General features: G+C 40.4%; 2 protein-coding genes across 7 annotated transcripts; both read left to right on the top strand.

Annotated features, from left to right (window-relative positions):
- Positions 1–37,788: 37,788 nt before the first annotated feature.
- On the top strand, positions 37,789–120,616 carry FLNB (filamin B). Of its 4 annotated transcripts, XM_063291731.1 has the most exons (47): positions 37,789–38,187; positions 66,752–67,000; positions 70,268–70,365; positions 71,173–71,320; positions 72,610–72,728; positions 74,099–74,176; positions 75,521–75,683; positions 77,075–77,272; positions 79,389–79,526; positions 81,172–81,298; positions 81,822–81,958; positions 82,803–82,996; positions 83,693–83,806; positions 84,783–84,926; positions 86,120–86,243; positions 86,502–86,662; positions 87,692–87,782; positions 88,017–88,186; positions 90,578–90,695; positions 91,569–91,831; positions 92,470–93,067; positions 93,478–93,651; positions 94,751–94,913; positions 95,565–95,725; positions 97,871–98,038; positions 99,860–99,952; positions 100,756–100,879; positions 101,396–101,552; positions 102,930–103,119; positions 104,161–104,408; positions 105,974–106,051; positions 106,563–106,665; positions 109,007–109,147; positions 110,060–110,188; positions 110,888–111,061; positions 111,455–111,613; positions 111,859–112,062; positions 112,552–112,704; positions 113,117–113,239; positions 113,469–113,735; positions 113,990–114,127; positions 114,220–114,335; positions 116,371–116,503; positions 117,537–117,713; positions 117,958–118,176; positions 118,499–118,702; positions 119,075–120,616. In XM_063291731.1, exons 1-47 carry the CDS (start codon positions 37,896–37,898, stop codon positions 119,260–119,262), a joined length of 7,908 nt encoding a protein of 2,635 aa, XP_063147801.1. In that variant the 5' UTR covers positions 37,789–37,895; the 3' UTR covers positions 119,263–120,616. The 4 variants fall into 4 exon arrangements, with proteins under 4 accessions (XP_063147801.1, XP_063147803.1, XP_063147802.1 ...); XM_063291733.1 differs by lacking the exon at positions 99,860–99,952; XM_063291732.1 differs by lacking the exon at positions 105,974–106,051.
- Positions 120,617–126,278: 5,662 nt separating this feature from the next.
- Positions 126,279–133,108, top strand: LOC134489203 (protein SPMIP1). Of its 3 annotated transcripts, none has more exons than XM_063291730.1 (2): positions 126,279–127,092; positions 132,777–133,108. In XM_063291730.1, exons 1-2 carry the CDS (start codon positions 126,654–126,656, stop codon positions 132,893–132,895), a joined length of 558 nt encoding a protein of 185 aa, XP_063147800.1. In that variant the 5' UTR covers positions 126,279–126,653; the 3' UTR covers positions 132,896–133,108. The 3 variants fall into 3 exon arrangements, with proteins under 3 accessions (XP_063147800.1, XP_063147799.1, XP_063147798.1); XM_063291729.1 differs by lacking the exon at positions 132,777–133,108 and adding an exon at positions 131,984–132,439; XM_063291728.1 differs by lacking the exon at positions 132,777–133,108 and adding an exon at positions 127,813–127,922.
- The last annotated feature ends 11,071 nt before the right edge of the window (positions 133,109–144,179 follow it).

Here is a 144,179-nt window from a genome sequence, read left to right as displayed (position 1 = left end):
CAAAGTCAATTCGGAGGGAGTGCATGCAGAGAGAGGCTGCTGCCCATCTTAAGGATGTATCCCAAACTACAGAAGATTTGAGCGTTGGCAGAACCTTTACAAGTGTTGTGCACTTCAAACATCAAAGACGGCCATTAGGATAAAGAGCTGTGATTTCCCCTCCTTGGCAGACACAGATGAAAGCTTGGTTAATTCCCCAGTATGCAACACTGTGCTGACATTTCCCACAATTCTTAAAGGCCTCTGGAAGGAGGAGGGCTCATGAGCAGGGATGATTCAGTGTTAAGTTCCCTGTTCCTTCCTGGAGTGATAAACTCTTCACTGATCTCCCTACACAAAGCCCAGCAACTCTGAGCATAGCCAAGCATCTGGTCCCTTTGGCTCAAGAAGGGCATGAGATCATCCCCCCCATCAACTTCAATTGATCTACCTAATCCCGCTGAAGAAATCGCTAACTGACTCTTAAATAAACCACGCAGATTCACATCCTTAGGTTTCCTGTTTTAAAGATCATATGAAACACAAAAGTTTTAGGAGGAGCAGTTTTGGATTTTTATAGCAGTTTCATTTTCAAGAAATTGAAATATGGTAACAGACAGGGCCACAACTGGCAGGGGGCAAGCGGGGCATGTGCTCCGGGCGCCGCACTGGGGGGGCGCCAAAATGAGTGCTGGGGGGTTGCCAAAATGGACATAGAATCCCTGTTTGCCCCGGGTGACACAGACCCTAGTTGAGGGCCTGATAACAGATCTATCGGAATATCTAATTAGAGACAATCAGAATAAAATGATGATTGGGGAGAAAGTTATCAGTTTTTTTATATGGAAATTTTGTAGTAGTATCAGATATACCTAAACAAAACAACTGTGTGTTATAGCAACATGCAGATGATTAATGTTTCCTATTTTCACATAGAGTTCTTCCTCTTAGAAATAGCAGCAAAAACAAACTTGTAGAGAAACAATTGGAAAATTCCTGTCTGGCTCCCTTGGGGCAATAAGGAAAATAGTATGCAATACACCATAACAAACAGATAAGAAAGTAAGTACAGTATCAGGGAAAAACGAAACCCAACGAAGTAATTAAGGACAGAGGAAACTTCAAAACACCTCTACAAACACAGTTGCCTTCCTTACATTGATAGCTGAGCGTGGGTATTTGTGACAGGAAAGCTCAAAACATGGTAACAATGACAGGACTGTGTCCTGTGCCATAAACCTGTTCTTGGGAGCATATAAAAGGTCAACAAATCCTATTCAAACTTGTGAGAAGCTGTTAAGAGCGAGGGCCAAAGTCTTGACCACAACTTCAGCCAGCACACAAACGTTCCCTTGACAAGCTCTTGGCATTAAGAATCAATTCCTATAGAGCTCTCAGACAGGGCTGAGGTAAAATCCATTCCTAAACATAATGCATCATGTGAGATGTGTATGACAAGGCTTTTCCTGTAAACATTAATACATGGGGTTAAAGGATTTGTTCTCAAGTCTAAATGAAGAGCTTCAGTTTTGGGCTGGAGAGAAGCATCATCTGCTTATAACAACCATCATATATCCTCTTTGGCTTATAAGACAATGCCCTTCCCAAGCAGTCAGACATTACTTATTAACAATATTATTTATCCAAGCTGGATGTCTTGGGTTTGCTTTCAATGTGATTATTTTAAGAACTCAAGCAGAAGCAGAACATTTCCTGAGGAATAATTTTGATGTTTCCTAGACAAATTATAATACATGGACTCCTTGTGAAACAGTTACTCCTGCAGCAACAATACCTGTAAAAAAAACCACCACGGTATCAAAATGATGGCCTGTGTATGATAGTGTCATTGTGTAAATGCTGCAACTCTGTATTTATATCATGACACTTGATGCAAGCTGCAGCATTTGTGTGATGACATTATTACACATTCTTCATCATTTGTCCCATTTGTCTTCCTGTAATGCCACATTCTGCAGGAACCTTACAATCCATAAAGAAAGGAAAATAAGTATGTGCAGTAAATCCTCACTTTAGCAGACTTTGGATACTTCTGTAAATGGAAACATTCTTTGTTCTAAGTCAGTATGATTGTCTGCCACTCAAATAAAACAAATCACATTATGGCGTAGAACTACTGTGAATCATTATGGTTTGCATACCATAGTTTATGACTTAATATGATGTATGTAATCCCCATCATTTTGATTTATTTAATAAACCATGGTTAAACCAAACCCTGGATTAGCACTATGTGTGAATCCACAAGTCAGTCTGATTCTTCTGCTAGTGCTTCATGAAGTAATTTTTTTCATTCAGACACAGTCCTCAATTAACTGACTAAATCTGTTCTATGCAAACTAATCTGGGTTATTTACATTATTTCTATCAATTCTCATTGTTTCTGGCATAATGTTATGATGCATATTATGTATTTTACATCATTTGTGTCTATTTCTCTAATTTGCATCTTGATGTAATGACACAAATGACATTCCAGATTTAATGGACATTGGGAGCAACACCCTCTCTCACCTGAAAAAGTCTGTTAACTGAGGATTTATTGTGTTAATCACTAATAATCAGTTACCAGTGGGGAAAAAAAGAAAATCTTCTAAACTTTGCTAGCATGTCACCTTGTCCTCAAATGTTGGTCTATGTCTATGATTGACACAGTCTTTGCTTTTATACGTAGAACAGTAGATCAGGGTATAAGAATAGACACAAAAGCACCAAAGGGGCAGAATTTGGCAGGACAGGAAGACTGCATTATCTAAAAATAAGAGCCAGTTTGAAATAGTGGTTAGGGCACTAGGCTAGAAACTGGGAGACCGTGAGTTCTAGCCCCATTTTAGGCACAAAGCTGGCTGGGTGACCTTGGGCTACTCTCTCTCAGCCCTAGGAAGCAGGCCATGGCAAACTACTTCTGAAAAACCTGCCAAGAAAAATGCAGGGACTTGTCCAGGCAGTCACCTGGAGTCAAGACTGACTCAAAGGCACCAAAACAAGCAAACAAGCAAACAAACAAACCCTTAGTTACTATGGAAATTAATTCAGTGATAGAAGTAGAATACAAGCATTGGGGACAGGTTCTTTAATTTACTTCATGAAGTACTAGTAGAAGAATCAGACTGATTTGTGGATTCACACATAGTGCTAATCCAGGGTTTGGTTTAACCATGGTTTATTAAATAAATAAAAATGAAGGGGTCTACATGCATCATATTAAGTCATAAACTACGGTATGCAAACCATAATGATTCACAGTAGTTCTAAGCCATAATGTGATTTATTTTATTTGAGTGGCAGACGATTATGCTGACTTAGAACAAAGAATGTTGTCATTTACAGAAGGACAGAACAACACACGGTTCATACCTTGAACACTGTGTGAGAATGGAGAAATGAAAAACTACAATATGCCAGAGGATTTTAATAGTTTACTATGCTGTTTTGAATTCCCCAAGGTTAATGTCCCAGGATTTGAACAGTGATAATACTTCAGCTTGTTTCCTTTCATGGTCTTAACATTTCTGAGTCCAGAAAATCTGGTTTTCTGAACTTAAGTGGGAGCAATTAAAAAACTGGGTTCAGTTCTCAGGATCGTGTCTCACTTTTTTTGTGGTGGAAGCTTTAGCACAAAATACATGGCCAATATGCATATTTTGACATAAAAGATCAACAGGCTTTCATGTTTATGGCACTGATAAAAAGAAGAAAGACAGGTTTTATGGCTTTACTAGACTTCTTTGGTTTGGACTGTGAACAGAAAAAATAGGAAGCTGGAAATATTAGCGAAGTTAGATGTTTACACAGATCAAATTAAATTCTTTCGCATTTATCTTGTGCCTCAGTAACTTGTGATGCTGTTGTGAACTGTATAACAAATGAATAAAATTTGCAGTTGAACAATCCTTAAGAGTCACCACAGACTTGCGTATCATTTTTGGTAGATCTGTAGATGGGTATCACTCTGGAAATAAGATGTTATTTACACATGGCACTAAGTCATAATGTGAGTTGTTTGGTTTTGACTTAATGTGTCATGTGAATCTAGCCATTGTGATCCCTTATAGCTTCCTATTGGGGATTCTTTTTGGAGGGAGGTAACCATGACTAGGGCCCAGAGTACGTACATAGATAAGGTCCCATTCAAAATATGGCTCATTATTTGAAATCAGAAGACAGATCAATATTTTTCATTTAAAGTAGAACTCCTTAGTTAAAATATAATCCTGAGAGTTAATTCTTATATGTACAGTAGATGTTCCCACACACACTCATTTCCTGAGCCACTGATTTCAATGGATTAAAATATGAAAAGGAATCATATCAGATGCAATGAGCAGCTCAGCCTCTCTGTCCCTAAATTTCTTGCATTCTGAAAAAAGCCCTGCTTAGTGTGTTGTGAGAATCCGGCCAATTGTTATTCACAGTTAAGCAAACCATATCTTAGGGAATATTTCATGAAAACATGGAAATGTGAGTCCTGTTTTAAATTAATATACTTGTTGCCTTTCTTACATTCTGTTGAGCAGAACACCAAAGATATTCCTTCCTGTACATACGTTCTATATTCATGTATTGTCAGGGCCAGCCTCGCTTCGCAATAAGACACAGACTCACTTAATGGGTATTAAGGATTTCTGGTTTATTGGAATGATAGCTGACAGAACTATCATTCCAATAAAACGGGGTAGGTAGTGTGGGGGCACCCCTTTTATACCCTCCTGTATTGCCCCGGGCTTCCCCACCCCTCAATGCCCCGATCCCTCTTGATGGGACTCTTGAATGCTGCTTGGGCGTTTTCCCCGGTGTCCTCTTTGTCTCCCTGCGACGGTTGTGTCCTCCGGGGCACCATGTGCTTCTTATCTTCACTCCTCTGACGTCTCTCTTTTCAGTTGTTTATGGGTCCATGGGTGTGGGTGCCTTTGGGTGCTTGTGTTAATCCCTGGTTTGATTATCTTCTTCCCCTTTTCCTTAATGATCATGATCCATGTTGTGAGGCTCTTTGTGCCTTGCAAAGAGGTCATGACATGCTGCCCCCCCAAAGATGTTCTATGGTGCTGGTTTCTCCGGGTATGCCTCATGGAACTGTCTTGTTAGTTGTCTAGCCATGACGTGTCGTGCCTGGACCCACTCTGGGTGTGAGAAATGTTTCCATCTCACAAGGTATTGTAGTGTTCCTCTTTGCTTTCTTGAGTCCAGTATTTCTTTTACTTCAAAATGTTGTTGGTTGTCTATCATTATGGGTGGGGGTGGAGGTTCTTCCGTATGCCATTTGGATGTGCTCGTTGGCTTCAGTAGTGCACAGTGAAACACTGGGTGGACCCGTCTCAAATTGTAAGGCAGTTCCAGTTTGAAAGTAACTGGGTTGATTACCTGTATGATTTTAAAAGGTCCAATGAATTTCGGTGCCAATTTCTTCGAGGGTTGCGAGGTCTTTATGAACTTAGTGGAGAGGTAGACCCTATCTCCCACTTTGTAGTTCGGTGCCTCCGCCCTGTGGTTGTCCGCATATTTTTTGTACGTTGTTTGTGCGTCTGCTAGGGCCGTTTGGATGATTGGCCAGGTTGTTGCCAGCTGTGCCGCCCAATCGTCTGGTGAGCAGGGCAGGGTTTCAGGTTGCGGCAATTCTGGTATCGGTACAAAGTCCCTTCCATAGACCACCTTAAATGGGGTGTGGCCAGTGCTCTGGTGTACCGCGTTATTATAGGCCACCTCTGCAAAAGGTAGTAGGTCTACCCAGTTGTCCTGTTGATAATTTATGAATGCCCTCAGGAACTGTTCAAGTGTTGAGTTTAGGATCTCTGTAGATCCGTCCGTGTGTGGATGCCACGCAGTGGACAGTGCTTGCTTGGTTCCGATTAGTTTTAAAAATTCCCGCCAAAACTTTGACGTGAATTGTGTTCCTCTGTCGGTCACCAACCTGTAGGGGGCGCCATGGATCCTGTATATGTGTGTTAGGAATAAACGTGCCAGCTGTTGTGCGGAGGGGATAGTTGCGCACAGGATGAAGTGTGCTTGTTTGAGAAATAGTCTTTTACCACCCATATCACAGTTTTTCTTTGACTGGGTGGGAGGTCCACAATGAAATCCATGGAAATTTCTTCCCATGGCCGGGAGGGGCTGGCTACCGCCTGTAGCAGCCCGTGGGGTTTCCCTCCTTTCCGTTTGGTGGTGGCACATATGGGGCAGTTGGCTACGTAGTCTTTTACGTCCTTTCTGAGGTTTGGCCACCAAAATTGCCTCCTCGTTAGGTGGAGGGTTTTTACAAACCCAAAATGCCCTGCAGATTTGTCATCGTGCGCTCTGTGTAAGATTTCCCCCCGCAGTGATTCGGGCACGTACAAGGCTTTCTCTTTCCAGGCGATGTTGTCTTTGAAAGATACATGTTGTTGGTTATTCTGCAACCATGTATCTTGCTGTAGTGCTTGTGTGAGTCTTTGTTGCCAGTTCGGTGAAATTGAGTGTCGGCTCCGATCGCTCCCCGCCGTTCGTGCTGGCATGCGCTGATTCCTTGTCTGGCTCTGCGTGACAGCTGGGCAGCCGAGCTGTTTCTCGGTCCATACTGTTCCCACGATGTTGGAGGCTTGCGTGTCATCCTGTGGCCATCGGGAAAGGGCGTCTGCTAAGAAGTTTTTCTTGCCCGGTATGAATTTCAGCGTGAAATTGAACCGGCTGAAAAACTGAGCCCATCGCACCTGCTTTGGGCTGAGCCGTTTTGGCGTGCTGAGTGCCTCCAGGTTCTTGTGGTCCGTCCAGACCTCGAAGGGGCAGGAGGCCCCCTCCAGCAGGTGCCGCCACGTTTCCAAGGCTGTCTTTACTGCAAACACCTCCTTTTCCCATACGTGCCATCTCCGCTCCGTTTCGGAGAATTTGCGGGAAAGGTAGGCGCAGGGCTTTAGGTGGTTGTCGGAGCCCTTTTGGAGCAGGATGGCTCCGATGGAAAAGTCGGAGGCATCTGCCTGCACCACAAAAGGCTTGGTGGGGTCGGGGTGTTGTAACACTGGCTCAGCTGTGAAGAGGGTTTTCAGTCTCTCGAATGCCGTTTGACAGTCAGCTGTCCAGTTCAGTAGCGCCCCCGTGTTCCTCGATTTGCGCGTGTCCCCCAAACCCTTAGTCTTTAGCAGGTTAGTTAGGGGCAAAATGGTCTCTTCCAGCCTGGGCGTGAACCCCCTGTAGAAATTAGTGAATCCCAGGAGGCTTTGCAGCTGTCTCCTCGTGCGTGGGCGTTCCCATGCCAGGATGGCTTGGACCTTGCTGGGGTCCATTTCTATCCCTTTAGCAGAAATCCTATACCCTAGGTAGTCAATTTGTTTTTTGTGAAACTCGCACTTGGAGAGCTTAACGAAGAGCTCTGCCTTGCGAAGTTTCTTGAGCATGTCCTTTACCAAGCGTTCGTGCTCACGTTCTGTTTCTGTGTAGATCAATACATCATCCAGGTAAACCAAAACCCCCTTAAAAAGGTGGTCATGCAGGACCTCATTAATTAACTGCATGAATACCCCCGGTGCTCCTGCCAGTCCGAATGGGAGTACTTTATATTGAAACGCCCCCAATGGGCAATTGAAAGCAGTCTTCCACTCATCCCCCTCCCGTATCCGTATGCGGTAGTAGGCTTCCCTTATGTCCAGTTTGGAGAATACCTTACCCTTTACCAGGTGGGACAAAATGTCCTTTATTAAGGGTAAGGGGTATTTATTTGAAATGCTTGCTGCGTTTAATCCGCGGTAGTCTGTACAGAGCCGCAATGACCCGTCCTTTTTCTCGCGAAAGAGGACTGGCGCTCCCACTGGAGAGTTTGCTGGCTCGATAAAACCTCTCGCTAGGTTTTTATCTATGAAGTCCCTTAATGCTGCTAGCTCTCGCTGGGTCATAGCATATATTTTTGGTTTGGGTAGGGGTACCCCCGGGACCAGTTCAATGGTGCAGTCTGTCTTTCTGTGGGGGGGGGGAGTTTGTCCGCCTCTTTCTCGCCGAAAACGTCGGCGAAATCCCCGTATTTGGTTGGCAGTCCCTCTGGCAGTGCTGTCTGTGTTCCGCAGTCGTCGTCGCCCCCCCCATGGCTGCTCGGGGAACCCTGTTCCCTGAAGGTGCTTGGTAACGCCCGTCAGCAAACTTAATCTCTCTGGTTCTCCAGTTGATGACTGGGTTTTGCTGCACGAGCCATGGGATCCCCAGTATGAGTCGGGGTTGCCCCACCGGTGCCACGATGAAAGCCAATTTTTCCTCGTGGCTGCCGAGCCGTAGCGTGGTTTCTCCGGTGTATTGGGTGACCGGGCCCCCTCCCGCTGCAGATCCATCGAGCTGCGAGAACACCAGGTGGTGCTGAAGTGGATAGCAGCGGAGGTCGAGTGCGGCTGCCAGGTCAGGGTGCATCAGGCTTTTGGAGCAACCCGAATCAATGAGTGCCCAGACCTTTTCGGTTTTATTTCGATGGGTGAGGGTGACACGTAGAGGGTGGGGCATTCCTCACTCACCCCTTTGTCGAAGCGCCTGTCAGTGTCCTCCACCTGTCCTTCGGCGCCCCTTAGGCCAGGTGGTTGTCGTTTCCCGCCGCCTCATCGGGGTTGCTTTCCTCCTCCTCTGAACTGTAGGGGACGTGTCTGCGTCGGTACTCCCCCTTCGCCGCTGGTCGCTTTCTTGGCGCTGGGGTTGGTGCTGTTTGTGCCCTCCTTGGGCTCTCTCTGGGCGTCGTTTTGGGGCATGCGGCTGCTTTGTGATCTTCCCTGCCACACGTGAAACATTGCCCTTTTGCGAAGCGTCTGTCCCGTTCCTCCTTCCAGGGTTGGGGTCTCGCCCTCACCTGCCTTGCGCTGGTGCGTGGGGGTCTCGCTGTCTCCATCTGCTGCGTTTCCCTCCTTGCGTGGAGGAACGTGTCGTGAGCGTTCTCCGCTTCTGCTGCCAGCTGGATCCAACCCGTGAGGGAGCTGGGGTTGTCGCGGCCGAGTGCCCACCGGAGGACGTTTAAGTTGAGTCCGTGTTTGAACTTCTCAATCAGTGTCGATTGAGACCAAGTGTCCACTTTTCCGGCTAGGGCTTGGAACTCCATGGCATACTCTGCCACGGAGCGCGGGCTTTGTCTGAGTGTCTCTAGCGCCCTTTTCACCTTTTCTTGCTCCAGGGGGTCCCTGAAGTGCCGTTCCAGCGCCTGCAGGAATTCAGTGCTGTCCTGCAGCGCCCGGGCGCCTGATTGGCACAATTGGACGTACCAATCGGCGGCCCGCCCTTTTAATTTTATGGCCAGGGCATTGATTTTGCCCCGCTCAGTTCTGAAGCAGGGACCCCATTCTTCGAGGTAGTACCTCGCGTTAGTCAAAAAAAAGGAGAGTTTCGAGGGGTCCCCGTCGAACTTTATGCCAAAGTCCTTGGCGGGTGTCCTGGTCTGGCTCCTGGCCCCCTCTACATCGTCCCTCGGGCTCTGCGGGATCTGCTGCGGGTTGGGGTGTCTCCAGTTCTCTTGCGGCATTGGTGCCTCTCTCTGGGTCTCCTCGCAAGGTCGTCGTCCTGTCGCTCGGGGGGGAGGGCGGGGTGTTCTCCCTCGGTCGGGCTCCTGGATCCAGGCTCCGCCGTCGCCGTCGCCGCCCGCCGGGTCGTCCCTCCGCCTCTCAGCCTGGCGCGTCTCCCGTCGTGGGGTGGGCTCCTGGGACCGGGCGCCGCCGCCGCCGAGGTTGTCCCGCTGTCTCACGTCCGGGCGTGCCTCTGATCGTTGGGTGGCCTCCTGGGGTCGGGTCCCGCCGTGGTCGCTGCCGTCCGCTGGGTCTCCACCCCGTCTCGCATCCCGGTGCGCCTCCGGTCGTCGGTTGGGCTCCTTGGGTCGGGTTCCGCCGTCACCGCCGCCCCGCTCGCCCCATCGCCTTTCGTCCGGGGGTGCCTCTGCGCCGCCTCCGCCTCAGAGTCCCTGCGCCGCCGTCAGCTGTTGGAGCATCTGCCGCACCGCCTGCATCCCTTCCTCCAACGCGTCGAGCCTCTCCGCCGTCCCCGGCTTCCCGCCGAGGTGTTCGCCGCTCCGCTCGCCCTCGCCGTTGGCCGTGGTAGAGGACGGATCGTCCCTCGTTCCCGCCGCGGTGCCAGGCACGCCCTCGCCTTCGAGCGCCCAAGGTGGCGGTTCATCTCGCGCTTCCTCCGGGGTTGCCTGCGGGCTTGGAGAGGGTCCCCTCGTCTCGCCCCCGGTGCCTCGCGGGCTCCGGGGCGCCGGGGTGGGTCCCTCCCCCGCTGCTTCCCCCCAGCTGGGTCCCATACTTACCGGGGCGTTGCATCGCCCGGACCTCAGCTGCATCCCGCCCTGCGAGAGCGGGGCTTCGTCGCCGGGCACCGAAGGGTTGCGCCTCCTCGGTTCCTGGTTCTCCATGTCTGGCTGGGTCCCTCACAAGCTTGTTGGATAGGTACCAGGTGGAAAAAATTTTTTGGGGGTTCCCGTTTTTATGTCAGGGCCAGCCTCGCTTCGCAATAAGACACAGACTCACTTAATGGGTATTAAGGATTTCTGGTTTATTGGAATGATAGCTGACAGAACGAAAAACGGGAACGGGTTAGGTAGTGTGGGGGCGCCCCTTTTATACCCTCCTGTATTGCCCCGGGCTTCCCCACCCCTCAATGCCCCGATCCCTCTTGATGGGACTCTTGAATGCTGCTTGGGCGTTTTCCCCGGTGTCCTCTTTGTCTCCCTGCGACGGTTGTGTCCTCCGGGGCACCATGTGCTTCTTATCTTCACTCCTCTGACGTCTCTCTTTTCAGTTGTTTATGGGTCCATGGGTGTGGGTGCCTTTGGGTGCTTGTGTTAATCCCTGGTTTGATTATCTTCTTCCCCTTTTCCTTAATGATCATGATCCACGTTGTGAGGCTCTTTGTGCCTTGCAACGAGGTCATGGCATGTATTGTGAATGAAGCAAGAGAGCAGCAGCCATGATGGGGACAAGAGTTACAAAACTGTTAACATTTAAATAGTTGGCCTGCTTACTCTGAAAGCATGAAGCTCTATGTGCAAATATGATACCGTAGATACTCCCTCTTTAAGCATAATGGATTTTATGTGAGTTCACACACTGTGTTCAGCCATGCTTTATGTCATTATGGTTGATTGGATAAGCCATAATTGGCCTTCTTCACACTGCATGCTAACCAAGGCCAAACAAATCACATTGTGACTTAGCATGATGGGGAATTCAGCCAATTACTTTGTTCTATCTGTTTTGCTATGGTTAAATAATTATTGTTCTTTTATCTATAGACATAGCCCGTAGTTACTCAGGAGGAAGCCACATTGATCATGATGAGACATACTGATAAGTAAATAGGCAAAGCATTTTGCTGTTATTATGAAACACAGAGAATATTGGCAGATGCACTGAAATGGTCTGAATGGTGGTTCGTACCAGAAAACCAAACTTCCTTTATTTCAGAAAGAGAAAAAATCCACCTTTTGAATCTGTATCTTCTCTAAGTAGTTCAGTATGGTACATCAGAATCTAAGCAGAGCATCCTTATACACTCACACTACACTACACTTCACTGGGAGATCTCTCATTCTCTTCTGCAGAACGCTAGGATTAGAAAAAAGTGTGCTCAGTCTAGAGATGGTAGAAAAGCACACTACCAGAAAAGAAAGGACAGTGGGGAAATGGCTGGCACGAACATTCCTTAGCACCTTTGGACCTAGGTTAGTGCTTGGACTCCCAAGAAATCCCAGGACTTTAGGCTGGACTGGGAATTTGGAAAAAAAAAAATCTGAGAAGAAGCCAGTAATGAATACTTTTCATATTTGTATAAAGAAAACGACATGGACATGTAGTTGCCAAGAGCCAAGCTTAGCTGAAGGTAATTGTTCTCTCACATATTAAGTCATCACTGTATATCTCCCCCTTTTAGAGGGAGATGGGCGGTGACAGAAATGTGAATAATAAATAGATAAATATCAGACCCATTACATTGTGTTAAGCAACTTTATGCAAAGCATGGAAACAGAGTAAGAAACGGTAAACCAAAGAAATTAAAGTCATGAGATAAAATAAGAACAAGAAATATTGCTAAACCTAGTTGATACCAACTTGTCAAGGAGAAAATCTACCTGTGCAGTTGGTAAGAGTCAACACCAACTTGATGCCACATAATCAATCAAAAGGGGTTTATTCCAACAGCATTCACTATACCTCTTCATACCGTTGTACTCATCCTTATTTCCACTGTGTCTGTCAGAATGCAGTCTGTCTCTGACGGGGAGGAGGGGGAGTTGACCGTTGGGAATATCCAGGGCAGGAAAATTGAAGCAGAGAATGACTCAGCAAGGCGGGAAGATCTAGAGCCACTGATTGGTGGGAATCAAGGGGCAGAGTTGCCACTGCCTATGAGTGCAAGAGAAAGGAGAGCTGAAAAACGTGCCATGCAGAAGGAAGCCCAATTGGCCCCTGACAAAAAATGGCGGGAAGGAGACAAAATAAAAAGGCTCCAGCACAAGGAACAGGTTGTTGGAGACAACTGTTCATTGGGACCTTCAGTGGAGGCTGAACTGGTCGACAAATCGCTGATGCCTGAAGCAGCGCCTTCCACCACCAAGAACACGGACTCCGAGCCTTGCCTTGCCTTGCCGTGCTCATTTGGGGAGCCTTGCCTTGCCTTGCCATGTCTAGCTGAGGAGTCTTGCCTTGCCTCCTTGCCATGTTCAGCAGTAGAGCCTTGCCTTGCCTTGCCGTGTTTGGAAGCAAAGCCTTGCCTTACTGCACTCAGCAGTAGAGTCTTGCCTTGCCTTGCCACATCCAGCCATGGAGCCTTGCTTAGCCTTGCCCTGTCCAGTCATGGAGCCTTGCCTTGCTTTGCCGCGTCCAGCCGCAGAGCCTCTCCTCGCCTTGTTGCATCCAGTAGAGGAACTTTACAGTACAGCCTTGTGCCCAGCAACAGAATCTTCCCTTGTTACTTCCCTGCAATCCACAGCGAATCTTGCCACGTCACCTCGTTGTGGTCTACTCCTGAACCTCACTCTGCCATCTTACCACACGCTACAGTGGGACCCCAGGGCCCTTCTGTTGCACCTTGCCCAGCCTGGTTGCCAAGTTGGAGCTGAGAGACTGAAGCCTGAGTGAAACTTGAACTCAGTTGCAAAGAATTCATAATGTGTAAATAAAGAATATTTCTTCTTACCCTGGTTGGTCCTTACTCTGAACAGAGCAGCGTCCATACTCCACTTCATACACTGCCTTTTCTTCTTTAAACTTCTTGCCTATCTCTTTCTGAGCATCTCAGCTTCAACCAACCACCTCTTTCTTGATCTTCCCTTCCTCTCAGCCCATTCACTCTTCCTTCATATATTTGTTTTGCATTTCTGCCCTCAATTTCATCCTCACTCCTTCTCTGATCACCAAATCACCTCAACATCCTTTTGTACTGGTTGCTCACTTTTGCATTCAGCCCACATTCATTCAGCACTCTTTAATTCTTACCTTTATCTTTTTTTTTTTGCACACCCTTCTGAAGTACCCCATTCCCACTGCATTCAACTTTTGGTTTCTGCTGACATACCCAACTCCCATTTCCATATAACCAAGTGGGCAGAATGACACTCTTACACACTGCAGTTTATTTTGGCAAAAGACTACATATTACCTACTATCTTTCTACCAATATCTGCATGACTTAAAATTTCATCATATTTTTCCATCTTTAGTAAATATTATATCACTCATGCCCTCTACACATGCAGTTTTACCATTTTTCAATACTCACGCAGCATTTATGACTTCTTTTTCATCTATTTTATTTTTGACATTAACATTTATATCAATAGTTTCAATTCTAATGTTACAGAATTAGTTTCAGTTCTACTCTTCAATGTATTTCTGCCATTCTCTTATAAAACTCTGAAATATTCCTTCCAGCATTCCTTCACTTCATTTTAATTTTATCACTTTTATTTTTAATTCCATTTATTCTGCTGGAGGCTTTTTGTTTAGCTTTCTTCAACCACTTTCAAAACAATTCCATCAAAAGTGCTTTACATTTTCTCTGCCTCTTTTTATTTTAACCCATCCTTGCTCTGTTTGATAATATATGTTTTCTTTCTATGTGCATGATACAATATTGTTCTCTCAGTCTCATTTTTGCAGCAACCATTTTCTTATCTAGAACCTCTTTCACTTCATCCTCCCACTACGCGTCCTTCTCATACTTCCCATCAGTGTAACTCCACAAACCTCTGTGGCATTTTGTAATACAATTCTTTTTCCTCTGTTCCAAGCAACTTCCATACCCCCTTTCCTTATGTCCCTATTCCATTCATTCTCTTGGAAGGTTTATTTAATACTTTCTCATTCAGGCCTGACACTTTCTCTTCCTTCTACTTTCACGCCAGTTTCTTTCACTTCATTCATTTTCTTCTATCTCCTTTTTTCCCACAGAAGTGGGATATTGCCAAAAAATGGTATGTCCCACATTCAGAAGCTCTCATTTCACACATTACACAAATCTGCAGTTTTGGTTTACGGTAATTGGTATGCTCTCACACATTATACTAAATCAAAACTGAACAAGCCACATTATGGCCTAGCATAATATCTCAGTGTAGCTATTGTGGTTTATAAATCAAAGAACATGGCTTATCATATTATGAATCTCTCAAATTGTAGCTTGTTCAACCAATCATTATGAAAGTCATAAGTTAGAATGAAGTGTGAACTTAGCTATTGTTTAATGTCTACCCAACAACCCACAGTTCTTTATGACTTAATTGTTAACGGAAGCTGAGATCTCTTAATCAAAGAAATTGTTTTACCAATTTTGATCATCCTTAAAACTCATTTCCAGTTTCTGATAGAGCTGAGTACCATTTTCTAAATAAATTTACATTTGTGGCTTTATAGAGGAATATTTTCTTGCAGAAAGTATATATTCCAGTTGATCCCAAATAACCAGGGTAGGTAAGAATCTATCATAAATGATGAAGACTCCCAAGTCCTGGTGATTATAAGGACATGTCTATGTAACTTTCTTGGCAACAATATGGATGTGGTTTGACATTATTTTCCTCTGAGACTTTTTTCTTGTTGACTTTCCAGTCTAACCTGCTGTCATGGGATTTTCTGATGGTTTCCTATCCAAATATTAACCAGGTCTGACTCAGTTCAGTTTTTGTTTTTTTGTTTTTTGTGAGACCAGCCAAAGTTGACTAGTTGCTGCCTTCAAACGTACATGCCACAAAGGTAAACCAATATTTATGAGTTAAGTACAATCATATCTGAGCTGCAAAAATCTGGACAGCGTTGGATGGCAGTAAAGACATATGGAAAACAGTAATTCTTTGCTGCTGTCTAATGATCATCTGGATTTTTGCAGCAAAAGTATGGCAGCTCTATATTATCTTCCAAGTGTTGACTTAATCTCTGGCAATGAATGTTATGATAATCTTAGAAGGTATTAAATCTACAGGATGACAAATTTATAGAAAAAAGCCATTTTCTCACTGTGGAGTGGCCCTGACTAATTTTAGTATTCTTTTGGCCTGACCCGGAAGTGTTACTGAGGCTATAAGGGATCCTAAACCTGACTTCAGTTGAACATTGAGCTGAAGCCAGAATTTATAGAGACCATTTTAAAATTAAATGCAGCACTCTACATTGTGAAGCACAACCATCTTCTTAAAAGAAACAAATGTACCTGGAAGACAGGAATCCCCAGTGAAGAAATTGCCTTCCATGCTGAGCGTGAAGTTTCTGCACTGGAAAATGGAGCTCACATTGGCGGGAATGAGTGCAGCATGTTTATCAACAAATGAGACTGACATCCTGATTGTATTAACTCAGTGGGATTAGTTCTGGGTCAATGAGCATAAGATTGGGAGTATCTGTACTAAGTCACAGGGTACGGAAAACATATCCTAATGCTCTAAGGGAAGTCAGTAAGATGTTTATTCTACCAGTTTATTTAATTGCAGTAGAGATTTTTTGTATTTCATATGTTTTCCAAGGCCAGTTTCAAACTGTAACCAAAAGTGGTGAAAATCTGCCATAGATTAAAATAACCTTATGCTGCCAGATATGTCCAAATTCTACAATCTCCAGCCAGTACAACAACTGCCCACATTGCCTATGGATAATTAGATGGATCTGACACATCTGGAGGACACCAGGTCAATGGTGTCGATGCACATAAAAAAAAGGTGGAGCTTTGATTACTTTGTTGTGGCCACCATTTTTTTCATCATACCCTGTGGGCATCCTTGAAAAGAAAAGAGAGAGAGAGAGATTTACATTCAATTTATATACATTATCCTCTTTAACATTTATTGATGCAGATTTGAAAATTATTATAAAAATACAAAACATCATCGTGTAGAAAATGTTCACAAGACATGGTGAGCCATGTTTGAAATTAAGCACGTAGACCAGTGTTTCTCAACCTTAGCAACTTTAAGATGTGTGGACTTCAGCTCCCAGAATTCCACAGCGGGCCATGCTGGCTGGGGAATTCTGGAAGTTGAAGTCCACACATCTTAAAGTTGCTAAGGTTGAGAGACACTGACATAGATGTTATCTATCCATCCTTCTCCTGCCAGGCAACATTGCAAACAGACAGTAGCCTGTATGTTGGTTAATGGCCATTTGGCTTGCATCCCAGCCACCTCTACACATCTATCCTGTGGGCTTTTTTCCTTACAGTTTCAGGGGTTTTTTAGTAACAAAAAAGGTGTCTCATGGGTGTCAGAACCAGGAAAGTGGATGACTTTCCCATTTCTCCTCTGTGTTTGTGTTTCACCCCCTCCATGTGGAAAATGAAAAAAAGTCTGGGTGCTGAGTGGAAGGATCATCCTTCCCACCTGGAGTAGGACAAAATGGTGGATCACCCAATGTATACATCAACCAATGACAAACCTTGATTTCAAATCTTGGTTAATGGCCTTCTGCCTTACTTCAAAGAAACCAAGTTGCTAGGTTCAGATAAAATGAAAGGCCCAAGAGTATGTTGGCTTAGCATATCATGTCTGTAGCTGCTCATGTCCAACTGCTACATGTTGCTGAGCAATGGCAAGCCCCCTGCTCTCTGGTCATGTGATTCTTTCTCACTAAATCAGGTCTGGACTAGGTAGTCCTTTAAAACTGATTGTGTGCCATCAAGTTGGTGTTGACTCTTAGCAACCACATAGACTTTCTCCATGATTATCTGTCCCTAACCTGGTCTTTCAGGTGTACCCATCGTCACTTCAACTGAGTTTATTCACCTTGCTGCTGGTTGTCTTCTCCTCTTTTCTCCCATCTTTCCCAGTATTAGTCCTTTAAAAAGAGGCACACAAATGTATGATATACATAAAATAAGATGTAGAGCTGCCCTGTTTTACTTGTTATAGATTTGGTACATTTCAAATGTCAGGTGCAAATGGGTTATTCTTTCTTAAGGCAAAGTGACAGGGAAATGCTGACTTTTTTTTTCTGCCTTCGAGTCAAACATAGAAGTTATGAATTCTTCCTGAACCATTACACTGCACTGATAAGAAGCTAAAAAGTCGCTGCTAATGCTTTGGGGATGGGTATAAGGTCCGCCTGGTAAATGTAAATTCAACTGTTTTTCAAGCATTATTCCCTCCCCATCTTTTCTCTTAAAACAGAGATCACTTTTTCTTCACAGAAGAACAAGTTCTTCTCCTCCTCCTGGTTCACGTGGTGCATTATTATCCTCTTGTTTCACAAGCCTATTGTAGCAATCATACAGTGCTTCCTGGTAGAAAAAGGGCTTCTCAGCAATTTTATGTCCTTCCCTTTTAGCAATGGATTCCCAGACCACTTACTATAAGAAGCTTATTGTGAGACCTTTCTGGGAGGCCATTTTGGGGGGACTGGTAAACATCATATAACCCCATTCCTGGAACATTGGAGCAGAAGATTCCTAAACTCTCTTTCCTAAAGTCCTCATACTGGTCACCAGATTAGTGTGATTAGGGAGCTAGAGCTCAAATCCTTGGGAAGCTGTGATGAAGGGTGAATATGAAGCCAGTTGCTTGCTGCATTCATACATTGCATGATAAAGCATAAATCTAGATTTACAAGCTATGATAGCTAGGTTCACACAACATGTTCAGTGTGTCATGTATTGACGCTCTCTTAGAGTGCTGAGTCATCACGTATAGGACTGGGTCATGATGAGCATCAGAATGTTTGCTTTCACGCATGCTAACAATCCCTTGCTGGTTTTCTCTGCAGGCAGTAGGTGGCACCAAGTTATAAGATTAGAGCACCCACTGTTTTACACAATTAAGGGAATATTATTAATAGCGAAATGAATAACTTTGGTCCCCCACTTAGTTTACTAAAAATGATGGCAATGAAATCTCTAGGTGTTTTCTTCTTTCTTTGCCTTTGATGAGACAGATTATGGCTACGCTCACAAACAGAACTGAGCTGTGATTTGTTGATTAAATCGTACTCAAGGCATTCAGCCAAAACCAACCAAAGAATATTATGCCTTTACAGTGTTAGACAAACTAAGCTTTGATGAGGTTGTGATTAGTTTTCTCCTCTGTAACAAAGTAGTTAAGTACATACAATCTCATTGTCACAAAGGAAATAGCTCACTTCCATATTGAGAAGCAATGAGGTCAGGACAGTAATTTGCTAACAGGATGGGAAGATAAGGCATCATCTTATGGCGATTTAAAATTAGGCCTCTTCTAATGTGGTGCTGGCTACCAACTTGTCTGGCTTCAAAAAAAGGTTGGACACAGCCATTATCTATATTTTATTGGTTAACTAAGTGGTTCAATCTTCCCTTGAATATCGAATCAAGTAGAGAGAAGACAAGCAATGTTCATGCATTTATGAACCAGTCCTAAAGCCCACAATGAATGTGGGTAAAATGTTTCACCAATACACTGAGCTTGCCTATGCCTGGTCCCTCTGCCCATTCACTAATGGTCTGGTTTGGGACTTCTACCATTCATGCTGCCTATTAGAGGTTCCTGCTTTCTTATGACAGCTCGGCAAGGCTCAGGCTACTTTGCAAAAATAGAAAAATGCAGAGCCTTTCACTTTTCTCCTGTAGATTTCTTGCCATGTTTCCAGATCCTGGCTTTGTTCACTCCACATGCTAAGACATGTTGCTTAACCAATTTTCTGGCTTTATATGACATGTTAAATCAGAGTTATATATCACACTGCCTCTGTTTACACAACATTCAAAACCACAGGGTGATTTGATGGTATTGCCTTAGTGAATTGTATGAACCTAGTCAAGAAACACAGTTAAACAAACCATACTTTAGCATGATGTCTTACTCCAGTCAGTGGTTGTGCTTATCCAACACATCAAATGAAAGAGCCCAGGTAATGAGTGCTCAACTTTTGTGGCTTTCAAACCAAAATCTTAGGCCAACTGTATCATCTGAACCTAAAGCAGCCACTTTTTTAGTTTACAGAAACAGAAAATGGTAACCTGTGACAAGGCTTGGTTCCAGCCTCTTATTTCTGTCAGCCTACAATGGCAACCACTCCAGGTTCAGAGGACATGGTAAGCTTAACACTTCAGTTAAGAGCCAGGCAGGATGAAGTGGCTGCATGGATGCACTGCTGAACTAAACTCTCGGGCTTAGCTGCCTTAGCGTGCCATAAGGCAGCCATATGAGTGAGAAGATCACTTAATCTCCTCCACAATCCCACCTCTTGGCATGGCACTCCAGGGTATAGATGTTTCTGCAGTTAAATCAGTTCCCTCTCAGCCTTGCCAAGACATCTCCTCCCCATGGCTGCTATGCTGCTTTAGGGGATCATTAGCTACAGCTGCTGGGCCTTATCTTTCGGGTTCAACCTGTCTGGCAAGTCCTGATGGTGAGGACTGACATCTGTTCCTGCCTTAAAATGCCTCATATGGACTCTTTCTCTCTCACTTCCCCTCTTTGGTGAGGCAGACATAGACTGGGTTCAGTAATGATTTGTTTTGCTGTGGTTTACTCCATAACTTTCAATAAACATGAACTACAATATCTGGGTACCTATAGCATGCTAAGCCAATGCCAAATGAATTACCTTATAGTTTAGCATGTTGTGTGAATGTAATATATGGACTTGCAAAATAAATGTGATTCTTTCACATTCTTTCACCAGCAATTTAGGATTACACATTTTGCTAAACCAAAATGTGGTTTATTTTTGGCTTTGAATGTTGTATGAACTGAGATTTAGAAATAATGAGTGCAGCTGAGCGTTATGTGGGAACCCAGCCATTATGGCTTAGTCAGCAAACCATGACTGAACAAACCATGACTTTACACACTGTGCAAACTGGGTCAGTTCATTAACCAGAGTAAATCAAAAGCTCTACAGTGTTCACAAGGCATGCTAAGTGAACACGCTCCATTAAATAACATGTATACATGGCCATCTTATCTGTTATGTGAGGCTCTTTAAACCATCTTAGGTTTACTGAGTCATCAGGCCAGCCACCAATCTGGATTTATGATAACTGAAATTTAAAACTATTCATGGTAGATTACTAATGCCTGTTTCCAAAAGGCCAAATTAAGGCCCTTTGGGGGATGGACTATATGGCAAACCTAATATTTTGATGAAAGAGCCATACATAACGGGGTAAGACAGTGATGCGTGTGATTGTTTAATATATACTCTGGTTTACTGTGCTGTAGTATTGTGGCTAGTGTAATCCAGTTAATAGGTAGCATAACTGCTTTGTGCTGAACACAATGTATAAAGGAAACTTGATAATAGCTTAAATATTCTGTAGCAGGGTTTCTCAACCAGGGTTCCATAAGATGTTACTAGGGGTTCCCTGGGAGATCACGATTTATTTTAAGAAATATTTCAAACTTGGGCAACTTCACATTAAAGAGATAAGTTCCATTCTTTATTTTTTGTTTAGGGACATTGTTAATGCATACATAGGCCTACACATGAAACAAATAGAGTAATTTTGTAACTTCTGGCCTGTATTTGAGCCTGAATGTGCAGGGGTTCCCTGAAGCCTGAAAAATATTTCAAGGGCTCTTCCAGGGTCAAAAGGTTGAGAAAGGCTATATAGATTATACTAAACAATGGTTTGTTGAACTGACTACACTAGCTGGATTAACACAATATGCTAAGCGACATTATTTGTGAGTTAGGTGACCCAGCCATACTCATATTCCTTCATCCCATCTTGGGCCATGTGTTTTCAGCAGCTGCTTGAACAGAACTTGCCTCCTTGCTCCTGAAGCATGGAGACACAGACATAAAATCATTCACTAAAATCGGCCTAATTGCTGTCAGCCAAGCCATGTGTCAGTAACAGTAGAAAGGATTCCCATGTGGGTTGCAAACCTTGAAGTACTAATTGCAGTGTATCCCTACCCAGTTAAATGATATTTCATTTAGAACACTGGTCTGGGAACTACATCCTGATATTTCCTTGTTGACATATACCATTTCTTTACTTTTCTGTCTCACAGTTTCTGTCTTCACCTGCAGGGAAAGGCCTCTTGTGATTTATGCAGCAAGGAGCAGTGCGCCAAATGTCTTTCATGTGAGTCCAGGACAATTCAGCATGGCTACCTGCAGGATTACTTTTCCACTGAAATACCACTTTGCTGAAACAGGATTGTGTGAGACTTGCCACTTTGTCAGATAAGACAGAACTGTCTAGAACTGTCATAATTTTGATTTAAGGTTTCTCCAATTCAACAGGATGGACACCAAATTACAGGACAATTGGAGGGCCTCAGCTAACCTTATAGCACTAATATAAGTATCTGTTTTTCACTGTCTGTCATCTTTTCTTGGCTTGGCCTGTATGCTGCAGCGAGTCAGACTTTCTTTCCTGTGCTGAAAGCCACAATTGTGTGGGTAATTCATTGCAGTATGCCACAAAGTAACAAACCACATAGCGTCCATTTTCTAATTCTGTTTCTCCTACTCCTACTATGCTTTGGTGTCCTAACAACCAGGAAACACACTGAGACAAGGAACTGGTCTCTAATATTTATTGCTAGTACTTAACAGGAATCCTAACAAACTGAAGAAGCGTGGGGAAAACCCAGACATATAACCCCCAAGGGTTAAGGCGGTCCCGATCTGTGTCTCTTTGAATGGCTGACCAATTCCTCAGTTCTACGCATGCGCTTGACAGGCTGGATGGGAGCCCCCTGCTCGCCATCCTTACTCATGACATTTGGATTTGTTAAGACCAGGGTGGCTCATCCATGAGCTGAACTAGAGGATTGCTTAGGGTGCCAATTAAGTAGAGAACCATATTTTGAAGGGAAAAATCAAGCTTTAAAAAGTTCAAACTTGTTTTGGAGGGTGACTACATGATTTGCTTAGGCTTCTACTTGTTTGTAACTAGTCTAGGACCACTACCAGTTGGGATTACAATACAATTTCCTTAATTTCCAGCCCTGAGAACAAAACTACAAGGTATCCTTCTATATTCATGATGCAATCTGTCTAACATTATAGGATGATGGGTAAACAAAGTTACTGACCATTATAGCCCTTCCTAGGACTGGAAACTGGTCACTTGGGGACAGGGCGAGGTCAGATAAACAGATGCCATTGTTGCAAATGTTCTCAAGGTATAGTTGGATAAATTCTAAGCATTCTCCAGTGATCCCACAGAAGATGACTTGTGTGGATTTAAAAAGTGGCCAGTTTGCATCACATGTGGGAAAGAATAGCTGTTTGTGAATTTGTAGGAGATTAAGCTGTCCAAACTTCCTTGCACTGAAAGACCTCCCTCCATAAAGTTCCTCCAGATGTCTAAAGGAAAACTGGAGCCCCATATTCTATCCTTGTTTTTGTCTAAGGGTTTGAAAGATTACAGGGCAAAACAAAGTCATTTTATGTGTTTTGCTTAAATATTCACAGCCCAAGCAAAATTACTTATGTTATTAGGAGGCTGCAGTTGCAATGCTGAAAGTTTCTTAATCCAGTGATCTCTGTAAGTCAAAATGTCCACCCACTGAGTGATTTACTTAGCTGCTTGCATTAGCCACTAAATGAAAGGGGCAGGGGGAAGTTTCAAGTGGAAATATACAGTAGAGGAAGCTGAAGCTCTTTTTAACCACTAAGTGCCAGTCTCAAATGCCATGTTGACCAAGCCATGGTTTAACGATTAAACAATTTAACAATAAAATGCTATGGGTGGAGTCTCTGAAAACCAGGCTAGCTAATTTGCTCAGCTTTGTATGGTTGTGTTCCCTTCAGTAGGTCTCTTCATAGAAGTACTAGAATGACATTGGCAGTGATAAAAGAGGTGGTACACACTTGGGATTCGACCTTGGGGGAGCTGGGGGTGGCGTCGATCGAAAGGAAGCTCTGGAGTGGGCTGGTCCATGAAGTCACAAAGAGTTGGAAGTGACTGAATGAATAAACAACAAACACATTTGGGAAAAACTTGTTCTGAATTGATTAAATGGGTAGAGGAATGAACTGTAAACAACCATGGCCTCCAATATATACCATTTCTTTATTCTTTAGCCATACATTCCCTACATACTATAATTCCCAAATGTTGAAAATGTGTATGTATCTGATTGTATATATGTATATCAACAGTTACCTCACAGGCATGAAACTGTAATGCTTAAATAATGAAAAATGGATGTTAAAGCAATTTATTAATTATTTGGATTCTGTAACTGTTGTCAAAGATGTCCTTTATTGAACATACAAAGGAGCATGTGTTTGTACAAGAGTCTTATATGGCTGAAAACGTATAAATATTTTAAATCAACTATTAATTTCCCCAAGACATCTGGTTGCAAGATTTCTCTTTTTCTCTATCTTTCACCCTACTTGTAGTAAGTGCTGTATTCAGGTTGTGTACAATCTACTAAGAGTGAGGCAGTAACCTTTCCTTATATGTTGTATCTTTCAGGGAGGTCTTTTATAAAGAATATTGAATAGAATGCCATCTTGTCTTCTATATAAATGATTGCTTCCAGCATCAGATTCCTCTTCAGAACACAATGCCTACAAAAATGAGCATTTTTTTTTACTTCTGCTATATAAATGTTCCATAATTGTTCAGTGTCTGCCTTTTGCTGGTGTACATGAAAAAGGCCTCATTCATACCACACCTTGAGCCATCTGTAGTTTATCTGGCTTTGGCTTAATGCTGTTGTGTGAACCCAGGCTTTATGCATTGCAAACCAGAGTCTAGGCTTAGAATAAGGTATAAATCCAGTCAATTTTAGCTTACTCAACAAACTATGGTTAAACTATAATGGGTTAATACAGTGCATATGGCTTCACACAATGCTCTAAGCCATAATATGGCTTGCTTGGTTTTATCTTGGACAGCTGTATGTCTCAGCCATTATAGTTTCTAAATTAAGTTTTATGGCTTAACATATCATATAATTTACTCAATAAACCATAATTAAACACATCACAGTTTAGCTTAACATGTGGACCTAGCCTGTGCTATAAACAGCTGCGTGAAATGCATAAGGGGTGTGTGTCTGTTTGGCCAGGATTGTTTTAAAATACAGTAGATTCTAAGTCTTCTAAAGATTTACAGCTGTAATGTTAGCATTTAATAGTAATCTTGATTGCTTTATCTCCATAGATTGTGGTAAAATTGTAGAATGTAAAACAGTTTAGGATTGAAAATATGCTTCAGATCAAGCCATCTATTGACATGGAGACCGTCAGAAGTATATAATCACATGCTACAGTAAAAATAGTGTGAAGCAACCCCAGGCTGCCTTAGTCAGCCTGTCATATGCTCGTTCTTTACTAGTATCAGTGAATGCCAGCAATACTTGCCTCTCCCACACCCTTCTTCCGTTGGAAGCAAAGCTGAAAAGCCACTCCTTAATGAAATAATGAGAACAAAATTGTTCTGATCCTCTTATACTGAGGAAAAAACTCTTGCTGAGTTCCAACTGTAGCATTTTGAATCTTAGGACAGCAGTTGTGAATTCTGGAGAAAAGTAGTGTTAGGAATATATATTTTTTTAACCTGGGCAGGGGCTAACTCCAAACAGTAGTTTTGCTAAAACCTTCTACTTCCTGTTTGAATCCCCTATGCCAGCATTTCTCAACCTTGTCAACTTTAAGACGTGTGGAACTTCAACTCCCAGAATTCCCCAGGCAGCATGGCTGGCTGGGGAATTCTGGGAGTTGAAGTTCCACACGTCTTAAAGTTGACAAGGTTGAGAAACACTGCCCTATGCTAAGAAAAGTCTAAAAGATAGGTCCTTGCTTGCTTTCTGGAATTCTTTATTCTCTGATCCTATACTCTCTCTGTTTCCAACTCTATGAGGAGCTGAAGATGGGGCTCTTAGGAATTGTAGCGCTGGGGGCTGTTAAATCAAACAGAACTACTATTTAAATCAAGCGCTGGGGGCTGTTAAATCAAACAGAAGTACTATGCGCAGAGTTGTGATTCCTCTCCCTTTCCTGCTCCATTTCAGGAAAACTGCATATTTCTGGACGTTTAGTGTTACCCTAAATGTAGGGAGGATGAAGTCTGAAGAACTGATGCATGAAGTTGTGATAGGAGGGATAGGATAGTCCTCCTGCCTGGTTTTGCATTAAATTTGCTCAGCACTTCCACAGCTTAACAGAGCCCTTACCTGGCTAGAATTCATGCTGTTGTCATGGCATTATGGTTACCACATGGTGCTAGAAAGAGCATGCTCCAGTTGCATCGCAAAGTTGGTTGCCTTAATTTTACTTAAGGAAAACCTTAATGTGAAGAATAATTGCCCCTCCCCTCAAAGTTTACTTATTCGTGTGTGGTGTGTGTGCAAATTACAAAAAGAAAGTAAATTTCTACTACTGGTATGGTTAGGCTTTGTGAACCTTGAGTCAGTATAATGAATACAACCTGACAACCTGGGAGGTCTCCTTCAGACTTAAGGTTTTATAAATAAATGCTGACAAACCAGCACAATGTGTACATGCCATGATGTACATTGTTCTTAACAGCTATTTTGACAGTCAATAGTGCTCTACGTTTTTATGAAAAAATACCATTGTTTGTGGGTAGGATGTATTCAGTAATTTAATAATATCTCTCCTATTAATTAGGAAGAAATGAGAAAATCATAGTGGAAGGAAAATGCCCTCTAGATACACACTTACATTGTGCAATAGGCAAAGATTGATGAATAAACATTCTTATTCAGTATTTGCTATAGAATTCAAACAAAAAAGGAAAGGATATGATGGTGACTATAGTGCTGAAAGGGAGAGCCAGTTTGGTGTAGTGGTCAAGGCATCAGGCTAGAAACTGGGAGACCGTGAGTTCTAGTCCTGCCTAAGGCACAAAGCCAGCTGGGTGACCTTGGGCCAGTCACACTCTCTCAACCCTGGGAAGGAGGCAATGGCAAACCACTTCTGAAAAACCTGCCAAAAAAACTGCAGGGACTTGTCCAGGCAGTCTCTGAGAATCAGACATGACTGAACAGATTAAAAAAAAAGTGCTGAAATATACATGTATGTAATCTACACACATGCACAGTTGTTTATACAATATACAGCCAAGGTTTTTCTCTGTGTGCTAGCTCACTTGTAATAATACGCAGTCCTTTAAAAATGTGCCAGCAAATCTGGACATGTTTCCAAAACACGTTTTGTTGGAGCATGTGTTCACTGTCAGTGAGCATTCACATTCTGGTTATGAGCACGTAGGAAAGGTGTTCTAGGTTTGGGGACCAAATCCTTTCCGTGCACCATTCTCACTAGAGCATGAATGGTGGACTTGGTCTATTGCTAGATTATGTGTTATGGCTGGGAATTTCTGTTCCTGGCCCACCCCCAAGATTGGCCAGCCGGAAAGCAATTGTAAATTGTTTTGTGGCTGCATTGTGTGTATGTATTCATGGGAGGTCCAACACATCTTTCTAAAGCAGAGGGGCGAAGGAGTTGCCACCTACGTAGCTATAAGTCTCATTTTGATCTGCAAGGATATATCCAGGAGGGAAATGACCCTTGACTGACTTAAATACATACCTAGCTCTGAAGCTGGTTGTATACAATGCATACTCACTATCCATGGCAAAAACACGAGCTTGGTTGGAAGATTGTGATCTAAATATATATGAAACAGAAGACTACATACCAGACGTTTGGAGTGTCTGCCTAATGCTTGGTTATTATTTTGAAGCAACTTTCTAAGTGGCTCTGAATAACCTCATTTCATAGGCACCAGGCTAGAAACCAGGAGACTGAATTCTACAACTGCCTTAGGCACAAAACCAGCTGGGTGACCTTGGGCCAGTCACTCTCTCTCAGCCCTGGGAAGGAGGAGGCAATGGCAAACCACTTCTGGAAAAATTGACAAAATAATTCATCATTCCATGCCACAAAGGATTTTTCAAACTAAAGGTCAAGCATTCATGTTGGAACCAAGACTCTGATTTTATACGGTGCTCCTTTCTCTTCCATTCCACAAGCTCTAAATATTCAAAGATTCGTTTCCTAGTTTGAGAGAAAACTAGACTGAAAATCTTAATGGGTACATCTGATAATGCATATTCTTCTGACTTCCATAGGGATCCATGTTCTTCTGGATCTTCACAACATCCTCCATCATGAAGAGACATATCTCCCTCTCTCTCTGGCAATTCTGTTTTTCTATACTTTCTGGAAAAAAAAACTTGTCTATAAGGTAGTTCATTATTCCTCATTTTCAGATGAGGAACTGAGTCTGAAACATAGTGTATTTGTTTGCTTGCTGTTTCCCAGTGGTAACATGACCACTACAGAGACTTTGGCCAAGTAAGCTAATGCACCTCTTCCCATTTATTTATTTATTTAAAAAAACCCCTTAAGTTAGAAGTGAAAGGCCAGTTTAGCTAGGAGTAAGTTCAGCAGAGGAAAGGATGTTTTCTGGACAGGCAATGACAACAAGGGTTGGGAAAATACAGTGAGCAAAGGTTCTAGGAGGCAGACACCTCATCCAAAAGCTAGAGGCCCAGTGATAAATTTCTCAGCTTGGTTTAACTTAACAAGCTGCATCTCGAGGATCATCATGATAATTAACTGATTTTTCCCCCCACAAGCCCTATTCAAGGAAAGAACATACATACATACATATATGCATATGCATATGCATATGCGTGTGTGTTTATCAGTTATTACTAATGACTAGAAAAATAAAAACAATGCAAACCCAGGTATAAGTCCAGATTGATTTTGGAATTAATAATTGCACTTACACATCACACAAAGGCAAAATATAGTTCTTTTGCTTTTGATTAAAAATCCTATGGGGTGACTCCAGTCATTATAGTTTATAAACCATGGTTTATAACTAAGCTGGTTATAGGTTAGCACCCAACTATTTTGGATTTTTTTTTTTTGGCCTTTTAGTCATTGTAGACTCCTGGCAACTGCCTGGATTATCCCTGCAGTTTTCTTGGAAAGATTTTCAGAAGTGGTTTGCCCTTGCCTTCTTCCTAGGGCTGAGAGAGAGGGACTGGCCAAGGTCACCCAGCTGGCTTTGTGCCAAGGCAGGGCTAGAACTCATGGTCTCTAGCCTGGTGCTTTAACCACTATACCAAACTGGCTCTCTCATTATGGATTAGTTAGTAAATAATGGATAAAATCAAAAATAATCACTGTGACTTATGGATATTCAGCAATTCCAGAACTCAGGCAGTATCTGCTAAGACACATTTCCTTTGGGTTATTCTAGATCCCAATCATTATACTAAGCATATTATTAAAAGAAACTGTATATATTTGCATTTGCTTACTAGTTCCATTTCCTGTATCAAAATTCTGTATTAATATTTCATAATGCCAGTAATTAACAGCAAGTATTCCCCTTGGCATCAATGTTTTTCTGCCTAAGATGAACTGGAAAGAAAGTATAGACAGGATCCTAATAACCATGAGCTTCAGCTGGCAGCTAGCTATCTGGATATTTTTCACAGATGGCCCACCTATCCAACAAATAAGCTAGCATTGTAACAGACTTTTTGTATTTAAAAAGGCTATTTTGTTCACAAAACTTGAACAGGTCAACAGCAGAAATACAGTTTAAATACAGCCACTGACAATGATAGGGCTACCAGATTTGGGATGCAAAAATCTGGATGAACACTACAAGGCAGGAAAGAATTTGCTATATCTTTTCCTTGTCATGCAGTGGTCACTCAGATCTTTACACCCCAGATCTGGTAGCCCTAGCAATCTCTAATAAGGTGTTCATTCTAGACATAGTAACATTAAGATTCAGTAAACAAATAATATTTTACAAGGTATTATGAAATACAGTGGATATTAACATTGCTTCCAACCAGTTCAATTGAGGTATAAAGATCTTAGGGAAGATGTCTATGACCTACTGCAAACTTATTCCCTCTTTCCTGAGAATAATTTTGTTTGAACTTCTGAGTAATCATATGTAAGTTTGGCTTACTGCTCAATGGGTAAGCATAATTCTAAAAGGGCTGTTTTGCAAACCTACTGCTTTCTCAGTTTTCTTTTTTTTTCAAATCACATTTTGCTATTTCAGTGCTGCGTGCCCAGGATGTTTGTTGATGTTTATTTGGAATGACACAGAAGACAGAATCCCATAACTATACCCGCAGTAGCCAATCCTAATTTCTTTAGATACAAAGATGCCCTTTGAAAACAGTACCCATGGCCCCAAATCCAATCTGTCAGAGAAGGTGGCACTCCCTGCAATCTGAGACACAGGGTACCTCCTATTGTTTAATCCCACAACTCTTCATCTCCACAAACATCCTGGATTTGGCATCAACTCAAAGGGCACTTCGCAGGCTTTGCTCTTTCCGCATTTTAGGGATTGGCTAGGAAATGCGATATCCTTTTCTAACCAGCCTGTTGACAGGAAAAAGAATAACCCAAGTATGACATATTCCCTTAAATCTCAGGGAAGGGCTTCCGGGATCATACCAAAAAACATCTCTGACAAGAGGCTGCTGGAATCTATTCCCCCTTGCCTCACTTTTAACACAAGGGACCCAAAATAACATTGCATTGGGAGCAGTCTGCTTGTTGCACAGGCTGCTTGGTCACCCCATCTGTTGTGTACATCTCCCAGTTTGGGCAAAGGCCAGCTACAATGTAGACAGTTCTTAAGGAAACAGCTACTTGAGAGCAAGGGTTTTAGCGACTAACTCAACATCGTAAAGGAAACTCGGAAAGAACAGGAGTTTGAGTACAAGATTCCAGGCTCTAGTCATCCTCATCAATAGCCTCAAATGGAGAGCAATCTTGCTCAAAAACAAATCTAAGAGGTAGAATAAAGGTAATCTAATATGTTTGAATGTCTTACTAGCCAATTCAGCAGAAAAGTGTCTACATATTTTATACAGATAAAGGGACCACAGACCGTGTCACTGAAAGCTAAATTCAAGAGGAGTCTGGAGTCCACCATTTAGGTGAAACCAGCACATTTTGGGGCTATGCCAGTGGATGATTATCAGGCTCACTCTAAAAAATTGGTAGGATTCATGAATTTACAGGTCCCGTTCAAAAAAAAGTTTTAATTTAGCATCATTTAGATAGGCTTCTACACTGGTCAGAGTGACTAATCACTAAAACTAAGACAAGACAATCATCATGCAAAACAGGTTATGTAATAAAAAGAACCAGGTACAACATACAAGTTCAGAAAAGAATTTTCATAGCAGGCACCTCAACTTTGGAAAAACTTCCAGATGGAGGTATGCCTAACACTGAAATAGTATTTTGTTTTTGATGCCGCATTAAAACCTTTTCAATTGTCCAAGCATTTAACCTTTCATGTTTTCAGCAAGGTGATTAGTTATTCCTCTCTATTTTATTTCACCGATAAATAAGTTGTGTTAACTTAATGGATTTTCTTTTTTAAAAGAGAAAATGCAGTTTAAAATAGCATAAAATACATTACTAAAGTTCTTTTTTCCAATAATTAAGAATTATATTAAACAAATAAAACTAATACAAGAACCTAATACAAAAATACATAGAAAAAAGAAAAAAGGAAAACAATATTAAAGAAGTGCAGAAAAAAAATACCCCCCATAAGAAGGAAAGAATAAGAAGAAACTTCCCCCTTCATCCCCAGCAAGTATATTCAATATTAACAATTTACCACTGTCACTTAAAATATAACCAAATACATCTTCATTCCTTCAGCAAAGGATCGTTACCTTGTCGTGGTGCTGGAGCTTGAGCACCTCAATGATGCCATGAGCTAAACCGTGAAGGGCCACCCAAGACGGGAAGGTCATGACAGAGACGTCAGACTAAATGCGATCCCTGGGGAAGGTAATGGCAACCCACCCCAGTATTCTTGCCGTGAAAACTCAATGGATCAGTACAACCAGAGATATGTCGGTATACCATCGGAAGATGAGACCCCCAGGTCGGAAGATGGTCAAAATGCTACTGGGGAGGAACAGAGGATGAGTTCAACTAGCCCCAGACGTGATGACGCAGCTAGCTCAAAGCCGAAAGGACGGCTAGCGGCCGACGGTGCTGGTGGTGAACGGCGAACCCGATATTCTAAGGATCAACACACCATTGGAACCTGGAATGTAAGATCTATGAGCCAGGGCAAATTGGATGTGGTTATTGGTGAGATGTCAAGATTAAAGATCGACATTTTGGGCATCAGTAACTGAAATGGACTGGAATGGGCCACTTCACATCAAAGGACCACCAGATCTACTACTGTGGACAAGAGGACCACAGAAGAAATGGAGTAGCCTTCATAAATAATAGTAACATGGCTAAAGCAGTGCTTGGATACAATCCAAAAAATGATAGAATGATCTCAATTCAAATTCAGGGCAAGCCATCTAACATCACAGTGATCCAAATATACGCCCCAACCACAGATGCTGAAGAAGCTGAAGTAGAGCAGTTCTGTGAGGATCTGCAGCATCTACTGGACAACACGCCTAAAAGAGATGTTATTTTCATCACAGGAGACTGGAATGCTAAGATGGGAAGTCAAACGACACCTGGAATTACAGGTAAGCATGGCCTGGGTGAACAAAATGAAGCAGGACATAGGCTGATAGAATTTTGCCAAGACAACTCACTCTGCATAACAAACACTCTCTTCCAACAACCTAAGAGACAGCTTTATACATGGACTTCACCAGATGGACAACACCGAAATCAGATTGACTACATCCTTTGCAGCCAAAGGTGGCGGACATCTATACAGTCGGTAAAAACAAGACCTGGAGCTGACTGTAGTTCAGATCACGAACTTCTTATTGCACAATTTAGGATCAGACTAAAGAGATTAGGGAAGACCCACAGATCAGCTAGATATGAGCTCACTAATATTCCTAAGGAATATGCAGTGGAGGTGAAGAATATATTTAAGGGACTGGACTTAGTAGATAGGGTCCTGGAAGAACTATGGACAGACGTTTGCAATGTTGTTCAAGAGGCGGCAACAAAATACATCCCAAAGAAAGAGGAAACCAAGAAGGCAAAATGGCTGTCTGCTGAGACACTAGAAGTAGCCCAAGAAAGAAGGAAAGCAAAAGGCAACAGTGATAAGGGGAGATACGCCCAATTAAATGCAAAATTCCAGAGGTTAGCCAGAAGAGATAAGGAATTATTTTTAAACAAGCAATGCGTGGAAGTGGAAGAAGACAATAGAATAAGAAGGACAAGAGACCTCTTGCAGAAAATTAGAAACATTGGAGGTAAATTCCAGGCCAAAATGGATATGATCAAAAACAAAGATGGCAAGGACCTAACAGAAGAAGAGATCAAGAAAAGGTGGCAGGAATATACGGAAGACCTGTATAGGAAGGATAACAATATCGGGGATAGCTTTGACGGTGTGGTCAGCGAGCTAGAGCCAGACATCCTGAAGAGTGAGGTTGAATGGGCCTTAAGAAGCATTGCTAATAACAAGGCAGCAGGAGACAACGGCATCCCAACTGAACTGTTCAAAATCTTGCAAGATGATGCTGTCAAGGTAATGCATGCTATATGCCAGCAAATTTGGAAAACACACGAATGGCCATCAGATTGGAAAAAATCAACTTATATCCCCATACCAAAAAAGGGAAACACTAAAGAATGTTCAAACTATCGAACAGTGGCACTCATTTCACATGCCAGTAAGCTAATGCTCAAGATCCTGCAAGGTAGAATTCAGCAACTCATGGAGCGAGAATTGCCAGATGTACAAGCTGGGTTTAGAAAAGGCAGAGGAACTAGGGACCAAATTGCCAATATCCTCTGGATAATGGAAAAAGCCAGGGAGTTTCAGAAAAACATCTATTTCTGTTTTATTGACTGTTCTAAAGCCTTTGACCGTGTGGACCATAACAAATTGTGGCAAGTTCTTAGCGGTATGGGGATACCAAGTCATCTTGTCTGCCTTCTGAAGAATCTGTGTAACGACCAAGTAGCAACAGTAAGAACAGACCACGGAACAACGGACTGGTTTAAGATTGGGAAAGGAGTACGGCAGGGCTGTATCCTTTCACCCTACCTATTCAACTTGTATGCAGAACACATCATGAGACATGCTGGGCTTGAGGAATCCAAGGCTGGAGTTAAAATCGCTGGAAGAAACATTAACAATCTCAGATATGCAGATGATACCACTTTGATGGCTGAAAGCGAAGAGGAACTGAGGAGCCTTATGATGAAGGTGAAAGAAGAAAATGCAAAAGCTGGCTTGCAGCTAAACCTCAACAAAACCAAGATTATGGCAACCAGCTTGATTGATAACTGGCAAATAGAGGGAGAAAATGTAGAAGCAGTGAAAGACTTTGTATTTCTCGGAGTGAAGATTACTGCAGATGCTGACTGCAGTCAGGAAATCAGAAGACGCTTAATCCTTGGGAGAAGAGCAATGACAAATCTCGATAAAATAGTTAAGAGCAGAGACATCACCCTGACAACAAAGGTCCTCATAGTTAAAGCAATGGTGTTCCCCGTAGTAACATATGGCTGCGAGAGCTGGACCATAAGGAAGGCTGAGAGAAGGAAGATCGATGCTTTGGAACTGTGGTGTTGGAGGAAAATTCTGAGAGTGCCTTGGACTGCAAGAAGATCAAATCAGTCCATCCTCCAGGAAATAAAGCCAGACTGCTCACTTGAGGGAATGATATTAAAGGCAAAACTGAAATACTTTGGCCTCATAATGAGAAGACAGGACACCCTGGAGAAGATGCTGATGCTAGGGAGAGTGGAGGGCAAAAGGAAGAGGGGCTGACCAAGGGCAAGGTGGATGGATGATTTTCTAGAGGTGACGGACTTGTCCCTGGGGGAGCTGGGGGTGTTGATGACCGACAGGAAGCTCTGGCGTGGGCTGGTCCATGAAGTCACGAAGAGTCGGAAGTGACTGAACGAACAAACAACAACACATCTTCATTCACCCATTTTCTATAAACTCATCTCTAAATTTTCAGTTCTGCTTATTAATCAGCAAAGATCCAGTAAAAGTTAACAGAAATTTATTTATTTATCGAACTTTATCACCACCCAGAGTCCCTCCCAAGGGGCATTACACTAAAAATAAAATATGATGGAGTCTAAATGGCTAAGAGTTCCTATCAGTCCCTGAGTGTAAAAGGTCCATCGAAAATCACTCTAGGGCGCTAGCCATCCCCGGGTAGGGCTATTCATCCTCCCACTCCAAGCTTGCTGGCAAAACCAGTTCTTTAATCTTTTTCGGAAGTCCAAGAAAGAGGGGGCCTGTCTCACCCTTGGGGGGAGGATGTTCCAAAGGGCAGGAGCTGCTGCAGAGAAGGCCCGCCTCCTGGACCCTGCCAGATGGAATACTTTTACAGATGGGGTCAGTAACATGGCCTCCTTGCATACCTAACAATGTAAGTATATCATCCCCTTTTCCATTTAATCAAAATCCCCCTAATCCCTCTTTAATAATCAAAATCTAATCCCAATTGACAATTAAGCATTCCAAAAACTTAAAGACTATTAAACATTACCAGAAATAGTAACCCCTTATTTACATATCAAAAATAATAACGTAGATATTCCATTATACCCAGTTGAACATTTCCAAAAAGAACTATCCAGTCAAGATAATCATTAAGCATCACCAGAGAAAGCAACTCATTATTTAACCATAATCAAATAAACCAATTTTGTATTTTTTTTTTCTTCCCAGCAATTCTTAAGTCCCATAAATAAAGTTCTAATTTCTGCTTTCTTCTACTATCCTTGTCTCTTGTCATCTTTATACAAGTCCATTTGTAATTTCCATGTAGTAATTCCAGTAGATCTTTTATTTATTTATTTTATTTATTATTCAAATTTCTATCACCGCCAATCTCCCCCCAAAAAGGGGGACTCTGGGCAGTTATATTCCAGATTAAAAAGGTAATCCACATTGTTCTTTTGATACATTATATGTATGTCTTTTTAAATTTTTATATGACTATCCGATTCCATTTATAAAACCAATATTTCCATATCTTTCTTATACATTATAATGTTTAAGTCCACCTTAAAGCCTATTTTGATTATCTTCAAAGGGACTCGTTCCTCTTCAATAACAACTTTTGGTTCCAGTATAGAGTTAAATAATTCAAGCATTTCTTGGCCCACACATCATACATTTGCTTTAAAGTAGCCATCTGGTGCCCTCTAGTGATCAACCTTCAAAGTCTTGTTATCAGCTTGGAATGTAAGCAAGATAAATTTTCCCATGTGAGAGGATCTTTCTAATTAACTTCAAAGTCTTTCTTTAAATCAATTTCATCTGAACCCTTAGCATTTAAAAACTTTCCAAAAAACACTATAATCACCCTTTTGCTGTATGTTGCAAAAAGTAAAGATCTTACAAAGCCAGAAACACATAATTTTGTTTCTTTTTAAACAAATTGAAGAGAAACTCACCAGCGAATGCTAAACGTGTGGTTCCAAAGGTTTTTCAATCTTAAAGAAACAATTTAAAAAACTCCAGAGTGATTAAAAAGATGAAGTTTGGTCGAACCTTGAGTCCATGAAAGGCTGCATTAATGGCTCAGAGCATGATGGTACCCATGACTCCCAGATAACGGCACATGGTTTCTGCCATTTACTCACAAAAACCGGCTGTATGGGGTACATGTGGGTAATCTCAAGATCTCTCTTTGATCTGGAGAGAATTTCAGCGGTCTGCATCCCGCATCGAGCTGCGATCTGCGGAGTGGAGAAAATGTGGGGCATTAGTTCTCCATTCCTCACCAGAAGTCCCAAAATAAATTACTAATGTTATCCTTGCAAGAACTTTTAAGAATGGGAAAAAAATCTCCATCTTTAATTATGCATTTTGCATTTCTTGTTGTCTGTCAAAACCTAGAGGCTATACCCCAATCTGCTTAAAAGATGTCCTGTCTTCCTTGTGTTATGCTGGTTTTGTACTGGGAATTTTGTACATCTACAACCGGGTCTTTTGGCTTGCTACATGAATGCTTCTAATCACTCTGTGACTCACCAGCATTACAAAAAGCAAAGCATCTGTACTGGCCATAAGGGGGGAAAAAAAGCCTATTAGGATGAGAATTTTGTTTTTTGGACCAATTCAGAAGTAAATAAAATAGCAAGCTTTTGAGAATCCCAGATCTTCTCACAAGGTAAGATTTTATTCAATAAGTGCTTTTTTCTGATGAAGAGAAGCATGTTGAAAGCTGGCAGGTTTTTGTGACCTCTGAGTTAGAATATGATTTCTATACCAGAGCAGCACAGGCTTTATGCTTTGCTTTTTTTGAGAAACAAAAGCACCATCCAACAGAATCTGGCATGCAAGGACTGTATTTTCTTTCTGTTGTTGTTTAGCTTGGAGAAACAATAGAAAAAGAAAACCTCAAGCACCAAAGCAGAAGCAGAATTTCTGGCCTGCACATTTAACAGCTGGTACAGGACCTCGGCAAATGACACCCCCCCCCCACCATTACCCTATGATAAATGGCCTTTGCTAAAAACCTCTTCTATACACAGCACTTGCTACCTTTAGTTTTGATACTCAAAACAACACGCCTTTATGACACTTAAAAAATTAACACATCTCCAGTGGAATAAAGGTATCTAAACATTGGTCAGATATATTTCCCACAGTTCCTCCAGGTGTACCACACCTGGGCTGCAAAATCCGAACTATCAGATGGCTGTTAAAAATATCCCCTCTCTTTGGAGTCTAGCGGTTGTTGGGATTTTTGGCTCTATAAGCTCTATAGGAGTTTATACAGGCTATCCACCCATCCGCCGAAAATTGTGCCAGAGAGGGTTATAAATACAAACGTCTTTCACTGCATTTAGCCTCCCCAAGATGAAGAGTGGTAATTCTTGCAGGGAACCCTGGACTACAACACCCACTAACCCTAACCTCTGGCCATGCTGGCCGTGGCTAGTGGAATTTGGAGTCCGACAACAGGAGGGTCGCAGTTTGCTTCCCTCTGCAGTAAACAATTAATGAAGGGGCTCAAAGGTGTCGCTCGACTCTCAGTGTGCCCGGTGCCTCTGAAGGGAGGCGGCAAGACTTTCCTCGTCCCCCCTCCTGCCGCGATTGTCCTCCTAGCAGGCTCCGCCCCTTCCTTGGCCAGGATCCAATCCGTTAATCGGAGAGGGGTATTTAAGGTCTCGCCGAAAAGACGCCCTCGCTAGCGCCTTTGTAAGTCGCCACGTGGGTCCGCAGCGCGGGAGGGCTGCTTCCAGCTCGTCTGGCGTTGCGAAGTCTCCGGCGCGGCTCTCCTGCCCTGCAGATTCACCGCCCAGATTCACCCACTAGCAGCAGGGAGGGAGCGAGACGCCCGGCCGAGGCTGTCGGGTTGGTTGGTCGGTCTACCCGCTAGTTACAGCCCAGACAAGAGAAGGCGGGGCTGCTACAGCATGAGCACGCAGGCGCGGGGCCAGGCGGCTCGCAGTGACTGCAGTGGCGGAGGTGGGAGCAGCAGCAGCAGCAGCAGCGGCGAGCTAAGTCAGGGCTTGCACCCTCGGTGGCAGGAGCACCAACATCCCTTGGGCCGCGGCGACCTCGAGGCGGACTCTGCAGCCATGCCCGTGACCGAGAAGGACCTGGCGGACGACGCGCCCTGGAAGCGGATTCAGCAAAACACCTTCACCCGTTGGTGTAACGAGCACCTCCGCTGTGTGAACAAGCGGATCGGCAACCTGCAGTTCGACCTGAGTGACGGGCTGCGCCTCATCGCCCTGCTGGAGGTGCTCAGCCAGAAGCGCATGTACCGCAAGTACCACCAGAGACCCACTTTCCGACAGATGCAGCTGGAAAACGTCTCTGTGGCGCTCGAGTTCCTCGAAAAAGAGAATATCAAGCTTGTCTCCATCGGTGAGCTTTGGCGCGGTCGCGGCGCTCTTCAGGGCTGGGCGAAGAGAGAGCGGGGCGCGGGGCGTGCGGGGGAAGAAGCCCTTGCCTCCCAGCGTGTGTGGCCCTCGGCTTGAGGGAGGCCGACCGCTTCGCTCCCCCGCCTCAAGGTGCTTCGCATCCCGGGCGTCACGGCAGAGCTCTCGGAGACCTAATTTTCCGCAGACGTGCTTGGGGTTGCCCGCCCCGCAGCCCCATCCTAATATTTGCAGCCGCGCTAAGAGAGGAGAGTGGGAGACCCTCCGGGACCCCGTCAGAGTTTGAGGGTCGGTGGGGACGAGGAGGTGTGGGTTGACTTTGGCCCACCAGCTGCCGAGCCTCTTCCGGGAGTGTCGGACAGCCTGCGGGAGCCAGGAGGAGCTGGGTGGGGCTGCGGGTTTGGGAAGCCTAGCCCGGATACCTGCCGGGTGCTCGCCTGGCTTTGAAGCAGCCCAGTTTAGCGCCGCTGAGGGCGAAAAGAGATCCAGGACTCCGTTTTCTCTCTTCACGGTAACAAGCCCGCCCAAGGAAAAGTATACAAGGATTTTCCTAGCCAAGAAGGAAGGACGCTTTAAGTTTGGGATATCCGCTCCTTTCTCTTCTATCTCTCCTCCCCACTTCCAAAAATCAGGCTTTTCCTGACTTGTACAGACTTCTGGCCAGCTCTGAGCTCTAATAGGGGTCAAAGCAAATCCCGGGGAAGGGAAGACAGGGCTGGCACTTCACAGGCAGCATTTCCTGAGGTGCCTCCCTCCCAGCAGGTAGAGCCTTGGGCTGCAGGACTTGAGTTTTGCGCTGAAAACTTGTGAAGAGTTTGCACTGTGAAAAGTCCAGCCTCTCAAAACTTCAGGGGGAAGCATGCATCAAGCTAATCTTTGTATCAGTTCAAAACAGAACAAAAATAAGTGTTTGCTGTGGCAGTCTCTTTATTATGATGTTTATATCCCACCTTTTCTCTGAAAATGCAAGGTGGCACATGTGGTTTTTCCTGTCACCCCTGTGAGGTAGGTTGGTTGAGAGTGAGAGTAGTCCAAAATCATGAAGTGGACTCCACAATGAGACAGGGAAATAGTTGAAGGTAATCTGCCAAAAATCCCCAAGAATACTCTTAACTTTTTACCCTGAAGAATAAATGCATTGAAATCATGCTGCAGTGTGTCTACTTGCAAAATGGTGCAATATTTTTAGCAAGAGTTCTAAAGTGCCTGTAATTCTATTAATGTAAAACATACAGGTCATGCATTATGCTAAACTCTAAAGTGGCTTGATTGGTTTTGCTTTTGTGTTATGTGAGAAGTTAGCCATTGTGGTGGGTAAACTAGGGTTTGTGGCTTAGTGTTTTATGTGTACCAGGACATAACTTGCTTAACAAAGTGTAGTTAAACCAAGCTGTGGGTTAGTTAGATATGTGACCCCAGATTTGATGTTAACGTCCTAAATAAATGGAGCAGAAACCATTTTATTTGTAGTGGGGGGGTTTTTGTGTGTGCTTTTGAGTCAGTTTTGACTCCTGGCAACTGCCTGAACAAGTCCATACAGTTTTCTTGGCAAGATTTTTGGAAGTGGTTTGCCATTGCTGCCTTCCTAGGGGTAAGAGAAAGTGGCTTCCCAAAGTTATCCAACTGGCTTTGCTCCTAAAGCAGGATTCATGGTTTCCTGGTGTCTAGCCTGGTGCCTTTAACCACTACACAAACTGGCTCTTTACCATTTATTAATTAAAATTGTTATGCTGTTGATTACCAAGATTTCTTGGTGGTTTATAGTAAGACCTATATTTTGTTTTTCTGTGTCAAAATATTATGCTGATATCTGTTTAGGAGAACATTGTCCCATTATATCAGAGAGCTAAGCAGTAAACTTAGTATGAAACTTCGAATACTAGGCCAAAGGTGAACAGACTTCAGGCTTATGGGACTGATTTAGTTTCTTTACTAAGCCTCTAAACCCAACCAGTTGAAGCCAAGTGGAAAATAAAGGTGCAGGGAGACACATGTGAAGAATTAAGGAACAAGGTTCCTCTGGGTAGATGTTTATTTCAGGAACTTATGATAAGTACTTATATGAAGCTAGCAAATCTTTTCACAGGACAATTTTTCTTGTATAACATTCTAAAGGGAACATGAAGGCTTTTAAATATTTCTCTTAGACAATTGAGAATTGGAAACTGATCTATTCCAGTTCACTTAGAACATGGGTAGGAAATCTGTGATCCTGCAGATACTGGATTCCTACTGAAGATATTGACCATGGTAGCAAAGGCTGTTGTGTTGTAGTCTAGCGATGTCTGGAGCATATGGGTACTCCATTCCTTGCTTAAAAATCTACCACCAGGTCATTAGTGTGCTTTTTGTTCTCCCTTTGGACTGCAAGGACTTGTCTCGTGTAGTCATGTATGATTCTCCTAGACCCATATAAACAAGAACTACTCTTACAGTAACCCTGAGTTTCAGGGATAACACAGTCTGCAGGCTAGTATTTGTTATGACATAAATGTATTGGGATTTCTATTAATCACAGCTATGTCTTTAATGTTCTGGGCTGAGCCTAAAGCAAAAGTAAAAAAAGATGGGAAGAATCCTTCCAGAACTGACAAATCTATAACCTGGCATCTCTTCCACATGGCAACACTAAAGTGCTGTTCTCCCAAGCAGGAATTAGCAGAAAACTCTGCTGGCTTAAAGAAGAACTAAGAGCCCTTCCAATCCCTACTCTGCCTGCACAATGAAGCAGGGTAAGGTTTCTGCCAGCACCAGAAGCAGAGAGGGAGCAAGACAGGCTAGGAATGCCTCCCTTGGTGCCAGTAACAGGTAGCAGAAAACCTGTCAATATTCTCTTGGTTCTGATTCCAGGGAGAATTCATTCTTTAAGATTGGAAAAGTAGTAACAAAGGAACCATTCTCCCTCCTTTCCCTGCTACCCATGGGTTCTGGATGAACCAGGGGAAGAATAGGAGGGGAAATGAGTGTTTTTGGTGCTGTGGCACCTAAGCCTTGGGAGACATTTTATATATATGTCTAGGTGTCCTACAGTGGACACATGTCATGAATGCCCTCTTCAGCGGGTCAGGCAGCTATACCAGGAAGGTGTCCCTGAGGTACAGCCATCCACTTACTTGCAGCTTAGGTGCTGCAGAGCTGGAGCAGCAGGGAGACACTCTTGATGTATGTCCAGTGATCTTCTAGAAGACTGCTGGACAACTGTTAAACATTTCTCCTGCAGTTTCAGGGTTGCAGTGCTTAAGGCAGCCTTTTTCAACCTTCTGACCCTGGAGGAACTCTTGAAATATATATCAGACCTTGGGGAACCCCTGCACATTCAGGCTCAGATGTAGGCCAGAAGTTACAGAATTAGTATGTTTCATGGGTAGGCCTGTACATATGCATGAACAGTGTTCTTAAACTAAAAGAATGAAACTTACCTCTTTAATGTGAACTTGCCTGAATTTGAAATAATTTTTTAAATAAATCATGATCTCCCAGGGAATCCCTAATGACCTCATGCAGAACCCAAGGGTTCCATGGAACCCTGGTTGAGAAACCCTGGCTTAAGGTGTGGGGGTGGGGTGTCTGAATCTTGGGGATCTGCTGCTGGCATATCTGTGGTAAAGCTTTAACCTATAAGCTATTGTGCGGGTGCAGGCTGACTGGCATCCAAAAGACCCATTTCCCTTCCTCTCCCTGCTTCTGCCCCCCATGTGTTAGAAGAAAAAGTGGGAGAAATGGCTTTTTGGCATAATGGCAGAGCCCTGACTCTCCTGCTGCTACCAGAAAGCTGAGTAGTAGCATAGAAATGATGAGTTTACAAGTAAAGGAAAATAAAACTAATACCTGCCTGTGGGGAGCTCAGACATACCTCTTTAACAATTGTTACCCTGTTTGATGAATTGGAGTTCTGTCTGAATTCTAGCTAAGGAAGTAAGTTGGTTCTTTTTTCAGTTGTGTCTCCAGGGTATAAAACTATGTTGTTTTGAGCAAAACGTGACCTTGAATTAGAGACCTGAAGCATAACTTTAGCGATGTTGTGTCTGTATAAATAGACTTGAGACTTCAAGGAAAAGTATAGGAGAAGGAATGCTGGATCTCTGTATGTAACCCATATGTTTTGAAGCAGGGGAACTCTGCTGAGCTCAGATTGAGTCTCCTTGTAGGAAAATATCTCTGACAGCTGCTATAAACTTGCTTTTCCAGAAATTACTTCACTCTGCTTTCTTTTCAGTTTAAATATTAACAGTAGAATAACTTGTTACCTTACTTCACTTTGCACAATAGGAATCATGTGTACTCTTGTATTCCTTATGCTGCTATAACTAGCAGAAACTTGACACGACTATTAAGGTGGAGGAATGTCTTTCACTAAGTATTCAGCATCTTCTACATTATGCTGGGAGATGGCTGCTTAACGCCTCTTTAAAGCTGGGATTATGATTACTGTTTGGGCAAAACTGGGTATGTGCATGTATTTATTTATTTTATTTATTCAAATTTATATCACCACCCATCTCCCCCAGAAAGGGGGACTCTGGGCGGTTGTATGTCGGTTCCTGGGTAGCCAAGGCTCAAGCTGTAGAGTACCAGTGTATTGGATTTTAAAACCTGTGAATACTACTAGTAGCACTGTGAAATATTTAAGGTACATCTGCCTTAGGCCTTAAAATAAAAGAAGGACTTTATTCTTTCAGTGTGTTTAACTGGTGACTTGTAGCATGAGGTTAGGGTCAGGGAATATCAGGATAGTTCCTTAAATCATTTTATTACAGTCTCAGGTCTCAGGTGGGGAAGTGGTCATTTGAAGATCAATTTTTAAAAAAATCTGATGGCACTAGCTGTATGGATCTTTGAAAAGCTATGATCTTTGATCCATGCTGAAAGATCCATGCTGAAAGTTTCTCTCCAAGACCACATCCCAAGCAGCTAGATTAGAACACAAAGTGGAATAAATGATGTCATTGTGGAATATCGAAAACAGAAGCTACGCTGGGCAAGACATGTCACGTGCGTGTCGGATGGCTGTTGGACAACAGCAGTTGCTGAATGGTATCCAAGAGAAATAAGACCTATCGGCTGACCTCCAAAGAGATGGGAAGATCAGTCAAGGACTTTGGCCAAACCTGGAGAAGAAAAGCCAGGATTTGAGACAAATGGAAAGCGAGTTGTGACCAGCAGGACTCTGTCCAGCAACAGTTTGGTCAATCAAGATGATCAAGGTGACTAGCTGTATGGTTCCTTGTCACTCCTCAGAAGTATCCTTGAATGTTGTCTCTGTTCAATAATTGACTCAGTGTGGGAGAACAAGGTGAAATTAGATCCAGATGAGAGAAAGAGGCTGTTGATCAATAAGAAAGTGAATTAGGAGATTGGATGGAATTTTACCCTGAAAGAGCAGGTTCCTGAATTCTCAACTGTCAGTAGGTTTACAGATGGCTGCTGTGGCTAGGCGTTCATTTGCACAGTTACAGCTAGTGAGTCAGCTGTGACCGTTTCTGAATGGATCAGACTTGGCAACTATTATCCATGCGTTGGTTATATCCTGTTGAGTGTTGCAACTTGCCAGATTTAGAAATTGCCCATAAGTTGCAATCAGTACGAAATGTAGTATATAATGTAACTGATGCAAAGTATAGGAAACATATGCAGTAGCATCCATAACAAGTTGCAGTGTTATCAAAATGATGATGCTTGTGCAGTGAGGTCATCACGCAAATGCTACAATTACATGCTTGTGTCACAATGTCTGACTCAAATGTGTAAATTGTGGAAAGTGTGTGATGATGTCTCACATATGTCATCATTTTCCCCCCTGTAGATGCCCATGCCTGTGTGGTGCCTGATCTTTCATGGCACAATATAAGGTGTTAATGTTATCCTTCAGAGCCCTAAATGGCTTAGAGCCTGACTGTTTGAGATGCATCTCTTCCATTAGCTTTTAACTGCTGATTACTAGATTTAGTTTGTTTGTACTTAGATTTAAATTCATTGTTTTGTTAGATGCCCTTAGTACTTGCAGAGTAGAAAAGTAGGTTACACAAGTCACACAAATAATAAATGTTTCCCATGGATCTTTCCTGCATGGCTGTCTTTTCTTTCTCAAGTACTCTACCCCTTTTTCCTGGGACAAAAATACTATATGATTTTGAGAACATATGACATCGCTTCATCAGTCATGTCTGTTCAGAGTTAAATCACACTGAATTCAATGAAGTTGGTAAGTGGCTGTAGATTTACAGCCTAAGCCAAGGAGAAAAACTTTAAAAACTATAAATTCTGCAGTAAGAATGCAGCTTTACCTCAGTTTAGGTTATTTTACTAGTTTGCCATTGGACAAGATTCAAAACCACATTTTGGCCCTAGTACTACCAAGATTCCTGAAGTGCATGCAAAAAGTTTCATTGCCTTACATATTATTGTCAAGTGGAGCATTTGTCTAGAATTTGGCCTCTCTCTCTCTCTCTCTCTCTCTCTCACACACACACACACACACACACACACACACAGCACCACAAGAAAAAAAAGGATATATTGATTGCTCACTTATGTAGATGTAGATTTTTAGGCAATAAATTCTGTTAGAATTGTCTAGCATTGCAGACTCCTTGTATAGGACTATTCATCTAAAATGCAAAAGGTGTCTTGAAACTGAAAGTTTCATCACACAGCAAAATAAACCCCTTTTTGTTGAAAAGTACATAATTAAGCAGCTGTGTATTTTGGCATTGTAAGCACAGTTAATGACTAGCTACCAAATTTAATAACTGATATTACACTGAACTATTTTTGTTCCCTTGCATGAAGGAAATTACAATTTAACTTTCTGCTCATGCTCACAACAGGATCAGAAATATAAGCTTAGTGGATGTTAACAGAAGTGGTATAATCCATCCACATTTAACACAGAATATTGCATGATTGGGAGTCCCACTTCTGAAGTTCAAGTTATGTGTTTTATTCACTGTACATTGCCAGCTTTTCAAATGGAAACTTATTCCTACTGTAAAGAGGGCAGGGCTTTTTTTTTTTAAGCAATAAAATTGGCAGATAATTTTACCAATAAAGTTGGTAGGTCAGCAGTTGTACTAAAATTTTGAAGTGTCACTCATACAAGAAAGCTTCATGTCTCCAGTGAGCCTGAGTGGAAAAGTTCCAGTAAAACATCCATCTGTTATTCCTTTCTTAATTTATAATCTTAAAGTGACTTGTAACACCCTCTATATGAGGTGCTCATTGTAGAATCTTGTGCAGGTACTGTACGTATTCCTGAGAGGGGCATATGTTCAGTTACTGTCTTGGTGATCAGTGTTTCTCTATAGTATGGCAAAGGAAACAATTCTTTGTCAAAGGATAACTCTTTTTAAAAGAGAAATGCACTATATCATGCAATGTATTAGCTAAGTAAGAGCTGACTCATTCCACTAGGATTACTGATAAGCATTGTTGAGATGGTTTTGTTACATGGAGATATGCCAAACCCACTTCATGGTGACTCTTACCATGTAACAGTTGTACTTTTACCAGTGGCTCAGCAGGGTGTGTGCTAAGGTGTGTTAATTAAGTTGCAATTAGTTTATTATTGAGGCAACTTCCAGTCTTCATTTTGCAGTTCAAGGAATCAACCCGTATTATGACTAGCTTTTTGGGTGGAGTTGTTCAACTGAAATATTTGATTTATGGGGGTTTTTATATGCAGTTTCCTTAGTAAGTAAAATTAATAGAGATTAATTAGAGAAGGTGGTTTCACTACTAGCAGCTAGTGTTCACACCCTATGTTTATACATACTGAAATACCTAGGTAACAGTTGAATTCGTTACTACAGTGTTGAATGATATCATCTATATAGATTTTGGGGGGGGAGGGGAAGAAGGATAGAAATAGCCAAGTTTGGAATTTGATATATATATTATGAGTCAACCTATAGGTAGGGGAGGGGAATGAATCCCTGAACATTGTGTGTGTGAGTGTGTGTGAGAGAGAGAGAGAGAGATCCTGAGCCCTTTCTCATCCCAATGCTGGATTTTGATAGTGTGAATGCCAAAAATTTTTAACATAATTTCTTAAGTTGAGGTGGGACATTCATGAAAACTGGAATGTAAGATCTAAGGCTTAACACATATAGTATACCTGGGAAATCTTGCTTCTACTCCCCTTCGCATCTCACTCCCTGTAGCTACCAGTCACCTAGACTTATTTAACCTAATGACTTGCCTATGTCATAGGCCCCTCTAGTCTGGTACAGTCTCTGAGTAACTGCTGAGGAAGTCAGAAGAAGAGAAGATGTTAAGAAATACATAGTCCCTTATGTCAACATGCAAGAAGTGGTAGAAGACTCATAATCCTAGGATCATGGAGTCGAAAGAGACCATTTAGGCCATCGAGTACAACCCCCTGCTCAGTGGAGGAAGCCCTGCTCTGTGCAAAGAAATACTGATAATGTAGTCAAAGTTTACTGGAAATTCTTTGATTAGTGTAAAAGCCCTTCATCCAAGAGAAAAAAGGACTTCTTCTGTTCAGTACAGAACATAGTTTTTACTTTATATCAGACTTGTTAACTAATGTCTTTATTCAGGCTCCAGTGTGTAGGGGTGTAAAGGAATGCAATGAAAATGGTGTCGGTGTATAGCTAATTGAATTGCTTGGTAGCATGGGAAGAACTGTTTAAATTGTAACCAATTTAAACCAGAAATGGAAATATAAGCTAGTCAGAATATTATAGCTATAGTAGCATGAAAATGGCTTTGCTGATTCTACTTCAGAAAGCAAATTACATAGAGTAAGTTCTGTTCTCCTTTGGTCTGCTTGACCCAAACATGTGCTACATCTTAGGAGTCTGTGTTGAAAGGAGTGTTAGTGGATTTGTCTCCTGTCTGCTTCCTATAGAGGCTTCTTATGGAGGAGAGCTTATGCTAGGGATTATCACTGTAAAGGACAACTCAACACTTTTGGTACTAAAACAAGGATTTAAAACACAAACTTCCTGTGGAAGGTACAAGGTTCAGTGATTGATATCAGCCTGATGACTAAATCGTTAAATCATGGTGAGTTAAAACTGTTTTAGACTGATGTGTCTCAGAATAAATATTTCACCATCAGACTTGATCTTATATAGTTTCTTAATGGTATTCCTCCTTTATTTATTTATTGAGGCTTTTATGTTGCTTCAATCCATAGATTCTTCCCAATAGATCAAAATAGGATTCTTATGATGTGCTCAGTTTTAATAAAGGTTGATGCTAATTAATAGCTACCCTGTGTCCTCTTATTTTTTTATTGAAAATAAGTATAGATGAGCTGTGTTCAAAGATGACACATTTCATGTACAATTCTTGCTGCATCTGTCACTATAAAATTGGTCTCCACAGTATTGTGTCTGGATTGCAGCAAGGAATGTGTATGTACATGGCCTGGTTTCCATGTAACCTGAGGGAGATACTGCTTACTACACTTTGCATGTTGAATTGTACATTGGTGCATAGTACCTGAACAGGATACTAATCTGGATATTGGCATAGTGGGAGAGGAAAGCTGAGCCCATGACTGTGTTGCATTGTTGACAACTCTCTTGGGGTTTACATAGCCAAAAATTGATTTGTTTGAAAGGATAATTTCTTTTAGCAAAATATGGCCTTCTGCAAAGACAGAGACCACCCAGGCAGAGTGTGTTTTAGGCTCACTTTATACTGTGCTTTGGGAATACCTCAAAGGAATGAACAAACAGTAACCACCAAGATTACGCAAATTAATGTGGCCTTGTGCCAACATTATTATCTGTTTGAAACTTAGCCATCCCAGGTACTCTACTGACTGATCTCATTTATCAGTATGAGAAAACTTATTTAAAAAGTGTTTTTTCTTGTTTTTATGGCTGAATTGCTAGAGTTGCATGCAAGAGTGCTAGGTATATTGTCTTGAGCCCATGGAGGAAAGGCAGGATTTAAATCTAACAAATAGGCTCCTATCTTCATCACTGTAACCCCCTTTATTGCTTCTTAGTATGAGGAGGCTACTTTGACATAATTCAAAACACTCTCCGAGTGTTAATGTAGATCCAAGCCTTGGGATCCCGCTGAAGCTTCTTAGTCAGCTGAAGTAGCATACAACATACATGGAAAAGAGGGATTCAAAATTTAGTGTTGTTTTAATTCTAGAGAGATGTCAATCTGAATCTATTTAATTCTGATGCTGTACCTTCAGGTTTTTGTTGGTTACAATATCCTTCAAAGACAGCCAGTGACTGCTAAGAAACAGTTTAATTATTATGAGCGAACTTTACTTGGCAGAACATTGGTTTATGTGAATTATGCTTTGGAATTCAGTCTCTAAAGCATCTTTTTTATGTTACTAAATATAAAAAGTAGACGAATAAGCCTTGTTCTTCAGTTATATGTCAAGGCTGCCAGCTGTTAAGGGAAACATCTGGATTTCCTCTAGTATTAGGTGATAAGGCAGCTGAAAAACAGGATGGTTACATATGTCACAGTGTGCAAAATATCAAGGCCTGTATTGTAGTTTTGGTAGTAAGGTTGGAGAAATGCTATAATTAAATCTGCTGCTGCTGTTGCCTTAGCAATGTTGATAATCTAATCTTTTTTTGAAGTAGGCATCAAGATTCCTTTTTTTTCTTTAGTCTCTGGCTTTATGTGTGGCAAAATATGAGTAATACAAGTGAACTATTTTTGGGAGTTACATGTTCCAAGTTTCTAGCATAATATTGAATAAGATGTTTTAAAATAACTTAATTTGAGGAAGTATCCCATGGCATCACATTTTAAAAGGTGTAACAGACTGTGAACGTTAAAATGTTTTCCATGAATTTAGGATGTTCAGTTTTTTCAAAATGCTGTTCTTTGGCTGTGATAAAATCTGGCTGAACTGTGCATTCTTACATGAATGGGATTTCCGTTTGCCAGTTTTGTTCATGTTGTGACTGTGGATGGTTTCAGATGGAAAAAGTGAATAAAAGTATACATTGCAGTCAAGGATTTCCCCAAACAGTAATCACTTTTGATTACTTCCAATGTGTTGGTTTTGGCTTTGAAACCTATCCACTCTGGCTTCAATGCTTGGCGTGTGCTGCACAGAAGATACTTGGCTGAACCATATCTGAATAGCTTTACTTATCTATACAGGCTTCTGTTGGTGGCAGCTGCCTGGAAGTATCTTGATCTATACCCAGTCTAAGGAAACATACTTGTTAATACTGAGGATGTTAGTTATGACCTGAAAGCTTCCTAGACCTTTTTATTAACCTGTGATTCCTAGTGCTGGCTGAACCAAGATGGGTTATTCTAAATGAATATCTGAAGTGTTACGAAATGGCAGTAGGCAGAGATCTTGATGGGTGCTAATTGAAACAAAAAACAATATATATTTTTGAATAAATAAGAATCAGAGGGAGGATGTATAGCGTAAGCCACTAAGGAAGGGAAGCACAACCATTTCCAAATCTACTTAAACTTACTCAGGATATCCTTCCCCTGGTTGCAGTATCTTAAGTTTCTTTGTATATATTCAGGGATAACTCAAGGCATTTTGCTTCCTTAGCTAATGGTGCTCCTCTTAATCATAGAATCTTCAGATAACAGGGTTGGGAGAGATCTTAGAGGTCATCTACTCCAAACCCCTGCTCAATGCAGAATTTACTAGACCATCTCTGACAATTGCTCATCCACCCCTGCTTAAAGAATTCTGGTGAAGGAGAATTCACCAGTCGTGTGGCAGTCTGTGCAATTGGCTAAGAGGTTGTGGAGTTAGAAAGCTGCTCCTGATCCTTCTTCCTTGTACTTTTATCCCATTGGTTCTGGTCCTGCCCTCCAGGTCATTAGAGAATAATTCCACTCCCCCTTCTGTAGCAAAGCTCTTCAGGAATTCTTCAGACTGCTGTTGTATCACCCCTTAATTGTCTTTTTTTATAAGCTAAATATGCCCAGATCTTTTAACCATTCTTCTTAGGGCTTGGTTTCCAGACCTTAACTCTCCTCTGAATTTCTCTCCAGTATTTCTCTCCATCTCTGGCAACAATGTTTTAAACAGTGGTTTGTCCTGCAGTGGCTGCTACATAGAACTGCTTGAACCTTCTTCTCTCTCTCGGGATTAATTGCTCTGGCACTAGGTAATAACCTGCTGTGCAACAGCGATGAGACTTGAATGAAATCTAGCGTAAAAGTGGCTGGTCTCTGAAGATTCCTTATGAGCATTATTCAGCTGCCCTTTTGCATAAGATCAGCCTTCTGGTTTGTTTTTAACCAGACTGCCACCTGAAATTTGAATTAACACGTTTTGGCAAGCACTAAGAGTGAATCTCCTGCACCTTCATAAAAATAACAAGGGCTGATGTACTCTTGCATTGTACTCTAAAAAAACTCACTTAAACAGCAGCTGAAGAAAGGTGCTGGAATTTAAATATTACATTGTGCCTGAAGCAAGCAAGTTGTAATGAGTTCCAGTTCAGGAAATGCCAAGTAGGTTCTGAATTCTCCTCTTTGGATGAGGGATGGGAGAAACAGCAGTTGAAAATATGCTACATAGACACAAAAGATAATGCATCCAACCAGTTTAGCTAGAAAAATATTTTTTTGCTGGGTCCTCATTTTCTGCTTCTGGCACAGAGTTATGATTTCTGCATATGAACTACACATACCAAAGGGTGTCTGTCCAAACCATATATTTTGACATGACTATTATCATATTTGAAAGCATTTTTCTGGGGAAATGAGAAGGCAGCAGCTGGTTTCAAGCTGATCTAATTTGTGCTTTAACATTGTCCACAGACTCTGAGTCAAACATGTTTTAAAGACAACTGTGGGCTTCAGTGAAGGTCTGTTGTTTCAAATGGATGAATTGAGAGGTACTGGAGGTGCTCCTTCCAGACTTGCTTTGGAGCAGCACTGTTCTTGTCCTGTAGGAAAGTCTTTACTCATACTGGAACGATTGATTGATACTAAAACATTTACTTGCAACAGATGGGTAGGCATTGAATTACAACTGATGTCACTGCAAGGCATGTGGGCTGCAAAGCCCACAGAACCAGCATTCTTTTGCATCGTTTGCCTTGTTCTGCCACTTCCTCTGAAATATCAAACTGAAAGACTGGCAGCCTTCTATAGAAGAATGTATATACCTAGTAAGAGCTATTTAGTGGAAACAAAAGCTGCTCATACAAACTTAAGGATGGGTTACAGTTTTTTCAGCATTTTCCTATGGCAAGTTTAGATTGGATAGTCCTTCAGTATTATAAACAGAGACTTAACTAAGTTTGATTTTTAATTCATCCTAACAGTTGTAATCAGCATGATTCTCGATGGAACTTGATGGGTAGGAGGTTCCCACTTAGAGATTTCACTCGTGGACTGTAGAATCAGGGGAACAATTCTACTTCCATTGCATTCTTATAAGAACACTAAAAAGTGGTGGCATGAAATCCTGGGTTCCCTTGCTTGAATGAATAAATATTTTCCAGCTGAATTCTAGGGCAGGCTGATGATGTTGCTAGATTTTTAAACAGTTACTTAAATTTAGAGGCTGTCTGACTTGAAATGAGTCTGAGTGACTTACAGTTAAAATAGGAAAAGAACCATAGAGCTGAGCAAAAAGAACCATGCATGTCCATAAAACATACAATATAACAAAAACAAGTACAGTAATAGAAGTTTGACACCCATGGTAGCCCCAGGCCTGGCAGAACAGCAAGGTCCTCAGGGACTTTTGGAATGCCATCAGGTTGGAAGCTGTTCAGATCTCTGGGGGGATGGTGTTCCAGAGCGCAGGCACCATCACAGGGAAGACATAACATACTGTGTGCTTCAAGATCTTGGATGTAAGTTCTGACTTAAAAGTAATTGCACAAATCATGAGAAACAGTGGTGCTGCTTGGGTTGGCCTTGTTTGAGTACAAGTTCAGAATCCTAAAGCACCTTTTTCTTTTAATTTTTACAGTCAAGGAGATGAGCTTCCCATCTTTGTTTCCAAGTTCCTTGTGTTGAACATGCTGAGTGAACAGTGGATGCAGCAATCTTTTTAAAAGGTGGTGGTTTGTGTAGTGAATGCCTGTGGGCATCTTGCCCAGAGTCCCCTCAAACCTGGTGAGAATTAAAGATCTCTAAGTGCTTGAGATGGCCTGATTTGAAATGAATAGCATTTTTAAGCAAGAGGCTACATATTTGCATGTATAGGCAAGAATAGCTGCCAAGAAAATCTTGCTGGAATACTTGAATAAATTTTCAGATGCTTCTGAAGACATCAGTTCAGTCAAGGCTGAAACAAAGTAAACTGATCTCATCTCCAGCTTCTGTTTTTTTTTTTTTTTTTTTACATACATGGGGAAGAAGAGATGACCTCACTTGTAAGGAATGTGCTTTGTGGAGTATAAGAGAGGGCCTGTACTCCTGGGACTTAATTGTCAGTATAACAAGTTTGTCAGTGATGTCATATATCCAAAACGTGTTGAGGCAAACTTTAAGGATGCAGAACGGGCTTGGAAAGCTGAAACTTCTGTGTTAGTAATACATGGAAGCAAAAATTCTATAGGATGATTATGGCAAAATTTTGTTTCCAAGTTCCTTGTGTTGAACATGCTGAGTGAACATGCTTAGAAAAGAAAGCATTGCTAGGTGCTGACTTCTGTTAGAGACTACTCCCAGATCTAAATAACCTTGCTGTGAAGCTGCCTCAACCAGTTGGCACAAACATGCAGCCCTGCTTTGCCAGTGCCAGCACATCAGTCCTGTTGCTCCTGCTGAGGTCAGCCACAAGATCTTTGTGGATCTTGTGGCACAGGTTGGCAGTCCCTGTAACAGAACTATGGGTTAGGGCAAAATAATTTATGGTCACAGGTCTATTTTTATGCTGATTGGTTAATACTCTGTGCCCAAAGTAGATTCCCAATTGTATTTCAGATCTAGGCTGGAAATTGAAAGCTCTCAGTACAGTAAAACCTCAATTTTATGGACTTTGGCAGGATGCAACAGATATTTTAATTCAGATTTCACTCCCAAATAATGGACAAAGTCAAGTCCATTGTTTCCAAAACAGTCTGAACAAATTGTGTTGATAAACAAATGACATGAGTTGACACAGTGACATACTTCACATCAGTTGTGTAAATTCGGGTTTAACAGACATTAGGCTTTAACAAACACCACTTCTTCCCAAATGCTTTGTTAAATTTAGGATTTCCTGTTACTGTTTACATACTATTATTCTGAGTCAGCAAATAGGCTGGTTTGGGTAAAATTCTCAAGTAGTAGAATTTTTCATTCATTGCTTTTATAAATAAACTCCTCATCGTGTAAGTCTGCAGCATGTTTGCGTGTCAAATACAAAGTGCTTCCATGGTTAAAACATCTTAAAAGATGTTAGAATCATCAGAATACAAACAGCTGATTTTGGTTGAATTCTAGGATTTCTAACACTAGAAAATAATAGCTGTAATTTAAAGACATAATGTTACCCTTTTTAGCAATTAAAGGGTGTAAAGGCTTTATCCATAAATTTACAGAATCTCTGATAATTATAAACTTTTGTCAGTTTGAACTTCTGCAGTGTATTTTGAGCAACCAAATGTTTTGCAAAAAAGCTGTAGATATATTGCAACCATGATGAGGCAACTGACATGTGGCTCCTTGTATTACTTAACCACAATGTTTATCTATCTCTACCGCCTTCTTAAAAATCAAACTTCACTATGTGGGGTCATGCATCTGCTAGTTTGTTAACTTGAAAGTCTAATGAATTTAATACAGAATTAGATTTCATGAAGTTGACTTTGGTCCAGAAAAGCTTATGGCAGCTTATCCTATGTTCAGAACTTGTTTTAGATGTCAGTTGCTAAGTGCACGGTTGGCCATCAAAAGGTTGCCCTACCCTGTTTTAAGGTACATTTGATTGCTTGCTGAAAGACCAATTGAATCTTGCCAGCAGGTTCAGTACATGGTAGTTTTTCTCTGTGGCAGAGTTTTGTTTGTTCTGGTTTTAGCTAACTCATATGCAATAATTTGGAGACTTCCCTCCAGTAGTTATACATGGACATAAGGGCCCCTCTCCTGTTTTGATGTCATAGCCATGAAGAGTTTGAAAGCTTCCAATTTTGTTCTTAATTAACTGCATTAATTAATTAATGGATTGTTTGAATTGAGTCAGTTTCAACCATAGCTCATGAAGCTGGATTAATGTTTGTCAGGTTTAGTCAAAGTGATTGAAAAACAAAAGCAATTGGTTCCAGATGCTTCCTTTTTCATTTCATTTCAAGCTAGATATGCATGATGGTTCATTTTTGTAATATTATACCATGGCTTGTAATGACATCACATAAGGTGGTTTCAGAGTCATTCATGTTTGTAAATAGCATTGACCATTTACACTGGAAGTACTTCTGATTCCAAGGATATCCTTCAGTCCTGTATGTGTGTTGTAACTTATACGCAGCAACAGAATGGACAGCATATTGCTTGTTAGTCATGAGAATGGGACTTACCCTGTAATTTTAGACCAGGCCTGCACAACCTTTAGAGGAGAAAGGGCCACATTGATAAATTAAAAATCATCATGGGTGACCAAGGAATATCTGGCACCCTGAACAGCTGTTCGGCATGTTGTGCAGGCCTGCTCTAGACTAATACAAGAAGACCTATCTTGTTTCATAAAGTTATTTTCTTTGATTTTTTTTCTATATTTGAACAAGGTTTCACATTTACAGTTCAGGCTGCCATTGGGAATGTTTTCCTGGTCTCCATGTTTGTGGGTGGCAGCGAGGAGAGATGCATTCTCTCCAGACCTTCCATGTATCAGAAGGAATTTTGCCCAAGACAGAACTTGCTATTCCTTTGAAGCATTCAGTGGGTTCAACTTCTCTTGGAGCTGAATTATGCTTTGCTTTGAAATGTTTCAAACTATAGCATGAAGTGAGAGGATGATTCAAGTTTGCCCAAGGAAGAACACCGTTCCTTCATTTTGTGTCATTCTTCAGAAGTTCTGAGATGTTTATTCAGTCTACATGTATGTCTTGCAGAGTAGCATAGCTGGAGACTCTCCTATTTAAGTTATATGCCAGGTAAATAAGGGAGAGGTTGTAGTTAAATATAAGCCTCTTGCAAAGACTGTCCAAGGGAAAGTTGTTACAGAATATCTGGAACAGCCTTTCCCAATCTGATGGCCTCTAAATGGGTCAGGACTGCAGTTCCCAGAATTTACTGTTGCCTAGTTTGGAGCCAGTTTGGTGTAGTGGTTAAGGCACCAGGCTAGAAACTGAGAGAGACTGAGTTCTAGTCCTGCCATAGGCACAAAACCGGCTGGGTGACCCTGGGCCAGTCACTTGCTCTCAGCCCTAGGAGGGAGGCAATGGCAAACCACTTCTGAAAAACCCTGCCAAGGAAACTGCAGGGACTTGTCCAGGCAGTCTCAGAGAATTGGACATTTATTTATTTATAATGAATCAATCAATCAAATTTGTCACCGCCCATCTCCTCCTATCAGAGGGACTCTGGGCGGACATGATTGAATGGGTTAAAAAAAGGCATTAAGACAAAGAACTGATGTCTTTTGCATAGGGAATGTCACAATTTCCAGGAGAACTGGAAAAAATTGAACACAGACTGAATTATATTTTATGGATATTTAGGATAATTTTGCTAGCTTACACCCGGAAATAAAATTTCGCAAAAGTTTAGCAGTCGGGCTAATTATCAATACCTATTTTTGGAGCATGAACAGTTTTTACTTGATGCTTATGCATGGTCTTGATTGCCTGAACAGTTTTCTTCAACATAAAAAGATAAAGCACCCCCCTTCACATTGATTTCATGATATATTTTCCCCTATAGAGGATGATGGTTTTAACAGAGTATTTTTTGTGGTAGTGAACATGTACTGTGCTTGGTAACAAAATCTTCTCTGTTCCTTAAAACATACAGTAATTTCTACTCAGTTTTTGAAATGATTACTAACTTTGAAAAAGCAGCACAATAAAAAACATGCTTTAAAGTTGACCATTTCAGGGATGAAGCATGTAATCCACAACCGCAGATACGTAATTAGCAGCTGTAATGGGAGAAGGCAACACTTCAAACCTAAAGAATGTCAGTGACGAAGGAGGAGAGGGTTGTATCCTGGGTTTTGCTTTGCCCAGCGCCCTTGCATTTGCTTCTTGGCAAAACCAGCTACATCCTTCATTGGGATTTTTACAGCTTCTTTTGAATGAAGTACTGTAGTAATATATAAGTTATAGCACCCTGATCTCCTCTTTCTGTCCCACTGGACATATAAAGAATGGTTGATAAATAATACACAGAACCCAGGGAGTTACACAGGACTCCCACTGTGATTACAGGAAAATACTGTGCTAATTGAGATTGCAGAGTTGATGCAAGTGGGGAGGGCACAATTCCTGAACCCTTGAAATCTCTCAGAGGAGATTACTCAGAAAGAAAGTCCTATTTAATCCCTGAACAAACCCAGCAGATGTTACACCATTGGCAAATGATTAAACAGTTTGAAAGCTATATTGGAAAGTTGAGGATCCTATCAGTTCCCAGATGTTGCTGACCTGCAACATGCATAAGCTCCAACTATCTAGAAGTTCTAATTTAGCAACATTTGAAGGGTCATATGTTTCCTATCCCTGTTGCTATGGCTTGGTATGAAGTGAGTCAAAATGGTATACTACCTTGGCGCAAATTTCATAAATGATAGATATGTCTCTGTAAAAGATTAATGCGTAATCTCAACCGAAACTAGATAACAAAATTGTTAGGTAAGTAAACTGTTAGCCTTCATGAAAAGTTTGCACAAAATGGATTTGATCATCCCTCTCATGTTAAATAAATTATGTTGCAAAGTAATACAAATTAAACGAGGAAAGTACTGTAAGCTTAAATGTGCATCCTAATTATCCCCATATCTTCAGGTCTATAATAGACTGAATATGAGCAATGTCCAGATTTTTTTTTTAGCAATATTAAGCATTGAAAGAGTGTCAGTTTGCTGTAGTGGTTAAAGGCACTGGACTAGAAATCGGAAGACTATGAGTTCTAATTCCATCTTAGTCAGCTGGGTGACTTTGGGCCAGTCACTTTCTCTCAATTCTGGGAAGAAGGCAAGGGCAAGCCATTTTCGAAAATCTTGCCAAGATAACTATGTGAACTTCTCCAGGCAGTCGCCAAGGTTCACAACTGAATCAAAGGCACAAAAATAAACAAATAAACAATGCCACTTAGCCTGGTTCTCTGGGACTGGCAGGTCTGCTTACTTGGTCTCTTTCTTGGTGGTGCTGTAGCTTTTGCTTGCGCATGTCAGTAAAAAGCACAGCCCTTCTGTGTATTCTAGTTGCTAAGGGAACTGACTATGGCAGTTTATCATGTTTCCGCTGATTGTCTGCAAATTCCTTGTACTGAAGCAGGACAAAGTTCAAAAAAAGCGTCAAACTTGTTCGCTCATTGTTAGGGTCTGTGGGTCCCAATTCACACTACTGTGACCAAGCAGGGACGTGAGCTTTATTTCCAGTCGTCTAACAATTGGACCATGATCTTATCTTACATTTGAGGGGATTTTGAAAGCAGATTGCATTCTGGTGTAATAAAAAGCTTTCACAAAACCCCCAAAGTCCCAGACCACATCTTTAAGAGAGCTATTTGAATTGCAGATGCCAGGAGTCAGCCTGAATAATCTTTCTGCAAGGGACTTTTTCCTTAGTAAATATTTAACATTGGTCTGTAGGATGCAACTAATTTTCAAAGGTGTGAGTGTCTACTTAGAGGTTTGCTGAGTCTCAGTATTGATTAATCAAATGGAGCTCATAGTGGGTTAGGAGTTGGACAAAATAGGGCTGTTATCGAAAGTGTCTTGGTTTTCCAAAGCTCAGATAATATCCAAAGTTATATTCGAACAAATAACTAAGCCCTAACTCCACACTTGTTTTAGAATTGGCTTTTGAAAGTGAAGGAAGCAGCAATAGGGAACAATAGTGCCACCAGATAGAACTATCTCCTGGATAACTCCACATTTCTACTCCTGTGGCACCCCCACGCCCAATAATATAGACCCCCCTCCCATTGCATTTGACATTGATTGGCAAATGAAACCCCTTGTGATCAGAGATGCCTGATGATTCAGCTTCAGGTTTTACCTTACAGTTATTACATTTGATTTTTTATAACTGCTGTTTTATTTAAATGTTACTCTCAACTGCTTAATGAGTTAAGAGGCATCTTATAAATATTCCAAATAAATTAGAGATTCCCAACCTTTTGGAGCTGATGGGCACATTTGGAATTTTGTGAATGTGTTGTGGACAGTCTTGCAAAAACGCTGCGGGGGGGGGGCTTGTCCATTTATAGAATTGTTGCCATGTAAAGCTTACCTTGGTAAACTGCTGCCTTTTAACTGATTGGTACAGTATTTGCTATTCCCTCTACTCAATTTCTGCACAACGTTCTGTGCTCTCCATTCTTATCTTCGGCCTCCTTCTGTAATGTGCCCACTTCTAAACAAAACACTGGGTTACAACCCTCCACCCCCCTCCCTTTTTTGGTTTGTAAGAAAGCTTTCTAGAGGTGACGGACTCATCCCTGGGGGAGCTAGGGGAGTTGATGACTGACAGGAAGCTCTGGCGTGGGCTGGTCCATGAAGTCATGAAGAGTCGGAAGCGACTGAACGAATAAACAACAACAACAAGAAAGCTTGAAAATAAAATGTAAGCTTCAGGCTGGTGTTTTCTAATATGTCAGCTTTTACCTTTTTTTTTTTAATGGACAATTTATTTTTAAAAGGTAATGGCAACCCACCCCAGTATTTCCGTGAAAACTAAATGGATCAGTACAACCAGAGATATGTCGGTATACCGTCGGAAGATGAGACCCCCAGGTTGGAAGATGGTCAAAACGCTACTGGGGAGGAACAGAGGATGAGGTCAACTAGCCCCAGACGTGATGACGCAGCTAGCTCAAAGCCGAAAGGATGGCTAGCGGCCGACGGTGCTGGTGGTGAATGGCGAATCCGATGTTCTAAGGATCAACACACCATTGGAACCTGGAATGTCAGATCTATGAGCCAGGGCAAATTGGATGTGGTTATTGGTGAGATGTCAAGATTAAAGATAGACATTTTGGGCATCTGTGAACTGAAATGGACTGGAATGGGCCACTTCACATCAAAGGACCACCAGATCTTCTACTGTGGACAAGAGGACCACAGAAGAAATGGAGTAGCCTTCATAATTAATAGTAAAGTGGCTAAAGCAGTGCTTGGATACAATCCAAAAAACGATAGATTGATCTCAATTGGAATTCAGGGCAAGCCATCTAACATCACAGTGATCCAAATATACGCCCCAACCACAGATGCTGAAGAAGTGGAAGTAGAGCTGTTCTCTGAGGATCTGCAGCACTTACTGGACAACGCGCCTAAAAGAGATGTTATTTTCATCACGGGAGACTGGAATGCTAAGGTGGGCAGTCAAATGACACCTGGAATTACAGGTAAGCATGGCCTGGGAGAACAAAACAAAGCAGGACATAGGCTGATAGAATTTTGCCAAGACAACTCACTCTGCATAACAAACACTCCCTTCCAGCAACCTAAGATGGCTTTATACATGGACTTCCCCAGATGGACAACACCGAAACCAGATTGACTACATCCTTTGCAGACAAAGGTGGTGGACATCTATACAGTCGGTAAAAACAAGACCTGGAGCTGACTGTAGTTCAGATCACGAACTTCTTATTGCACAATTTAGGATCAGACTAAAGAGATTAGGGAAGACCCACAGATCAGCTAGATATGAGCTCACTAATATTCCTAAGGAATATGCAGTGGAGGTGAAGAATCGATTTAAGGGACTGGACTTAGTAGACCGGGTCCCGGAAGAACTATGGACAGAAGTTTGCAACATTGTTCAGGAGGCGGCAACAAAATACATCCCAAAGAAAGAGGAAACCAAGAAGGCAAAATGGCTGTCTGCTGAGACACTAGAAGTAGCCCAAGAAAGAAGGAAAGCAAAAGGCAACAGTGATAGGGGGAGATATGCCCAATTAAATGCAAAATTCCAGAGGTTAGCCAGAAGAAATAAGGAATTATTTTTAAACAAGCAATGCGCGGAAGTGGAACAAGACAATAGAATACGAGGGACAAGAGACCTCTTCCAGAAAATTAGAAACATCGGAGGTAAATTCCAGGCAAAAATGGCTATGATCAAAAACAAAGATGGCAAGGACGTAACAGAAGAAGAAGAGATCAAGAAAAGGTGGCAAGAATATACAGAAGACCTGTATAGGAAGGAGAACTATATCGTGGATAGCTTTGACGGTGTGGTCAGCGAGCTAGAGCCAGACATCCTGAAGAGTGAGGTTGAATGGGCCTTAGGAAGCATTGCTAATAACAAGGCAGCAGGAGACGATGGCATCCCAACCGAACTGTTCAAAATCTTGCAAGATGATGCTGTCAAGGTAATGCATGCTATATGCCAGCAAATTTGGAAAACACACGAATGGCCATCAGAGTGGAAAAAATCAACTTATATCCCCATACCAAAAAAGGGAAACACTAAAGAATGTTCAAACTATCGAACAGTGGCACTCATTTCACATGCCAGTAAGCTAATGCTCAAGATCCTGCAAGGTAGAATTCAGCAACTCATGGAGCGAGAATTGCCAGATGTACAAGCTGGGTTTAGAAAAGGCAGAGGAACTAGGGACCAAATTGCCAATATCCTCTGGATAATGGAAAAAGCCAGGGAGTTTCAGAAAAACATCTATTTCTGTTTTATTGACTATTCTAAAGCCTTTGACCGTGTGGACCATAACTAATTGTGGCAAGTCCTTAGTGGTATGGGGATACCAAGTCATCTTGTCTGCCTCCTGAAGAATCTGTATAACGACCAAGTAGCAACAGTAAGAACAGACCACAGAACAACGGACTGGTTTAAGATTGGGAAAGGAGTACGGCAGGGCTGTATCCTCTCACCCTACCTATTCAACTTGTACGCAGAACACATCATGTGACATGCTGGGCTTGAGGAATCCAAGGCTGGAGTTAAAATCACTGGAAGAAACATTAACAATCTCAGATATGCAGATGATACCACTTTGATGGCTGAAAGCGAAGAGGAACTGAGGAGCCTTATGATGAAGGTGAAAGAAGAAAATGCAAAAGCTGGCTTGCAGCTAAACCTCAACAAAACCAAGATTATGGCAACCAGCTTGATTGATAACTGGCAAATAGAGGGAGAAAATGTAGAAGCAGTGAAAGACTTTGTATTCCTAGGTGCGAAGATTACTGCAGATGCTGACTGCAGTCAGGAAATCAGAAGACGTTTAATCCTTGGGAGAAGAGCAATGACAAATCTCGATAAAATAGTTAAGAGCAGAGACATCACACTGACAACAAAGGTCCGCATAGTTAAAGCAATGGTGTTCCCCATAGTAACATATGGCTGCGAGAGCTGGACCATAAGGAAGGCTGAGAGAAGGAAGATCGATGCTTTGGAACTGTGGTGTTGGAGGAAAATTCTGAGAGTGCCTTGGACTGCCAGAATATCAAACCAGTCCATCCTCCAGGAAATCAAGCCAGACTGCTCACTTGAGGGAACGATATTAAAGGCAGAACTGAAATACTTTGGCCACATAATGAGAAGACAGGACAGCCTGGAGAAGATGCTGATGCTAGGGAGAGTGGAGGGCAAAAGGAAGAGGGGCCGGCCAAGGGCAAGGTGGATGGATGATATTCTAGAGGTGACGGATTCGTCCCTGGGGGAACTGGGGGTGTTGATGACCGACAGGAAGCTCTGGCGTGGGCTGGCCCATGAGGTAATGAAGAGTTGGAAGCGACTGAACAAATAAAGAACAATTTTTAAAACGTAATCAGAATGGCAGAGAAGTGGGTGGGGTGCCAAGGGGAATGTCAGCAGGCACATGTGTGCCATGTTTGGAATCTTGGAAATAAATCATTCTATCTTAGCCTCTTCTCTTACACATGATTGTTATGGTCCATAGGGCCAACTTTGATTCCTGGCGACCACAGGGACAAGTCTGTACAGTTTTCTTGGCTACCTTTTCAGAAGTGGTTTGCTAGTGCCTTCTTCCTAGGGCTGAAAGAGAGTGACTAGTCCCAGGACAACCAGCTGGCTTTTGTGCCTAAAGCAGACTACAATTCTTGGTGTCCGAGATTCTAATCTAGCACTTTAACCAGTAGACCAGGCCTGTACAACTGCACAGCTTGTAGAGGGCCCACGTAGCTTATTAGCTCATAACATAGTTAATGCCTCTAAACAGGGAGCAAGGAACAGTTAGCCCATATTTGTAGTCCCTCGACGTTCCCCCTGCACCCCACCCCTTGTTGATTTTTGATAGAAGTATTCACTTAAAAATAAAACCCCCCAGAATAGGTGGATTAAAACACCTGTTTCATGGGGTTGGGTCAGTGATGGATGGGACCAATCCCACCAGTATAAAAGGGATGGAAATTCCACCCCACCCCCTTCCCTGTAACATATTTATTCCACCACTATCTGGGGTTCTTTTAGGTTGGAAAATTGTGCGGGGGAAAATGTGTCCCTTGATTTCTGAAAGTTTTCTTGCCTCTGCTTTGACCAAAGAAAACTATTACAGTGTTTAAGAATATTTGCACTTCAACTGTAATTCTTTCTGTAACATTTCTATGCAATCTGCTCTGATACAGTGTAACTGAAAATTAAGTAGGTGAAAATAGATGATTTACTACCTAGTATTTTATTAGTTTCTGTGGGAAAAAGAAAGGTTAAGGAAATCTTTAGGAGGTCTGAGCAAACCATACCTTGGGGTTCTCTTATGTTGAAGTGTCCCTGAATGGTTTGGCACATCGTTTCTTCCTCCTCTTGGCCATTTTGCCTGATATGAAATGAATTCTTCCACTTTGTAATAGTTCATTCAATTATAGAATTCTAGCAGGATCACAGTGTTGTGCAAGTTCAGTTTGTGGGTGGAAATTGTCACAGTCCCTTTACTTTAAAAGTATGTTTTGGCTGTTGAGCAATTGCTGTTGTAATCTGGCATGTTTAAGGCTTTACAATAAATACAAAGTCCAAGATGCAGCCACAAGGAGTATTTATCCTGGAGATAAATGTCTGCCCTGTAAGTGTACATTTGCATTTACTATTAAATATTGCAATACAGTTAAACATTGTTCCTCAGGCCTTGGGTCTTAATAACTTGAGACTAATAGTTCAGTTGCTTAAGCAATTTAAGATTACAATTAACAATGACAGTGTCTGGGTGCAAATTACACTCTTAATTGACTAGGCAACAGATCAAAGCCATTGACATTAAAATTATTGCCTGCAATGGAAGGAGTATAGGTTGAATCTTGCTTAATATTGAACAGCTGTAATCTGCCTGCATTATAAAGGTCTAGCTCTTGACCTCACCTGGAAAATGAAGCCTGCAGGTGGCAGCATCTGGACCACCTCACCTGGACACAGGTGAAGGTTTAGTAAGTTGGTGAGGCTTAGTAAGATTGTGCAGCATGTTTGATTTAAAAGAAAAAAAGGCTTTAGCATGTGCATGGACACACACCTGGTGATAGCTCCTTAAACCAAACATGTCTTGCGTCTCAAATTAAGCCAAAGAAACCTTGTTGCTTAGTGTTGTGTGATTCTGGGAAAAGAACTTGTTTGCATAACCAAATACCTGTGAACTTCTTTCCTGTAACTTCCACACAGTGCTTGTTCATTGCAAGTTGATTCATAAGGTATTTAATTATTAGAGCTGTGGAATTCTTTGGATTTGATTTAGAAGAAGTGCTTCAGTCAGCACTGGAGTATAAATGAACCTCCTGTTTATGACCCATTAGTTTTAAAGTACATTAAAGCAGTATCTTTTTCTGGGATTATGCATCTGTTGCAGCTGCACAATCCTGGAAACATACATAGTTGGCATAGTCAGATGGTGCATATGTACCTCCATGCATTCTGAAGCACTTCTTCCTAATCAAATCTGAAGCACTGCTCAGTCCTATTAACTATTGTAGCCAGGTTTGAGTTTTGCATTCAGTTCTTAGTTTCTAGGAGGTTTTTTTTGTTACTGCACTTTCAAGAGTGCTTATTATCTAACAACAGTAATTGGGTCGTGCACCCAAGATTAATTGTTGGTTAGCTAACTTTCCAAATCCAACTGGCCACTAGAATGGCATTTAGGAACACTTAATACATTTGCTTTCTATTTCAGTGATACTGAAGTGGCCAATATTGATGTGGCATTATGGAATTTCTAGCTTGAATTATTATTATTTTTTACTGACAGTAAAGTTATAGGTGGAAAAAACATTTCAAGTTATTTTTTTCAAACTGAGGTAAAATAAGCAGTAGCCAAACTAAACCAATGGAGATGAAAAGTTGCTGTGTTTTGTCATTTATATTTCTATAATATATTCAGACACACATGTTTAGTTAGTTTAGTTTTGCTTAATTTAAGACTGGGTGTTTGTTCATCAGGTCGGCCATGTTCTTTCTATATGTATCTTTTTCCTTTTTTATTTGTAAGCCACCCAGAGTTGTTGAGTCAGCAGTCTTGAATTTTAAATTATTATTAATAATCATAATAATATAATTCACTCATTCTAGATTTCTCCTCCCCACATATCTGCTGCTTAGAACAAAAGAACAGTAGACAGTACCAGACATAGGTCCAGCATTTGAAAGATCCCAAGTTCAAACTTTGCATTTTCAGGTAGGCCTAGAAACAACTTTATAAAGAAATTCTTTCAGAACTAATGCTAGTTTAGATAGCTAATATTTATCTATATTATCTAAATAGTATACATCTTCACACAGTGCATAATTAACCTCAGGAATTCATTAGCACAAGGCATGGTGATGGCCGTTACCTTGGATGGCTTTAAAGGGGAGTTGAATAATTAATGAGGATGAGATCTTAACAGAGGTTTTGAAGAATCCAGGTTAACTGTGGGCTGAAGGTGGCCGACTTCCAGTAGTCTGTACAAGGAACAACAGTGACTGCCAGCATCCCAGAGGCAACTACTTGGACACAGTGAGAAACCAAATGCTAGACGGACTTGGGCCTTGGCTTAGGTTTTTATTTGAGTATGAGTTCACTATCTGTAGTTCCTAAACAATTGGTTAAGGAAGTTCTGCTGGTAGTTTTAAACAAGTAGAAGAATTCTTCTGCTCAGACTCTAGGCATTGTGCCATTTTAAGCATTCATTTCATAACAGCATTTTGGACAAACTTTTTTTCCTGAAATCTGTAATTAAATTTCAAAACCTTGGGTTAAAACTCAGATGTAGTTTGTGGGTCTGTGAGATAACTGCTTTGGCATGAACTGAAAAACAAATGCTTCAGACTCTTGTGCAACAGATTGTGTTTAATGCGGTGATTTCTAATCTTCATTGTTCCTATGAAGCACAAGAATCATTCTTGCCAACAAAAGTCTACTATTTAAATCAAAACAGAATTGTAATCTGACAGAAGGGCAGTTGCTTGGTGTTACTAGCCAGCCATTGGAATACCTAAGCACAGAGTGCTAGAGGACCCCCTCAAGATCTGCGTTCCAGTTCTTCCTCATCCCTTTGGCTTGCAATCTGCTTCCTGCTCAGTTAAATATTAAGCCAGAGCTTCTAGGAAGATGGGTGAAACATTAAACCTCAAGAACAATTCATTCTTGAGAAAGAATAGTAGTAAATATTTTCTTTCTTTTTTTTGGATACCTATCAAGAATGTAGGCTAATCTTACTGCCCACTGTCACTACCGTGACTGTGTAATGAAATTATACAAACATTCTCTTGTTCTGTCCTCTGAGAAAAGGTATTGGACTAAGGATGATATATTTGGTGCTGTTTGAATAATGAACAGGGTTCAGTCTGGGCAGGCTTTAGATTTATGGAATCTACAATGTGTTTCACTACAGCCCTGATATTCATCATCTGGTGTCAGGATGCAGATTTTGCAGATCACTTGGAAATTGTCAGTAGCTCCTCAATATACTTTCTACTGAGATGCTAATGTGCTTAAAATTTGTAGCCTCATTGCTTGCCTGGGGCTAAATTGAATCAAAGTTAGGAGTTCCCAACGGTTCTGGGTTAGTGGGCACATTTAGGGTATTGAGAGATTGTAGTGGATGCCATGGTGGGCACTGCCAGTCATAAAATAGCTTCCTAGTGAAGTTGCTTTTCATCCCCTTCTTCATAATGCTCTCAATTTAGCTTAATTCTGTCTTTTGCTTTAGGCAGGAAGCCAGAAAAAGCATTGGACTGCAAACGGTATACTTTTTATTTTCTAAGAAAGCCTCCATGTCATATTTATTCTGGGAAATAAAGGTTATGCTTGAGACTGGTGCTTGGCTTACAGCGTGCTAGCTTTCCTTATAACTTTAGTTAAATAATCAGAAATAAAATCAGACGGGTATGGAGATTTGACAGATGCGAAGAAAGGAGTTTGTGGTCACGTTGATGTCCACATGCTCACACTGGGAATCCAAGCTCCTGACTGTGATTCATTATAGTAGACTAAATACCTTCTTTCACATATAAACCTGACACTTAATGGTTGTTTGAATGGCAATTCTCTTTTTCTCTTTTCAGATAGTAAAGCTATTGTTGATGGAAACTTGAAGCTAATCCTAGGATTAGTATGGACCCTTATCCTCCATTATTCAATCTCTATGCCAGTGTGGGAAGATGAAGGAGATGATGATGCCAAGAAACAAACACCTAAACAGAGACTCTTGGGATGGATTCAGAATAAAATCCCGTACCTCCCAATAACAAACTTCAACCAAAATTGGCAAGATGGCAAAGCCCTAGGTGCCCTGGTTGATAGCTGTGCTCCAGGTAAGCCTCCTGTGATCTTTCCTTTTACATTGCCTATAGCAATAACTGAGAGCTTTGGACATGTATAACCTTTTTGTATCCTGCACTTGCACTCAGTATTTTGTAGGGTGGGAGCTGTGGGTGTCATTGGGTGGTGCTATGTGAACAGAACTGTTTTGTGCAGAGTGTTGGTGTTTGACTTCACAGATTTTTTTTAAAAAAGAGACAATTTTAGGATGTACACTACTGTTTTGATTTTTTCTGTCCCAAAATAATAGGGAACCATGCTGTTGATGATTGACAGCAGAGTGTGGAGGGTTCTTTGGGGACCATCAACAACAACAACAACAACAAGCTTGAGCTGCATATCGTCCTGGAATAAGATGGCAGAGCTTGTTTTAACCATGATGTAAATTGTATTCCTTCTTCAGCAAAGGATTGTTACCTTGTCATGGTGCTGGAGCTTGAGCACCTCAGTGATGCCATGAGCTAAACCGTGAAGGGCCACCCAAGACGGGAAGGTCATGACAGAGAGGTCAGACTAAATGCGATCCCTGGGGAAGGTAATGGCAACCCACCCCAGTATTCTTGCCGTGAAAACTCAATGGATCAGTACAACCAGAGATATGTCGGTATACCATCGGAAGATGAGACTCCCAGGTCGGAAGGCTACTGGGGAGGAACAGAGGATGAGTTCAACTAGCCTCAGACGTGATGACGCAGCTAGCTCAAAGCCGAAAGGCGGCTAGCGGCCGACGGTGCTGGTGGTGAACGGCGAATCCGATGTTCTAAGGATCAACAGACCATTGAAACCTGGAATGTAAGACCTATGAGCCAGGGCAAATTGGATGTGGTTATTAGTGAGATGTCAAGATTAAAGATAGACATTTTGGGCATCAGTGAACTGAAATGGACTGGAATGGGCCACTTCACATCAGATGACCACCAGATCTACTACTGTGGACAAGAGGACCACAGAAGAAATGGAGTGGCTTTCATAATTAATAGTAATGTGGCTAAAGCAGTGCTTGGATACAATCCAAAAAACGATAGAATGATCTCAATTTGAATTCAGGGCAAGCCATCTAACATCACAGTGATCCAAATATACGCCCCAACCACAGATGCTGAAGAAGTGGAAGTAGAGCACTTCTATGAGAATCTGCAGCACCTACTGGACAGCATGCCTAAAAGAGATGTTATTTTCATCACAGGAGACTGGAATGCTAAGATGGGCAGTCAGATGACACCTGGAATTACAGGTAAGCATGGCCTGGGAGAACAAAACAAAGCAGGACATAGGCTGATAGAATTTTGCCAAGACAACTCACTTCTCCTAACAGAAGAAGAAGAGATCAAGAAAAGGTGGCAAGAATATACGGAAGACCTGTATAGGAAGGAGAATATCGGGGATAGCTTTGACGGTGTGGTCAGTGAGCTAGAGCCAGACATCCTGAAGAGTGAGGTTGAATGGGCCTTAAGAAGCATTGCTAATAACAAGGCAGCAGGAGACGACGGCATCCCAGCTGAACTGTTCAAAATCTTGCAAGATGATGCTGTCAAGGTGATGCATGCTATATGCCAGGAAATTTGGAAAAAACACGAATGGCCATCAGAGTGGAAAAAATCAACTTATATCCCCATACCAAAAAAGGCAAACACTAAAGAATGTTCAAACTATCGAACAGTGACACTCATTTCACATGCCAGTACGGTAATGCTCAAGATCCTGCAAGGTAGAATTCAGCAACACATGGAGCGAGAATTGCCAGATGTACAAGCTGGGTTTAGAAAAGGCAGAGGAACTAGGGACCAAATTGCCAATATCCACTGGATAATGGAAAAAGCCAGGGAGTTTCAGAAAAACATCTATTTCTGTTTTATTGACTATTCTAAAGCTTTTGACTGTGTGGACCATAACAAATTGTGGCAAGTCCTTAGTGGTATGGGGATACCAAGTCATCTTGTCTGCCTCCTGAAGAATCTGTATAACGACCAAGTAGCAACAGTAAGAACAGACCACGGAACAACGGACTGGTTTAAGATTGGGAAAGGAGTACGGCAGGGCTGTATCCTCTCACCCTACCTATTCAACTTGTATGCAGAACACATCATGCGACATGCTGGGCTGGAGGAATCCAAGGCTGGAGTTAAAATCTCTGGAAGAAACATTAACAATCTCAGATATGCAGATGATACCACTTTGATGGCTGAAAGCGAAGAGGAACTGAGGAGCCTTATGATGAAGGTGAAAGAAGAAAGTGCAAAAGCTGGCTTGCAGCTAAACCTCAAAAAAACCAAGATTATGGCAACCAGCTTGATTGATAACTGGCAAATAGAGGGAGAAAATGTAGAAGCAGTGAAAGACTTTGTATTTCTAGGTGCGAAGGTTACTGCAGATGCTGATTGCAGTCAGGAAATCAGAAGACGCTTAATCCTTGGGAGAAGAGCAATGACAAATCTTAATAAAATAGTTAAGAGCAGAGACATCACGCTGACAACAAAGGTCCTCATAGTTAAAGCAATGGTGTTCCCTGTAGTAACATATGGCTGCGAGAGCTGGACCATAAGGAAGGCTGAGAGAAGGAAGATCGATGCTTTTGAACTGTGGTGCTGGAGGAAAATTCTGGGAGTGCCTTGGACTGCAAGAAGATCAAACCAGTCCACACTCCAGGAAATCAAGCCAGACTGCTCACCTGAGGAAATGATATTAAAGGCAAAACTGAAATACTTTGGCCTCATAATGAGAAGACAGGAGACCCTGGAGAAGATGCTGATGCTAGGGAGAGTGGAGGGCAAAAGGAAGAGGGGCCGACTAAGGGCAAGGTGGATGGATGATATTCTAGAGGTGACGGACCCATCCCTGGGGGAGCTGGGGGTGTTGACGACCGACAGGAAGCTCTGGCGTGGGCTGGTCCATGAAGTCACGAAGAGTCGGAAGCGACTAAACGAATAAACAACAGCAACAAATTGTATTCCTTACTAAGAAAACCCTTGCACTTGATAAGAGCTACAGCAATTAGTGGCTGTACTTGTTGCCACCAAAATCAGGATTTCTTGCAAACCACCCAACTTTGGAATCTTTAGACTAGCTATGTGTGTTGTCAGAGCGGTTCCTCCCCCACAACCCAACCCACTTGGCTTCGGTCTGTAACTGAAAACTTTGGCTGCCAATGTCCACTTTCTTGTTTAGGGCACTGTAGGTGCCATTCAAGTATTTTGCTTTGGCTAAATGTACATGCTTCTTTAATTACAGAGATTATACTTTTCCCTACTTCCTATCTTCAGGTCTCTGCCCAGACTGGGAAACCTGGGATCCTAAGAAGCCTGTTAATAATGCTCGTGAAGCTATGCAGCAAGCAGATGACTGGTTAGGTGTCCCTCAGGTATGGAAAAGGGAGAGGCTTCAATTTATCCAAGGAGTAGCCTATAAACAGAACAGCCACATTTGATTCATATGTAGGAACAATATCTGTCAGAATATGGAATGTGACTAATCCAATATTGTGTTTGTGCAAATAACGTGCTTCCTGCAGGAAATAGAAGTCGCTACTCTGTGAAAGCTTCTTTAGATTATTGAAAAATGAAGCCTCCAAATTCAAATATAATTAATTTTTTCTTTTACAGATAGTACCCATTCAATTTTTAACTGACATTTCATTTTGGCTTTGTCAAAAATTCAGATTGATTATGTTCATGAAAGCTTCAGTTGCATCATAGCTTATCGATTCATAGTAACCAATCTTAACATCTGTGGAGCTGCCCCAATTCTCCTTCTGTTGTTGAAATCTGGCCCTGATGGCTGGAAATGTTGGTATTGTAATCCAACATGTCTAAAAGGCACCTGGATGAGATGAGCAAGCAGATTAAAGGCTCTGTACATATTTGCATTTTAGATCATGGCATTTATAGTTGGTTTTTTTCTGGGAGGAAGCCAGCAGAACATTACATTGAAGTTCCTCAAGCAATGGGTTATTAGAAACATGCAATGTCAAAACTTTCTAAATTTTCCTTTTGACTGGCAGTAATAGTATTGTTTTGTAGGTATGTTAGAACATTTTTGAAAAGGCAACTTGCTGTTATTAATGCTTTTAATGAACCATAGTTCCAAACGAAGGGGATACTTAAAGAGACAGGAATGTCAGCAAGGAAAATGAAGGTACACTTAACACTGTCCTTCAATGGTTTTCTAGGTCATCACTCCTGAAGAAATCATACATCCTGATGTGGATGAGCACTCTGTAATGACCTACTTGTCACAGTTCCCCAAAGCAAAGCTGAAACCAGGTGCTCCTTTGAAACCCAAACTTAATCCAAAGAAGGCAAGAGCATATGGCAAAGGTAAGGTCCTAAGTAACCTGGCTTTGGTCCCAGGCGTGGGGTCAATGTATTGTTGTTTTTGGGGGGCCCTATTTTGTTCTGCTTGATCTGTGTTGTTTTTTGATCGTTTTACTCTGGGCTGTCTGTGTGGTTTTAGGTATTACCTGTTTCTTTTTTTTGGTTTGTTACACTGCCCAGAGTCCATTGGAGTTGGGAGGTTATAATAAATTTGAATAATAAATAGATAACACTTTGGTATATTTATAATTATGGTGGAAAACCTAGTCGATTCTTGCTGTGCAGCCAAACATCCATATCTCACTGTATTTGTTTGATGTACTGCTAACGTTCAGAAATGTGGAAATTGTCCAAAAGCCACTCCTACTTTCATATGAATTCCCCAATCCTGTGAGAACCAGTTCAGCAAGGCTATTTTTTAAAATATATATACACCTGTAGTGTTTCTCTACACCACGTTCCTGAGCAGTTTATTGTCCATGCCCCTAGAGTTAGGCCTTTGTATTCTATCCCTGTCGGGGAGATGTAACTAGATGATAACACGGAGACAGTTAAGTCACCGATATTACTTGAAGCAGGATCACATCACCCCGTGGAAAGCTTTTCTTAGAACACACACACACACACAGTTCTGGGAAAATGTATTATATAAGCTGGTTTTATTATAAGTAAATTTGCAGGACCTTTTTTAAAATCTGCGGGAGCTCCTGGACTGATTCAGCTTTTCATCAACTCATCTTTTGGTGGTTTGTCTGGAGGATCATTTAAATCCTCAGAACAATGGAAAGAATGGTGGACAAAGGTCTCACTGGAGAAAAACAAGATTTCTTGAGGATAGAGTAATTCCAAGATAATGGAAACATGCCTTCAGAAACAAAGCTACCACAATCTGTGGTTGTCAGGAGCATGTCAACTTCAAATTATATTAATATTTTCAGCAGTTATTCTTCTACTAGTTATGCTCTATCTTTTGTATTTTATGGACAGTAAAGGGTGTGTAGAAGAGGGTTGTATAATACTTGTTCTTATAAAACTCATAGATGTATGAGGGAGAAGAAAACATCAGAAAAATGTGGATTACTGGTTCAGGAGTAAAGGGACATAGCAAGGCCAGGTTTATGGGACTGCTGGCCACTATCTTGGATGATTTAAGGAAACTTAAATCACATCCATAAATTTGTCTGCCTGCGGTGGTTAGTCATGATAACTTAATTTAATGAAGTCTGAGAATATACCAAGATTTAGTAAATGAATACTTTTATACCTCCTGAGCATTTTCTATGTGTTTACAGGAATTGAACCCCATGGAAATATGGTCAGGCAACCTGCCAACTTCACTGTTGATACTATCAGTGCTGGTCAAGGTGAAGTAATGGTTTTCATAGACGATCCAGAAGGAAACAGAGAAGAGGTGTGCATATTGAGAGGTCTTGGGTAGAATGGACAATTACTTAGGGTTATTCTCTCATAATTGGAAAATGATGCTCTTGCATGAGTGTTTTCATTTAGAATGAATTTCATGGGATCATAGTTTGACTAATATAATGCATACAAAGCACTGGGATTCATTCCAGTTTAAAATTACAAGTACTAAGCTATTTATTCAGTTTTTATACTAGTTTTCTGTTCAACTGAATATTTAGAGCAGCTAAACAATTAGAGTGCAATATATCAAAAACAGAGGAAGATGCAAAAAATGAATGTGAAAATTAACAATTAAAATAATTAAAAAAGAGATGTGTTTTGGCTGTTCTTCTAAAGGCAGAGAGACTGGGGGCCAAATACATCACCAGAAGACTGCCCTTGACATCCTGTGAGTGATGCAGGAAAAGTTGATTGAGCACAGCCTTTTTCGTGTACCTAAACTATAGGAGCATCTTCAGCTATTGATTTTAACCTCTAGACATATTCATAATGGAAGAGGTGTTTGTTCAGACAGTTAGGTCTGAAGCCATTTAGGATTTAAAATAGAGCTAACTCTTTCTTTGTTACCCTTCTGCTGGTAGGCAAAATCATACTTCTTTAGATAGACTTTTGATGTAGATTGGTTTAGCTGCTAAGGTGAGTTAAAGTTACATACTCTTTATTGGTGGATTTAAAATTCAATTAGGTTTGATTTGCATGTTTGATTATAATTCTGTTACTTTTATTAGCTTCTCTGAGCAGCATTTTTGGTGGAAATTTGGAGTATAAAGCCATTACATAAATTTTGCAGTGGCTGTTGCATTACAAAAGCAGTATTAGGAACTTAAGAGTGGCTATTTCACGGCCATCTGCTATAATGCTGCTCTAATGGAGGACAGGGCTCTTCTGTGTCATTGGGAGAATATCTGCTGGTGTTTGTTTGGCATGAAAAAGATACAGAGAGGCAAACTTTTCTTGTTGAGGAGCATTTTTCCCAAAGGTGCTTTTATTTATTTATTTATTTATTTAATTTTCTATCCCGCCTTTATTATTTTTATAAATAACTCAAGGTGGCGAACACACCAAATACTCCTTCCTCCTCCTATTTGCCCCACGACAACCACCCTGTGAGGCGAGTTGGGCTGAGAGAGTGACTGGCCAAAGTCACCCAGCCGGCTTTCATGCCTAAGGCGGAACTAGAACTCTCAGCCTCCTGGTTTCTAGCCCATTACCTTAACAACTAGACCAAACTGGCTCTTAATTTTAATATTTTACTTTTAATTTTAAGCTTAATTAATTTTAATTTTAATTAAGCTTAGATGCCAGGAAATGATTGGAAATTCTTAGTGAAAATATTGGGCTAATGTTCTTTTTTAGGCCAAAGTGACGCCTGACAATGACAAGAACAAGACATTTGCTGTTCAATACCTGCCCAAAGTTACAGGTCTTCACAAGGTAAGAGAGTCTGAAGACTTTGTATGTGGGGAGTGGGAGGAGAACTAGAACTGAACTGAAAAATGCTTTTGTAAATGTAGGATTGTAATACCTTCAGACTAGAGTGGCTACGGCAATAGTTGTCATCCTTCACAACAGCTCCCTCTTCTAGAATATATTTTTGCTGCCCCAGCATCCTGATTGTTTGGCCTACCAATTTTTATGAAGCATCTCTTGAAGGCAAAAACAAAAACAAAAACTTTATCTTGTACTTTTGAGGTTTCTTGAAATTTGGCCCAAATAAATGATGAAGGGTTTGGATTTGTTTAGATTCACTTCACCCACTATTATTTAACCTATTAAATGTCTTTTCAGTCATGACTAATTGGAGATTTTTTTTCCCCTCAAGCAAAACTGACTTTTTGCAGTAGTTTTCTATAAAATTTGAAGTGTAAATTTTCCATTGTGTTAAACAAATCAAAGAAGTTTCAGATTGCTAGTCTCTGTCTGAAATGAAGAAAATACCTTTAGGGACTTTTGGTGATAGAAAGTGACTCTTAGGCAAAAACTGTTAGTCTTGATATAGGTTTTACTTAGGGATTTGCAGCGCTTCAGATCCATACCCCAAAATCTGCTTGCTTTGGTGGAGGCATGGGTGCACACTGCATCTGTTAATTCATCCTTGAAGAAGTTGTGTCTTTGCCTAGGACTGCACTGCAGCCATGTGATCCCAAGAAAATACACATTTGAGTTAAGGAGGCTCCAGCAGCATCCCTATGCCCACTCCAAAGCACCATGTTGATGCCTCCTTAACTCCTTATTTTCTCCCCAGTGGTGATCTTTCTACTGACAATAATCACCATCCAGAGCAGTCTTTCTCAGCCTTGGCAACTTTAAGATGGTGGACTTCTTAAAGCTGGCTGGGGAATTCTGGGGGTTGAAGTCCACACATTTTAAAGTTTCCAAGGCTGAGAAACACTGCTCCAGAGGCACAGTTTTCATTATCTTTCTAAAAGACAGGAGAATGGGCATCAGCCAAACCTCAAGGGGGAGGCTCTTCTAAGAGAAGGGGCCTCAACAGAGAACCACTGTCTCCATCCTCCTCCCCACCAGCCTCTTGAATAGAGGGGACCTTAAGGATGTCTTCTCAAGATAAGCAATCTGGATGTGCTGGTTTTACTGGAAAGAGATGGTCTTGGAGATACTCATATGCTGTATGACCATAGCAACTTTCACCGGCTTGGAGATGTGCTGTCTCATTTTGCATCAGTTGCAGTTGCAAGTAATCTACAAACACAGCCCTGTGTAAATGCATTGCAGTAGTCTCTTACATCTAATTTGAGTACTGTTACTTTATTATTTTAGGTTACAGTTCTGTTTGCTGGCCAGCATATTGCAAAGAGTCCATTTGAAGTAGATGTTGATAAAGCCCAGGGAGATGCCAGTAAAGTAACAGCCAAAGGTCCAGGCTTGGAAATAACAGGAAATATAGCTAATAAACCTACTTACTTTGACATTTACACAGCAGGTAAGATGGGCTAAACAAAATTGTAGGTTTTTTTTACTGTATATAATGCAACAATGTAGTAAGCTGAGGTTGCTTGGTCTCTGAACCCTTTGCATTGCACATCTGAAGATGATAGAACCAAGATTTTTGTGGAAATTAAAATTTTATCTAACAATTAGATAAAGTTAATAAGGCTATTCACTATTTATTTAATACAATCACATTGAAGACTACAGTTTGGGGACATTTGAGGGGGACCTGGAGAAGATAGCCAGGGCTTTAGAGGTCATGGATTCTGCATTCCACTTTAGATTATACCTTTGGTTTCAGAAATCTTTTACCAGAAAATCACAGGTAAAAAATGGCAAATTGGCATACTTTTTAGATTCATTTCCTCTTCCACATGGACCTAGTATACATTGGTGCTATGCCATTTTCCTTTTTTTTATATACATATTACAGGATTTTTGAAGATTTTTGCATAGATAAAAAGTAAACATGAAAATATATAAAGAGAAGTTAGAAAAAAGAAAAAGTGCAAAAACCAATATAGTTAGAAAAAGAAAAAGATAAGCGACTTCTTTGCAGCTACGAACAAAGATCCCTTCTGTCCCATGTTCAGCTTTTTTCAATCAGCAAATCAAAAATCACCATTTCATTCAAAGCAAAAAGTCCATAAAACATTTCCAGTCTTTTTAAAAAGTACTTATTGTCTTATCCCTGAGCAGGCAGGTCAGTTTTGCCATTTCTGCTAATTCTGCCATTGTTACAATCCATTATTCCATTGTGGGTAGCCATTTTCCTTTTGAATTGCATCAGTCATTGTTGACTTGGCTAATGTTGCTCCACAGACTGCTTGATGACGAAGTAGCTAGGTGTGGGGTTTTGTTGTTGATGAACTTTGCACAGAAACTTAATTTGTAGTTACCTTTGCTAAAGATACCAAAACTGTCCCAATGAGGGTGCATGTCTCATTAAGCTGTGTTGCAGAAGAAACATTGCTTAAACTCTTTTTGGCCTAAATGGTTTTAGGAATACCGGGTTGAAAAAAGCTAGGATTTTAACTTTTTTTTTTTTCTGAAAATCCTAGCTTTTTTGTCTCAGATATTAGGTTGTATTTTTCAACTCTGCCAGCATTTTTCAACTCTGCCAGTTTGATTCTTATTTTAAGATTTCGCACCTTCAGCCAAATACACTGTGCTGAAAATTTGCAATAAAATCAGATACCCCTGATGGCAAAATTGTATCATATTAAGATCCTGTTAATCCTGTATAACTTTTCGCCTCCTTACTAATATCCAATTTTGTTATACTATGCATTTCCCTTGTCTCTGCTACATACTGGCCTCTAGCCATTCTGAAAAGGTTAATTATAGAAGCTAAATTCTGAGCTTATCTTTTCTGTCTTCTAGGTGCTGGTGTTGGTGATATAGACGCAGAGGTCGAAGATCCTCAAGGAACAAACATTGCTGAAGTTACGGTAGAAGACAAAGGGAATCAAGTTTATCGCTGTGTTTATAAGCCTCTTCAAGCTGGTCCTCACACCGTAAAAGTAGTATTTGCTGGAGAGCATGTTCCCAAAAGTCCTTGGGGTATTCTTGTTGGTGAAGGTATGTGTTAGAAATGGATATATTATAATTTACATATTACCCTTCATATAAATACAGATTTTTTTTTAAAAAAAGTTACAAATGCAAACTCAGATGCTTTTTAACTATATTAGTGTTCTGGCCTGGTAAAGAGTGATTAAATTCTTCCTTGAAAACCCTTTTAAAGACTACATTCTGAATTTTTACACCACTAACTAAATTTAATTGGTCTGCCATTCTAAATGGTCATATTTTTCTTTTTGGCACTTCTGCAGTAGAGTACCTTCTTGCTATATTTCTTAAACCAACTATATTTTCTTTATTTTTGTATCATAACTCTTTTTCTCCCCTTCTGAACTGATACTGGCTTTCTATTCCATCCTTGCCTACTCCTGTGCTTTCAGACCTCTGCTTACTTCTCCTGAGCCACTCTCAATTTGTGGGATGTTGGACTTCACTGCTATTGACTTCATAGTTGGGCAAGTTATGTCGGTAAGATGTGTTCAGGGTGACCCTGTATGCATTGCTTTTTTTTTCTCCCTGGAGACCTGTTCTGCAAATTTGCAATTTAAAGGAATTGTTCCTTAATAAAACGTTGCAAGAAATTTCTCAGACTTAGGGAGTATCTGCAAGCAGTCTTGCAAGATGTTAGACTGCCTTACCACAAGTAGCCAACTTGGTTGCAGGAGACATGAAAGTAGAAGATTGTTAATTGGACTTGAACATTAGTTTGCTGTTCATATCTTCATTTTGCTAGAGTGAGCAAACAGGCAACGAACAGCATATAGAAAAAATGTTTAGGGAAAGTGAAGTGCTATGCGTGCATGGACAGAGCAGTTGCTGTGGAGTAAACTATTATACCTTCAAAGAAACAGTGGCTGATTGCAGAAAGATATGTACTGAATTGAGCTATTGCAGGCTGCCTGGGGTATGTTTAGAAGAGCTGCAATATCATGGTTAGACAAATGCTGATAAGTAGGTTCATAACTTAAGCCAGGGAGGAGCAATATAAGTGCCTGCCAGATTCTTTGGCTCCTGATTTTTAATTGCTTGTTTTAAATAAAAATATAAGAACAAATAAATAGGAAGCTGGCATGTCCTGCAAGCAATGAGTCAGCTTTTAGCTGTGGCTTTTTGAAGCATTCTTTCAATAAATAATAATGGTTGGTAGCTGCAACCAAGTGCTATGTTTAGAAATGTGCACACCTACCAAGGAAAAAGTAACCCGGAGTACGAGAGAACATCTTGGGATCAAGGAGAATTTACAGGGAATAATCACCTCTATTTACCTTCTGGTATATGGGAGCTTTGTGACTGGCCATGCATCCATCACAATCATTTACCAGACAAGCCTTCCCCATGGAACTGCTTTGTTAGAAGTCTGTCATATGCCCTCAACATTTTAAATGTGCCCACTTTCCCAAATGCCCCTGGCTTGGTCTCCCGCCTGGAGTTTCTGTCTGTTGATGAACTGTTCCAGTATATTAGTGATATCTGAAGAGCACTTTGCATGTTTCTTTCCTCCTTCATTATGTTTCCCGTTTCAAACACATCTCTATGGCGGGCTTGTCTGGATTAGTTGGCTAATTTGACTTACTTGATTCACATTCTGATAACTCATGTATCTACAGTGATTGCCTGTTCTTCTGCATGGCATAATAGGGATAATATCAAAATCAGCACAGCAAGCCATCTCAAAATTCAAGGTGCAGTGTTTGTATGGAACTCTTACTATCTTGTGCTTTCCTCCTCTTCCTCCTCCTCTTCCAAAACCACTTGAAACTGATTCTGAAAAACTGTTTAAGCTAGAAAGCTTCATGTCTTCCAAGTTTGGAGCTTTGGAAATGAGAATATTTGATTACCTTTTACTGTTGTCAAATCCAAAGCTGTTCTGGAGCAACCATGGACAAAAGGCTTATTAGTATGCAGTTTATTTGTGTGTGTACAAAGTAACGACTTTAACCAAGAACAGCCTTGCTTCTTAAGACTACAAAATGGCATTCAGGTTTTGCATTTCATGTAAAATCTTATCCATCTTAAAGGAAGCTGAGAGAAGCTGTTCCAGCCTGGCTTGGTTAAACTAAATATCTTTAGGAATCAAAGACTGCATTCATGTCTGTCTGCAATTTGCTTGTAGCCTGCAATCCAAATGCCTGCCGTGCCAGTGGTAGGGGCCTCCAACCCAAAGGAGTTAGGATCAGAGAAACCGCATACTTCAAGGTTGATACTAAAGCTGCAGGGAGCGGAGATATCCATGTGGCAATAAAAGGACCAAGTAAGTGTTGAGCTTTTTTTTTTTTTGTATTGCTTGGACATTGATATGAGTCTTTTGCAAACAACTCCAATCAGGCACTGATTTCCACTATCTGCATGTTGACTTTGCTTCTCAAGAGAACTCTAGAGGTGAAATAGAGCCCTGCTTTTTACAGAGGTATCTATTTAATACATGGATAGAAGCATGAAAACACGAATTTCACTTAAAATAATATATTGTTTACTTCTTCATATAGAATTAATTTGAACTGCATAACCCCTGTGTAAGCTTTGTAATCTTTGATATGGAATCACATATTTAATGAGGCTCTTGGCCAAAATGTATGTGCAGGAAAATCCTTATTTGATGACAAGACTAAACTTCTATGAAAACGTAGCTTGAAAAAACCGAAACCACACTAACCCTGATACAGTATGCAAAACAGGAACAGACTTTCAGCTGAAGTTCAATTCTCCAACTGATAGGAGAGAATCTACATTCTCTCTCAAACTTGAGATTCCCTGTATATAGACCAAATCACATTACATGAATCAACTTTTGGTGGGGTCACTCAACTTTTTTGAAAGATACATTTTATGGAAAAGTTGATAACCTGCAAGGTTTATTCTAGATAGGAACATTAACAGGAGAGATTTGGTTTACAGACCTGACTTGCTATACATAGCCAGCCTTTTTAGCTGTGTGAAAGATGTAGTCTTGAAGTAGTTTTCACATGCTATTATCTATCTAATCTATCTAATTTTTATCACTGCCCATCTCCCCCCACAAGGAGGGACTCTGGGCGGTTAATGCAACTGGTGTGATCATATCAGGTTTTCAAAGCAGTCATTCTTTTCCTTGTCTATAAATTGATGACAAAAATAAGTGAAACATAGAAACTCACAACATTACACTTTATATATTCCTGGAAAGTTGGAATGGAAAACCACAAACAAACCAGGATCTTTAAATTGAAACACAATGACTTTTTTCCCCTTCAGCTTAACAAAAGTACATCAGTGTGCAAATCACAAAGAACTGGAAGATCATCTATGTAGCAGTCAACTCTTCAGTTCTGGGAACATAGCCTGGCTTGAAAGGGATGCAAAATTTCTGGCCTCCAAATCAAACAAATGGCATTCCCTCTGAATTTCATACAAATTAGTATGGATTTTGGGGAGCCTTTGACAAAATGAGTTGTAATGTTTACACGATGCTGCTTGAGCATTGGCTATAAAATGTTGCCAACTGTGCAGTATTAAAGACAATAGGTTTGTGTCAACAAACTTTAGAATATTTAGACTCTCTCAAGGAAACTAAATCAAGTAGGCATTCCCCAAATATTTGTGGTCATGAGGTCTGACAAAGCTTAAGCTTTCCTTGTTTTCACATATGACACGCATAATGTTGCAGACTAAGGAATAACATAGGGAAATGAATTAAGTATGGTAATGTAACACTTTCACTCATCACATTCGTCTGGAAATGTTGATGCTGTCTTTATTACATGACTAGAGGTAGTTTTTCCCCTTTGCAACAATTTCTGGATGAGAAGAAAAAATGACTTCATTCTTGCAATTGATCTTGAAACATACAATCACCTAAAACTAGAGAAAATAGGCTGGAGTTATTAAAGGCTAATGGTAGATTAATGGTATTTCTTCAGAAGGCTTGGAGGAACTTGTAAAACAGAAGGAATTCATGGATGGAGTATATGCATTTGAATACTACCCAGTAACTCCAGGGAAATACATTGTCACAATTTCTTGGGGAGGTCACAACATCCCTAAAAGGTGAGCTGCAACATTTCATATGTTTTAACTGAAATTGATTTCACAATAAATTATTTTGAAATTGTATTCGTTGGAAGTATATTGAGGGGTGACAGTTTTAGTTTTTAGTTCCAAGCTTTACTGCAGGACAAAGGTATATCCCGTTTTTCTGGTTTACCTAAGTCTAACTTAGGTAGCAGTTACTAAGAAACAATAAAAAAGAGAAGACTTGGATCAGGAAGACATTTAGCACATCAAGTCCCCAATTTAATTTCTCGAATCCTTTTCTCAAAAATACTGATAGCTGTCTACGTGGTTTTCTTTTACATTTTATCTTAACTCCCCTGTGAGGTCCCTTAGGTATGGAATTTGAGAGTGGCCTTAAGTTGTAAGTAAGCTTTTTGCTTACCTTTTGGTTGTACCTGATCTCCTTAGTTTCAGTCTGACTCTATCTCAAATAGCAGAAGTTTATTAAATATATTTGTTCCCATGGTTGTTGCCTCTTTATTTTTCCTAATTCTGCTTTCTGGTATTCTTTTCCTAGCCCATTTGAAGTGCAAGTAGGTCCTGAAGCAGGTCCTCAGAAAGTAAGAGCTTGGGGGCCAGGCCTTCATGAAGGTGTTGTCGGTAAATCAGCAGACTTTGTTGTAGAATCCATTGGTCCGGAAGTTGGATCCCTAGGTAATAACTTGGCTCACTGCATTGCTTTCTTCTAAAACAGATGTTGCATGATACATGATGTCTAATTATTTCAATGGCAAGAATTTCCTGCTGTTGAACTAATGGATTGAATCCTATATTCTAATATTTAAAAGGAACTAGCTTTGCGTAGTACTTTTGATGACAATTATAAGTCTACATCCTATTCTCATCTGAGAGAGATTAGCAGTAAATAATGACCAATCCTTTTTTTTCTTCAGGGTTATCAATCTAATAACATTATTAGCCTTGCCTTTAAACAGGCTCTAATATTATAATAGGTAGGAAAGAACATCCTAACAAAAATGATAGGAAATTTTAATGCTTAGCGCTGTGGATTACAGGTATGGAATTACAGTGCAGTGCATGGATTAAATGGATTCACATATCACTCTAAACTATGGTTTGTTGACTCAGCCAAAGTGGCTGGGATCACACAAAATCCTAAATCATAAATGATGGTTTACAGATTACAATATTCTGTTCAGACATCACCCCTAAACTAAACAAACTATATTATCACTAGTCAGTTAACCCAGCTATTAAGTGCATGTAGACATTGGCTGAAACAAAACTTTGAGAGATTGCTGTTGTAGATGGGAAAATAGGCTTTGAACAGATAATCAAGCTCACATATTTTGTTAGACTGGGTTTATATGTTTTTCTAAAATATAACATTTTCTTGTCTATGATTAATGGATTGTGTGCTCTTAGCCAATCGTTTATTCAACAGACCCTTGCTAATGATATTGTAGCTTAGTACCCAGCCTTAAAAATCCTACCTAAATATGAGTGCATCTAACAACTGCTAAAATCCTTTCTTCAGGCTTTGCCATTGAAGGCCCATCTCAAGCAAAAATTGAATGTGATGATCAGAATGATGGCTCATGTGATGTGAAATATTGGCCCAAAGAGCCTGGTGAATATGCTGTTCATGTTATGTGTGATGATGAAGACATCAAAGATAGCCCTTACATGGCATTCATCCAGCCAGCATCTCAAGACTTCAACTCTGACAAGGCAAGGATACAAGGAGATAATGATGATGATGATGATGCTTTTTTATATATATAACTCAAGGCAGAGAACATACCTAATAATCCTGCCTCCTGTGAGGTGGGTTGGGCTGAGAGTGACTGGCAAAGTCATCCACACAGCTTTCATGCCCAAGGGGGGCCCAGAACTCACAGTCTCCTGGTTCTTTTGACAGCTTAAGATTTGGAAATTGTTAGGTTTTGGTCAGTTTTGGGGGTTGGAGATATTGCATAAGATTAGGCCTGAGGCATGAGCAGTTTACTAACCACTGTATTGTTAAATTCGGGATTGGGTCTTGACTCTAAATAAGGTCAATCTTTGTTACAGGCTAAATGAAGGGACATCACGTAATATTTCTCTCTTTGTTTCTGCCTCATCCAGGCCAGTATATCAATAACAGATACAAGTCTGTCCCAGGTTAGCTTCAGAAATGTAATCCTTGAGAAACTTCTTTGGTGGAAGATTCTACAAATAGATACAGTACTTAGGCTTGATTTGCATTGTAAAGTGCTCCCTTGAACATTTAACAAAAGCATATTTCTTTTTAATACCTATGCTGATCAGACAAGCTGTTTGACTGGATGTGAAGAGCAAACCTGGGACAATGCAGTTTAAGTAGTACAACAGTATGTAAAGGTATCTTGGCCTATTCTCGACTTTCATCCTGCTAATCTTTTCTAGGTAAAAGCTTATGGCCCAGGACTTGAAAGAACTGGCTGCATTGTGAACAATCCTGCAGACTTTGTAGTTGATACAAAGGAAGCTGGGAATGCTCCTCTGAAGATATATGCACAAGTAAGGCCAGATATCCAAGCAGCATTCTCTCCTAATCCCTATAGTTTTACCAATAGATTATTCAGGCATCTGGAATTGTGTGCACAAATGCTTGGCAACATTCATAAGTTTCTTCTTAAATGTAGTTGGCCTATACCATTTAAAGAGTACATCATAAGAGTTCTGTCCTGTCCCGACATCTGGTAAGATTTGATTTGGAACATATCCTTATTACAATGATGTGAGTTTTCTGTCACCTCACTAAGAAGCGATATGCACCTCAGCCAAGGTGATATAAGCCACTTGCTTTGCTAGTAACTAGAATTCATTGATTAAAAGTAGGGCGATTGATGGCTCTTAAGTGATGGTAATGAAGAGGAAGCATGTAACTCACCATACTGAAGAGGGGGGAGATAAGAAAACTCTACCGCCATCTGCTTTTTCAGTGCGTAAGGGGCAGTGTGCATTTGGCATGCAGTCTACATCCTATTTCTAAACAAGTGGAAAGAAAATAATAGACTGGAATAAAGTTTGATATGCTACAGTGTTCTGCCTTTCAAGTCAGAAATACTTTCAGGACAGGTAATAACAATTTAACATGAAGTAGTAGTCACAATGAAAATGGAAGCCATCAGGATCCTTCCCACAGGCTATGGAGATTGGCTCTCTGTGGGCAGGGGGGCTGGAGGGTCTGCCCATCTGGAACTGGAACAGGTACCTGGTACAAACTGATCCCAGGGCCTCACTCTCCTGGGGTCATTTCCATAGGGCAGTTGGTAAGTGACCCTGGTTGGGGAGGAGATAATCCAGCTGAAGCAGAATGAGCACAAATGTATGATCAAATTCTCTGAAAGGAAGCCTTAAGTTCACTGGTTATGTTAAACTATGTACCTGCCTACCTTTGTATGACTGTGTATGAAAAACTAATGTTAAAACTAAAAAACAGTTCATATTTAGAAGCTTTAAGAGAACTCAAGCTTGCTCCTCTCTTTTTTAGGATGCTGATGGAAATCCTATTGATATCCAAATGAAGAGCAAGCCTGATGGCATCTATGCCTGCTCTTACATTCCAACAAAACCAATCAAACATACCATTGCTGTTACTTGGGGAGGAGCAAATGTCCCTAATAGTCCTTGCAGAGTAAGTACTAAAATGCTTGAATATCTGTAGCTGCTTGTTTTCCAGTTGCAGTGTGCTTCCTAATACCTTTTGCAGTCCCTTGCTTAGACTAACTGATATTTATTTGAAAGCAAAAGCTGAATCCTATTATTTTTTAAAATCATTTTTATTAATCTTTTTTTTAATGAACACGTGAAAAGAAAAGAAGAAAAATAATTGACGCAAAGATAATAGTGTCAGTAAGAGGACAAAGAAGTTAGAGAATTTGTACAGTTAGTGCTCAGTATATTGTTGATGAAAAATTAACCATAAAAAACAAAATACATTAAATTATTTTTAACAATAAGGAAAAGGATTTTAGAGATCTTTTTGAATCTCTGAGCTGAGTGCCAAAGTCTCCACTATTTTGTCATTTAAAGATACCATTAAAGAGAATGAAGAAAAAGTACTAAAATATCATAAATACTTAATTTCTAACTTCCCCTTTGTTGTACTCCAACTGATATGCAATATTTATAAACATTTGACATTTTCATATATTTCTGAATGAATCTTATTCTTGGGAGTTGGAAATGAGGTTAGGAGTTTAGGACTGGGGAAATTAGATGGATTAGAATGAAGGAATTATTTTGGGACCAGTGTTTTTTTTAATTCTTGACCATTAAACATGCGGAGTATAGAGTATGAGATAGCCAGATTTGGAGATCACACTAAATTACTAAACATGGCTAAAAAGGGACTGCAAACAATCAAAACTAGAGGAATTAAAGCAGTGAATGTTGTATAGTATATGCAAGTGCAAACTGATCAAATAATTGCCATAGGCACTAGTGGCAGTAGATGTCCTTAATACCAGTTGATAGAGAAGATCAATAGGAGTTCTGTTTGGATTCATGTGGGCTCCTCAGAGGTTTCCAGTTGGCCACTATGGAAACTAAATAATAACTAACTAGGCCACAGTCTTTCCTGTGTGGCTAAGGTGTTGGATTAGGACCAGGGAGACCCAGCTTCCACCCTCAGTCCATTCCTAGAGGATTGTTGAAAAATTGCTATGTATGCTACCTTGTGTTCCTAGAGAACAGATTCAACATACATAAAACAACATATTGAATGACAGTAGAAGAAACCTAAAGGATTGTGTGACTGATGTTGATTATCCTAAAGTGTTAATCTGTGTTTATCAAGTTCACATTTTGAAAATATATGCCACCTAGGTCCAGATTGGACAAGGCAGTCATCCTCAAAAGGTGAACGTTACTGGACCAGGGGTAGCAAGAAGTGGTCTGAAAGCTAACGAACCTACTCATTTCACTGTGGACTGTACAGAAGCAGGCGAAGGTAAAAACAGATCACTACAGCAAAATGCTGATTAGTGACACCCCCCCACAGCTCCGTAATTCTTTTTGAAAATTAAGCTGAAATGCTGTTGAAGGAGAATGCTTGACTCTCGCAATGTTGCTTCTTTTATGTGGATGTGTTTTCTCATGGAAGTCTATGATAGAACTAGTGTGTTTAAGGAAATAAATATTTAAACAGCAAGGGGTTATATAGGGGAACAATTACCAATACAATTTCTAGTGGATTGTTTCTTTCTAGGTGATGTGAGTGTGGGCATCAAGTGTGATGCTCATGTAATAAGTGAAGAAGAGCAAGATATAGACTTCGGCATCATACATAATGCTAATGATACATTTACAGTGAAATACACCCCCCCTGCAGCTGGGCGCTACACTGTCAAAGTGCTGTTTGCTGGAGAGGTATGTCATGATCAGGGAAGGCTTTTGATGCCAATCCTTATTCCCAATCTCAGTCCCTCAAATGTTTTAGGAGTATGGTTTCTAATACTGGGTATAAGACTAAAACCATTGGGAGGTCATCTGAATAGGGAAAGTAGGGTTAGTGGGGTTAGTACAATACAGTTAGTACTGTATTGTAACCATATCAGTTGTTGAAGTATCTGTATATAGTAGTAACTAATGTATTTATTTTAGTATGTTTTCCATTTATCTACTTTAGTGGCAGCATACAGAATAGCTTGCAACACTGAAAGTATATACAGATGTGTCAAGTCTTAATAAAAACATGTACTTGGGGTAGGCAAAAGCAATCTGACCAAAGTTGGCCTTAGTTTTAATATATACAGTTATTTCCCCAAACCCATTGCAGTTGTCCATTTTAAGATTAAAGTGAAATGTAGTATGATTGGACTTTAAAATATCTTTTGTTCTCTGGCTTTGGATTCAGAAAGGGATTTTGGAAAAAAAACTTTTTTTGCTTTAACTAAGCCAAGCATCTCTTTTAAACAAACAAACAAAAAAATACTTAAAACACTGCATGAAAAATTCAAAGCACCACTCCTACTCCTTACGTTTAGACAGTTGACTGCAGTGACTTTAATTTAAATGGGTACAATAGACTTGGATGGCCTTAGGATTAAATAGGAGAGGCAGCTGTCTGAGCTCCTAGAAGTAAATTCTGTAGCAGAGGCTTAGTTTGTTTTAACCTCCTGGGTATTCAGAAATGAAATGATCCAAAGCATGACATGTGAAACAGATAGTCTTAGTGCTACAAACAAACACTGTTTTCATTTTTTTTCATTTTTGGTTTGTTTTACAGGGAAAGCAATAATATGGAAATCTAGTAATTTAGAGAGAAACTATATGCAAGGGACAGTACATACTGGGATAATGTTTCTTTACTATTCAAGCCTCAGGATCTTTCTACTCTATGGTGATTTTGTTGAAAAGCTACTACATGTATTATTAAATGTTTTTTTTTATCTTAAGGAAATTCCTACAAGCCCTTTCAGAGTGAAGGTGGAACCCTCACATGATGCAAGCAGGGTGAAAGCTGAAGGGCCTGGACTAAGTAAAACAGGTAAGATTTCTGCCTGATTAGTAGGCAAACTATTTAATTAGCTATCTGCTGGTTGCATTCATAATGAAATACAATTCCTTGTCAAGGCCCATAAATGGATGCTGGAAAAGTAAATCTGGAGTATGACATGTTAAATTTGGTATTTGTAGTATTCTGTCCAAAGAGGTATTGCACTTTTTTTTCTGAACGTATCTAGACATGATGATGATGGATTCTACTCTTTTATCTATCCAGGTGTGGAAAATGGGAAGCCCACCCACTTCACTGTGTTCACAAAAGGTGCTGGAAAAGCCCCTCTGGATGTCCAATTCAGTGGACCAATGGAAGGAGATGCTGTCAAAGATTTGGACTTCATTGACAACTATGATTATTCCCACACTGTAAAATATACTCCAACACAGCAGGTAAATTCTCCTATGAAAGGATAGGAATCAGGCATATATTTCCTTAATTCAAGAAATCAGAGGCAGTGCTGTCATTGCAAATAAAATGTGTTAGCGTTCTTCAGTAAGTTACAGGTATCTCTTTTGTACACAGCAAGTTTCTGATGCATATATTTTTTATTAAACAATACTCTGAAAGCTGTTTCATATTTAATACGTCATACTGTTAACTCTGAATCTAGCTAAAATTTGTTTATAGGAATTTAAGTCATAGTTTCCAATTAGCATGTGTTTCTAACAGTGTGCAATGTTACTATTGGCTCTGAGACATCGTCAAGCAAGCAGCAAAGCAAAACTGAAGATTACTGTTCATCCTGAACTGGAATCTACACATGTTGGTGTAATTATTCTGCTTGTTAGAAGAACTGTCATTTAATTCTGTTCTGAGGGCCAGTAAGGTGATTGTTGGCAGAGACCGTTTCCAAAGTAAACTTGGGTATTTTTCGTATTAGTATGATCTCTAGTCTGTCTTGCTGACCCCAACAAGTTTTAGATGCCTGTAGTTTGGAGTAACTAGATTCCGTGATGTCATTGCTTTAGTTGGATCTTGCTTGCATAAACCTTGATGCCAACTTTATCTTAGGCGTGCTGCTGTTGTAAGTGGAAATGGATTTTGACTTCTGAACAGTGTGTCTTTGTATAAACTCTGGCAACTTGATTGTCTGCAAGTGTAGCTTATATTTGAGGAGCTGCCTTCAAAGTATGGTTGAGTCTTGTCAAATGTGTCCTTGGGAAGCAGTTAACAATTCCTGGCTTGCTTACTGTTCAGAAAGTCAAGCCTTTTTGTAAACCAATTAATCATGATACACACTAATAGATCAGCTTACTAATAATAATAATGCATAAAACAGTTGAGCTGCTCTATTAGTGTGTATCATGATTAATTGGTTTACAAAAAGGCTTGACAGTTGTTGTTGTTATTATACAGTAATTAGTATTATTTTAAATTTGTGAAAAACATAGTAGAACTACCAATCTGAATCCCAAAGCAGTTTGCATAACTTAAGGTGGTATACTTGTGCGTAAAGCTACAGGAGCCATTTTCTCCTGAAGTGCTAAGTGCAGCCTAGCTCCTTTCTATACTATACCCCCAAATCTTATTCTATATATTAGGGGCACGAGAATTATCTTCAGTTCCTAGTTTAGAGCACTTTTACTGCCACACATTTCAGAGGATTGGACTAGATGATCCTTCGGGTCCCTTCCAACTCCATAATTCTGTGATTTGGAAATGGAAATGGTGGCTGTGTAGAAGTGTCGTTAAATAAGGGCAGCAAAGAGTAGCTAGTGACAGTTTTGAATTTATGCTGCCTTGTTTAAACTCTGCATGATATATATTTCTGTATTTCTGGAAAGGCCTCTGAATGGGAAGGGGGAAAAATACCAGGTTAAAGGGTGAAATGGGCAAACAAAGGAGTCCTTGCTCTGTCAGATTTGTAAATATTGCAGTGAGAAATGCTACTGAGTAAACATTAAGCTGTGTCCAGCCTTGTGAAAATATAACTTCCATTCCCCCGGAATTAATTTCTAGAACTGTCTTATGATACACACCTTGGTTACAAGGAGTTCTCTTGTTATGCTGTTCTTGCTCTTGCCCAAGTAACTTCGTTGGAAAAAAAAAAAGTCAGCATATCTATTCTATACCAGCTTCTTCTAATTTTGTGGAATATTAATGAATGTATTAATATTCCACAAAATAGAGAAAATGGGAGGTCCTGGATGCATTAATCTTATACCCTGTGAAAATATTGTAAGCAGCTAATGGCTTCTTTCTCAGCACTTATTTGATCTGCTACACAGAAACAACAGTGCAGTTGCCCTTCTGTCTTGGGTGGTAGTCACAGATGCCACTGAAACTGCAGTACACAGAATGACCGTGAGTGAATGAGAGCCAAGACAGCAGGCGGTAACCAAATTATGTGCAGGCCAGAGGGGACAAACCTGGCCTGCTTGGATGTGCAGATATAATTACCATAAAATCTTGAATAGATTATAATCTGTCAGCTTTCAGAAATTTGAATCTCATACAAATACATGAATACAAAGATGGATTTATTACAGTACAAATGTTTACAACTCAAAGGGGCAAACAGCATCTTTTACATTTTTGAAAAAAGCAACAGCTTAATCTGCTGATAATACCATTGTATTGCTCAATATTTCTGCTTTGTTATTCTTATAGCTGTGTTTATATATACTGTGAAAAATTCTTCAATAGAAATCTGGAAGTATGCATCTACCTGCATGATTTCTGGGGAAGTTCATCTTCGCATGTTAATTTATTACAATGTTTGCTGGGTTTCTTAGTATTGATATTTGAAATGACTTTAAAAATCTATCTAACCTCTCTAGGGTAACATGAACATTCAGGTGAAATATGGTGGTGATTCTATTCCTGGAAGTCCTTTCACTGTAGGTGTTGCTGCTCCACTTGATTTGAGCAAAATTAAAATCAGTGGACTGGAAAACAGTGAGTAACTCATTCAGTGTACACTTTCTGATAGCATACAAATGAAAAACTTAACCACAGAACAAACTGTTCTAAAATGAAAAATAAGATGCTGTAGACCTTAATATGTGGAACTGTCATACAGAACATGTTCTCTAGCATTCCTTGTCATACTGAAAAGGAAATACTTTCAGTGCAAAGACCTGCTGATTGTGGAGTTAACAGCCATAGTAGTAAAACAAGCTATAAGCTTTAAGAGTCAGTTTTCCCCTACTACAGTAAAGCATCCATTGTAACAACAACAACAACAGTAAAGCATTTAAAGATGGAAAGCTTTTTTTTTTTTTTTTAAGAATCCTACCCATTGATCTTTAGGAACTCAAGTGGATACACTATTTGATCAAAGTTGTCTGTATACTGAATTTTCGGAGAGGTTACTGTTTCTGTCACAACACATTAACATAGCTAAAGTCTTGTTGACTTTAATTACATTAAGTACCTTTTAAAATAGCTCTAAATATCTGACAGCATTTATTTTCTGTGGCTCTTTAAGTACTTTATATCTGCCATCTTAGTTACTTCAGTGAAATCTTAACTTATATGCAGAACTCATCCTTAGTGTATTCAAATGCCTATGTCCTAGTAAAGTATGGTATGTCTCTATGCTACCTAATTGAGTGTTCCTTTGGAACTGGCTTGCTAAGTGAATTATTTAGATACGTTGAATATATGTATGACTAAATGTGAAATATAAATAAATAAAATAACATATGCTTTGATGTACAGCTTCTCCCTTTATGTGTATGTCTGTCTATTCCTCATACCATTGTTGGATTTTCCATACATCTGGTGGAAAGAGGCCCATTTTCAGTCTGTTTTCTTTATTTTCTAAAGGAGTCGAAGTAGGGAAAGATCAAGAATTTCTCATTGACACAAAAGGAGCTGGTGGACAGGGTAAACTTGATGTGGCCATATTATCCCCAACCCAGAAAATTTTACCATGCTTAGTAGAACCTGTTGTTGGAAGAGAGTGTAGTTGTGTAAAGTATATTCCAAAAGAAGAAGGACTTCATGCCATTGATGTGAATTATGATGGGAATCCGATCCTGGGAAGCCCTTATACTATAGAAGCTGCTTTACCACCAGATCCTTCTAAGGTAAGAATCTTTTTTATGGGTAGACAATTCAATGATGCCATTTTCAAGTGTGCCCTTTAGCTATGATGTACAGAAATATCCTGTGCTGGATAATGCAGATTTTGCAGCTAATGAAAATGGTCTGTGTGCAGAGCACAAACTTGGTCATGTTGACATAACTGATAAATTTCTTGCCAAAAGCATCCCAGTTGGTCAAAATTAGCTTGAGGTTTCTTTTGAAGTGTTTTGTAGCATAGTTTTAATAACTTAGAAACTGGTGCAACAGCTGGATCTGCTATGATTGCATATTTATCTCATCTGGGCATATTTTATTATGACCTAAGCATTCAGGCTTTATAATAACTTTCATGATTTAAAGACCTGCTAAATAAATGATGAGATTAAACTATCTGTGTACGGATTGGTTTGAAAACGAACTGAAGAGCCTATCAGAATGATAAAGAATAGCAGTATTCTGATTAGGGTAGATAGTATGGAAAAGTGTCACTGTGTTTTAAAAATAAAAACTGGCATTTGAGCTTGGTATTGCAGTGTGCTTTTAAATAGTAAGTAATATAGGATTATACTTAAATTTTCAGAACTAGATTTAAAATTCTAAAATGACTGAAATGACTTGGGTTTTTTGCTAATGTTTCTAGGTGAGAGCTTATGGGCCAGGCCTTCAGGAAGGACTTGTTGGAAAACCTGCAGAATTCACAATAGACACCAAAGGAGCTGGAACTGGTGGTCTAGGTTTGACAGTTGAAGGACCATGTGAAGCCAAAATAGAGTGCTCTGATAACGGAGATGGAACATGTTCAGTCTCCTACTTACCTACAAAACCTGGTGAATACCTGGTGAACATTCTTTTTGAGGAAGTCCATATTCCTGGCTCTCCTTTCAAAGCTGACATTGAAATGCCATTTGATGTTTCAAAAGTGATTGCCACAGGTCCTGGACTTCAACAAGGCAAAGTGGGTGAAGCTGGATTGCTTAATGTGGATTGTTCAAAAGCTGGACCTGGGAAACTGGATATGGAAGCTGTGTCTGATTCTGGTTCTAAAGCTGATGTTGAAGTTAAAGATAATAAAGATGGAACCTACACAGTTACATATGTGCCCCTTAATGCTGGGATGCACACACTCAAGATGAAATATGGTGGAGAAGTAGTGCCAAATTTTCCTACACATGTCAAAGTTGATCCTGCTGTAGACACAAGCAAGGTTCAAGTGTTTGGACCAGGAATTGAAGGGAAAGGTAGGTTTGTTTTAGTTTTCTTTTAGATTAATAGGAATGCTGCAAATAAACACTAACCAATAGGTGCTATGTGTAAAGATAAAAAGGATGTGCTTGGATGTGCTTGTGACAGCACATAATCTTTGTACATTTCACAATACAGCTTCCTTGTTTTTATGATGAGACTACTAGTGAATCATGGAGTTACAAAAGCATTTTGATGAAAGTGACTGGTAGAGTGGCTCTAACCAAAATTGTGTGGGTGAGAGATGCTAGACAGATTATGATTGCTTTATGCAGTCTGGCTCTCTTTAGCATTCTTGCTGTGCTTGAGCACTTGAACTCATTTCTGTACAAAAACATCCATAAATATATGTGGATCTGAAGCATGGTTTTGTTCAAATGACTCTGTTACAATAATTACTTCGTAGATGTCTTCCGTGAGGCAACAACAGATTTTACTGTTGATGCTAGCCCCTTGACCAAAACTGGTGGAGACCATATCAAAGCCCAAATTGCAAATCCGTCTGGAGCTTCCACAGATTGCCTCATCAAAGACAATGCTGATGGCACGTATGCAGTAGAGTTTACTCCATTTGAAAGAGGTGAGTACTGCCTGACTATTAATTCTGGAGGAAAGCAGTGGGAAATAGATTGTATTATAGAATAACATTATTTACTTTAATGACAGTGAGGCCCATCTGAAGGCCCACTGGAATTCCTATTCAGCTGCAGTGAAGGCAACAAAGTATGCTTGCTTCTCTGCCTCCATTGCATCTATACTAGCAAGACTTTTCCATCCTATGGAAATTGGAAGGAGAAAGCTATTGCATTATTTTCTGTGATTGGATCCATTTTGACTTTATTTCCAACATTGGAGCAGGTCATAGTGATGGAATCTCAGCAACTTCTGGTCCCCTTATTTTGGATTCTTTTTGGCTTGCAGATCTTGAAGGGTATGAAGAGATAAAAAGACTGTAGCTTCATGGTTAAGAGAGATGAACAGTGCCTTCTTGATGTATTGCCTTGCTGCTTAAAGATGGCAGTAATAAGATTTTGACTGAGAATCCTCCCTTATTCTGTGAGACATGTGCAATTATTAGGCCAGTCTCAAATGTTAATGATGTTAATGTAATGTTGAATTATATACCAAAGCTTTGGAATTTGACTGTTTATCAGGAATTGTGGTTGCATTGTGCGGGGGCGGTGGTGGCAAAAATAATTATATTAAGACACTGGAAAAGTGATATTATTCCAAATGTTAAGGAATGGTTGTTGCAAATGTGTGATCTGTTTTGAAAAAGGCAATATTTTCTACCAATCAAAGGATGCAGCAATATGCTGCAATAATTATGGCAGAGATTCTGTGATATCTTATAATAACATCTTGCATTGTTCGTATTATGGTAGTGAATTCATTGGTAAACCAGTGACTATTGATAAATATAAAATATAAGATAAATTTTTTTCCCCTCTTTTTTTTCTTTCTTAGTTTGTATTTTTAATTTTTTTTAAGTTTCTCTTTTTTAAGATTAAGGATTGTTTTGTTACAAAAATAGGTATTAAATGATTATTTAAAAAGTAGAAAGGTAGGTATGAATCAACGACATATTTAATTAATAAATATGTGATACATTGCCATGTTCTAGGACAGAGAGATCTCTTCACCAAGCCTGTCCATAAAGATACACCTTCTACTTACAGGTCCTCATACAGTTGAAGTGACTTATGATGATGTTCCTGTTCCAAACAGTCCATTCAAAGTTGATGTCACAGAAGGATGTCATCCTTCACGTGTTGTGGCCCAAGGAACTGGGTTACAAGAAGCCTTCACAAATAAACCCAACCCATTTACTGTTGTTACTCGGTAAGTATTATGAATATATAAGACTTTTGAGTACCAGTGGCCATGCTGTCTGGAAGTGATGGAAATTGAAGGGTGACAGGTTGAAAAAGGATGTAGTGTACTCTGAATTACCCATGCAGAATAAAGCCATACTGTTTGATCTGTCTCTGTGTAACCTGGCACATAACCATCTAAAAATACTTCAGGAAGTAGACGCATGAAATAACATTGCCAGTCTCTTCTTGGTACAAGGTGCTTAGTAGGAAGATGCCATGGACTGTATACAAATAGTACAGTTCAGAGCTCTTTTGGGCGTTGCTGTAAGCTTAATGATGAATAATGAAAGACACAATATAGTTCTTAAGAACTCCCAGCTCCACCTCTTGCGTTATCTGATGTATGCCTGCGAACTTACGTCATTACCTAAGACTGCAACATTCCCCAACCTTAATCAGAGTCTGAGTATGGGGGAAAAAGCCTTTAGTCAACTGAGATCTCTCTGTCCTAGACAGTCTTTATTATCCTTCCTAAACAACAGTTGCTATGTGAGAAAGTATAGTAGCACAGCATAACTGATAGCAATGATCCAATGCACAAGTAGCCTAACAAAGTAGTCCTTAAAGTAAAATGATGTTGGTAATTAATATAAGTATACTAATTTTATTTTTGCAGAGGAGCTGGGATTGGTGGCCTTGGAATAACTGTTGAAGGGCCTTCAGAATCTAAAATAAGCTGTAAAGATAACAAGGATGGCAGCTGTAGTGCAGAATATATCCCATATGTACCAGGAGATTATGATGTCAACATAACTTATGGGGGTGAACATGTTCCTGGTAAGACTATTCCTGCATTATAAGAATGGAAAATGAAAAGGCTATGAATTGTTCTTCTTGTCAAAAGACATTTGAAACACTGATAATGGAATTTGGGAGAATATTGAAAATATTGAAATCTATTGGGAACGAAAAGTTCCCAGTAGAACATACTATCCAGGTAGAAAATACTGATCTTCCACAATTCTAGGCAAGTGGTTAAATCACCCTTAAAGCAATGATGATATATGTTAATTGATTTTGGCCAGCTAGAGATTCTGTCAGTGAATGTAATACTTCCCCTGTTTTACCAACATCCAATTTTATAATACCCTAAAATGTAATGAGTGCTTTTTATCAAGAATCAAGACTACAGCATACATCCTAACTCTTCTGTGTCAAAAGCACATTTTTAACATCAATCGGTGTTTATAGTCTTATATTATAAATACTTAGAACCATATAGATGGAAGGGGCAGTTTAGGCTACTGAGTCCATCCCCTGGTGCAACACAGGAATCCCAATCAAATGGCTGCTAAATGGCTCTGTAGACTACTTGAACACTTTGCTTTATGGTAGTGTAGAGTAAACCTTGTAACTTAATGGGATACTCTGCTCTTCTGTTTCTCATCTGGATTGCGACTAAAGCCTAACATCAAATATAGTATCAGGATAAAACACAGGAAACTAGTATACTCAGGCTAAAGAAGTGACTAGATTAATTTATTCAAATTAATTTGAATAAATATGTAAAATATTATTTTCATCTATTCCCTCCACCCCACCCACTTCTCCTCATCTGCTACTTATCTTTTATTAGAACTGAAGTGAAAGAAGTAGTTACAACAGGTCTGAGTCTCCTGCACTGCTGTTAATAGGATACAGCAGTTTTACTCAGTTAAAAAATTTAATAGTATTTTTAACTGAGTAACACTGCTGTATCTGATCTTTGATCTGATTACAGTACAGTAAAAATACTGCTAAACCCACAAACGCCATTGGATAAAACATCCCTGAACAAGAATAATGATTTGAAGGAAAGATAAAAACTTAGAACAGTGATAAGTCTTTAATAACTGGCAGTATTGGAATCTGATGGACTTAAACTGTAAATCATTCCATAGATGTTAGTTCTTCTTTATCCTTGGTCTTCAGTCTAAACTGCTGTTGTCCATTCACTTCGTTCCTTATAACAGTGAATACTTTTAGACTCTGTATGAAGTTTGTTTACATTTTATTGTATTGTCTCCATCACACCTCTGTGCTTTTAATCTACAGCAGGATTGAGTTTTCATCTGCCAACTGCAGTAGCTTTCCTGTCCCATCTGCTCATGGTTGCCTAATAATACTTTCCTGATCTTAAGGTTTCTTCAGTCTCCTCCATTTTACCTCAGTTTCCTGTGTCTGCATTTTCCTTCAGCCTGCTTTCATTTATCCTTAGGTTTTTGTTTTTCACTCCATAATCTACACTCTTAATTTGTCCAACTTTATTTTGAACTCTCTGGTTTTTACCCTCACCCATCATCAGTCTATCCAGTGAAATTATTCCTAATGCTTGTATGTAGTTTTGAATTCCAGTCATATTGATAGTTTTCTTGATGACTGAAGTCAATGAGCAAATTTTCTAACAGTTTTTCTCCTAAACATTCTTTTTGGTCAAGGGCCATTAAGGAGATTTTGGTTGAGCTTCTCCTGCGTAATATAAAATGAATCTAAACTTCAACACAATCTTAAATGCAGGCAACTCTGAATTACCAGGATATGCATCACTTATGACTTAGAAAGCAGTATGAGTTGAGTTGAGAAGGCGGTTGCTGATTTATCTTCAGAAGTTACAATGCATTCCTTCTGCATCACATTGCTTAAGCATTTTTGTTTGTTTATTTTATTAAACAATTTATATGGCTGCCCAACACATACACAGTGACTCCGGGCAGCTTACAAAATTAAAATCCACAATATAAAAACCCGTCAACCCCCCATCCCCCACAGCGGCTACAAACAGAACCAGATCAGCCACCTGATCAGCTCCATCTCAACCCGGGATCTTTATTTATTTATTAATCAAATTTATCACCGCCCATCTCCCAAAAGGGACTCTGGGCGGCCATCTTTATGTATAGTAATGTTTATTGTTGTCTAATACTTGCTTTGTTTTATTGGTAGGTAGCCCATTTAAAGTTCCTGTAAAAGATGTCATTGACCCCAGCAAGGTGAAAGTTGCAGGACCAGGTGTGGGGACAGCTGTGCGTGCCAGAATTCCTCAGGTCTTTACTGTGGATACCAGCAAAGCTGGAGTAGCACCACTTGAAGTTACAGTGACAGGACCCAGAGGTAGGGTGTTTATAACTTATAATTAGCATTTCTTTTAAATGAGAATGTATGGGTACTGTATACAAGTGCATGACCTCCATTTCAGTACTGAAACTTATAAAGAATTTATTTGAGAAATGGTTTCCAAATGGTAAGTAAAAGTAGCACTGCATATATTTTTCTGCTTAGTGCTGATTGGCCATTTGTAGAGCTGCAGAAGGTGAGAGGCTACTATAATCAAGATAATCCTGACGCACATAATATTTGGGAACCTTAAAATAGCAAATCACCCCTCCCCCTCCAAAAAACCCCCAGACATTAATTAGGAGTACTTTAGCCTGAGCACTGATTGAAGAGTTCAGAGTACATCTGAAGAATTTCTTACAACTTCTTCCTAACTTGGTGTTTCCCAGATGGGCTGACTGGAAATTCAAGGAGTTCCCATATATCTGGAGGGTACCAGATTGGGGAAGGCTCTTGTAACAAACCAATATCGATGGGCATTTCCCAAATTGTCCATACACCCAAGAACATAGTGCTTTAAAAGTATCTAAATTATAAGGATAAAATAATATCTGCATGTTCTAAGACAGTAAGAAATATAGAATATATTTCTGCTAGTTGAACTAGAAAAGAATCTGTGCTTCCCTTCAATAATGTTTAAATCATGCAAGGGGGCTAAGAAGCTTGTATAAAGATTTAACTTAAGTTACTGAAGAGTGTTTGTTGAAATGGTTGTCTCTTGAGTCAGACAGAAGTAGAGTAGACCCCACTTCCTTTGACAGGTCCTTGAGAAGAGCAAGTACGAGATTGAGAGAAGAAAGGACATAGAGTTTGAAAGCCTGGAAACAAGGGGCATTAGATACATATACACAAACAGATGCACAATCACGCACATGTACCCACATGCATAAACATGTACATCAAACTAAGGATTAGGAAAGGAAGGTCAGTAATTCATGAGAATGTGGGTAATAGAAAGCAAATTTAATTCTAATAATACCAGATACTAACCATTGTTGCCTGAATAAGTGCATATTTATTCAGTGCAAATATAAAAGATGGGCTATAAATAAAAAATAACGTAATGCTTTGTATTCATTTAATGCTGTGTATTAGCTAAAGTCTGAACAGCCAAGCCTGAATGGCAGCAGACGCTTATGTGGGTTGTAAGTCAAAATATATGGAGAGTGCAAGATTGTCTAACTATACACTACTGCGTGTTAACTAAATAATGCTGTCTAGTGGAAGATTGAGTACTAAATGCCAATATCCAACATTTTAATATCTCATAGATTTTCTGTGAAGTTAAACCATATGAACTCTTGGAAGAGAACTATTTAGAGCTGACTTATGTTAGTTTTGCTGGCAGCACCTCAGCAACCTTATTTGAACTTGTTTACTAAGCAGGGTCAGCCCTGGTTTGCCCTTGGATGGGAGACCACCAGGAAATACCAGGACTACAGACTACCCTAGAAAGTCAAAAAAGTTTCCCAGAAGATAGTGGTGTCAAACCACTCTTATAATCCTCTCAAGAACACTTCATGGTTGCTGTCACCAGGCTTGAACTTGAGTTGAGAATATCTTTACCATTAATAGATTTAGCATCGCTTCTTATTTAAAAGCATGTATTTCTTTGACTGTGAAAGTAACTCACAATGGATGAAGGAAAGTAGTTATAGTGATGTCTGTCAGTGTTGAATGTGACACATGTGCTCTCACGTGACTTGCATTTATGACCAGTTGTAAATAGTTTTCATCTAAACAAATTGGCAATTGACAGAGCTCTAATTTTGGGGGGGCAGGGGGAATGATTTAAGTTAAATAGTTTTTTAATTCTAGCTGATGAGCCGGATTCCCAGTCATGGCGCAGTCCATTGAAAGCACTTTCAGAGTTCTTTAGAAGTGACCTACAGGGTGACTCTAATGAGACAGGTTTGAACTCTCACTAATTATCTCTACTTTAAATAAATCTTCTAAACTCTAACTGTAGCTTTAATAAACAGAAGAGAGGTTTATAAGAAATAGACTTCTCTACACAGCTGTTCTATAAACTATTGCACTGAAATATCTTTTTACTAAAACCTTCCTTGCTTTATGTGCTGAATTAGGTATGATAATCAAAAATTTGCTTGCTATTAATCCTCTGAAATGATTCTCTGTATAAATCCATGCTTCGTGGTTTCTGGGATAGACTTTAACCTTTTTCATATCTTTAGTTAGCAGGTCATTTAACACTTACTGGCTATGCAAATTTATTATTTTCTAAACTTCTCAGTGGAATACTGTGAGTATGTCTAAAATTATAAACAGTTCTACATTAGCAAACCACAGTATCACACTGGTTTTATAGTATTGTACATTTCTACTGATTGGGGTCAACATCTAATCTTTCTGTTTAAGATGGGAAGGTTAGATTTAAGTGTGTCCTATTACTGACCTAGCTAGTTGTCTGTATTTGGAAAAAGACATTATTCCAATCTGTCCTTGATAGAAGATTCTTAGTTTACAGTAATGAATCAGCTGAGGAACTGCTAGTGAATCATCTTTTCTCTAACTGGTGATAGAAATAAATTCGCGTAGTTGAACATGCCCTAAATCAGGTATCTGTGCTGATTTCTTGAAAAGCTTCAATCTGGTTTTCATAAATTGATGACATTGCTTAGAAAAAAAAAATCAGCTCTGGAGCCTTGGGAAGGCAACTGAATGAATTGAAATGTGGCCTCTTTCCTTCTTAGGCTTGGCAGAACCTGTGAATATAACTGACAATGGTGATGGAACTCACACAGTAGCATATACCCCTACACAAGAAGGCCCCTATACAGTTGCAGTTAAATATGCAGATGAAGAAATTCCCAGAAGGTAAGAGTGGATGAAAAACAATTACATTATTCAATAGGACTTGAAAGGTGCATTTGGCTGGCCTTCATAGTTGGAACAGGTTGTATCTTTGGCATGTGTTTTCCCTTTGGTGCTTAATTTTAACAAGGGGTTTTGAAGAAACGGCCTCTGTTGAAAGGTTCAGCTTTTCCTCGTGGTTGCAGGAGAGTGGGAAGCAGTGGCAAAGTGATGTGCATTTCTTTGGGCCAGAGAACCAGTAAACTGTCTGCAACATTTCTGATACTTGCCTCTGCCATACAGAAAAGAGCTAACTTGGGCTGAGCTAATTCTTTCTCCAAATGTGTGATCAGTTTGCTCTTACTTCCGTTTTATGGAGTTTTTAGTATTATGAACACTAAAAGGTTGAGTCATTCATTGCTAGGAAGCCAGTGTTTTTCTTTTGGATAGTAAGTGGGCCCCTTTAACTTGAGTTAAATGAGTTGTTCTCATTTGCTAATAGAAACAAACAAACAAATATTAACTTCTTTCTCTCAATAGCCCATTCAAACTAAAAGTGCTTCCAACATATGATGCCAGTAAAGTGACAGCTAGTGGGCCTGGCCTTCTCTCCCATGGGATTCCAGCCAGCATACCTGCAGACTTCATTGTGGATACTAAAGATGCAGGCCAAGGACTTCTCTCAGTTCACATCGCAGTAAGATACCACTACCTCTTCTGTTCTCTCTATCCTGCCCCCCCCCCATTAGCTCAGTCTTGAAGTATGTGAGTTATCTGTGTTGGCAGGGAGTTTGAATATTGTTGTCTTATACATTGTGGTATTTTAAGTCTATCAGCTTTCCACAAAACACTTACCTTTTGCTCCTCTTACACTTGTGTATTTCACTCACCGATTACCAAAATGTAACATGACGATTGTGTCTTGGGAAAACCTGTTGATCCTAATAGAAGTTGATCTGAACATAATACATCATAATGTTTTTTTGTATGAACTGTTCCTGGCCTTTCCAAATTCCTTAAAATTAGGCCAGTCTACAGCTTTCACCATGAATGAGCATAGACAAGGTTCTGTCGAAAGCCAATACATGTTTTGGAACGCACCGTAGCACTCTTTCAGGAACACCTCATTAGAAACTTTTTCAGAAAAACTGCATGGCTTTAGCGGGATGCTCCCTAGTCCCTGGAATGAATCAAAGTTGTATGTCTCATAATGAAAAATACATATTAGGCAGAATATTCATGAAGGAGTATACGATGTGATCATCTATATTGTGAAAAAAATTGATACAAGTTTAGAATTGGAGGGGAATCTCAGTAGGGTAACCTATTTTAGCTCAAGGACTTCTGACGGCTTCAACTGTTACTTGTTAAACTGCACAGTGCTCCATGTAAAAGAAGTCCAGTGATACTAGTATATTTTGCAATAACCTCTGTTTTAAGAACACTGTTCAGTAATGTCTTAAGGAAGTTGTGATCACTTATAGAATGAGTTAATTTGCTTTGCTTCCTGTTGCTGCTTCTGGTGGAATATAGACTTATGAAGTGTGGTATTCAGTGGCACCAGCCATTTACACACTAGTGGATATCAAAAGCCATTAAAATTTCAAGTTTCTTGCATCATCCAGAAAATGTGCATGCTTACTATCAAAAGAATTGTCTGAAGGGCTTTCTAATCATGAGATGCAATTTTAGTAGGTAATAGCATCCTATATTTCTGTGGTGTAATACCAATGCAATTCTTTCTGTTCTGAGGCAACGATTTCAAAACAAACTAAGTATATTAAAAATGTAATCAACCATGCTTACTGTCAAAATAATATTATCTGAAGGGCTTTCCAATCATGAGATGCAATTTTAGTAGGTAATAGCATCCTATATTTCTGTGGTGTAATACCAATGCAATTCTTTCTGTTCTGAGGCAACGATTTCAAAACAAACCAAGTATATTAAAAATATAATCAACCTAAGTACTCAAACAAGTCTGAATTCATGCTACATTCATATACTTTAAACTTGTCTCTTGTTTGTGATAAGGCTTGGTTATTTTAATGGTGGCTTCATTTCTAACATTCAGGATCAAGAAGGCAAACCAAAGAGGGCAGATATTCATGACAACCAAGATGGCACGTATGCAGTAACATATATCCCTGATAAGACTGGTCGTTATTCTGTTGGCATTAAATATGGTGGGGATGATATACCTCTTTCTCCATATCGAATTCGTGTATCACCAGCAGGAGATGCAAGCAAATGTCTAGCAACTGGTAAGTCCCTACTTTGATTTCACAATTGGTATAGTCAGGGGTAAGTAACTCTTGGTCACTGAGCTCTTTGCAGCCCCTGAACTCCTTTTGTGTGGCTTCCAGAAGTTATACCTTTAAATAGCAAAGTGCCAAAAAAGAGATGCAATTTCCTGCTTTCTTTGGAGGCAGCAAATCCCTTAAAAAGTGTGAAAACTTTAGTCTAAACATACAAACTTCATCCTGAAAATCCCAGTCCCTTCATTTCAGTGGCGTATTTCACTGCCCATTAAAACATTTGGCTACCTCCAAAAATTGAATCTACCAGATATTGAAAGGTTATATATAAGGTGGATATGGAGGATGCTGGAAGATTTGATTCAAGAAGTATCTTAATTATACAATTTTGCCATAATTCTTAAGTATAGCATTTTGATGCAAGAGTAAGTTGAGCAAATGTTGCTGGCTTCTTGGTTCCCCTTAGGTCTATTTAGAAATTGACCTTGTACACTTAATAAGCTTATTCAGATTCAAGCACTGAAAGAAAGGCAGTTGATGTACCAGAGGTATGCCAGCTTAATTTAATCAACTAGCAGTGACCCATTTGCAGTAGAAGATAAATGTCTTGACTGTTTCAAGGCATTAAAATGGCCCAATAAGTTCAAGGAGAAGAAAAATTTGTATAAGATTTGTACTGCAACAGCTACTCTATTCTCTGAAGTCATTACGGAAGGTGGATAAATTCTATAGGCAGTGGGAAAATTGTGCCAGTATCCTGCAACGTATGCATGCAAGAGACCTCTCCATTACGAAATGATAACTGCTAATGCTAACTAATGAAATGAAAAATGAATGCAGATTAACTTCTGCCAAGTACTGCACTCTACAAAGCAGTAAACAAGGTTGCTTGTTTGCAAAGGCTTTATAGTATCATTGTTGTATGAGTTGATTTTGGTTGAATTGGATATGTTTTTTAGTGATGCACATATCCAAGTGAAAATAGCATAGTCCACCTGTGGCAGAGTATGAAAAACTGCTGTAATCCTCGTATCAACTGTCTTTCAGGTCCTGGCATTGCAGCAACAGTGAAGACAGCTGAAGAAGTTGGCTTTGTAGTAGACGCTAAATCCGCGGGCAAGGGTAAAGTGACATGTATGATCCTGACGCCAGATGGTACAGAAACTGAAGCAGAGGTCATCGAAAATGAAGATGGAACATATGACATCTATTATACAGCTGCTAAACCAGGAACCTATGTGATTTATGTCCGCTTTGGTGGAGTGGATATTCCGAATAGCCCCTTCACTGTCATGGTAGGAGGAATGGCTGCTTAATAATATTTTCTGAGTGGACATCAGTTGAGATGCAGATTGAAGAACAGTTTCAGATAGTGGGCAGTTTGGCATATATTCCATTAGCTTGCCGTCCAAATTAGTTTTAAAGTTGTGTAAAAGTTTGTGGATGAGAGAAATATTTCCCAGACTTTAACTGCAAAGCACTGCATGTGTTTGCACATTTTTATACCTGTCATTCCTGAGATCTGTTGCTTTAACACTAAGTTAATATATTTCTATAATGGTGGTTGTACGTAATTATATATACAGTATCCAGAAATGAAACTATACCATAGATATGCATGAAGTATTAGTGTATTTGTGGTCATAAATTAAACCATCATACATTTTCAAATGCCAGGGTGCCTGAACTTCAAAGATTACTATGCCCCTCATCGTTTTATTGTGCACTCTTTCTCCCGTCATTTCAGCCAATCATGGACTGTGTTATTAGTAAGCTCCCTTCAGCTTCACAGACAGTTGGGTTTGGCTATGTGCAGATGACAGTATATGTAAATATGGCTAAGGATAAGGGCTAGCTTGGTTAAAATCAAGGCATGAGGCCACTGCAGTCAGGAAGATGAAGTCAAATGATGATGATGACCTGAAGGCAAACCCTTTATATAATAGTCCCCCACAACAGTTCAGGGAATACCTTGTAATGTTGATCTAATGCATTTCAAAAATTCTCTCCACCCTGGCTTGCATTTTTAAAGCTGTTATAGAAAGTTTTAAAATTCCATTCAGCAAATAGTTGGGGGGGGGGAATTTTGAGGAGAAGGTATAGAAAGGCACCCACCTTTCCCCAGCTACTGCCACTCAGGGCCATCATTGCTACCACCCATTTTTATTTCCCTGTATCTATTTACCAACTGAAAAGCCACACTACCTCTTTTCGAAAGCCAATTTAGTTTAGGGCTATCTCTCATTCTTAGTAATTGAATGCAATTGAACACAAAAGGATATATTTTGTATTATAGAGCTCTGAATAGTGCAGACTGGGAAGCATACCATCAATTCACATCAAAGAGGTTTTAGACAACTTTCCTATTAGTAAGATCATGAATATTGTCTAAGGATTCCTTTTTGACCTGTCTTCATTCCTATAGCTTAGATGGAGAGAGATCTTCCATTTGGTTCTTACTTATCTGTGTGATTTTCCTGAATTGGCTTTTGACAGTTAGTGACTGACCGTAGGATAAAATACTACCACTTAAAGTGGCTGTATTGACCTCTTATTTCCTGTAGTATTTTCTGTTGCCTATTTCCTCCCTCAGAGTTAATGAGTTTGTCAAAGAGGGTATCAAGAGCCATTGGGAAAGCAGACAAAACTGGAGAAAGCACAAAGGAATTTGAGGTTGGCTTTCTGGGAAGGACCACGCAACTCTCGTGTGCTAGTTTTGGGCTAGGTGATAACATATTCCCATGCTATTGTGTGCCCCTCCCCACCCTATGTATATTTATGTATTTGGTGTTTTTATGCTCTGATTGTGAAGAAGGAGGGGATTTTTTTTTTGTAAACTGTACCTTTTGCCACTAACTAGGCCACAGATGCAGATGAAGTTGCAGTATTGTCTCAGGAGCCACTAAATGCAGCCTGTCCCCCTGGATTCCATCCCTGGGTACACAATTTTACACTTCCTTCCATGTTCCATTCAAGAAATGACAGCCTGCCTCTCTCTTGGGGTTGCTTAAGCTTGCTTTTGTGTCATGTCTTAGTGGTGGTCCAAATGCTACTTTGGAGGAAGCTAGGTTTGATTCAAAAATTTCTCTTCATTACTGTGCTAATGACTTGTTGAGCAACTTTTAACATCACAATCATTTCAAGGCTCCTAAGGTACTCTGTCCTTACAAAAGTGCACATCAGTTTCCTTCTAGCCATTTGAGGACAGATAGCTTTCTGTTCTGGTGTCTTCTTCTTAAACAAATTGATTTTCCTCTAGGCCATGGCCAAGTGTAGTTCTTTCAGATGGAGCTCTCCTTGTATGTGCAATGTCTCGCAACTTCACTGTTCCATTTATATGTTCTAAACATCTCTGCAATGTTGGTGTCTTCATTCTGGAAGCAGCAGTCTAAAAAGCTAGCCCGATATTCTAACTCTGCACATAAAATTACATTTTTCTTCTTCTTTAGGTCACAGAAGAAGCATACGTACCTGATGGTGATGTGAATGGTGTAGGCTTTAAGCCCTTTGATGTGGTCATTCCTTTTGCAGTAAGAAAAGGGGAAATTACTGGTAAATAGTTTATAGCATTCAAATTCTAGATTGCCCAGCTGGCTAATATCATTCAAAATTTATCTATCTATCTATCTATCTATCTATCTATCTATCTATCTATCTATCTATCTATCTATCTATCTATCTATCTATCTATCATCTAATTTGTCCCTGCCCATCTCCTACCATCGGGGGACTCTGGGCGGTTTACAATGATCAATTAAAAACAACCACCATAAAATACACAGTATAAAAATACAATAATAAATAATATAAATAAAGGTAAAAATAAAGAATCCAGGTGGTGAAAGAATCTAAAACAGTCCAAGTGTGGGAGGAGTGGTCTATAGCAACCATCCCCATGTAGATCTATTCCCCTCTCCACCCCAAGCGAGGCAGCAGAACCAGATCTTCAGACTCCTCCGAAAGGCCAGGAGCAATGGGGCCAATCTCACCTCTGGGGGCAGCATGTTCCACAGGGCGGGAGCTGCTGCAGAGAAGGCCCGCTTCCTGGACCCCGCCAGGTGGAATTCTCTTGCAGACGGAGTCCGCAGCATGCCCTCTCTGCACGATTGGGTGGGATGGATTGATGTAATGGGGAAGAGGCGGTCCCTCAGGTAACCTGGCCCCATGCCATGTAGGGCTTTAAAGGTAATAACCGACATCTTGAACTGGACCCGGAAGCAAACTGGTAACCAATGCAGCTCGTGCAGCAGCGGTGTTACATGTGCCCTTCTGGGGGCGCCAAAAACAGCTCACGCGGCTGCATTCTGAACCAGCTGTAGCTTCCGGATACTTTTCAAGGGTAGCCCCATGTAGAGTGCATTGCAGTAGTCTGTATGAGAGATAACAAGGGCATGAGTGACTGTTCGAAGGGCCTCCCGATCCAGGAAAGGGTATAACTGGTGCACAGCACATAGCTGCGCAAAGGCTCTCCTGGCCACGGCTGCCACCTGCTCTTTGAACAGGAGCTGTGAGTCCAGGAGGACCCCCAGATTACGCACTGGGTCTGTCTGGGGCAGTGCAACCCCATCCAGAACCAGAGATGTTAATGTCCCAGATACGGAAGAACCATTAACCCACAGCCACTTGGTCTTACCAGGGTTCATTGAAGCCTGTTGTCCCCCACCCAGGCCCCCACAGCCCCCAGACACTCGGAGAAGGTAGTCACGGCATCACTTACTTCATCCGGGATGGAGATATACAATTGAGTATCATCAGCATACCAATGATACCTCATTTCATGGTGACGGATGATCTTGCTCAGTGGTTTCATGTAGATGTTAAAAAGGAGAGGGGGGAGTACTGATCCCTGTGGCACCCCATAAAGAAGGGGCCGTAGGGCCGATCTCTCCTCCCCTATCAACACCAACTGGGATCGGCCGTGGAGGAAGGAGGCAAACCAGCGTTAAACTACGCCACCCACCCCCAACTCCCTGAGTCGCCCCAAAAGGATACCATGGTTGATGGTATCGAAAGCCGCCGAGAGATCAAGGAGAGCGAGGATGGATGCACTGCCTCCATCCCGCTCCCACTGGAGATCATCCATAAGTGCAACCAGTGCCATTTCCGTCCCATAACCGGGCCTGAAACCTGACTGAAAGGGGTCTAGATAATCCGTTTCCTCCAGAACCCTCTGGAGCTGCAAAGCCACCACTTTCTCAACCACCTTCCCCAAAAAGGGAAGGTGGGAGACTGGACAAAAATTGTCCAGAACAGTAGGGTCCAGTGATGGCTTCTTGAGGAGAGGTTGTAATTCTTTGCTCTGTGACAACTTCTTCACATATCTGAAGCAAGGAACCAATTTTATAACATTTGCAGTCTGGTTTGCTTGCAGTGTAATCCAAAAGGGTTTCCTACTGAAATAACTGTTCTTAGTTTTGCACAGTGGATCATTCATATTTAGTCTGCTTTCACTAGTCCAGGCCATTTTTCTATCCTCTAAATAAGATGCAGCTATCCAGAATTCCGGGATGGCATAGCTCTTGGAGCGCCCTAGGTTGGGGATGTATGGTCCAGAACGTCAACTCCAGATTGAACTCTTTAAGTCTATCAGGTTTTGGCAAGTCTTAGCAAACTCCAGGTGTAATTTTCAAATTGTGAGGCAACAATAATAGATGCTATCTGCTTGAATATACTCTGTTTTTAAACTCTTGAACAGTTGAAGGGGCTGACTTTAAGTTATTACTAGTTATTCTCTGCTAATGATATGAAAGTAATCTCCAAGATTTCTGGTAGCATCAAGATGGAAGTGGGAACCAGGATAATTCACAAAATAGCCCCTGATATTGTACAGGCTTGAGTATGAAAATGCTTGGATGGCTTTGCTTTTGTACAAATGTAATCCTGTTGTTTTCAGGGGAAGTCTACATGCCTTCAGGAAAGACTGCAACACCAGAAATTGTGGATAACAAGGATGGCACAGTTACAGTTAGATATGCTCCTGTTGAGGTTGGGTTACATGAAATGCATATCAAATACATGGGTAACCATATTCCAGGTAAGCACCAATTAATTCTAATTAACATTCATATTGTATTGCAAAAACTGAATGAATGGGAACTGTAATTATGGACCATACCCTAGATGTTGATGACTTCAGCCTTGTAAATGGCTGCAGCCTTGATTTGCATTATGTGTCATAAAATGAAAAGCATTGGCTTAAAGGCATCAAGAATTCTTACTGAGCCTGTGCCAGATTTAAAACAGCTTTGGCTTTGTGAACTGAAATTTGTTACATTTCCTGTATGGTCAGTTGAAACGTATAATTTTAGGGAGGTACAGATTAAGAGCTGTAGTAAAAGCTTGTGTAAAATATTAGCTCTCCTTTCCTTAAATTATAGTTTGCTCTCTTTTGCATACTATAAATAGCTAAATTTGATTTCCTAGAGAATTAGTAGGAATTTCCATAAATTTGACTGCTTATAACATATTGCTGGCTTGCACGCATTATGCAAAAATATACACTGCATGAAAATCCTTGGGCTCTGCTTCCTTAATATTCTACACAAGAAAAAAGTTCAGTAGCCCAGAATATATAACAAAGAATCTTCATATGTTCTGAACTGTAGTGCTTCAGCTGCTTTAGGGCATATTTAAGGGTTTCTATCATTCTAGTTATTCACCTCTTTCCAATGTGTGGTGAGAGGTTATCTCAGAGTATTTAAGTTTCCAAAGGGACAAGGAGATTATAGAAATACATGTGTGTGTAGCTTTGGCCAGTTAAGGCAAACAAGGGATGTTATATAATGCTGAATGGAATATGTGGAGGAATTCAAGTGAACAGCAAAGGATAACTCAGTGTTCCGTTGAGCGAAGAACATTTGCAATCTATTTTGGAGAGAGAAAATAACTAAAATAATTAAAATCTGTGAGATTGTGTGTACTGATAATAGGGTTTTATCCTCTGCAGAGAGCCCTTTACAATTCTATGTGAACTACCCAAACAGTGGAAATGTGACTGCTTATGGACCTGGCCTTGTTTATGGTACAGCAAACAAGCCAGCAACCTTCACCATAGTCACAGAGGATGCTGGTGAAGGTAAGTATTAGCTTTTTAGCCTCAGGTACACCAAAGATGAAGCAAATTCCACTCTATCTTGTTCTTTAATTTCTAGATAAGCATGCATAGGATCTTGAAGTGCTAGCTTAGAGTTATAAAGATATTTTAACAATGAAAATAAATATAATTCCTTATTTCAGTATTTTATCCAGCAACCACAGGGGTGCATTATGATAGTCCTATTTGCTTAAGCGTAACATTACTAAAAGGAATTTTACTACTTTGCAGGCATCATGGTATATTAAACTTATTGTCTAAATGCGCAGTCACCATGTTTATAGGTTAACTTGAGAGTTTCCCGTAGCCACAGAGTAAGCTTTGTGACTGAGTTTGGAATCTGTTCAAACACAACATTGAAGAGATGGAACCATAATCTAGGAGAAGTTATGCATACTAGCTTACAGAATCAGAGTTAGTGTTGGATATTTGTAGAACATCTAGTTCATCTTCCCACTTTAGTCAGCTTGGCACAGATTAATTCCCATAATTAAAGATGAAGAGGATTTGAATATAAAGAGATGTTTCAAAGGCAAGCCATATTATTTGATTATTTGATCAGAGGGTCTTCCAAGAAGGCCCCTCACATCTGAAACTGCAACTTACTCTTCATAATTTCAGCCAAAGTGTTGGAAATATACATAGGACAATACTAGTGATGCTTTTCACCCAATATGACAGGTGGCTTGGATTTAGCAATTGAAGGTCCTTCAAAAGCCGAGATCAGCTGCATTGATAATAAGGATGGCACTTGCACTGTCACTTACCTGCCAACGCTTCCAGGAAACTACAGCATATTAGTGAAGTACAATGATAAACATATCCCGGGGAGCCCATTCATTGCCAAAATCACAGGTATGAGAATGACTACAAATAAGGGCTGGGCTTCTGATTCATACAATATGCTATAACTTCATATAGGAATGGTTTAGTTTTAACACTTAAGATATGTAAGTTGGAAACATTTTCATAAATTTGAACAGAGAGCTTTGTGTTATGAGATACCAGTTTCAATAAAATTTGGCAATGTCAAAACAGCTTTTAGCCAAGGATTTACTGTAAAAGCATTGGAAATTAATACTTTCTTCTCCATTAGCATATTTGAGTTTTCAGTTCAACTGTTATCTAATGATTACTTGTTTAGGGTTTCCATTTCCTCAACCATAATGTTGCATCTAGGAACCGCTGAAGTAGAATAGCCTTGCTTACATATCTGCTGATCCTAATGAGAATTCTTCTTTCCTAAAGCTGACAATAGGAGGCGATCCCAAGTTAAACTTGGCTCTGCTGCTGACTTCTTGCTAGACATTAATGAGACTGATCTTAGTCTTTTGTCAGCCAGTATTAAAGCCCCATCTGGCAGAGATGAACCTTGTCTTCTGAAAAGACTGCCAAATAACCACATTGGTAAGTCTGATCTTCTAGGGAGGCTATGTGATTGTTTATGAAATTTTTGTCAGGACCACAGTTAAATGCTGATAAATACCCTACAATTGTATCTAGAATTTGGTGAGTACTAATGCTGCCTGTAATATCAAACACTGATTAGCTTCCTGCTGGGGGAGAGGGGGAGGGTAGAGAGGACAAGGTAATGCTTGCTTTCTTTTATGAAGTACAGAATTGACAACTTGTCTCCATGCTTTATCTGGAAGGTATCTCATTCATTCCTCGAGAGGTGGGAGAACATTTGGTCAGCATAATGAAGAATGGAAGTCCTGTGCCCAACAGTCCGGTGTCCATTATGGTAGTTCAGTCTGAGATCGGTGATGCAAGTAGAGCAAGAGTTTCTGGTCGTGGCTTGGTTGAAGGACGCACTTTTGAAATGTGTGACTTCATTGTTGATATGAGAGATGCAGGTCAGTAATCCAAAGTCCCTTCGTTTGCAAGGTTTCTTGTGGCTTAACCTAGGAAGTTGTCCCTTCCTATATATGTGAGAAACAGAAAGAAACACCCTTTGACAGGTCAGTTGACTTGCCACTGTTTGAAACAATTAGGTCCAACCATGCAGTAAGAATAACTTACATGTTTCTATCACTGGACCAAATTAAAACCATGATTTGACTTCTCATTTGAATTGTAAATTGTCAAGCTCAAAAATATAGAATGCTTGATTTCCATGAGACTGTGTACAAAATAGAAAAGGGTTCAGTGGTATGCAAGTTTGATAACTTAATGTAGTGTTACACACAACTCATAGCATTATACTATGAATCAGATATTTGGTGAGCTCTGCCCATGATCATGTGCTGACAGTAGAAATTTGTGATATCTAGCTATTTAATTTCTAGGAAATACTTTGCAACTCTTCATCACTATAGGCACTCCCTCTGTATCTCTTTTTCTAGGGTATGGTGGAATATCACTGGCAGTTGAAGGACCTAGCAAAGTGGATATCCAGACAGAAGATCTAGATGATGGAACTTGCAAAGTGTCATACTTTCCAACTGTGCCTGGTGTTTACATAGTGTCAACTAAGTTTGCTGATGAACATATCCCAGGTAAGAATGAGGGAAACGTTGGATAAGTTAAAACTAGCTGTTTTGTTAACCCACCAGCATTACCCTTTTAAAGTTCAGATTCCTAACATTACCAGTAGAGTACAAGAATACTGAAAACACTGTAGGAGCAGCTTGATTTTCTGGACAGTGAATTCTTGCACTTTATAATCCTCTAAATCACTTGAAATAGCACTTTTTCATTTTGAACTGTCTAGTGTAAAAATTTGGTTCTCTTTGTAGTCATTATTCAGTCATTATTTCCTGTTTAATGTTTAATTGTTATGATGTAATCTTGTTCAATACATGGACTTTGTATCTAGTATGCTTTCTGAAAACTCTTACCTTCCTAAATTTTAGTATCTGTACTGTTGATAAATGGAACTCATTGTAATCTTGTATATTCTAATTAAAGGCAGCCCATTTACTGTGAAAATAAGTGGTGAAGGCAGGGTCAAGGAAAGCATCACACGTACCAGGCGAGCACCCTCTGTGGCCACTGTTGGAAGTTTGTGTGATCTTAACTTAAAAATTCCAGGTAAGCGTTGCCCATTAATAAATAGCTTAATAAATGGTGCCTAGAAAATGACAGGATGGTATTTAAATAAAGTGGGCTATTAACATCCTTAAAAGTTCAATAACTGATTCCGTTCTACTGTGTTTGCTTGAATAGAAACAACTTGAGTTTTCTTAACAATCAGAAAAAAGCAGCATTCCAGTGTAAGATGTTAAAAAATGAAAACTAGGCTTTATTTTTCTCCCCTAAGAAATTGATATAGGTGATATGTCATCCCAAGTAACCAGCCCATCAGGAAGGATTACTGAGGCAGAAATTGTGGAGCATGGCAAAAACACATATTGTGTCCGCTTTGTGCCACAAGAAATGGGAGTCCACACAGTGGCTGTGAAATACAGAGGGCAGCATGTGCCCGGTAGCCCATTCCAATTTACAGTTGGGCCTCTTGGTGAAGGAGGAGCCAATAAAGTCAGAGCTGGTGGTCCAGGACTTGAAAGAGCAGAGGCTGGCATCCCAGGTAAGACCTTCACTGTTTTATCCTAACCAACTGAATGCCTGTCACTGGCCTGAACATCTTTCTTTAAGATGTACAGTATATGATTGTGTTCTTAGAACAAGATGATCCAGCATTGGCTGGATATGAATCTTTTCACACAACTGCTTCTGCTGGAATGTATTTTGGGATACACCACTCTGTGGCAGCCAATGCCAGTGCTACAAGAAAGGGATGGGGGGAGTCACATGTCTCTAATTGCTTCCTTTTGTTAACAGCTGAGTTTAGCATATGGACAAGAGAAGCAGGAGCTGGTGGTCTTTCCATTTCAGTGGAAGGGCCAAGTAAGGCAGAAATTGCTTTTGAAGACCACAAAGATGGATCTTGTGGTGTGTCCTATACTGTTCAAGAGCCTGGTATGAGATTTAAGTATAATGAAAAGCATTCTAACTTGGGAACAGGTTATTTGCTTTTCTAGTTTGCTTAATGATGTTCTTGTGTCTTTCAGGTAACTATGAGGTGTCCATCAAATTTAATGATGATCAAATTCCTGAAAGCCCGTACCTGGTTCCTGTGATAGCACCTTCAGATGATGCTCGTAGGCTTACTGTTATGAGCCTTCAGGTGAGACACAAGGAAATATCTCTGTAACTTACAGCAAGCTGATTTCATCCTTGTTCTCTGTGTTCTTATCTTTCCTATTGTGGCTTCTTTGGAGAAAGCCTTTCTGCCTGGAGAAAATAGGCTTTTTAGTTAAGAAACAGTGCTGGACAGAACATAGCTTGATCTCCTTAGTGCACTAAACAGCTTTACATACATTGCTATTAACATTATTTTGCCATAAGGCATTTTAAGCACTTCAGTGCACAGCAATAGTTGGCAGCAAGCAAGAGTAATAGCTAGCTTGCAGGACTACATGCCTAGCTCTACCATTCCTATTTAAACAAAGCACTGTAAACTAATGATAAGTATGTTTTGAGAATGCATATAGTTGAACAAGTAGGGCTCTAGAGTGACTACAAAGCAGTAATTCACACTGTGCAGGTTCACAAAACCTTGAAGTTCATGATTCAAATAGTCAGCATCAGCCCGAGTGTAAGAATGAATTCCAGCTGTCATGCAATCAGTCAAATGGCCTGAAAGAGGCCAGTTAGGCCACTGAGTCCACTGTCTTAGGTTTAAGATGAAAGGAACATGGAAGATTTTAGTCTAAGCTTCAGCCAACTAGCATGAGTAGTTGCCGCACTTTAAAGTAGCCATGTTAAGTGGCACAGTCTTGTCTTTAGTTAAGTTGGGTATTGGTTGAGTAATCTGTGCTCTGCAGACTTGTGCATCAGTGCAGTTTTCTAGTTAAATCTTACTAAAAGTATTACAAGGATGGAATTAGCTGCTGTGGTGTTGATGTTTTTCTTGTGCTTCATTTAAAGACTCCTGACAGAATGTGGAAAATCAGCTGACTTAAAACCCTAAAGAGGGAAATAAAAATAATTTATTTATTTATACTTCAAATTTAGTCACTGCCCATCTCACTCAGGGAGCGACTCTGGAGGATAATGGGAAGGCAGGAGGCAGGGAGATAAGACATTGTCTTACAGAGGAGTCTTTTGCATTTTGAAAAACTCTTGATGTACTTTAATGCCTTATTTGTATGTTTGCTCAGTAACCATTTATTTCTCTCTTGAGGGTAAAGCTGAAAATGAAATCTCAAGTAAGCTATGAAGTGAAAGCAGAGCATTGCATTTTATAGCCCTGATGAAGTAACTTGAATTTCCTAGAGTCTGAGGCAGAGGTGGGCCATGCAAAAGTGTGTAGTGAAAGATGCTGCCCAACAGATACAGATCCGTATATCCTTTTAGTTCCTTCTTCATAGTTCCAGGGATCCTCAAAGTACTGCATCTGTTGCCATGGTGGAAAGCGTGATTTCCATGAAGAGAGAGCTGCAAGTATCATAATCAATGATTGTCTGATGCTGCTACTAGCAATATATTAGCTGGCGAGCCACACCATGGGAACTCAGGTTTCCCACAGAAAACTAAACAGTTGAGGGGTTAAACAGCTGATTATGCCACAATCGTCGTATAATCAGATGTCTGGTACTAGTTTTTATGCCAGGTTTTATTCTAACTTATAGGCTTGCAATACCCATATTTGGGCTAGAAATCAGTATGTGTGATTAGAATAATTCAGAATAATAACTCTGTACTATCCTTTATTACCTTTCGGTATGATCCTGTACTGTCTTTCAAGATTAGAATTAACCCCCCAACAGATCACATTGGTTTATACTCTGAAGCACAGAGATGATCTTCCATGTTTCTGCCTAGTTATTCACATCATGGGATAATGAGTGACCCTCCCTTAAATAAGTTAGATAGGTAAGTAGCCAGCAGTCAGTCAGGCCAGGGGCATTCAACTATTTCATAGGAGACACAGTTACGCTTAAAATAAAATTGACAAATTCTTCTCAAACCATAGTTTTTAAATAAATTCAGTACAATATAATTTAAAGACAACCATACTTTGTTTTTCTGTTGCTTTTTAGGCACACAAACGGTGCCTCCTTTTGCTTACAAGTGGCAAAATATTGAACTATATTTTGCTATATTCCATGTTAGCCAAATGACGGTGTCTGTGCTTAATCTTAATATTGCATTCTTAGGAATCTGGGTTAAAAGTGAACCAGCCAGCAGCCTTTGCCATAAGGCTTAATGGGGCAAAGGGCAAGATTGATGCTAAAGTGCACAGCCCCATTGGAGCAGTCGAAGAATGTCATGTTTCTGAGCTGGAGCAAGGTGAGAAACTACACACCACATTGCTTGATTTTTTTGGAAAGCACACACAATCTAGAACATAATAGCTAACTTTTATTAACCACCTTCTCTCTCCATCCATCCTACCTTACCAGAGTGCTGTGAATCTAAAACTGGAAGAAAGAATAGTGTTTGCCATCTTGACTTCTTAGAGGAATATTACTCATTGGAATTTATAAAAACAAAATGCAAGGCAGTATGTTGCTAACTTCAGCGCCTCAAGCGATCTCTCTTTTTATCCTGCTGCATTGTTGCCTGCCTTTTTAAGATATTCTAGCAATATCCCCTCTGAGGAAATTAGTCCCATCTTAAGTTAATGATAATTAATCCATTGTATAACTTGAAATATGTTTCCAAAATATTTGCCAGGCTTAATTACTGCTTTCTAAGCAAGGGCAGTATTCTAATACTTAGATGTGTTCTCTGTGGAATAAATACATTTATTCTGTTTTACCAATACGAGGGGAAAAAACTGTTCTCCGTGTGGGAGCTTTTACTGCTACCGGCAGTTATACCTAGTCTCAAGAAAACAAACAGTTTGCAATTAATCTGTGAAGCAGTAAGAACAGATTTAATTGTGACAACTCAGATTCTATGAATCCTAGCCAATTCAACCGTCTGAATTGATCTGGGCTGATTTCAGATCAAACCAGTGTTTTTAGTACATGCACACACAAATTTCAATGATAATTTTTCTGAATCAATTCAGTTCAGACCAGCTTTGTAGACTGATAATAAATTATTCCTGAATGAACATTCCATTATTAGTCTTTTCCTATACTTTGGCCTGTCTTGTGTTTCAGCCTTCAGTCACCTTGAGCCAGCCTTCCCCAGCCTTGCACCCTCCAGCTGAATTGGGATTTTAAGACCCAGCCAGCACGGTCTTTGAATTTCTTGAAGTTCCAGTCTGAACTGATTGGGAGGGTACCAGGTTGAGGGAAAAAAGGAAATTCGGAATGTTAAATGTTTTTCCGCAGGAAGTCCTAAACTAATTATTTAATTATATATGTTACAGATAAATATGCTGTCCGGTTCATTCCACGTGAAAATGGCATTCATTCAATAGATGTGAAATTCAATGGGAGCCACGTTGTAGGCAGTCCTTTCAAAATTAGAGTGGGGGAACCAGGTCTTGCAGATAGTCCAGCTCTTGTAACTGCCTATGGACCAGGCCTGGAAAGTGGCACAACAGGTAATTTCTTCTCTGTGTTGTACTTAATCTAAAATACTACCAGGTTTTTGCCTAAAAACACTATTTTTCATCTCATTTTTAAACACTGCCTTTCTTTTAGTTTTCAATTGGAATTGCAGTGCTCATTAGGAAAAAGCAAATTTGCAGCAGGATTATGGTGGTTACATGGCAAAGCTTTTTGCTACTTGAACTGCATGAGTCTGCACATTACATCCATGCTTTTTATTTGTACTTTGCTTTCCAGGATTACAATCCATGTTTACTATAGACACCACAAAAGCTGGTCCTGGTACTCTTGCTGTTACAATTGAGGGGCCGTCAAAGGTGAAAATGGATTGCCAAGAAGCTCCAGAGGGGTACAATGTAATGTATACGCCGATGGCTCCAGGAAACTACTTAATTGGAATTAAATATGGAGGACCTAATCATATTGCTGGTAGTCCTTTCAAAGCAAAAGTGACAGGTAAGAATATTGAGCTAATTTTAGAAGTGTGCTCACAACCATAATGGCTGGGTTCAGCTCATGTTAAACCAGGATTTTCCAGTCATGGTTTGTTGACCAAGCTGTAATGCCAGGTTCTCTCATAAAGGCAAACCATAATGGTGGGTTCATGCCTGTCACATTATGGCTTAGCCCTGTGTGTGAACAAGCCCAAAGTATCTTGGGATAGAGTGGAAGGACTATAAAATGAAGAAGGTAGCCAGTAGAGTTGTAGACTTGATTCACACCTGTTTTATATAGCTATGAATTCTTGTGGTTGACTTACACATCTTGTACTTTTTAGGTCAGCGGCTGGTTAGTGCAGGCACCTCAAATGAAACATCTTCTATTATGGTAGAATCTGTGACTAGGTCCACAACAGATACCTTCTACAGAGCCATTCCCAAGTCGTCATCTGATGCAAGCAAAGTCCTTGCTAGGGGTGCAGGGCTTTCTAGAGCCTTCATGGGCCAGAAAAATTCTTTCTCAGTGGATTGCAGCAAAGCAGGTAATTTGTCTTTTAAAATGTGAGTGGATTACTGGTTTAACAGCTTACAGCTCAGTGTTTAACTTGTCTGAAAGCTTTGTAAATAAATGTTCATTACCTCTTCTTATATTTCTGTGTAATGTACCATAGTTGTCCTTGCTAGTGGGAAATCAGCCATCTGCTACAGCACAGTAAGAGACATATATGGTGACTGAAAAATATTGATACTTCTTTTCACTACAGTAGTCACCAGGGCTGCCTGCCTTCATTTTGGTTGCTATTAAGTCTCTGCAGAAAATGAAATGCTTGACTGAAGTTCTGTGACTTTCAATAGTGCTAGGTATTGAATTCTGCTGCATTATAAGTAACATTAGCATTATCTTTGTGCTTTAGGTTCAAATATGCTGTTAGTTGGTGTCCATGGACCTACAATACCTTGTGAAGAGGTATCTGTGAAACACTTGGGAAACTACCAGTACCATGTAACATATGTTGTCAAAGAAAAAGGTGATTACCTACTAGCTGTGAAGTGGGGCGAAGAACACATTCCTGGAAGTCCATTCCATGTTACTGTTCCATAAATTCATCTTGTTTCAATAGCTTCTTCTCTTCTTAAGGGAAACCTTACATGTAATACTGTGAGCAGTCCTGTGACCAATGTATACAGATCACTTTTAACGAAACCCAGATTAAATATATTTTAAAGTTCTTTGTCTTAAGCATCTCTGATATGCCTTATAAATTCATTGTCTGCTTTAGTTTGTACTGTTCTGAATCAAAACACAATCATGAAATAAAGTAGGGCACTATGGATTTTTTTTTCGGGGGTGGATTCTGGAATTTACATGTTAAACTGGAATTTGTCTTGGATAAATTGGTATCTTAAACTACTGACTTGCAATAGGTTTTGTTTTTGAATTGGAAACATTTCACTTTGTTGTAGAATATCACTGACTGCCGTCAGTTAAAATTCTTCTGTAAAGACATTAGATGAAAAACGCTGGTACTTAATGTGCCCTTACGTACTTGATAGGCTTTTTATCGCTAATAGTGAAAACTGAAAATAGTGTTATCTTTAAACACTAAAACAATTTGCATAATGGTTGGCTGTTTACATTTGGGGGGAAATGGATTTTTTTTTCCCTTGGAGGAAACCAGATGGGGGTCTTAAGCTATTCTGGAAGCCTTCATCACTGATGCTTTATGCAGGTCATGGTAATAGGTGGTGTAACTGTGATTGTCTTGAGCAATAGAATGCCAGATTGTTGATATTCTAGCAAAGATGCACTTTGCTGGGTGCTTGAAGCTGTGATGGATTGTATACAATCACTGTTCTTCCAGCTGTTTCTGTATACAGTAATCTAAGCGTTTGTGACTTCCTTGTTGTAATGCCTGTTAATGATGAGGTGAAGGCTAATCTAGGCAGCTGACTTATGTGAAACTCTGAATGTTTCTACTAATCAACAGTGCAAATTAAAACTGATTGAAAGAGTTTGGTTCAAGGAGTTCATGAACAAATCTTCTTAATTATTTTTGGATAAGAAAAGAGCATTATGATCATTCTGGTTTTCAAAATGACAAAAGGTTTTAAAAAGTGTCTGCCAAATATTGAACTAAATGGTTTCAAAAAGCCTCTGGGGCTTTTTTTTTTAGCAGAACTTTTTTTGTTTTCCCTTAAAGAGCTTTAAATGTGCTTGATGGAGGAAGACACTTAATGGAAGTAACTTAGTTCTTTTCCCTCTGTTCAGCAAAAGATTTCTACTTGGTCGGCTTTATTTTTGTAGTTTTATATCAATGCACTAAGTCTAAGCACAGCTTCTTGGAAAGGAAATGGTGTAACCAGGTTTTTTTTTCAACTGGACTGTGTGCCTTAATGTGAAATGCTCACTACATTGTAAACTATCAGAAAAGCAAAATAAACTGGAATAAATGTAATATTGTATCTCATAACTTATTAAAAACCATGAATGTTTGCTTCAAGAAATAAAATGTGCATGTTAAAAAACAACTGAGATGGGTTTCTGCAATAATTAGTTTGGCCCTTTTAACATCAAATGGATAATATGGCTTAACCTGAAATTCTCATTGGCGACTTTCAGTGGAAACTGTAGCCTAGAATGGCATAGGGGAGTCAGATGCTTGGCAACAGCAAATTAGTTTTAAGAATGGAGCAAAATTACCAATATATGTAGAAGCAAAAACCACGATGACCATGAGGGAAGAAAAGAAATTAAAATCCATGTCGAGGCATTCCTTTTTAAGCCAACTGAAAGAGTACAAAGTCAAATTTCCAAGAACTCTTCAAGCAATAAGGTTAAAACCAGGAGTAAAAGGAGAAAGGGAAATAACACTTGCATTGAGTTAGAATCCTGAAATAATGGAGTAGATACCTTGTTCTGCTCAAAACAACGGCCACCAGACCCCAAAAGAAGGCCAGCCTGTATGAGTAATTTAAAGACTGAAGTTTATACATGGGCGAAAAATAGATAAAAGACACTTAAGCCATAGAAATCACATAGCGTTTAGTGACAGTGCGGGTTTGATAAGTAGTGACAGACTACGACCCTAACCCTTTTGCTGGAAGGGCAAGCCAGTTGGGATGGGTGTGCTACCACCTCTGTGCAGAATTGCTGTGTGTTTGCAGCATCCATTCCATTATCATACTCGAGGCAGCCACAGTTTTGCTGGCTCTTGACAAAAGTGGGAGAAAGTTGCATACTGGCAACAACTCTCTCCAACTCTGTAGATTGCACATTGATATCAAACAGCAGCAGAGGCAAAAAACACCATCCTAAAACATTTCAACCTCTCCACATCCAACGTGATGTGTTAGATTACCAGAATTGATTGCCTTTAAAACTTAGAGGTTCTTGCTCCCATTTCTGTCCAAAGACCATCCACATGGAGTGAGCCAGACATTTTTTTATTCCCAAACCAAACCCAGTCAAAATTAGTTTCGTTCAAGACTGATCAGAATTCATTTTGGATTGAACTTTGCACAAGGAAATAACTGTACAAGAAGAAATTCTGAGTTTGGTAGTTCTTGAATGAATATACAAAGTCACATTGCTTTTCACATTGCAAGTCCTAGCTGCGCTGCACAGCCAGTCTTCCTGTATTTGTGCAGCATATATACCCATGATTGGTTTACTCAGCTAACCCAATTTTCTGGATTTGTATGTCACGCTGATCCATAAACTGACCAAATGGAGTTTGCACATGGCTAGACTAAAGTGTGAGTGGCTAGTTTGTGGTTTGGTATGTCACTCAGATCCAGAAAATTGGGTTAGCTAGTTATACAGAAGATCTTGCAGCAGGCAATTCACTACTGGGTTCACTTTATACTAATCATGTTTTGTTGTGTAAGCCTCTATTGGCTGAGTTCATGCATTGTGCTAAGCCATAAATTATGGCATGCATATCATAGTGGTTGGGCTCTATAGAGAGCCTGAATAGAAAGCCAACGCCATCATATTATGCATTAATGTTTTAAGTACTGTTTGTCCTGTTCTAATAAATGTATGTACTTGAGTGGCTCTAGCAAATTTTGTAAGACCTAAACAGCAGATCTCCAGATAGAAAGTTGCCATTTCTATAAAAGTCTTCAAGCATAAAATACTGTTTAGTTATGGTAATGGGCTTACATGTGAGCTGGTCTATTGATCCCAGTGTCTTAAAATTCTAATTCCTTCCTATGCTTGATCTTTGTCCCCAGTAATAGACCACTGAAGTGGCATCTTCAGGGTGACAGATGCCCCAAACCCCAAAGCAGATAAGCTTAAAAAGAAGCTAAAGACAACAATCTAATTTTTTTGAATATAATAGTTGGCCAGAAAGGAGATAACTTATTTCCTGAATGAGCATAAAGGTTTTCTTCCTTTTGGATTGAGTACAGGCACTCTCCTTTTATTCTCCAACAGCTAACATTTGCTTTAATCATGATCGTACCATTCCTTCAAATTTTTTTTTTGGATGACTTTAAAAAATAGGGGAGTTGCAGGGAGGTAAGAGTAAATAGAATGTATATGTTCTGTAGTATCTCAAACGGGTTAGTGAACTAGTGGGTGCTATGTGCATATGCATAAGGATGGGTGTTACGGCACTGTTCGTTCCATCTCAGAACAAGTGCATTAACTGTCTGGTGTTCCTTCTTGTAATGACTTGTACCTAAAGGCTCTTAACAACTTCCTGCACCTCTGAGGAATCTCTGTAACTTTCAAGAAACCGTTGTGGATGGATAGGGAGCCTTTGACTGAGCTGAGTTAAAAGAAATGTGAATAGGAAACGGAAGATGGATATAATTGCTTAGGAGGTTTACCAGCAAGCAGCTACTATCTGCAGAGAAAAAGTTGAGTGCAAAAGGAACTTAAACTTGGCAAAAGAGACCAAAAAAGCAACAAAAGGACAAATGTTCCTATTTTCAGAAAGGAGAAAAAAGAGGACTCTGGTAACTATTGACTAGTCAGCTTCGTGCTGACACAGAGCAAAACTCTAAAACAGGTTAGTAAGCAATTTGTTTGCGAGCATTAAAAAAGGATACATTGCTCTGAAGGGACCAGCATGTGTTTATCAAGAACATGTCAAACCAAAGTGACCTGATTTCTTCTTCTGACAGAGTGATCAGTTTAGTTAACCACAGGAATGCAGTGGACCTATTGTTCCTTGACTTCAGCAAAGCATTTGACAAAGTCTCCCATGAAATCCATGTAGAGATGATGGCAACATGTGAGCTGGGCACGCTTAGATGCATGCAGTGGTAGTTGAACAATCATATACAATTGTACATCAGTGGCTCCATATCAAGAGTGGGTTTATTCTAACCCCTGTACTGTTCAACAAATGTATAAATGACATGGTTGAGGAAGTTAGAAAAATACATTTATCAAATTTGTGAATGAAAATAGGGTGGGTGCGGGATAACAAATACCTTAGGGGCACTATCAAGATTCAGGAGGATCCTGATGCGCTGGAACAACGGGCAGAAATTAGCAAGATGAATTTCACAGGGACAAATGCAGAGCCCTGCATCTGAGTAGTGAAAATCAAAGGTGTGAGTATAAGATGGAAAGTACTATATAAGGCATTAGTACATGCAGAAAGGAACTGAGGGACTTGGTAGATTGCAAGCTGAACATAAGCCAAAGTGTGATACAGCTACAAGTAAAAAAAAACACAATCATAGGCTGCATCAACTATAATGTCAGGGTGAAGAAAAGTCCTCAGTCTTCTCTATTTTGTGTTGGTCAGATCACACCCTGAATACTGTATGCAGTTCAATACTTCTCAGCCGTGCTAGGTAGACCAGACCAAGAAATCAACTCCACAGGTAGTCCAAAACTACTTTTATTGAAATTGGCTATAATAAGAATCTTGCATGTCTGTGTTGTACCTCCTCCTCCTCCTCATAGTTCACTGAATTAGGGAGGCTTCTGCCTGAGCTGCTTCCAGATGTTATCTGGATATTTTGGACTTAAAAAACACTTTAGTCCCTAATGCCTGGGCAACAGAGCCTGCATATGTCTGCCAAGGTAATCTTCCTTACTCTCTACAATATTGGAGTACGTACAGAGGAGAGCAATCAAGATAACAAGGGGCCTAGAACAGAAAACTCATGAAAAATTATTGGAAGCATTGGGTATGTTTAAGCTGGACAACAGAAGACTGTGAGGAGACATCTGTCAACAAGTATCTGAAGGGCTGTCGTGTGGAAGACAGAGCAGAATTGTTAGGTGGTGTTACAGGGGACAAAACAAGAAAATATGGGTTTGAATTACAAGGAAGTAGACTTCATTTGGACATTGGGAAAAAATTCTTAATAGTAAGAGTTGTCCAACAGAAGAATAGTCTATCTTGACAGTAGTGGACTCTTCTTCATGGGAAGTGTCTGATGCTGGATGACCATTTGTCAGGGTGCTACAGTAGTGGATTCCAACACTAAGCAGAGGGTTGAATTAGTTAATCTCCAAGGTCCCTTCCAATTCTTGCATTCTGTGATTCTATTAATCTTTTTACATTTGATCCCAGAGGAAACATTGAGGAGAAAAGAGAGAAAATGTAGGGATTGATAAGCCTCCCTGACTGTCCACAGTGGCACTGACTTTAATTGTACCATGGGGGATTTTTCCATTCTTCATTCTTTATTCCAGAAGGAGAAGGAGAACATAGAGACTAAGGAAGATGACCTTGATGGAAATATGCAAAGACATATTATCCAAGGTAAATGGAGCCGAAATATTTTTTAAGTCCAGAGAAATGAGATAACATTTGGAAATGGATCAGGCAGATGCCTCCTTAATTTACAAAAATATAAGAAAGAGGATGAGGTAAGCACAAACAGACTTGCAAGATTTTGTTATTACCTATCTCATTAAAAGTAGTTTTATGGAGTTGATTTCCTGGTCTGGTCTACCTAGTGGGGCTGACAGAGAAGGAGAAGTAGTGACAGTGTCCCAGCTATCTTTGTAGAAGCTGGAAAGGTGTAGAAAATCAACTCATCCCCTATGATTGGGACATTGATACAGTGCACTGCTGGGACTAAGAGTGGTGACTTACGAGTCAGCTCTGTTGTACAAACATGACCAGTATGTGCTTTCCACAGAGCTCAAGAGGAATATCTCAGCTAAATTCCATTTTCATGATAAACCATAATGTCAGATGCTTGCTTTGGTATAACATGTATGAACTCAGCCATTATGATTTTAAATTATTTTTGGAGTGGGTCCTTGCCATGCAAACCTTGGTGCAGCTCTCGATCCAACAGAAGCAGTGAAACTGCGGCTTCATATATTACACAAACCCAGCTCATTATCACACACAACTATTACTGAATAAACCTTGGTGAAACACAACGTGATTTTGCATAATGTATGAACCCAGTCGTAATACATGTGAAATACAGCAGTAATGTTGGAACCGATTATATGACAAAAACTATTCTTTCCAGTTTTCAGTATGGGGTGTTTGTGTAGCAGGGTATACCAATATTCTTTTCTTCTAGCCTGGCTTAAAATTATGACATGTTTTGTAATAGAACATTGAAATTGTATACAGCTACCCACAAACGGTATTATTTTTGCCATGCCATGCCAAGGCACAAGACTTAATTGGAGGTTGTGGCTCAAAATATTCCCTCCTCATGTATGTTAGTTTACTCACAGTGTATTCCCTGAAACTGGGGAAGAGGTCTGGCATTAGTCTTTTTAAACTGACAGTTTAGCTCCTGAAAACAAAACTTTCTCATTTCTCAAAGGGTGTGGCAGTTCTTCCACTGTGTGACGAAGCATTACAGAACAAAAGCAAATGGTTGACCTGGAGCCTTTTCTCCACAACTTAAAACCAAGGAAAATACATTTGGCAGATCCATTGTTTGCTTATGATCTATCTATCTATCTATCTATCTATCTATCTATCTATCTATCTATCTATCTATCATCTATCTATCTATCTATCTATCTATCTATCTATCTATCTATCTATCTATTTTTCAAATTTCTGTCACCGCCCATCTCCCCCCAAAGGGGGACTTGTTTAAAAACAAGACCAATTGTTTAAATGTGTTTAAATTGTCCTCCCCCCCCATGTGTGTGTGAGTGTGTGTGAGAAAGAGAGCGAGAAAGACAATATGGGTGCATGCATCGACACACACAAATGTGCAGGGAAATGCCTTTTGTTGCTTTCACTTTGGTTTACAAGCCCTACTTGTAATTGTCAATTGAATTTAAGGCCAATTCTTGCACCAAAATCAGCCCCGTGGCCTTTTAGCATCTCTCCTCCTCCATGCACAAACAGCCTTCTGGGAACAACAGCCTAGTGACAGTGGTGGGGAAAGAAGCAAACCATTGGGCTGTAATTTGAGCCTGGCTTCACAGACCCTTTTGTGCACGTTTCCTTGGACACCAGAAGCAGGAAGTGATAAGTTATACCAAGCACAGTCAACAATCCTGCACCGGGCGTTTGCTTTTGCTTGCAAGCCATGAGGGGCCTGCTAACTACCCAGGAACAGGATGGCTGGAGGGAACTTATTAACAAGGAGGCTTTCTGCAGGGTCAGCTGGAAGGCAAAATATGGATGTAAATACCCCCAGCGCCTGCCCAATCATGGCGTTTCCAGGCAAAAGTGTTTGCTGCCTGCTATCTACCTTCCCAAGGAGGACTCAAGCTCTAGAAATCAAGAAGAAGCTCCACCAAAGGGAGACCAGCAGCAGCCACTGGAAGAGAAGAGGGAGCTGAGTCTTCAGGACCCTCTTCCAGAGATGAGGGTCCCAACCCCAGAGACCACGCAGCTGCTGTACAAGGGCTTCTCCCATGAAGGCAAAGGGAGGCAACAGTACCTCAAAGAGAGAATGATGAAGTCCCCTGAAGAAAAATTTCGCTACCCAGTGCTGTCTTCATGGGATTATGGTTGGCACTTAGGTAAGCAGAACTTGGTTGCAGCTTCCCCACCCTGATGCTTCCAACAACAGAGGGCATGGAGATGCTGTAAGAGCATCCAGTTTATTGATGGCAATTCAACCCCTGCCCCCAAGATTGCAAGTCCCCCTTACTAAGGAAAAGAGCCTTTTCCCATTTGCTCCCATGACATCACCTTCATCTCACTCCCCACCAACGAGAGAAACTTAGCTGGACCAGTATTCAAGTAGTATTTCCCCCATTATTCCAACAGTATTCAAGGCAGCCTCAAGATGTGTAAAATCTTGGTTAGCCATTGCAGTGGAAGGTAGTCAGTAACTGTAGAGACTGGGATAGGGATAGGGATTGGCAATGGGCACAGCAAATTTCATGCAGCTACTGGTTTCTGCTGACTCAGTGGTGGATAGAGAGCAGTTCAACTCAGCCATGGAAAAAGAATCTCTCTGCGGTGGCCAGGACTGGTTTAAGAGGGTCTCAGCTTATGGAGCTGCATTTGGATGCTAGAAAAGCAGGGATCTCCTGTGCAACATCCCTTTTAACCTTCCACATGTTCCTCCTTCCCTGTGTTATTCCTGCTCTTGCTGCCAATCTCCTGCACCCACCATCTGGATTTGTAAATGTTTGCCCTCAGTCCACCTCTATCTTGTGGGCCCTCCTTCTTTCTTCTTGGTTCTCCTCCTCCTTCATGCTCAGCTTCGTTCTCCTCTCCCAACATCTTTTCAGGACTAGAAGTCTGGGGTTACCAGCTCTCGACTGCACCTGAACCAAAGGTGGGATATAAATCTACCAAATAAAAATCTGGACCACCCTTTGATGGAACAAAGAATAGAGGAAGTTCTAACTTGTCTGGAGTTTTGCTTCCCAAAACTGGCAGTACTAGTAAAAAAGAAGTCAGAAATCTCACCTATAGTTAGATGGGGGGGGGGGAGAGTGAGGAGAAGATAGACCAGGTTGTGTATATGTAAAAGAGAAAAATGTATATGTGTTTATAAGGGGAGGAGAAAAGAAACAGGCTGTGTTGGTCATGGAAGGTTTGCTGCTTGCTGAAACTGAATGCAAAGGCAGAGGTGCATCACAGCATTTGTCTGGAGACATAACGGCAATTTTTTCCAGAATAATTAGTTAGCTTATCCAAGATGTCAAAGCAAAAGACTTTGTTTAAGCCAGAATGGCCAAAAGAGCCCACATTCATAACCAGGAGTAGGCCGAGGACCCTCAGTCACTGTGATGGGGACATGAACTGCAAGAAAAACTGCTCTTTGAAAGTGGGCTAGACTACAGAAAGCTGCAGAGAACTGGTATCTGCAGGCCTGAAGAGTATGTATGTCATGCTCCCAGATCAAATGTTCCCAGAACACCTGATCCAACTCGCATGCATGAATGGAAGCAACATGGGTTGAGACTTGAGAGTCAGTAGAAGTGGGAGGGGGGGCAAGCCAGGAGTGTGAAAGCATCTTGTTTGGACTATCTCTGGCATCCAAGGTCACCTGGCAGAGCCTTTGCAGACATCTGCACAGAACTGAATCGACTGGCAAGAAAAGGGGGGCTGCATACCGAAGAGGGGGGAGGGGGTTGAATTCATTGGACTGTTTAGCTTGGGGAAAGCATGGGAACTTCCATTCGCAACTTTTTCTCTGTACTGCACACTACACTCCATTAAAGAGATTTCTACTTTAACACGTATGAATCAAATTTAATGGTAGGCTGAGTAGGCAGTCATCACAATGTATCTATGAAAGGTGAAAGGTCCCCTGTGCAAGCGCCGAGTCATGTCTGACCCTTTGGGGGGACGCCACTTTCGTGACGTTTTCTTGGCAGACTATAGTGGGGTGGTTTGCCACTGCCTTCCCCAGTCGTCACCTTTCCCAGCAAGCTGGGTACTCATTTTACCGACCTAGGAAGAATAGAAGGCTGAGTCAACCTGAGCCAGCTACCCAAGAATCCAGCTTCTGCTGGGATCAAACTTGGGCCGTGGGGAGAGTTTCAGTTGCAATACTGCCGCCTACCACTCTGTGCCACACGAGGTTGTTTATGTATCTAGTTATTCTTTATTACTATTTTGTTAGCTGGAGGTGCATTTAGTTGTAAAACCCCCACTCTTCATTAATGACCTCCTTTCCTAGGATATTTTAGTGGTTGCCTTTGCCCTGGGGCTGCCACCAGCCCAGCCAGCTGCACTGCCACCCCCTCCCTCCCACCCACCTTTAGGATGTAGGAGAGGCTGCGAGGTGTCCTGCTGGGTCCTCTGTCAAGGGGTCTGCTATTAGTGACCTCAGCAGCAGCAGCAGCAGCAGCAGGCCAGACATACTGGCTCCCTCCCCATTCCATTCGCTGCCTGCAGGGGAGAATGGCTGTCCTGGAGAGTGCCAACAGGCAGAAAGGTAGAAGTGATTCCTTGGTCTGCACTGTAGGTGTGGACTTGGACAAAGCTTCTGACCAAGTCCCTCAACAAAGAGCATGGGAATACATGGATGCCAAGGTATTACTTCAAGAAGTAAGAGGATTCTCACGTGATGGATTTTGTTCCTGTTTTCTCTGTAGCTGAAATGGAGGCAATTGCTAGAGTGGTTTTGTAGAAGTATGGAGGGCAGAAAGAGAACATCTCATTTAAGAATAAAAGTAATTTCTTTCTCTGCCAAGAAAAGTGTGCCTCCCTCACTCTGAAGAAGAGTTTGATTGTTGTTGTTGTTGTTGTTGAATAATAGCATGTTGATTTTTGACCCAGTGTCCCTTCTAGATTTATCTTTCATTTTTTTAAGTTCAGATTTTAATGGAATTCCATTTTAAATATACAGTTTTAGTATTTTGTTTTGTCAGAATCCATCTTCAGTGTTGGTTAAGGTTGGTGATGGTGAACCTTTTGAGCTTGGTGTGTCAAAAATTTGGAAAATGCCTAACCTGACTCTGCTGGCATATCACCCCCACCCCCCCGAACAAAAGAGAAACAATTAATTACATATTTATTTTTAAAAAATACCATCCAATTTTGGGCAGCCAAAAGGGCAGAGATGGGGGGGGGAGATAGGTGGGTGGGGGGAATTGCAGAGCCTTTTGTTTGTTCAGTTTCTTTGGTAACTCAAAGAGGGAGAATAGTTGTTGTCAGGTGTCGGTGAACTCTGGTGTGTCACCCAAAACGTTGGGGCGTGTCACCTTTGACACACATGTCATAGGTTCGCTATCACTGATCTAGGTCTTACGTATGGGGTGGGAATTCCAAACCCAGTGTTGCATTGAGCCCACATTCCTTAAAATGCCTCAGGCAAATCTTTTCTCAACCTGATACTTTCCAGGGGTTTTATGACTATGACTTATAGAAGTTGTTTTCTATTTGCCTAGATAATACCAACTACTTTGCCCAGGGAACAGGTCAGAGTACTAATACATTTACTTATTTATCTCCTGAACTTCATTTTATTGCAATTTGGAGTCATTTTGCTAACTTATATGCAGAAATCAGAACAGCTTTATGTGTGGGGTAGTGATGGTGTTCTCACTAGAATTGTTAGGGAGTCAGGCAGCCTTACACATTTCTAAGGTAAATAAAGTAAATACATTATTTGTTTTTTGACCATAAGAATTTTCCAGTAAAAGTGAAGCTGGTCTAGACCTTCCCTAACTGATGCTCCCCAGATGTATTGAGTTTACAGCCCACAGAAATCTCAGCTGATGTACTGACTGGAAATTCTGGGGTTTCTAAAGTAAGTATACTGTACCTGGAAAGTGCCTGGTTTTGTAAGGATGTTCTGTGAACCCATACATGATATGTATCTGAAGCTGTTTTAGCCTTGTTTGGTTCGAGATTCAGTGGACAATTTGGCATTGCTAGGACAAATAATTATGCCTACTCAACTAACCACTCACTGTAAACTAATTTTAATGCTAGAATCTGAATAAAGTTCCACTACCTTGAATGGAATCCATAAAGCCTAGAAAATTAAGCACACATCTGTTTTGTCATGTGAGGAAATGGACAACATGTTTATCCTCATCTTTTTTTGTGTGGCTGTTTTACAATGGAACCTGAACATCATGTCATTTAACAGGTTGATTTCTGTTCAGAATTATTCAGACAAGTTTACCCTGATCGTTACAATTGTTTGCAGTCTCTACAGCTCTAAAAGTAAATATGTCTGCTTGAAAGTGCAGGAAGAGTGTGTTAAATTTCTGCATAGCCTGTTGCTGTTAAAGGTAAAGGTAAAGGTTTCCCTTGACGTAAAGTCCAGTCGTGTCCGACTCTAGGGGGCGGTGCTCATCTCCGTTTCTAAGCCTTGGAGCCGGCGTTGTCATAGACACTTCCGGGTCATGTGGCCAGCATGATGACTCGGAACGCCGTTACCTTCCCACCGAAGCGGTACCTATTGATCTACTCACATTTGCATGTTTTCGAACTGCTAGGTGAGCAGGAGCTGGGACGAGCAACGGGAGCTCACCCCGCCGTGCGGTTTCGAACCGCCGACTTTCCGATCATTTCCCCCACAAATGCTTTTTAATCTGTTCCCCATCCTCTTCCTTTGGTTTCTCTTCAAACTGTAAAAATCTTATGCCTTGTATAAGATCCGTTCTTCATAACGAGCTGTTTTGTGCACTATTGTTTTACAAGCCATATTTTGCTCACTGGGGGCTATAAAACAGCAGATCCTCAGACAATTCAGATGTATTCAGCCTGAGCAACCAACAAAACGGGATTTGTGGTTCCTTGTCAGATAAGAGGAAACCCTGGTTATTTGCTAATTGTAAGCAAGCACAGAGCCTTGAGGAGAATAGGTCATTGCTCTTTGCAGCTATAGGTGGTGATCTCACAAGCAATCTGTCTTTCAGGGTAGTTAAATCCCTGATGCAGATTTCATCAGGTCAGGAAATGGATGACATGTTTATTGTTATCTTACCTTATCAGATTATGGATTGTGACTGTTTTGCAGTGGGATCTGAACTTTGCATCATTTGGCAGTTGGAATTCTGTTCAAAATTGTTAAAGCGAGTTCACCTTCCCAAGAAAGCCATGGTTAGGGCATTATGTTATGTACAGATGTGGTCATTGGTGGGTTCCATCCAAATGTAGCTCAGCAAACATTAAGAAGAAACTGCTGATATTTATTTATTTGTTTCGTTATACTGAAAGCCATCAATGTGTATAACAGAATAAAATAGCAAGCTTCTGAGTACTGCCGAGCAACTAGATCATCCTTGCCTAGCAGATGTGGGATTAAATGCTAGTTTTTATTGGTTTTCCAATGTACCTTCTCATAACTATTGATCACAGCATGGAGCCTACCACCTTGCTGATGTTAAGACCCCCCACCCCTGTGGACACCCATGACAGTGGCATCTGCAGGTTCTGGCTTCTTCCATTGGAATGACAACAGCAGCGTTGCATGTGTAAAAAGGGGCGGGGCTTGCATTGAAATGCCATGACACTGCTTCTGTCAGTTTGATCCCCTTGGCCTGCCCTGCAGATGCTGCTGCCTCGTGGCCAGACGCTAACCTTAAAGAAGAGTGACACTGATATATCACTGACAGTGATAAAACAAAGCACACGCACACCTTTTTATTGTGCTTTGAAGGGTCTGCTTTTTGTTTTAATATCTGCATACCCATCTTGTTTTTAATTTAAAAAAATACTGAAATATTAACTATAACTACCCCCATTTGACATGTTAATATATCTCAGCTTCACCTCTTTATTTCAGGAGACATTGTTAAGGACATCAAGACACCAGTTCATGGAAAATCTTGCATTGTAAAGGATACTTTCTACTTCAAAAATGGGATCTTCTATAATCCATCCAAAACTGACAAATTGGCATGAATACTGGCTGAAAAGAGAAAAAACTTCCACAGTGTTGCTGTATGAGTGCTTGTTGTGATATTTAATCAGAAGTTCTATATGAATTGGATCCAGATTTAATCCTACTCAGAGTCAATCTATTTAAATCAGTGAGGCCCAGATGAATCATAGTTAAAGTTTCACTGATTTCAGCGAATCTACTTTAAATTTGACCAAATGAGGATCCAGCTCTATCTCATTGCCTCTGTTTGCAATTTCTGTTAGCCTTGCCCTCTTTGTTCTGTGCAATATTGTCTGTACAATTGATTCATAGACATACACATACACTTACTGTATATTTTACACAAAGGTTAAGGGCCCCTGGCTGAACTGTATGTTTCACTGCACCCCTAAGTGAACAGAATGTGATTGTCAGCCCTCTGAGGTAGTCCAGGTCAAGAAACAGATATGGCAGGGATTCCAGGAATGGTGCTTTATTGTTGCTGGTTATATTAACAGAATCTTGAAAGCCTGTCCAGAACCTTCGCGTCCCCTTTTCAAGGACAACATGGTCAAGGCAGGACTGTTTTGGGTCTCTTTCTCATGTTACTGCTTTCCTAGGACTGAGCGACTGTTTGCCCTCTCCCTCCTTTGTCTAAAGACCAGAGATAAATTCTTCTACACTGTCACAGCCTTTCCATAATACAATCAATCAATCAAACCTTTATTGGCATTATAAAAGCAATAAAATACAAAACGCATTAACATATCATGACAGTTAACAAAGGAAGAGTGATACTTATTGAAAAAATTGGTTACATTTCCTTTTAAGTACTTTCTCTAGGAATTTGGCAACAATTTGGGTGGTTTCAGATACAGCATCGTTCAGTAGATATTGGCAAGATGATACAGTATCTACAACATTTAACAGGTATTTACTCTGTAAAGGTTTTAAGAGTAATTCATGCCGAAGAGACACAAATAAGTGGCAGTCAAAATAATGTGATGAGGGCTGAGTGGGATGAGGGGCAGCTCAAAACATTAACAAAACTACATGTAATTAGTATAAACTTTCAAGGATAAGTCCCAAAGGACACATCCATGCAACAAAAGGACGCATCCATGCAACGTACCCTACAAATTTTCACAGAGGCAGGAAGACCTGGCTGTCATCCCCTGCACTGGACCTTTCCATAATACAAAGTTAAACACATCTTTCTGCAACTCAGAATGAATATGTACAATTTACTTATTCATAATCCTTACATTCCTAGCATCAACTGTCCTCAATCTGAGGTGGTCCAGGTATGTAGGAACTGCAGGTCCTTGGAATGGCCATGCCACCTGGGAATCCAGGAAGTTGTATCAAAGCTGTGGGCACAACGTCACATATATTTGGGTTGATTTGATTTGGAGCCCCTTCATAATGGGGTTACTGCTCTTATAGGGGTTGTTTTTTCATAGAGGCTGTAGTGGTGTCCTTTGTGGTAACTCCTTGATTTTTGCAAGCAAGCAAGCCAGCTATTCAGATAAACATGAAAATGGACTCTTTGCAGTCACACGAATCAACTTCTATCAGATGTGGCAGCTTGTGGCAGGCACAATGTTCCTTAACTCCAGCTCCCGGCATTCCTTGGCATTTCCATACTGGAAGGTATAGTTTGTTAAGAGCTGTTCCCCACTTACGGCATGTTGCCTACTTATGCCAATATGAATATTCCGAAAAACCCAAGGACTGCAAATCTATAATGAATACAGAAAATTACACAAGGAAGTGATTGCCTAGCTCCATAGTAGAAGATGCCCATTTCTGTTCCTGGCATTACAGTGGGCCTTCAAACGACCTCTGCCTGAATCCTGGGAAGCAGCTGAAAAATTCTTCTGATTCTTCTTCTTCCTTTTAGCCATTTTCCATCTGAAACTATTTTCTACTTTTCTCAAAAGAGAATGAAATGTAGGTGCAATTCCTGTATATGGGGTGTAGTTATATCATTATATCATTGCAGGGCAAGGATGCTACATGAGCCTGGTTAGAAGCGGTGTGTGAGTTATTGTCCCTGATGTCATATCTGTGTTTTTCTTTTAATAATTCTTTTTTTATGTTTTTCATCCTCTGTTAGCTGCCTAGAGTTACTTGGCGAGTGGACAGCAATATAAATGAATAAAAATTATTACCTTTGGCCAAAGCATGATGAGAGAATCCTGCTTTGTGTCATATTATCTGATCTATAATGGCATACAGCTTTCCTGACTCCCCCAAATTCCAATCAAAATTCACAGGAGCCGCTTCAGCAGACGTCTTTCCTGTCAGATGAGGAAATGGAGGGATGCAAAGACATGTTAAAGGAAAAAGCAGCAGCACTTTTGGACACGTTGCAATTAGAGGTGTCCACAGGGGGGTCAAAACAGTCAAGATGGCAGCCACAACCACAGTGTTAAAAGGGGATGAGGCAAGGAGCCAGGGCTTTCTGGGCGTGATGGGAGGAGACTACTGGGAAAATGATTCTCCACCATGCAAGCTACAAGAGCCAAGTCCTTTATACTTTAATTAGGTGCCTTAAGCCAGAAATAGTCTAATCAGTTTTAGGACTCGGCATTCTCTAGGTCAACCTTTTGAATTCCAAGGGGCAACAATGAGAGATTTTTATATTTCTTTCTTGTTAGGTTGGCTGCATGAAGGGACAAAGAAATGAATAAACAAAAAGTATGCACAGCAACTCCAAGAAATGAGTTTTTCAGTTGCAGTTTCCATTGTCTTCATGAAACTGGGGATACCTAGTCAATGTCAGGGGGTGTGTTCTGCAAGTTGACTAGACAATCATTTACAAAGGGAAGGGAAGGGAAGGGAAGGGAAAGGCTTTGGGCATCCAGGGTTCAGTGCCCATCAGAGCCAAAAGAGGACTGAGGGGTGGGTGAAGAAGTCAGGGGTGAGACTGAAGGGGTAGAACTGGCAGAACCAGTTGAAGCCACAAAGCTGTTCACATTGTTTCAGGCTCTTTGGATTTGTTCATAGGTATGAATAGTCAGCCTCATGTCATAGGAACATTTAAAACATGCCTAATAAAAGTGATCAAGTTGGACATGGCCTTTGATTTTCACTATTTCTATTGTGAAGAAGGTAGAGTGCCACTACTTTGTGAGATGAAAATTAAAAGATTATAGGTGAAAGTCCTCAGAGGGCTCCCTGTACAATGCTCCGAGCAGGCTCAGAGGGCACTGAGGAATGATCCATGAGCTACTGTGAGCTCTCCTCTGTGAGCATTAGAGGTCAAGGTGAAAGGCCTGAGCAAGCTGTGGGGTGAACCTTGGGTGACCCAGAGATTGATTGTCAGATCTGCCTTTCCCTACTCCGGAGAAGAGATAAGGCAGCCTTTGTTCTGAACTGATGGCCCTCCATGGATCCCAGCTGATTTGTTCAAGAAAGGGGAACAAAAGCCCTGTTGTTGCCACTTATGCACACCAGAATGTGAGAGTTAAAACAAACAAGCATTCATGTTTGCCTTGGGTGGGTGCTTGTGCTTTGAAGAATGCACCAGACAGGTGTGCTCAGCAAAGCTGTCTCCACACTTAGAGCACACATATTTGCAGGAAAGCTGAGAATCTCACACTCAGAAGGTGCTTCCTGGAGCCAAGGAGAATGGCATTGCAGCCATCAGCTTATATTACCACTGTTCTGTATATGCTTGTATTCTCTAGCTTTTCTCTCTATTTGATTTGAAACCTGGATGATTATAATTTTTCTTTTTCTTTTATTAGTTTTTACCTGAAGAGTTCCTACGATTCAGTGCTCTGCTGAGATTGCTGGAATAGAACAAAATATTATTAAGAAGAACTCTACAAGATAAATGTAATGAACAGGCCATAAATTTATCTGTGCTAATGTATCTGAAAAGTGGCTCCTTTTAAACTAAAGGTGAATGCTTTTGTGTAGTGTCATAGGTCTCGTGTTATGACTTGACTAAAACATGATAGTAATGTAAAATATATTTTACTTGTGTGATTTATTATACGAAGAATGTTGTCCAAGGCACTGCAGAGGAATAAAGGATGACAGTTTCAGTGCACAATTTGATATGCCGTGGATGCTTTTTCTGCTCTGGGTAAAGCCACTGCCTATTCTGATGATTCAACATGTGCTGGTTGTTGGGCTGAATCTCCACTTGTTGTTCCAGATTTGGTTTTTTCATTTTTCTTTAACTCACTGTTTTCTGCACTTCTCCTGTGTGTTTGACTCAGAGTCCACTTTAGGAGCTTGGGAAGTTAAGTATTCCTAAGGGTGCATTGATGACATGATAAACTATCCTAACTTGTCAATGCGAATACACCTCCTGTCACACTTGCAGGACCAGGATCTGGCAGCAAATCTCAGGCGCCCAATTCTACACAGCTTAATTTGGTTTCTAGGCTTGGGCTTGGCAGAAGACACAAGACATGGCACAGTGGGATAAGAATCTTGACTGCAGATTAGAATGAAGCCACATTAAATAGTTGAACACCCTTTGTCCCTGTGTGACTGTACTTCCCTCATGGCTGTTTACATCTGCTTTTCTTCCCACCTTTACCAAGTTTCAATGGACTCTTGTGCTTCATGGCCCTGAGGACAAGTGGCAGTTGTTTCTTGACCTGAAATTTCTGCCCTGAGAGCAACTGCCTTCTGGCTTATCACCTACTCACACTGTCTCTTTATCCCTGAGCTCCATGGCTCCTTCATCACAGCTAGTGATTCTTCTACGGTTAAGTGGTGGTAAATTAGGTCAGGTAATTGGGACCAATTCCACTTGCATAAAAGGATGAGTCATTCCAATCCTTCAGAGCTATCCATGTAGGATGAAGAGAAAATCTGTAAGCTTCCAGATGGAATTTCATCAGGCCTTCTAGATGATGGGTTCTTGTCAGGCTTCTACTGAAGGTGCAGCTTCCCTTTTTTAAAGTTGCAAAAGGAGGGATGGGTCTCTTGGAGGACTTTTTGGATATCAGTGAGGACTATATCCCCACCCCAATCTGCTCCTCTCAGCCAAGCAGTCTTTTCTTCCAAATCTTTACTTTTCCATCTATTAGAAATAGTTATAAGAATCCTGCTGATACATTTACCATTTTCCTCCAGCTTCAATCTTCCCAGGAAGTAGAGCATGAGGATTCTACTGATCTCTTTAATAATGACATAGATAAAATATTTTATTTTTAAAAGATGTATGTGGAAGTATAAGCATGAAAAAAAGCTTCAATTCCCTGTTCTTCATATCTTCTGTATACTTTCCATCAAGTCATCAGTCAATGGTTATTAGTTATGATGGTTATATAGAACTTTTAAGTTCAGGGATAGTTCACCTCTAAATACCAGATGCTGATAATAAACTTGGGGAGGGGAGAACTACTACTTACATATCCTGCTTCTGGTTATCCACTATGGAAACTGGATGCTGGGCTTGACTGAGCCATCGCCTGGTTCGACTCATATTGCCTCGTGTTCATGTTAACTTGCTTGTTTTCCACCTCATCCTCTACTTGTAGAAATAACCTCCCTGATGAAGAGTTCCTGAGAATTTTATACATATCTGTTATTTGTAATCTTTAGTGGCTCCTAAGAAAGGTACCATCCAACTGTGGCAAACATAATATTTCAGCTGGAGACTAGCTCTACACTGTGTAGTGGGGATTTTATATTTAAGGGAACTAAACGGTCTTGTCTGAGCTGTTAACTCATGAAGGGACATAATGAGGAGATAACTGTTAAGGGAAACAACTTGCTTCAGAGAATGTTCTTTATTCTACTCCAGAAAAGGGAGCAGCAACCATTTCAAGTCCTCCAAATCTACTGGAAGCAGGGCCCAATTGCCAAGCTTAAAACACAGCCTGCCTCCACCCACACGCATACCACAAGCCCATCTGATGCATGCCATTTCATGAATCATAAAAGAAAAGTTTTGGGTTTAACTCTGAAACTATATTTTCTTTCTTTTTTTAAATTATACTTTGGCTTGCTCTGGCACTTCTTAACTGTGTTCCAAACAGGGCAATACTCTAAGTATATTTGTGGATTTGCTCAAGGCGTTTACTCCCATTTATTTTGGAATTTAGATCTGTAAATCTTAACAACAGCACAGTAAGAAATGTTTACAATGAGTACTTCATTACTATCCATTGTCAATTTCAGAAGATTTACAAAGAAATAAGCAAATAACATTCCATAATGATTCTAAAGACCCATGTTCTGAAAACATTTCTGTGAATAAAAGCATATAATCCCAGTGTAATAATTTTCACTGTATCACCTGCAGAAAAGTGTTCATCATGTATTGTTCAGATGTATAACTTTTTATTTCAGCCATGCTGGCTAGGGAATTCTGGGGGTTGATGTCCACACATCTTAAAGTTGTTGAGGTTGAGAAACACTGCTCTAGGTGAGGCTTTTATGATGTGAATGCTCTGTGTCCTTCAAGAACTTTACAAGGAGTATGATGATATTGTTTGTCACTTGTCAATCCCCCAGGCTTTTTTCAGCTTCCGTCCTGAGGGGAAGGGAAAAAAGGCATACCTGCATAGTTCCTTTTGATTGGTAGCATTAGAAACGATCCATTTGAAGGCATTCCTGGATGTTTACCATATGCATTTCAAATGTGAATAAAAGCTGGGTTTGAGCTGCAAGAGAGGAAAGAGAGTGAATATTGATTCATATGTATGTAAGTATGAATCTTGATATTGTAACAACAACAACAAGATTGGTCTTCATTTCACTCTGGATTGTCTGCCTCCCTCCAACTGAAAAATCATATCAGAAAGATGAAAACAAATTGGGAAAACAAGGGCTTCCATGGGGGAGGTGTGTCAAAGAAAGTCAAGATGGCTGGATTGATTGCATGATTATAGGCATCATCTTGACTTTTTTTTTTACCTCCCTCCCAACTGCTAATGCCCCTGCTGCCATTGGTATCAATGAAGGGGAATTTATTTGAAGGGAAACAGTTCCCACATAGGCTCAGATCATGGCAAGATTGTGAATGTATGCCTTACATAAGTTATTTTCTAAGACATTCTCTTGGGATGTCAATTGTAAATCCACTTTCCATACCATCTTTATTTTGTCAGATAAAATTTGTTCTACATCTGACATTTCTTCAATAACATCTTTTCCAAAGAAAAGATGTTATCCAAAGAAGCAGACATCTTTACTGACATTGTTGATATTGTGTCTACTATTTTCTGATTCCATTCTTCAAAGGTCTTCTTCAATATTTTTATTGTTACAATGCTTTGCATCATCTTATAGGCTTGTATATCTTTCCTCTGCCTAAAATCTTTAGTCCCCTCTAGTGTCCAGTTTTTGAAATCATGAAATTGCTTATCTTTGTTCTGTCTTGTAAAAACCAAAACGGGATCTACTTCCCACGAGAAGCTGTTTGTTCTTTATAATTAATTCTAAAATCTTATTGTAAAAGTTTCAATATTCCAATTTTATCTGGACCCTTAGTCCATTTATAACATTCTAAGATCAAAATCTTATTTAGCTTTTTGCTGTTTGTTTCAGATTCTTTAAATTCTTAAGCTTCTACTTAAAATTTTCTTTAATTCAGGACTAAAGTAGACTCTGGCATTTTCAAACTTGGCATTCCGAAGGTCTCTAATAACTTAGAAGTAGTTAATGAACAATCTCTGAAAGTGATTAGAAAGTGAGGTTTGCAAACTTAGTGTCCTTTAAAAGTCTGTGCCATGGCTGCAAGCAAGATGGCTCATTCTGTAATTTCCTGGTGCTCAACCCATGGAAAACTGCTGTCCTGTGGTCTCCTTGTGAGGAGCAGCCATCTGGAGCACATGTAGGCGATTGTCCATCTTCTCCTTATCTGGAGAGGTTCCAGAGAACTGGGCTACTCACTGGTTCCTTGGTCTTTGCCTCAGTCATTGGCTCTGCCATCTTCACAGAGCCATCTTCAGTTCGCCATACCTCCCCCGGAAGTCCACATTTGCATTTATGTTACTGACAGTATTGAATTTTGGCAAGGAGTTAAGATTTGAGGCAACTAAGAAAGTATTTGAAATGAGTCTGGGTTACTCAGTGTCACATTCCTTTGGCGTTTTCAAACCACTTTTCATCTCCTTCATGCTATGTTCTATTGCCACCCACAGACAAGGAGACAGAACCTTTACCAGAGAACAATATTTCAGTCAGAGCAATTTAGCATTCAAGATTTGGGGAGCTATATTTAATTTAGACATTTTATATATGCTTATCTTTTGTAACAGAATTTACTCTTCAGTAATTTTTCTACTTTTATAGAATTTGTTTTATGTTCATGCTGCAGCTAGTAAGAAGTCCCACTGATTCTTACTTTGTCCACCCCCCATGCTGAACCAGGCCAGCTAAAGACTCAGTGGCTGCGTTGGGACGGCTTACTGTTTTTTTCTGATTCAGCCACATTGAGCAAACTCAGTCCATTTGGTTGGTGTGAGGTTGAGTGAATTGTTGAACTCAGAAAAATGTGAATTCCATAAGCAAGTTAAGCATCTTATTGGCTCTCAGCCCTGCAAAGCATGTTAGTCTAGCCACTAAGCTAGCCAGGGCTGAGTTCTGAGGGGTAGGTAAAGGCAAAGGCAGATAGTGAAGTTTTTGGCATGGCATGGCATTGAAGAAAATAGAAAAACTACCTCAAACATTGAGTTATGAGAAGAAACAAAGCAAGCAGGCCATGGAAATCAGGCAGAGAAAAGCCACAGGGGAAGGATTGCCTTTACTTTAAATCTGAATGGGTTTTGTTGAGAGTTGATAGTTCTGGTGGAAGAAGCAATTGATTATTTCTGACTTCTTCTGCTCAGTGGAATGAAGCCATGTTGGGGAAATAATTTCATTGTTGACAATTTTTCTGCAAACCATTATCTGTGAATATTCCCAGTCAAGTCACAAGGAAATGATTTCACTGGATAAAATGGGAATTTGTCCTGAGTCAGGCTTGAAGTACAGAACCCTCATTTTTTCCTATCTAATTTCTGCATTTGCTCAGTTTGAAAAGATGGCCATCAGCGTGGGCTTGGCCAGCTCCTCACCACCAGAGCAGTAGAAAGTATAACTTTGGGACACCCTCCTGTAAGCCTAAAATAAGTCTCAGGAGAACCTTAAAATGGTTAAAACTCCACAGTTCTGTATTAAGTAAATCAAAATAAAAAGGAAACAGTACTCATGAGCTAAAGCAAGGAAGGGTTTGTGCACCCCCTGGTGGGAATAGTAATGGAATGTAGGACCAAATGCCCAAAAAAACGAAATGAAGAAAAAAATTATATGTAATGGAAGGAAACGCTTATTTCCTTCCATTACATATAATTTTGTAATGGAATGTCATAAATTATACAACATTCATATTCCAGTGCTTATCTAGGGTATTGGGTTGAGTTTATATAATCAGAAGGGCAGAGGTGGACATAGCTCTAACTTGTGCAGTTCTTTAAGTCAGAGGAATTCACACTACTTTAAATTATGCAACCCCCTTATCCCAAAAGGGATAGAATCCACTACTCTTTGCTGATAAAATCCTGGTTTTTCGGTAAGGGGGAGTGGAAGGAGAATTATTGAAATAAAATTATGTGTTAGTTCATGTATTACTTCTGGAAGTGCAAAGTATTGAATGCAATGGATTTCTTCCCCCTCCTTAATTACATCTAGAAATCATGTCAGGTTTGATTAGGTCGGTCTTACTTCTGAGCTGAGACCTTGTGGCTCTCCAGAGGTTGCTAAAGGATGACTCTCAGAAATTCAGGCAGTGGAGCCCATGATGAGGGATGCCTAGAAGTTTCCCAGCCTGGCTTTAACGGAAATGTAGCTGGTGCGATTTTACTTGGCAAGCTCTATTTTTATCCTTTTTTGGTCTTTGGTCTTAGAGATTTACACAAGGTCAATCAATTCCTGTGTTGTGTTTCCTCAGCAACTTCTTCCATTGTCCCACTACCTGACCATATCCTCCCTATAGGATAATCATCTTATTACACCAGTCTGCATTTTCCTTTGACAGTCACAGTTCTGTTTGCCTTCCTGAGCTGCTGAATGTTCAAAAGCATTGCTTTGGGGCAGTGGGGTGGTGGATGGTGGGAGGAAAGTGTTTTTCTTATCTGGCTTTCCAAATTGCCATGTTTAGACTCAGTTTATCGGCTTTCTTATGTTTTCGACTCAATTTGACAAAGGTCAAAATACATAAATAAAAACTGAACACTGTTGTTTTGATATCGGGAAGGGATGGGGAAGCAGGAGGAGGCAAGGAGTATTCCCGGCAGTTCTGTTACAGTGTTTAATAGCCTGTCACTGTGGCATTTTGAAAGTCTTCATCACAGTTCTGTAGAGCATTTGGGCTGGGGGAGATATCAAAGCCGATGTCTGATCTCTCCATATTTCTCTCTTGAGAAACCTCATTAGAGCAGCCCTGTCTAGGGTGTGCAGGGGAAGATGGCTAAATGGATGAGGAAGGAAGACTGGGGGGCTGACTGGAGCAAGAACTCAAGCAGGGAATCTAGCAGCTCCTCACCACCACAGGAGGTAAATGCATCATTTTCTCTCTCTCTCTGGTATGACCCTGCTGGAATAACGCATTTCTGCTTTAGGGCAGAATTAATTACACCTGTAATACAGAGCACCACAGTTGAAAAGAAGAACGACAGTGTAATTAAAAACAGAATGGGGATTACAAATATAAGGGCTTAATATAGATCAGCAAAGCTTTTGTGTCAGTTCATATTAAGGCTCTTCCTGAGGAAGGCAATACATCATACAAGTTTAATGAATTATTTTTTATTATTATTATTATTATTATTATTATTCAATAATTGTCATTAAACAAGCTAAGCCACACCACAGCTTGCTTAATTTTGGCATAGTGTACTGTGCAGGTCAGTAGTGGCATATTCAATAAACCATGGTTAAACAATGATAAGGAAACCAAGCACGTCTGCATAAGCCTTACCTAATAATCCAGCGGCACTAAGTGAAATGACACTACTTGATGTTTGTGTACTTCAGAGCTCTTCATATAATTCATCATTCCCTGGGAAGATAAACAAGGCATTGACAGATACTGTATATTTAGAATTGCCAATCCTATGCCCACTTAGGTGGGTATATAAGAAACAGTGCATTCAATAAAATCTACTCCTGAGTAGGCGTGCATAGGAACATGTTTTTAAGGAATTACAGGGTCACTTTGTTTCATTAGTGGCTACTGATGAGTGAGGATTTTCTTAAAAAAGGGAACTAATTATCAAAGGGGGTGGTGAGCTTGAATTTGTTATATGGATTTAAGCAGAAGCTGGAGACCTGTTTGTCAGCACTTCAGAGTAGACCAGATGAGGAAAG

The sequence above is a fragment of the Candoia aspera genome, chromosome 2 (genome assembly GCF_035149785.1).
Source record: "Candoia aspera isolate rCanAsp1 chromosome 2, rCanAsp1.hap2, whole genome shotgun sequence".
NCBI lineage: Eukaryota > Metazoa > Chordata > Lepidosauria > Squamata > Boidae > Candoia > Candoia aspera.
Note: the sequence above shows the minus strand (reverse complement) of the source record. Positions and strands in the feature narration are given on the sequence as shown.

What these genes read in the sequence shown, in the direction of transcription:
- FLNB (XM_063291731.1), top strand. Translation starts at nt 37,896, where the DNA reads ATGCCCGTGACCGAGAAGGACCTGGCGGACGACGCGCCCTGGAAGCGG. An exon ending in CTTTGACATTTACACAGCAG is followed by an intron (nt 75,684 to 77,074) that starts GTAAGATGGGCT and finishes TCTGTCTTCTAG; the next exon opens with GTGCTGGTGTTGGTGATATA. An exon ending in GGGTGACTCTAATGAGACAG is followed by an intron (nt 99,953 to 100,755) that starts GTTTGAACTCTC and finishes TTTCCTTCTTAG; the next exon opens with GCTTGGCAGAACCTGTGAAT.
- LOC134489203 (XM_063291730.1), top strand. Translation starts at nt 126,654, where the DNA reads ATGAGGGGCCTGCTAACTACCCAGGAACAGGATGGCTGGAGGGAACTT. An exon ending in GGATTATGGTTGGCACTTAG is followed by an intron (nt 127,093 to 132,776) that starts GTAAGCAGAACT and finishes TCTTTATTTCAG; the next exon opens with GAGACATTGTTAAGGACATC.